This window comes from Dendropsophus ebraccatus, chromosome 7, assembly GCF_027789765.1.
Source record: "Dendropsophus ebraccatus isolate aDenEbr1 chromosome 7, aDenEbr1.pat, whole genome shotgun sequence".
Classification (NCBI taxonomy): domain Eukaryota; kingdom Metazoa; phylum Chordata; class Amphibia; order Anura; family Hylidae; genus Dendropsophus; species Dendropsophus ebraccatus.
Window position 1 is genome coordinate 137511596 of NC_091460.1, and position 113565 is coordinate 137625160.

The 113565-nt window shown below is 43.4% G+C and overlaps 1 protein-coding gene and 1 long non-coding RNA gene across 3 annotated transcripts; one reads left to right on the plus strand and one right to left on the minus strand.

Annotated features, from left to right (window-relative positions):
- Positions 1-26871: 26871 nt before the first annotated feature.
- LOC138797058 (uncharacterized) lies at positions 26872-55950 on the minus strand. The gene is made up of 3 exons (XR_011363888.1): positions 55853-55950; positions 54588-54744; positions 26872-27004 (listed from the first exon to the last, which is right to left on the minus strand). It is a non-coding gene; the product is annotated as an uncharacterized lncRNA (long non-coding RNA).
- Positions 55951-56179: 229 nt separating this feature from the next.
- LOC138797061 (uncharacterized) lies at positions 56180-101293 on the plus strand. Of its 2 annotated transcripts, none has more exons than XM_069976833.1 (11): positions 56180-56271; positions 56924-57102; positions 63619-64025; positions 85546-85616; positions 91109-91171; positions 91914-92062; positions 93476-93572; positions 94242-94394; positions 97054-97226; positions 98711-98876; positions 100992-101293. In XM_069976833.1, the coding sequence occupies exons 2-11, from the start codon at positions 57056-57058 to the stop codon at positions 101184-101186; spliced, it is 1521 nt and encodes a 506-aa protein (XP_069832934.1). In that variant the 5' UTR covers positions 56180-56271; positions 56924-57055; the 3' UTR covers positions 101187-101293. The 2 variants fall into 2 exon arrangements, with proteins under 2 accessions (XP_069832934.1, XP_069832935.1); XM_069976834.1 differs by having other exon boundaries at positions 56231-56275.
- The last annotated feature ends 12272 nt before the right edge of the window (positions 101294-113565 follow it).

The window sequence follows — 113565 nt, forward strand, 5'->3', positions numbered from 1 at the left end:
GTTACTTGTCACAAATGATAAATTGGGCGCTAATGCTGGATTATACAAACTTTTGGATGACTACTCAAAACAGACATAAATAGAACTTAGATTAAAAATGGGTGAAAATCAAATTATTCACCTAAAAATAGGTGCAAAGCCTTGAAAAATTTCCCCCAAAGAGAATGATTTTTTGTTGGCCATTTTGCTATTTTTGCACTTCAAGGGGTTGTTTAACAAACCTAAATAAGCTCTAAGGGACGTATCAATCGGAGCGATAATTGGGCGAATCAGGACGATTCAGATGATTATCGCTCCATTTGATAGAGAGAATGATCAGCTGATGACACCATCATTGGCTAATCGTTTCTTTAGGCCCTGACCTAAAATCATTGGGCAACGACTAAGCATCGCTACGCTAATAGTGATTGTAGCATATAATAACATTCACTAACATTCCCACGTTTCCTGGTGTCCTCGGAGGCCGCTTAGCCAATCACAAGCCAAGACAGGCCGCCAGCCACTCAGCCAATCACTGGCTGAGACAGGCCGCATTATTTCAAATAAAATCTTTTTCAAATGTACAAGCATTTCTGAAATTGTGCTATTCGAGATTAAATATAAATACATACATACAACTGGCATACTGTATTCTCTGGTATAAGACTTTAAACTTTGATGATAGTAGCATTGCTTCCTGAATTTTCTTAGATATGTTTTGACAAAATAAAAATAAAAAACATTTCTTTCAAATTTCTTTTTTAATTTTTTGGAAACAACATTGTTTTGAAACTACTAAAAGAAATTCTCCCAGCGCCGCTCTATCCTTACAAACAATTAAAAAGTAATTGTCTCAGTTAACTTCCTGGCAGCGGTTGTTCTGACAGAATACGATAGGTTCTATCCACAAAGTTTACAGACGTGAAGTATTCCTCTCAGTATGCATCAGGTAGCTCCTTCTGAACTTTGACCACATTGACCCCCCTCTACATTGCCTCCCTCTACCCCCTCCGTGAATCCCAGGACCCAGACATCTAACATAGGAGCCCTTTGAATGGTTCTCTAAATCAATTATTATTTTTCCATTAAGATTTTATTAGCTTGTACAGAGACTTTGACTTCCATGGATAGTTTTTCTACATCGTCATCCAAAAGCTCTATTTCCTGCCGAGAAGCCGGCTATCTTTGTTTTGTTTTTGTAAGTCTGCCTTAAGCAAGACCTTATATGACTCCGAAGAGGCATTACATTTTAACTGCCTTTAATATGGCCACTAAAGGTTTTCTACTCTACCTTTTCAAAAACATTCATTTGCAACATGATGGTAGCTTGGTTACCAGCCCTTACGGTAGGTCTTTTTTTCCACTAATATCTATACTCTTACAGGGGTTGTCTAGACCGGGAAGTTTTAAGTTATATGCCCAATAACTACACTACAGGGAGGTTATTGTTTTTTATCACCTCCACTCTGAGCATGTAACTAAAAACTCCTCTGCCCAGACAATCCCTTTAAGACCACTTTTAAAAAAATTATCAAGGGAATTATAGTTTGTACAGTTTTTAGATGAAACATCACTGTTCAACCCCTTTTCCAGAAAAGATAGGAATGTGTCCGTTTTCCCAATATAAACAAACATGGAACTATCCACCCTTCTGGCTTTAGGCCCTTAAAGGGGTTATCCACCTAAAAGCTACAAAATTAAATGCTAGCTGGTCTTACTTACCAAGTCCCCCTGAGTATTTTGAGCAGTCTCCTGTCTTTATAGCTGCTGCCATTCCTAAGTAACAAGTTTTTCCAAAAGCTGATCTATATCCAAGATGGCGCCGGCCAGGGAACTACATTTCCCATCATGCATCTACCTGATTGGTCCATTTGCCTACTCGCCCCCTTAGCTTGTTTTCTGCCCACTGCTGTCATTACTATTGCACAGTAAACACAGGACTGTTTTTTTCACTGATTCTGCATCACATCACCCCAGTATGTATTCCATACTAGTTAATGATGGGCCCCCAGCTTTATAACCTGCACTAACACTGACTGACATGTTGTTTCTCACTGGTTCTTCATTGGTAGGCCCCCAGGATCAATTCCTCTGGTGGGCCATAGATACCCCAGTCCAACACTGCGTGCGCCTCTAGGTGACTCCAGCAGGGCAATTGGGACGGCACCTAATTTAAGACCGGTGTAGGGGTAAAATGTCCTTCATTGTGACCAATATTGTTTTAGTGCCTGTCATAGATATGGAGAGCACTGAAAAAAAGAACAATAAAAACTTCTAACACTATGACTCATGCTGCATACTGACGGCACAAAGGGTGTTATAACTATCTCCTTTTTTTATAGACTCTAGAATGTAAGAGGTTATACAAGTATGTACCGGCAGAAACAGCTTAGCCATCATCTGTATAGACTAAATTATTTAGATGACCTTATTCACACTGCAGCATCATCCCCACATCTGCTAGTGAAACAAGTATAATGACCTGAGCCCTATCCTTAGATGATTATGTGTATGTTTACATATGGGATGTATGTTGCACCCATCGCTGTCCCTCAGAAAGTAATGCTTTTGGACAAAGTACAAGGAAAATACCTAATCAAACAGCTGTCCATTATTGGACTATAATGAATGTAAACTAAAAATAAGTTATGCGCTGCTCAAGTGTGAAGACGGGGTAAAGCCTACACTGAGGTCACGGAAAGCATATGATAGTAATCAGGACGCTTGTTCTGACAATGAGAAAAATACTAGAATGAAAAATAATAAACTTTAAAAGGGTAGTTCACAAAAAGAAAATCTTTCAAATCAACTGGTCAGAGCAAGTTCCATAGATTTGTATTAAAAAAAATCTCAAGTCTTCCAGTAATTATCAGCTGCTGTATGTCCTGCAGGAAGTGGTGTATTCTTTACAGTCTGCTGCCACCTATGCCCATGTAAGGAACTGTCCAGAGCAGCAGCAAATCCCCATAGAAAAAATCTCCTGCTCTCCAGATTGGAAAGAATATACCACTTCCTGCAGGACATACAGCAGCTGATAAGTACTAGAAGACATGAGAGTTTTTAATAGAAGTAAATTACTACGAATTTCTGGCACTTTCTGGCACCAGTTGATTTGAAAGGAAAAAAAGAGCTGCAAACCCCTTTAACCCACTGAAGAAGCACATGTACATTGTATGACCTCACTGTGTATTGCTGATGTCACCTAAAATGTGTTATTTAATATGGGGATTTGGTTGCAGAGAAAAGCTGACTAATCACTGAAGAAAAGTGACATCAGCATTACTGCATTCGATTGCTTTGATTTAGTATTTCATCTGGGGATTTACCCTGATTGCCATGTTTGAATAGATTTTCTTCCCTTTTATACAGGGAAAGACTGGCAACTCTACTCATTAGGTTTGTATCACCTTCCCTTGCATTAAAGGAGTACTCTGTCAAAAATCGTTTTCTTTCAAATCATCTGGTGTCAGAAAGTTATATAGATTTGTAATTTAAATATTTTTTATGGGGATTTGCAGTTGCTCTAGACAGTTCCTGTCTCGGACAGAGGTGGCAGCAGAGAGCACTGTGTCAGAGAAGAAAACATCACTTCCTGCAGGACATACATTAGCTGATAGGTATTGGAAGACTTGAGATTTTTAAATAGAAGTAAACTACAAATCTGTATAACTTTCCAACACCAGTTGATTTGAAAGAAAAATATTTTGGCCAGAGTAGCCCTTTAATATAACTAGAAAATAGGCACTGTAGGTGGAATTGTCTAGTGTTTTTATTCTAAAATGTCTAAAATGAACCCTAAAATGTTCTGGCTCTGTTGACATTGGGGTCATTGGTTCCTGTACACTGCTCCAGATGAGCTAGTCTGCTAAGTGGTAGAAAAAGTAAAGAAAAAAACAAAACAGATCCCATTGTGGATCCCCTAGGGTCTGATACAAAACAAGTCTCTCATTTCCACCATTCATTTGGGCTTTACTGCTTGGCAAATTACTTTTTTTTTCACTCTGCCTTAGGAGAGCCATCATTTTTTATTTTTCCACCAATGGAGCTATGTGATGACTTGTTTTTTGCCGGATAGGTTGACAATGTATTTGGTGCCATTTTGCGGTACATTTAACCTATATTTTTTATGGAGTCAAATAACATGATAACTGTATACATTGGGCCATTACAGATTAATTATTGTTCAATTTTTATTTATTTTTAATTTGGGGGGGGGGTTATATTTTTGTTTTAATAAACATTTTCTTTAATGTATATGGTCAGCTTATATGGATTGTCTAAAATCAGATGAGCAAATGGGCTTCTCTCACCAAACAGCACCAAGTCTGTTCGAGAGATGGGTCTGGTATTGCAGTTTAGCCCCATTGCAGCCACTGGAGAAATTTAAAGGACAACTCCGGTGATTTTTTTTCCCCCCTGGTAATTAAAACACATTACAAAGTTATATAACTCATATACCCTTCGACCACAGCCAGCGCCATCTTGTGTCAATGACGCCTTCACAGACGGCCGGCCCAACTGTGAGATGTCAGCAGATGACTGACAGCATGCTTAGCTCTGATTGGCTGAGCAAGCTCTGATAAAAATGAAGGCGCCGCCAGAAGCTCCAGGGACCCGTGATCAGGGAGATTCAAATGGAGATGGACCCAGGTATGAGAGTGAGTATAGAAACGGCAATTGCCACTGTTTTTTTTTTTTTTCCTTCACGCCAGAGTTATCCTTTAACCCAAGCTTCATATTTTTTTATGCAGAAAATTTACTTATTTACTGACGGATGCCAACCATGAACTTTTCCTCATTGCCTCTTCAAGGCCTATAACCAGAAGAGCAGAACCTTTCGAAAGTGTTTGCAAAGTTCATTATTATATTGCTGTGCTATTGCTATTGCTGTGCGTTTTTTTAGGCGGCGCGTCTGTGTCAGGAAAAAATTCCCATAGTATTATGAAAGTCCTTTCTCGGCACTCACCATTTTCATGCTTCAAAAAAAAATGTTATTGTAGAAAATTCATCAAAAAATACAACGGCAACAGGACATTTCGGCGTCAAGCCTTTCTGACAGTTGAGGAAGGCTTGATGCTGAAACGTCCTGTTTCCATTGTATTTTCTACAATAAAAAAACTTTTTGGAAACATGAAAATGGTGAGTGCCGAGAATGGACTTTCATAATTGCTGTGCGAATGACTTGCTGTTCCCATTTTATGTTAAGGCATCGCTCTTGACTCCATCTTAATCTGTACGCTAGCCATTTCCTTTTACAGGGCCTCAGTCAAGAAAAAATACGAGCATTTAAGATTCACTGAAACCAATGTAAAGTACAGTCACAACTTTCATGGTGCGTGACTTTTTAATTGACATCCAATATGCTCCGGACCACGAAAGGCAGAAACTGTCTCGATATCGTTGAAGTGGCTGGAATAAGAGGTTTAATCTCCAGAAAATTCCTTTCTTTCCCAATGATGTTATCCCAAACATAATGATCCCATTTGTTACTTTAATTTGCCCCGTAGATCAGGACGGCATAACGTCCTCCATGGACGTGCATTAATAACGTAGCCACACACAACAAGCTTTGTCTTACAGGATGACATATGGTTGGAACGGCTTACAGCTTACAAACCAACGTATAAAACCGAATTTTAAAAAGTGGTTTCACAAGGCTGAACTCCAAGGCATGCTTAAGCGGAAAAGTTTTTGTTTTTTTTACTGAAAATCGAGTAAAGTCAGAGTCTACAGAACGCACGTGATGGATGTTGGTTTTAAAGGGGATATTGAACTACAGCGAAGAATTTTGTCATCGTTTCTAAAAATAAATCTTTTATTTCTGCATGGATTAAACATTGTAGGTTCAATGCTTTGCAATAAGCAAACGAACGTTTAATCGGTTAGCCGTGGTTTCCCAAATTTATATGAGGTCAATGAAAAATGGAGGTCGAAAGTTTGTAATCAGTAACCAGTCCGCGATAGAAATATGTTCTCGTTTTTTAGATTTACTTCTTCTACTACTAAGGAAGAATATTTTTTCAGATGGATCTACACATGTTGTTGTAAAAACTCTCGTAATTATACCGTATTGCCCATAAATATTGCATTTTCCATAATGGTTACATAAATAACATATAGTTTCCATATTGTATAATGATTCTTTCCCCATCTGACTGTGCAGACTGAAGAGGGAAGTTCTAATACAGTTTGGTGGAAGTTTACTACCGTAAGCAAATTTTGTTTTTAAAAGTTGGCTTTTTTTAATGTTAGGCTGGGTTCACACTATGTATTTTCCATCAACGGATGGAAAACTGGATACATTTGTGTGTGTTTTCATAAAAAAAAAAAAACGCATCAAAACGCATCTGTTTTTTTTAACGTACACAAAAATGTGGTCAACCATGTTTTTGTGTACGCTAAAAAAACTGTGTTAGCCTGATGAAGTGTGGCTAGTCCACACAAAACGATCGTTGCTACCTACTGTATGTCCGTGTGTACGTCCTCCCATTCACCCCCCGATGCCTTTTTGTACAAGACTGTTTCATTAATAAAGAAGAATTTGTTACAGAACAGTGAGTTGCCGCAGTTTCTCCTGTACTTCACTGGATTTTGTTAAAAAAACTGATGTTTTGTTCATTTTTTTTATAATGGAAAAACAGATAAAAACGGATGCACACAAACATATCCAGTTTTGTAAAAACAAATGAAAAAACATAGGGGGAGATTTATCAAAGGGTGTAAAATTTTGACTGGTGCAAACTGCCCACAGCAACCAATCACAGCTCAGCTTTTCTTTCACCAGAGCTGGAAGCTGAGCTGTGATTGGTTGCTGTGGGCAGTTTGCACCAGTCTAAATTTTACACCCTTTGATAAATCTCCCCCATAGTGTGAACTCAGCCTTAGCCTTAAAGTGTCACTGTCGTTTAAATTTTTTTGCAGAAATAAATAGTACAGGCAATTTTAAGAAACTTTGTAATTGGTTAATTAACCGAAAAATGCATTTTTATCATGAAAAAGCAGTTTGAAGCTCTCCCTCCGTCTTCATTGTTCACTATGGAAAGGGGAGGGGTGGAGGGAGATGAGGCACCAAAACAGGACAACAAAGAGTTAATTTACAGCTACATAACCAGGCTCTCTCTTCTGAGGTCAGAACTGACCTCTCTGACCTCTGAATACCGGCTTTCACACAGTTCCCACTGTGTAACCCTTTGTTTTCTGCTGCCGACTAATCTCCCTCCTCCCCTCTCCATAGAACAGAAAGGACTCGACTGATGTAAATGAGTCGAGATTTCCTGATAATGAGCAGTGAATTGGAGAGGGGGAGGGGCACCTGGGAAAAGTCTTTCTGAATGCAGATAATGGCATATTTGCCTAATAAACCCAATTGCAAAGTTTCTTAAAAATCGCCTGGACTATTGATTTCTGCAAAAAAATGAAACAACAGCGACACTTTAAACAAATCAGTTGTGTGTTCCAAGCAAATTGGGCAAACTCCTTAGAGCTCCTGTCCAGGGCCGTTTCTAGAGGCGGGCCGGGCGGCCGCACGGGGCGCCGACAGCTAGGGGGCGCTGGTGGCACCCCCAGACTCCACTTAGCTGCGCGCACCCCCGTCCGGCCGCCCGCCCGCCTGCTAGCTCGCTCGCCCCATCACCTGCTCCTCTGAACAGTCACCTCCCGTAGCTCCGCCCCCGGACCGCGTGGACCTCCGCCTCCGGACTGGCCTTAGCTCCGCCCCGGGACTGCCTGAACCTCCAGCTCCGGACCGCCCGTAGCTCCGCCCCCAGATCGCCCGTAGCTCTGCCCCCGGATCGCTCCGACCCAGCCGAGCACTCTGCACCTGCAGACATCTCCCTCCAGCAGCGCAATGACGTCATTTCACTGCGTTTGCTGGAGAGAGATGTGTGCAGGGGCGGCAGCGGCCTGCTCCTCACAGGCTGGAGAAGAAGAGGAGAGAGGGACCTCTATGCCAGAATAAGGTGAGTATAATGTGGTTTTTTGTGTGTGTGTGTGTGTGTGTTTGGCAATGCAGGGGGAGCAGAGGGGATTATTACTATTTGGGGGGGGGGGCGCCACAGGAAGGGGATGGGTATGACAATGGGGACAGCAGAGGGGGGATTATTACAATTGGGACAGCACAGGGGGGATTACAGGGGCTGGTCACCCAGCTTTCCCAGCATCCTGTATGTCAGTGTGTAATAAAGGTCACACAGCTTTCCCAGCATCCTGTATGTCAGTGTAATGGAGGTCACACAGCTTTGCCAGTATCCTGTATGTCAGTATAATGGAGGTCACACAGCTTTCCCAGCATCCTGTATGTCAGTGTAATGGAGGTCACCCAGCTTTCCCAGTATCCTGTATGTAAGTGTGTAATGGAGGTCACACAGCTTTGCCAGTATCCTGTATCTCAGTGTAATGGAGGTCACACAGCTTTCCCAGCATCCTGTATGTCAGTGTAATGGAGGTCACCCAGCTCTCCCAGTAGCCTGTATGTCAGTGTAATGGAGGTCACCCAGCTTTCCCAGTATCCTGTATGTCAGTGTAATGGAGGTCACCCAGCTTTCCCAGCATCCTGTATGTCAGTGGGATGGAGGTCACCCAGCTTTCCCAGTATCCTGTATGTCAGTGTGTAATGGAGGTCACACAGCTTTCCCAGTATCCTGTATGTCAGTGTGATGGAGGTCACACAGCTTTCCCAGTATCCTGTATGTCAGTGTAATGGAGGTCACACAGTTTTTACAGTATCCTGTATGTCAGTGTGATGGAGGTCATACAGCTTTCCCAGCATCCTGTATGTCAGTGTAATGGAGGTCACACAGCTTTCCCAGTATCCTGTATGTCAGTGTGTAATGGAGGTCACACAGCTTTCCAGTATCCTGTATGTCAGTGTGTAATGGAGGTCACACAGCTTTCCCAGCATCCTGTATGTCAGTGCAATGGAGGTCACACAGCTTTCTCAGTATCCTGTATGTCAGTGTGATGGAGGTCATCCAGCTCTCCCAGTATCCTGTATGTCAGTGTGATGGAGGTCATCCAGCTATCCCAGTATCCTGTATGTCAGTGTGATGGAGGTCATCTAGCTCTCCCAGTATCCTGTATGTCAGTGTGATGGGGGTCATCCAGCTCTCCCAGCATCCTGTATGTCAGTGTGTAATGGAGGTCATCCAGCTCTCCCAGTATCCTGTATGTCAGTGTGATGGGTGTCATCCAGCTCTCCCAGCATCCTGTATGTCAGTGTGTAATGAGGGTCATCCAGCTCTCCCAGTATCCTGTATGTCAGTGTGATGAAGGTCACCCAGCTCTCCCAGTATCCTGTATGTCAGTGTAATGGAGGTCAAACAGCTCTCCCAGTATCCTGTATGTCAGTGTGATGGGGGTCATCCAGCTCTCCCAGCATCCTGTATGTCAGTGTGTAATGGAGGTCATCCAGCTCTCCCAGTATCCTGTATGTCAGTGGGATGGAGGTCACCCAGCTCTCCCAGTATCCTGTATGTCAGTGTGATGGGTGTCATCCAGCTCTCCCAGCATCCTGTATGTCAGTGTGTAATGAGGGTCATCCAGCTCTCCCAGTATCCTGTATGTCAGTGTGATGAAGGTCACCCAGCTCTCCCAGTATCCTGTATGTCAGTGTAATGGAGGTCAAACAGCTCTCCCAGCATCCTGTATGTCAGTGTGATGGAGGTCATCCAGCTCTCCCAGTATCCTGTATGTCAGTGTGTAATGGAGGTCACACAGCTCTCCCAGCATCCTGTATGTCAGTGTGATGGAGGTCATCCAGCTCTCCCAGTATCCTGTATGTCAGTGTGATGGAGGTCATCCAGCTCTCCCAGTATCCTGTATGTCAGTGTGCAATGGAGGTCACACAGCTCTCCCAGCATCCTGTATGTTAGTGTGATGGAGGTCATCCAGCTCTCCCAGTATCCTCTATGTCAGTGTGATGGAGGTCATTCAGCTCTCCCAGTATCCTGTATGTTAGTGTGATGGAGGTCATCCAGCTCTCCCATTATCCTGTATGTCAGTGTGATGGAGGTCACACAGCTCTCCCAGCATCCTGTATGTCAGTGTGAGGGAGGTCATCCAGCTCTCCCAGTGTCCTGTATGTCAGTGTGATGGAGGTCATCCAGCTCTCCCAGTATCCTGTATGTCAGTGTGATGGAGGTCACACAGCTTTCCCAGCATCCTGTATGTCAGTGTGTGATGGAGGTCACACAGCTTTCCCAGCATCCTGTATGTCAGTGTGATGGAGGTCACACAGCTTTCCCAGCATCCTGTATGTCAGTGTGATGGAGGTCATCCAGCTCTCCCAGTATCCTGTATGTCAGTGTGATGGAGGTCATCCAGCTATCCCAGTATCCTGTATGTCAGTGTGATGGAGGTCATCTAGCTCTCCCAGTATCCTGTATGTCAGTGTGATGGGGGTCATCCAGCTCTCCCAGCATCCTGTATGTCAGTGTGTAATGGAGGTCATCCAGCTCTCCCAGTATCCTGTATGTCAGTGTGATGGGGGTCATCCAGCTCTCCCAGCATCCTGTATGTCAGTGTGTAATGAGGGTCATCCAGCTCTCCCAGTATCCTGTATGTCAGTGTGATGAAGGTCACCCAGCTCTCCCAGTATCCTGTATGTCAGTGTAATGGAGGTCAAACAGCTCTCCCAGCATCCTGTATGTCAGTGTGATGGAGGTCATCCAGCTCTCCCAGCATCCTGTATGTCAGTGTGATGGAGGTCATCCAGCTCTCCCAGTATCCTGTATGTCAGTGTGTAATGGAGGTCACACAGCTCTCCCAGCATCCTGTATGTCAGTGTGATGGAGGTCATCCAGCTCTCCCAGTATCCTGTATGTCAGTGTGATGGAGGTCATCCAGCTCTCCCAATATCCTGTATGTCAGTGTGCAATGGAGGTCACACAGCTCTCCCAGCATCCTGTATGTCAGTGTGATGGAGGTCATCCAGCTCTCCCAGTATCCTTTATGTCAGTGTGATGGAGGTCATTCAGCTCTCCCAGTATCCTGTATGTCAGTGTGATGGAGGTCATCCAGCTCTCCCATTATCCTGTATGTCAGTGTGATGGAGGTCACACAGCTCTCCCAGCATCCTGTATGTCAGTGTGAGGGAGGTCATCCAGCTCTCCCAGTGTCCTGTATGTCAGTGTGATGGAGGTCATCCAGCTCTCCCAGTATCCTGTATGTCAGTGTGATGGAGGTCACACAGCTTTCCCAGCATCCTGTATGTCAGTGTGTGATGGAGGTCACACAGCTTTCCCAGCATCCTGTATGTCAGTGTGATGGAGGTCACACAGCTTTCCCAGCATCCTGTATGTCAGTGTTATGGAGGTCATCCAGATCTCCCAGTATCCTGTATGTCAGTGTGATGGAGGTCATCCAGCTCTCCCAGTATCCTGTATGTCAGCGTGATGGAGGTCATCCAGCTCTCCCAGTATCCTGTATGTCAGTGTGATGGAGGTCATCCAGCTCTCCCAGTATCCTGTATGTCAGTGTGTAATGGAGGTCATACAGCTCTGCCAGCATCCTGTATGTCAGTGTAATGGAGGTCACCCAGCTCTCCCAGTATCCTGTATGTCAGTGTGAGGGAGGTCATCCAGCTCTCCCAGTATCCTGTATGTCAGTGTGATGGAGGTCATCCAGCTCTCCCAGTATCCTGTATGTCAGTGTGTAATGGAGGTCATACAGCTCTCCCAGCATCCTGTATGTCAGTGTAATGGAGGTCACCCAGCTCTCCCAGTATCCTGTATGTCAGTGTGATGGAGGTCACCCAGCTCTCCCAGTATCCTGTATGTCAGTGTAATGGAGGTCACACAGCTCTCCCAGCATCCTGTATGTCAGTGTGATGGAGGTCACCCAGCTCTCCCAGTATCCTGTATGTGAGTGTGATGGAGGTCATCCAGCTCTCCCAGTATCCTGTATGTCAGTGTGTAATGGAGGTCATACAGCTCTCCCAGCATCCTGTATGTCAGTGTAATGGAGGTCACCCAGCTCTCCCAGTATCCTGTATGTCAGTGTGATGGAGGCCATACAGCTCTCCCAGTATCCTGTATGTCAGTGTGATGGAGGTCATCCAGCTCTCCCAGTATCCTGTATGTCAGTGTGTAATGGAGGTCATACAGCTCTCCCAGCATCCTGTATGTCAGTGTAATGGAGGTCACCCAGCTCTCCCAGTATCCTGTATGTCAGTGTGATGGAGGTCACCCAGCTCTCCCAGTATCCTGTATGTCAGTGTGATGGAGGTCACCCAGCTCTCCCAGTATCCTGTATGTGAGTGTGATGGAGGTCATCCAGCTCTCCCAGTATCCTGTATGTCAGTGTGTAATGGAGGTCATACAGCTCTCCCAGCATCCTGTATGTGAGTGTGATGGAGGTCATCCAGCTCTCCCAGTATCCTGTATGTCAGTGTGTAATGGAGGTCATCCAGCTCTCCCAGTATCCTGTATGTCAGTGTGTAATGGAGGTCATCCAGCTCTCCCAGTATCCTGTATGTCAGTGTGATGGAGGTCATCCAGCTCTCCCAGTATCCTGTATGTCAGTGTGATGGAGGTCACACCTTGCAGACTTTACTGCACCAAGCAGCAGAATTACTATAGTTTAGGAGCCGATAGGAGGGAAAAGGGAAGGAAGTTGCTGGATAAGTGCGGAGCCTGAGATGTCTGTCTGGCAGGTTTTGAGGAGACGAATTGTAGCTGCCAGAAATCATCATGGTGGTCTGGTTGGAGAGGAGAAGGAAAATAGTGCTGCAGATCAAAGAGAACAGCACCTGTGAGTCCCTGTATGATGATTTTGTATTCGGTTGAACATTATCTTTTAGGGGCGTAACACCGATCTATGCCATAATACACACACTGCTTCTTCCTAATAACCAGAATCCTGATAAAAGCCCCACTTCCTTCTCCAGGTCGCGGGTGTGCCCTGTTTCCAAAATGATCTAGAAACTGCCCTGCTCCTGTCTAAGATAATAAAGGAGGCAAGTAGATATATAATACTGCTACCATCCACTGGTTTAAAGGGTAAACCTATCATCGGTACCGCGCTTGTGGGGTACTGTTCTATAACTTACATACCATAGAAATGTTGATGGTCATGCTCAAGAACAGCCACCTCTATAGAGACAGTGGCCACAGAGATTCATCTTTTCTCTAAAGATATATGAAGGATAGAGATGAGCAGACGAAAGGTCGGGTTTGCAGATATGCCCAGTAGTTGAATCCGTCCACCTGGAGAAGCTAGATGCAGCCTGAGGACTTCCTAAAACATCCATATTTTCTAGGTAGACTTGGGCTGCATCCAAGTGGGATTTAAATTCCAATCGATCAGGTTCATGCAAAACGAAATTTTGGTAGGGCCACTCATCTCTAATGATCGACGATGTTGCATGTTACTATATTTAAAGTGAATGTACCATCAGGCCCGGGCTAAAGCACTGGAGGCGGGATGACCCACCCACAGTGGGAGGTAACCACCGCCCCTCTATGATTTGGCTCCATTGATTCTAATGGAGGCGCATCATAGAGGGGCGGGGGATTCTTCCCACTAAGGGTGAGTCGGCCCGCCTCCAGTGCTTCAGCCCGGGCCTGATGGTACATTCACTTTAAAGGGGTATAAGAACCTTTTTCAACCGCTTGCTTGGTTCTTTCCATAACTCTAGTATACTGGATATAGGGCCATGTGCAAGTGCAGTCCTCTCTTCATTGAAATCTATAGAAAGTGACAGCAGAGATCCATGTTCTCCTGACTGATACATAGAAGACAACCTACTATTACAGGGGGTACACCGATTTTTGCATCTACTTGCTTGGTTCTTCCCATAACTCCCACGCACCAAAAATTTTAGAGGGTCATGCTCATGAACACTCAATGCAGACAATGGCAAAATAGATAAACAAACCCTGTGACTACTGTTTGAAGACGTCTAGCTCTATTTTCCATCAGCTAGTCTGGCTTTCTATAACTTTCACAAACCAGAAATAGAGAGTGTCATGTGCAAGCCACCACTATATTGATCTCTGTATAGACAGTGGCCACAGAAATCCACATTCTCCCAGCAGACACTGTATGGAGGACAATGCCAACAACAGCCATTTTTCTATTGAACTATATAGAGACAGTGGCTACGGAGGTAGGTTTTTTTCAACAGTTATGGGTCCCAAAAGTGAGACCTTCACCCGTCATGCCTATATGGCACATCCTGTGTTATAAGGTTTAGAATTAGAAATGAGCAAACCAGCCGAGGTTCAGGTTCATATGAACCCTAACCATTGCCATTAGAATCCCACTGTCTTCCCGTTCCATGGGGAAGGTGGAGACCACCAAGTCCGCCTAGAAAACAGGGATACAGCCAATGACCAGTGGGATTCAAATGCCACCAGGCAGGATTCAGGCTGTCTTCACCTTCCCCAAGGAATGGGAAGACAGCGGGGGTCATACGAACCCGAACCTCGGCCCGGTTCGCTCATCTCTATTTAGGATACTAAAAATAGAGATTTAGCGAATTTACAGTAATAATGAAGCGAAGCACTTCTCCCAGTTTCCTAGGACTGGATCCAGCTTTTCCACAGTACCCGGAGCAGAACGGCAGTCGGTTAAAAGGATGTGGATTTCAGAGATAATGATTCGCTCATCCTTAACCACAATGCTTGGCTGGAGCTACATATAGGTATACATATATCTACAGAATTCCCCAATATACATGACTGAAGGCTCAATGAGGAACATTGGAAATGTAAGCTTTTCAAGAGGTTGTCAATCTGGATCTATGTGCTCTGCATACGAATGTCGTAGAGGAAACAGAAGGAGCCACACGCTACTAGTACTTTTTTTATCCTAGTGGACTTGAGTTTTTGATGTCTTACATGTAATACTGTCACGTAACAATACATTATTTTCTCGATATCGACCACTGCCGGAAAAAAGTCAGGACGGAAGTTGCTTTTCCTGGTAAAGTCAGCTGCTAGCCAGCTGTGCCAAGAGTGAGTGTGACGAGACCTTCCCATTAAATGATACGACATATAGTAGATCATGTTAGTGATTTGTACTCAAAGCCAGCATGCCCCTAACAGAGTACAACAATGGGAACAGTGAACCTGAACATGGAACCTCTAATGTACATCATAGCATGACCTTAAAGGTGAAGTCTGGTGGGGGGGCGAAAATTCATTATGAACAGGGGGTGGGGGATGAAAAAAAAGACACTAAGCTTACCTGTTCCCATGCCCGCGCTGTGCCACTTCACCGGGCTCCCGTACCCCGAAGGCTGTCCTCTTCTCCCAGTTCCTGAGTACGTCACGACTAGGGTTGAACATCAGAAGTGGGTAGGATTTAGACCACTGACTAGCTGAGCGGGGCATCTGTCAACTGGGTTGTGATGTACAGTAGCCGGAGGGGAGCTAAGAGGACAGCAGGAGCGGGACGTGGCGCTGCACGGGCACCAGGACAGGTGAGTATAACTTCTTCTGTTCCTCCAGACTGGAATAATTTTTTCCCCAAACCGGACTTCTCCTTTAATATCCAAAGAATTAGTCATGTCTAGCATCAGCAATGGAATGAGACATTGTATATTGTATACAGAACAATGCTGACTAAGTGTATTAGTAGCATTTACTGTTTCTGTAATGGAAACACTGATAAAAGGCAGCAATGCCGCTCCCTGTATATATGTTTGACACTGAATTATCTGAGCAGGAAGAATCACCGAGACGGCTCTGTGCAATGTATATACCAGATAGATGAAAGCCAGACCTGCGAATGAAATGTGAACTAGAACCATGGCCAAGCGTGAGGCTACCTGATGAGGTTCCAGATAGGGAAGGAGAATGGAAAAGTCGGATATTCTGAGGCGGAATCAGCTGTGATTAATTAAACACATTGCCGCTAAGAGGTCGGGATAAAAGGGCTGGACCCCATTCTCTCTCCCACACGAAAATTAAAGGCTTTAGCTTTCCAGTAGCTGCTTAGAAATACAGTTTCAGTGCAGGATTGCAGTCTATTGCTTAATAAATAAATGACATGGAGACCAAACACAACAGTAATAAACTACGCGTCAGATTGTGAAGTCTAAAAAGCCGAAGCTTAAAAACAGATGTAGGTTCATATTCCACACCGCACCCATTGCTAGAGCATTTAATAGCCATTGTTATTGACCTTGGTTGCCTTGTAGGGCTCAGATGTGATCAGCATTAAAGGGGTTATCCAGCGCTACAAAAACATGGCCACGCTCTTGTCTCCAGATTGGGTGGGGTTTGAAACTCAGTTCTATTGAAATAAATGGAGCTTAATTGCAAACCGCACCTGAACTGGAGACAAGATGGGGCGAAAAAGTAGCCATGTTTTTGTAGCGCTGAATAACCACTTTAAAGGTGGAAGGAGCCGTCCATCACGCTAAGCTCACAACAATGCCAAAATATACATAAGTGCGGACCCCATAGTTTACACAAGTGCCAACGGCGTCCCTGGCAACCGGTTCGGCTGGTTGTGGGGAGCGTGCCGATGACGTCCCTTGCGACCGGCAGGCCAGTTGCCAGGTCAGTGGCGCTTGCTTACCGAGCCTACACGTGGGTCAATTATCATGTTGCAAGGGCTACACGGACATTAGTAACCTATTCTTCCCAGTTATCCTGAAGCCGGAACAGGGGGGGGACTCAGAATTTATAAGGAAACCTACGCCAGCTCAATGCTGGCGTAGGTTTCCCTCCGTGCGCTCAGGATTTATGTAGAGGCAATGCGCCTCTACATAAATCTGCGCACTGTCGGCGCTACGGGAACATTTTTAAGCCCGAGGCAAATAATGCCAGACTTAATAAATGTCCCCCTATGTGTATATTACTGTCAACAGGGAGATGCCATTCACACCATGGTATTAGCTCAAAATCTCAAGTGGAGTCCACGTTGAAGTCCAGCCTCAAATCAACTGGTTTCAGAAAGTTATATAGATTTGTAATTTACTTCTATTTAAAAAACACAAGCCTTCCAGTACTTATCAGCTGCTATATATCCTGCAGGAAGTGGTGTTTTCTTTTCCAGTCTGACACTGTGCTCTCTGCTGCCACCTCTGTCTGAGACAGGAACTGGAAATCCCCATAGAAAACCTCTCCTGCCCTGGACAGTTCCTGCACACGTCAAGACCCGGCTGATGGACTGGCCACTCAGTGACTGGGGTGGGATGCTGGGGAGGGGCCAGTCTACCAGCAGGGGTCCCGGGTCTGGTACCGCTGCTCAATTTTAGAAATGGCCGGAGTTCTCCTTTAAGGGTGCGGCCGCCCCCTCTCCCTGGCCGAGTGGCGGGCTGGGGGGGGGGGGCACAGTGTGACCTCCTGCTGCGCCTGACTTACCATGATTTACGTCTGTTCGCAGGCGTTGATCATGGCAGAAATCTACATCTGCTCCTGTGCTGTGTCCTGTGATTTCTACGCTTGTTGTTGGGCAGGCGCATGCACTAATCCGGCGGGGTAATTAGGAATGGGGCTTTATTATACTCGTACGCCGGTCTTCATAAATGTCCCCCTATAGCTTGTTTCGAGGGATTAATGTGAAGGGGTCAATGAGACCACCCCCACACAGTACAGGGTCTGGCTTTGCCTCTAGTGCCAGAACTGCAACAATAGTGACATTTTTGAACACATGAGAACAATGGAAAAAGCAAGAATATAATGAAGTTCATAATTTCAAGGCGGTTGCTGACCTTAAAAAAAAATTCATGGATCTAATAAAGTTTTATACTATCTAAAAGGCATGGTATTTAAATCTGTGCAACCTCTCCAATCTGTTCCCTTGTAATATTACATCACTTTGTGGGAGAGTAACACAGTGCAAAAGGCAGCAAACGACTCCGTTTTTATGTGTCTTGGAATAGCAAGAGGTTTTGTCATTGCTGGACGTAAAACGTGTCTGACTCTCGAAGAGTCCATAATTATATCATCTGTCAGCAACATGCCTGTGGACGGAGAGTCATCCATCTCATTGTGTATTCATACTGATTGAATCACTGTACACAACCCCCTAATATTCCCGTAACGTTGACCTCATGAGAATGTCAGGGCTCCCCAGCAATGAATGTGACCGCAACACTACTCTTTTTCATTTCACGGCCACGCAGAAGAAAATACCATACTCCATCATTACAAATTAAAAAAAACACCTGGACATTGTTATGCATATGAGTAAGGTTCCATGAGAGATATGAAAGATCAAATTTAACAGTGTTTTAACCCACTAAAGAACTCAACCAATTGTTATACCAATAATAGTTCAGCAGAAAAGACAACAATTCTTAATTCTAAGTCATCTTACTAGAAGCCGCCGGACGTCACTGACTCCATATGGAATCAGCATCCTTCATCCACCATGTAGATGTGGGCAATGCCAAGTGCATAGCGTCCTCCGTGAACACTGGGCAGACGTCTGCTCTGCCATGACGAAACCCTTGTAATGAGCGGACGAGCATGAAGAGGTGGATCCCCTGGATCACCGAGGAGTCCTGGCGTCCCTTCTCCGAGGAGCGGAGTCCAAGGAGTTCTGGGTTTTCACCAGTGCTGGCCACAAGGCCATTTGGACTTCGCTGCGTGAGACTCCCAGGTTGCTACCCTCAGAGAGTTCAGTACTAAATCCCAGCACTCACCAATATCATATTCTTCAAAGTTTATTCAATATCCATAAACTATACAGGTGTGACCAAATAGCAGGACGCATTTCAGCAACCACCTTTCTCAGGCATGACGGAAGTTGTAGTTTTGCAACAGCTGGAGAGCCAAAGTTCCCTACCCCTGCCCTAGGCTTTGGTCGTCGGAACCCACTGTTCGCCCGCTGATGGCAAATCACAATTAATCCAACCCACCAGTGCTGAGTGTCAAGAACAGATAGTCTATGGTCTGAATGCAGAGATGACTGCTTTAGAAATGCTGCCCCCTGCAGACAGGGAGTAGCACCGGCCCACCCCAGAGCAACGGGGGCTGGTCTGCCGGCCCCCAGTGTGACAATCTCCTCTCTCCTCTGTGATGTGGCATTATTGATTCTAATGGAGCCACGTCACAGAGGGGAGGGGGTTTTGTCACACTGGGGAGATGGTAGACCTGCCCCCGTTGCTCTGGGGTGGGCCGGTGCTTGGAAACAGACAGGCGCCATGCGTGGCAACTGGGCAGTGGTTTGAAAAAAGAATGATGCTGCTGGCGAACGATAGATCGGCGCTGAGCATGGGAACCGGGAGGCAATTCAAAAAAAGGACTGTACCACCAGCATCTACATGCCAGCACCAATCCACTAGGGTTAAAAAAAAGTGCAGCGATATATCTGATGCTACTTTCGCTTTAAACCCTTATATAATAAGCTATTAATAATACAAAACTGATAAGGAACACTGAAAAATCAAACAAAAGTATAAATCAAGAGCAATGTATCTACAGTATGGGTATGTGCACACTACGGAATTGTGACGTAAAATCCATCGCGGAATACGCCGTTTGCACCCGCTCCTGGACTGTGGTGGGCGCGCATCTCCGCCGGTGTCATAGACTCCATTCCATGCACAGGTGGTGCACATACCCTAACTTAGGATATTCTTAGGTAACACATATATAATATATATATACATATTAATACTGTATATATATATATATATATATATATATATATATATAATATTTCTAACAGTATATATAACTTTAATTTAAATAAAAAAGCTTGATAATGGTAAATTAATCTCCATCATCCCAGGAAAGCTTTCCAGTGACTTACATACATTCCAGTTGCCTCAGTGCATCTTATCCCCAAATCCAGCAGCAGCTGCTTAACTCTATGAATTGTGTTGGGATTTCATGTGCAATGTCTGAATCACATTCGTGTAACCTCTTACTGACCTAGTCTGGAAAATGCTCCGCCAAAGAACGGGTTCTGCTAGTTATCTCAATATCCCCAATAAAGAGCCTGGCTGAGGTGTTTATGTGGATTCAAAAAGATGGGCGCCAGAATATTCCGAAATGAAATGTATGTTAATGTGGATAACACACCCACCCACATACACAGCGACTATATATATATATATATATATATATATATATATATATATATATATATATATATCATAATGAAAAGTAACCCCATAGCTGCTGGTTGGTTGTTATTCTAATAAATGGAACCTGACCTTGGAGAAATTTTTTTTTCCTTGAATTGCTCTTGTCATGTCATAGAATTTTCATGGAGAGAAAGGAGCTGCACCTCACACCTATGGCTTACACCAATGCCTCTCAGCTGCATTTAAAAAAAACTCTCCCTTTTCTGAGTGGCTAGCACTCCTCCATGTAAGACCCATGTGACCCCAATCAGCAGGAAGCACCTGTGCACACATGGTAAGTACCTCCTCTTTCTCCCATTCTACCTGTTGGCACATTGGTGAGTAGTAACACCTTGTTCACACTCGTGTTCTCCATCGGCGGTGCCTGTGGGGTGTGAGGGGGGCCCTTGGGGTTTTGTCCTGTGACATGGGGGTTGCAGGGCTGTTCTGGCCCCCCCCCCTTCCCTTGTTGTCGCTTGCCTTGTGGGGTTCACGGTCGCTGACGACACAGTGTTGGTTTAGCGTAGGGACTCATGTGGGCCAGGGGACCTGCACATGGTACATGGGGCAATATGGTTTGATCAAATTATATACCAACATCCTGGCGTTGGTTTTTAAATGAAGCCGAGAGGCATTGGTGTCAGCCATAGGTGAGATGTGCAGCAGCTCCTTTCTCTTTACGTCCATATCATAGAATTTTCATAGTGACGTATGGTATTAACATCCATTCCACCAGGTTTTCATTTTTTGGAAAACACAATAACATAGTTTTCTGTTCAATTTGTTCTGGTAGGCAGAAATTATGCCATGTACTTGGGTTTTCCACTGGCTATGGCTCCCCCCAAAAAACTCTGGTCAATTTGTACAGTAGTCTGCCATTGTGAATTATCACAATAGGGAGGCAGATGAGCACACGGGCATTGGGCAGCACAGTGAGGAAGGCGGCAGGGAACAGCTCGGGGGGGGGGGGGTTATTGTACTACATAGACTTCTACTTCTCTTCTTCTGCTGGACACTTCAGGTAAATATGTGGTGTCCCACCACGGGTGTTTCTATTGGTTACACTTCGCAAAATTCTATACTTTAACCCCTTAAGGTCAAAGCCAATTTTCGTTTTTGCCCTTTTGCTTTTTACACTTTATGTTAAAAAAGCCATAGCGCTTGCATTTTTTCACCTACAGACCCACATGAACCCTTATTTTTTGCAAAACCAATTGTACTTTGCAATGACAGGCATTATTTTTCCATAACTTATGCTTCGAAACCGGCAAAAAATCATTTGCACTGTCAAATTGAAAAAAAAAAAGCAATTTGTTTTGATTTCGGGGAGTTTTGCATTTACGCCATTCGCCCTGGGGTAAAACTTACTGGTTATGCACGTTCCTCAAGTCGTTACGATTACAACGATATATAACATGTATAACTTATATTGCATCTGATGGCTTGTAAAAAATTCAAACCATTGTTAACAAATATATGTTCCTTATCCCCTTAATGACAGAGACAAATTTTATGAATATGACCTGTGTCACTTTAGTCATTAATAACTTCGGGATGCTTTTACCTATCCGGCTGATTCTGAGATTGTTTTCTCGTGACATATTGTACTTTACATTTCTGGTAAATTGGAGTCGATATTTATAACGAATATTTATGAAAAAAAAAAACAAATAACGTGAAAAATTGTGAAAAAATGCATTTTTCCAACTTTGAAACTTTTTTGCTTATACAAAAAGTGGTTATACCACATAAATTATATATTAAATAGCATTAGCAACATGTCTACTTTATGTTGGCGGCATTTATTAAACGATCTTTCATTTTTTTTAGACAATAGAAAGCTTAAAACATAAGCAGCAAATTTCCAAATTTTCTGTAAAATTTCAAAATCAGATATTTTTAGGGACCTGTTCAGGTTTAAAGTGTATTTGAGGGGCCTGTATGTTAGAAAGCCCCACAAAGCACCCCATTTCAGAAACTGCACCCCCCAAACTCTGCAAAAGCATATCCAGAAAGTGTTTTAACCCTTTAGGAGAGTCACAGAAATAAAAGCTAAGTGTGTAAGAAATGTGAAAATTTTAATTTTCTGTGCAGAGATTTTATTGTAATCCAATATTTTTCATATTTATAAACTTATTACTAGAGAAATGCACCCCAATATTTATTGCCCCGTTTCTGCAGTTTATAGAAATACCCCATATGCGGCCCTAATGCATTGTTTGATGGAACCACAAGCCTCAGATACAAAGGAGCGCCTAGTGCATTTCAATGGCTCCGTTATATTTGGTCATTTCTGACTGTACCACTTCAGGTTGGCAGAGGCTCTGGGGTGCCAAAACCTAAAAAAACACCCCTAAAGGGACACCATTTAGAAAACTAAACCCCTTTAAGGAATATAACAAGGGGTGCGGTGAGCATCTGGACCCCACAGGTGCTTCACAGATTTTCAGAACAATGTGGCGTGAAAAAAGAAAAATGTATTTTTTACACTATAACGTTGTTCTAGCCTTCAATTTTTCATTTTCACGATGGGATAAAAGTTAAAAAAAAACACAAAGCGTGTAGCGCAGTTTCTCCCGAGTACGGAAATACCCCACATGTGGACATAAAGTGCCAAGCGGGCGCAGCACGAGCGTCCAAAGGGAAGGAGCGCCAATTGGCTTTTGGAAGCTGGATTTTACTGGAATGGATTTCAAGGGTCATGTCGCATTTACAGAGCCCTCGTGCTGCCAAGACACTGGAAACCCCCCACAAGTGACCCCATTCTGGAAACTACACCCCTCAAGGAATCTAACAAGGGCTGCAGTGAGCATATGGACCCCACTGGTGACGGGCACAAATGTGGAACAATGTGACGTGATAGGGAAAATTTTCATTTTTTCACTTTCACGGCACAAATGTGGCCGTCATCAAGGGGTCCATATTCTCACTGCACCCCTTGTTAGATTCCTTGAGGGGTGTAGTTTCCAGAATGGGGTCACTTGTGGGGGGTTTTTAGTGTTTTGGCAGCATGAGGGCTCTGTAAATGCGACATGGCGTTCATCATCCATTCTGGCCACATCCAGCCTCCAAAATCCAAATGGCGCTCCTTCCCTTCGGAGGCTTGCCCTGCACCCACATGGCGCTTTATGTCCACATGTGGGGTATTTACGGACTCGGGGGAAATTGCTCTACACATTTTGTATGTTTTTTTCTCATTTAACCCCTTGTGAAAATGAAAAATTTAAGGCTAAACCAACATTATAGTATAAAAAATGTAATATTTCATTTTCACGCCATATTGTTCCACATTTGTGCCCATCACCAGTGGGGTCCATATGCTCACTACACCCCTTGTTACATTCCCTGAGGGGTGTAGTTTCCATAATGGGGTAAACTGTGGGGGGGTTCAACTGTCTTGGCAACACAGGGGCCTTTTAAATGCAACATGGCCCCTCGAAATCCATTCCAGCCAAATACAGCCTCCAAAAACCAAATGGTGCTCCTTCCCTTTGGAGGCTTACGCTGCATCCGCATGGCACTTTATGTGCCCATGTGGGGTATTTCAATACTCAGGGCAAATTGCTCTACACATTTAGTGTTTTTTTTATCTTTTAACCCCTTGTGAAAATGAAAAAATCAAGACAAGATCAATGATTTAGTGTAAAATTTAAACATTTTTTACACTAAATGTTGGTCTAGCCTTGATTTTTTCCTGTTCCACAAGGGGTTAAACAAGAAAGTGAACACAAAACGTGTAGGGTAGTTTCCACTGAGTATGAAAATACCCCACATGTGGATATAATGTGCCACATGGGCACAGGGCAAGCCATCAAAGGGACAGAGCGCCATTTAGAGGCTGGAATGGAGGATGGAGACCATGTCGCAATTAAAAAGCTCCTGTGCTGCCAGGGCAGTAGAAACCCCCCACAAGTGACCCCATTATGGAAACTACGCCCCATAAGGAATCCAACAAGAGATACAGTGAGCATATGGACCCCACTGGTGACGGGCACATAAGTGGAACATTTGCCATGAAAATAAAAAATACAATATTTTCATTTTCACGGCCCAAATGTCGCCGTCGACCAGGGGGCCATATCCCCACTGCTCCCCTCGTTAGATTTCTTATGGGTTGTTGTTTCCAGAATGGGGTCACTTGTGGGGGGTTTCTACTGCCCTGGCAGCACAGAGGCTTTGTAATTGCATCATGGTATCCTCTAATGGGAATGGCGGCCATATCTATTTAGCTGGGGAAAAGGGACAATTCTAATTTATTTGGGGGTATTAGGCCAATTATTAGTTTATAAGGTTGAAAATGATAGGTGTCCGTCAAATTCAACCTGTGTTGATCCAGAGGAAGGCAAAAAACCCTCATGAGGCAGACGACAGTAGTTTTATCGCAGGGGGAAAATTCCTTCCTGACTCCATAATGGTGATCAGAATAATCCCTGGATCAACGTGACCCCTGAAATAGGAATAAGGGACAGAATTTAGATAATGTAGAACTCCAATGACGTGTGGTACGCCTTGAAGCGATCCAGTATGCAGAGGCCGGAGTGATCAGGACAGGTAGCACACTGGAAAATGGTGTCCCTCCTGATCCCCCTGTTACCCCACACTCTGCATTTCTTCTGGGGTCTCCTGTTTTCCAGTGTGGGGGACGTCACCTGGAAAATGTTGTCCTGGTGCGATCCGGGGTCCTTCATATCCAGAAGCGCTGGGTCCGCTCCATGGCTGCTAAATATTAGGGCTCTATTACTGCTTCTGATATGTTCGGATCGTGCCGCAAGCTACAGCAGCTCGGGCAGCGAGAGACCGAAAGAGGGGGTGCTGGTATAAGAGTTATCCCCGTACAGGTGGTAACCTTTATCCAACAGTGGGAAGATCAGTTCCTGAATGATCTCCCCACTAACTCTGAGGATGGGGGGGGGGGTTCATCTGGGGGTGGATTTGGGCATCCCTTCCTTCATACACTGTAATGGTACGTGCACACTGCGGAATGGCGAAGGATAACGTATGCGTCCGACACCGAAAAAACACCCTGGCGGCCATCTTTATACGGGGACTAGTATATGGGGTATGTAAATGTGTAGTGGTGTAGTGTAAAACTTTATTCCATGTAGTGTGGTGTAGTGTAGCGTTTTTTACGTGTTTTTTTGACAGCAAGAAAAAATATCCCTACGCCAAGAAAGGAGCTGCTGATAAATGCCGCACTTATGTGCGGCACTTATCAGCAGACAGTGGCGGTAGGATATAGGGGGGAAAAATCGCCCCTACGCCAAAATGGAGGAGTTGCTGATCAGCGGCGCACTTATGTGCGATGCTGATCAGCACTCAGCGGCGTGCCGACGAGCAGAGATGGCCTGCTAAACATTATAGCAGGCCATCTTCCCTGACCGCTGTGTGTGAACACACAGTGATCGGGGAAACATCGGGCGTAAGTATACGCCCGTTTGCGTTAAAGCCCACCCTGCGGGGGCGTATACTTACGGCCGATGTCGTTAAGGGGTTAAAATTGCTCTATTCCCATGCTTACAGCGCTTTTATCTTTTGGTCTATGGGGCTGTGTCAGGTGTCATTTTTTGTGCCATGATGGGTTCTTTCTATCGATACCTTGATTTCGCATATACGACTTTTTGATCACTTTTTATTACATTTTTCTGGATTTGATGCGACCAAAAATGCGCAATTTTGCACTTTGGATTTTTTTTGCGCTTACGCCGTTTACCGTGCAAGATCAGGAATGTGATTAATTAATAGTTCGGGCGATTACCCGCGCGGTGATACCAAACATGTTTGTTTATTTGTTTATTTATTTATTTATATTTATAAAATGGGAAAAGGGGGGTGATTTGGACTTTTAATAGGGGAGGGGATTTTTTATTAATAAAAAAACATTTTTACTTTACTTTTTACTTTAACTAGAAGTCCCCCTGGGGGACTTGTATATAGACAGCACTGATCTCTCATAGAGATCAATGCTGTGTATATACACAGCAAAGATCGATTAGATTGGTCATAGATTGCTATGGCCTGCTGCAGGCCATAGCAATCTATTGCCGAGCCGGGATCAGCGTCATTCCGACGCTGAAGCCCGGCACAGGCAGAAGAATGGATCTCCTTCTGCATCGCGGGGGGGGAGATCCGTGCCACTAGACAGCAGGGACTTGTGGATCAAAGCCTCTAAGTGCAGCTGTCAGGTTTGACAGCTGCACTTAGAGGCTTAATTAGCCGGCGCGGCAACGGGACCCGCGCCGTCTAATAGAGGCACTTGCCCGGCTGCACATGTTAGCCGGGATCAGCGCCGCTCAGAGCGGGGTCCCGGCGGGACCCCTCTCTGAACACCCCGCGCGGCACCATGACGTATCAGATACGTAAGTGGTAATGTAGCAGATAAGTAAGTGGTAATGTAGCAGTACCAAAGTTTTACCACTAGATGTCGTTGTTACAAGTATTTGTGTCCAAATATTGCACAGCTGTAGGAACTAAAGGGTTATTGGTTTTTCTTATGTACCACAAGGATCTGCACACCAATGATCTGTAGGAAGGAAGTCACATGGGTAGAGGAAGTGTGACGTCTTCTTGTCTTGGATTCTGTAGAGGAAGGACGCAAGCTAGGACAGTCCCTTCAGCAGTCAAGTTAAGCCCTGGCTCCTGCCAGGTCCCCAGTTTAGTTGTGGTCTAGACATTTAGCAGAGCACATGTATATCCGAGACCTAGACACAGTTTTCTCTCAAGCAACACTATTACACACTATATAGTGTTAAGTCACTACTAGAGAGGACAAGTCAGGAATCATCTCAACCCACGCCGTGGACAAGAGGAACACAGTGCAGAACAGTATATGCAATAAGAAAGGCAAGAGCGCACTCACCCAGTAAAATGTCTTCTTCTTTTATTGAATCATCATAGATTAAAAGCCATCCATGTATAATCGGGTGGTAGGAACACCAGTACACTTAAATCACAGAAGACGTGACAGCTGCTTCGCGCCCTGCCGGCGCTTCTATCAGACGTCTGAACAGAGAAAAACATAAAACATGATGATGATGATGATGATGATGATATTATAATGCTCTATGTACAGAGGCCTCCTGGAATAGCTTTTGCAGATAATGTTGTGTTGTAAAATTTTTATAAAAGAAATTGGTATCGGGGTCTGGTTGCCGTTTTGCCCCATTTCACTCGGTGCCATTTTTATTGTTTTCTACACTCCCCTCTGTCTTTCTTAAAATAAACCAAGACATCTCGGCCAGTGGTCATGAAATCACCTATAAGACTGCTGGACATGTGCCTGGAGCACACTGGAGGCTCGGTTAGAGTAATTACACGAAAACTCACATTTCTCACTTAATTCTCAACCTGTTTGACCCATAAAAGTCTACTGTTCCAGTCGCTCCGACATCTCGGTTACCTCAGTGGGCCAATTTCTACATGTCAGCAAGTCTATCACGGTTTGTGCAGAAAAGGGGAGAAAAAAGGAACCAATTCACCGTACACCGCTGTTACCAGAAATTAAATTAACAAAAGGAATGTTCCGAGTTGAAGTCGGTGGTAGATGAAGGTTTTCTAGTCAAGCACAATAACATTTCAGAACAGCTCATTTCCATGTGAAGCATAGCATAGCAAGTAAAGAAAACGTATAGTCTGCAGAGGAGGAAGGTAATTGGATTATGTACAGTACAAGCTCTGTATGTGAACTGTGGAGGCCTTGTTACATCCATTGGATAGGGTGGAAAGTACTGAAAAAATAATACAGAGGTACAAGGCTCATTAGTAATGGGAGCGTCTGATGGAACAATTGCTTGGCCAATTTCCTGCCTGGTAACACGGCACGGCAGCCATCCCGTAGACTATACCACCGATCTACAGAGACAGGGCCGGCATCAGCATAGGGCTTACCAGGGCAAGTGCCGGGGCCCACAGCGCCTCTAGGGGCCCAGAGATGGAGAGGGGCCTGGTGTTCTGATGTTCAGCCCGCTCACTGTAGTGCAGGGTGAGCGCTGAACATCAGAAGACAGAGAAAGAGTAGGACCTGTGAGCATCCTGCATACAGAGAGAGAGAGGGGGGTGGAGGACCTGATCACATGACCCTTAGGTCCTCAACCTGACAGAAAGGAGAAGGGAGAAGACTGTGCTGTGAGTGCTGTGTGTGTCAGTTATTAATGTGTGTGTCAGTAAGGGCCCTATTATGCCGGGCAATTATGAAGCCAAAAATCGTTATATGTAATTGCAAACAATGATTGGAAAAATTTTCGTTAGTCGGCGATAGTTGATTTAGATCTGACCCTAAAATTATTGTTAATCGTTTGCCGTAATTCCACATTCGTTCGCTGTAATTTTGCATTTGTTCACTAATCGTTCAGTGTAATTGCACATTGTTCCTTCTTTTGCTGGGATCAGATGGAGTAAACGATCATTCGATTGTAATGAACGACTATCGTTCTGTGTAATATGGTGAACGATTTCAGGTTAACGATAAACAATCTCATTTGCGATAGTTTATCCCTTTCACGACCTGGTGTCATTGATGCCTCAATGCCCAGGTCGCTTTAGGATATCAGCTTATGGGATCATAATGATCCCATAAGCTGATGTCCCTGTGTCTGCCCCCTCTCCGCTGTCCCCTGCCGCTGTTACAGTGTTGTGACAGCGGCGGGGGAGAGAGGGGAAGGGGCAGAGCTCACAGCCGCACGCCCGGCAAACGCCCTGCCTTCCTTCCCTCCCCCCGCCGGCTTCTGTAGCCAGGAAACCGAAAGCCTGAGGCTTCCGGTTTCCATGGCTACCATTGGAGCTCTGCAATCACTTCACAGAGCCCCGATGGACACTGGCAGAGAATTCTCCCTCTGTAGAGGGAGAATTCTCTGTCAGGAGCCCTTTAGATGCTGCGGATGTGCTGACCGCAGTATCTTTAGGGTTAACTCTCAGCACTGGAGTGCGGCTCCTGCGCCTGTGTCATCCTGGATTGTAAATTAATGTCGCTGCAGCATCAGGCATAGGCTGCAGTCATGTTAATTTACTGTGGAGCGGAGGGAGGAGGTTATCATTTCTCCTGTTAGCAAGTCTACACTTTTTGTATATGCTCTTGATAGTGAATTTTGTATACCCCCCTGCTAGCATTTCCCCTACAAGTACAGCACAGCATCAGCTGCAGTGTAAAAGCTGTTTAATCTTCATCTATTAGACTTTTTATTGTTAATCTGACCCAAGTACAACAGTATCAAACACTCAAGCAATAGTACTTGCCTAAATAGTTATTCCACTTCAGGGGCAGGGAACCTCGGCTCTGCAGCTGTTGCAAAACTACAACTCCCATCATGCCTGGACAGCCAAAGCTTTAGCAACAGCTGGAGAGCCAAGGTGCCATATCCATGTACAGAGCTGTATGAGGACTTATTTTGTGCTGAATTAATTGTACTTTTTAATGACAGCTTATATTTAACCATAAAAATATAGAGCGGAACCAAAAAATTATTTATTGTGAGAATCGCAATGATGCAATATTTGGGGGTGGGGGGTTAATTTTTAAGCAGTGCATTTTGTATTTTATAAAAGCAACATGATTGCCTTCATTCTGTAGGTCAGTCCGATCACAATGATACCCATGTTTAGATAGCTTTTGTATTATTTTGATACTTAAAAACTGCTTTTTTTTTTTTTTTGCTAAATATAAAATGCTCAAAATTGTCCTATTCAGAATAAGGATGCACAGTTAGATTTTGTACAACTATACTTTCTCCACTTTCCATCTTAGAGCAGGACTAGTCATGTATAGGTTTGTAGTCTTATTATAAGAGGGATTGAGGAGTGCTTGCAATATATCTATTTTTCTCCATTCTGCCCACCAGACTCCTATATCCACAATAACATTACTAAATAAAATCCTCTATACATAAACTAGTATTAAGGTAGATACCAATGGTACACAGGCTCTGCACATCATATAAATGATTCAAGTGCAGTTACATCCAGTGACTCATAGGGGATGTCTTCTCTGATTGGAGTTGCCCACCTTTCCATTTAATTTCTCCATCTAGTCTGGCCATCATAAAGTCTTCTCCTGGCGACACCTTGGCTGCACCTTGTGCCTTGTTCCAGCATCATCCTCACCTCAAACAAGCACCAGTCACCAAGATCGCACTAATTTAAAGACAACCATATTTGGTATGGACACATGTACAATTGTCCAAACTATTAAATTGTAACATTCCTGATCCCACATGATCAATGGTGTAAGTGCAAAAACAATCCAAAGTCCAGAATTGCTGAAAAAAATGTAACAAAATATCTTCATAGGTGGAAAAATAAAAATAAAAAAGTGATAGGGATCAGAACCTGCATGGAGTTTTTTGGAGAAAAAAATATAATTTAATTTTTTTTCATAGTAAAACATAACTACCCAAGTTTTGTGTTGTTGGATTCATACTGACACATAGAATAAATACAAAAAAAATAGAAGAAACCCAAAATGGATCCAGATCCATCCTCTCCAGAAGAACTTTTGACCTTTTATAGAGACATATCAAAAGTTTTGATCGATCACATACTGATCGAGAGAACAAGCTTAGAGAAGACCGTGCTGCTGCACGTCCGCTCCTCGCTCTGAGTTTTTTTTTAAAAAGTCGGTTTCCATAGACTTACATAATAAGTCTGACTCTTTTTTTCTAATTCAGAGCGGAGAGTGGACGTGCTGACGTCTTTTCCCGGCTCATTCCCCCATTCAGTATGTGTTTGAACACTCAGACCTGCAACGATCAAAACTTTTGACAAGTCTATTAAGTTTTTTGTAACAACAGTGATGGAGTCCTACTCCACATAATGTTTGTTAGTGACATAGGAGAAGGTTTGGGGGGTAAGGATAGTGACATGGGGAAGGGTTGGTAGGTAAGGATAGTGACATAGGAGAAGGGTTGGTAGGTAAGGATAGTGATATAGGAGAAGGTTTGGTAGGTAAGGATAGTGATACAGGAGAAGGTTTGGTAGGTAAGGATAGTGACATAGGAGAAGGTTTGGTAGGTAAGGATAGTGACATAGGAGTAGGTTTGGTAGGTAAGGATAGTGACATAGGAGAAGGGTTGGTAGGTAAGGATAGTGACATAGGAGGTTTGGTAGGTAAGGACAGTGACAGGAGAAGGGTTGGTAGGTAAGGATAGTGATATAGGAGAAGGATTGGTAGGTAAGGATACTGACATAGGAGAAGGTTTGGTAGGTAAGGATAGTGATATAGGAGAAGGATTGGTAGGTAAGGATAGTGACATAGGAGAAGGTTTGGTAGGTAAGGATAGTGATATAGGAGAAGGGTTGGTAGGTAAGGATAGTGATATAGGAGAAGGTTTGGTAGGTAAAGATAGTGACATAGGAGAAGGGTTGGTAGGTAAGGATAGTGACATAGGAGAAGGTTTGGTAGGTAAGGATAGTGACATAGGAGAAGGTTTGGTAGGTAAGGATAGTGATATAGGAGAAGGTTTGGTAGGTAAGGATAATGACATAGGAGAAGGTTTGGTAGGTAAGTATAGTGATATAGGAGAAGGTTTGGTAGGTAAGGATAGTGACATAGGAGAAGGTTTGGTAGGTAAGTATAGTGATATAGGAGAAGGTTTGGTAGGTAAGGATAGTGACATAGGAGAAGGTTTGGTAGGTAAGGATAACGACATAGGAGGTTTGGTAGGTAAGGATAGTGATATAGGAGAAGGTTTGCTAGGTAACGTAAGTGACATAGGAGAAGGTTTGGTAGGTAAGGTTAGTGATATAGAAGAAGGTTTGGTAGATAAGGATAGTGACATAGGAGAAGGTTTGGTGGGTAAGGGAAGTGACATAGGAGAAGGTTTGGTAGGTAAGGATAGTGACATAGGAGAAGGTTTGGTGGGTAAGGGAAGTGACATAGGAGAAGGTTTGGTAGGTAAGGATAGTGACATAGAAGAAGGTTTGGTAGGTAAGGATGGTGACATAGGAGAAGGGTTGGTAGGTAAGGATAGTGACATAGGAGAAGGTTTGGTAGGTAAGGGTAGTGACATAGGAGAAGGTTTGGTGGGTAAGGGTAGTGATATAGAAGAAGGTTTGGTGGGTAAGATTTGTATGTTTGCTGAAGAGGCCGGAGTGTGCAGTAGGGTTGATTTTCCAGGAGGTGTCAGTAATATGCAAAAGGATTTAGTGTTACTGGATAAATCAACCTTCTTTGAATGTACGCATGCAGCAGTTACACATGTCTGGGTATATATATCTATCCTAAGATAAAAGTAACAAGGAAATAATGTAAGGGACCAGGTGGTTCACACGTTGTGGCAAATTGACTCAAGTTTATGAAGTTCACATGTGCTACGTGATGGACAACCGATGAGACATCAGAGACAAAAATAAGGTTTTCTCCTTTTCACATGAGATGACACAATGATATACAGCCATTCTGCCATATGTGAGGTCTGGGTCCAGCTCATCCTTTGCCTGGTCCATTCACTCGCTCACACGGTTCCAAGCGCCAAACATATATGTATAATCAGTATCTAAGAAAACTTCTGATCCAGCGTCCAAGTGAAAGCTTAAAAAAACACCCTTTATTAACCCTTTGAGGACCAGGCCCAAAATGACCCAGTGGACCGCGCAAATTTTGATCTTAGTGTTTCCGTTTTTCCCTCCTCCCCTTCTAAGAGCTCTAGCACTTTCAGTTTTTTATCTACAGGCCATGTAAGGGCTTATTTGTTACAGGAATAGTTGTACTTTGTAATGGCGTCTTTCATTTTACCATAACATGTATGATGGAATTCCAAATATATTATTTATGAAGATATAAATTGGTGAAATTGCAAAAAAGAATGCAATATGGTAACGTTTGGGGGGTTCCTGTGTCTACGTAATGCACTATATGGTAACAGCGACATGATACTATTATTCTATAGGTCAGCCCGAACACAACCATATGCAGGTTACACAGATTCTCTAATGTTATATATTTTTTTTAAATGAAATCCTTTTTTTTTGGCAATTAATTATAAATAAAATGGGCCTATTGTGACGCTTATAACGGTTTTATTTTTTCACCTACGGGGCTGTATGGGGTGTCATTTTTTCCGCCATGATCTCTAGTTTTTATTAATACCATATGTGTGAAGATCGGACGTTTTGATCACTTTTTATTAATTTTTTTTTATATATAATGTAACATAAAATCGGTAATCCGCGCACTTTTTTCCCTCTTTTCGTGTACGCCGTTTACCTTTCGCAATGACGCTTGTTATATTTTCATAGATCGGACAATTACGCACGCTACGGTATATTATATGTTTATTTATTTATTCATTTTTATATGTTTTATTTATATAATGGGAAAGGGGGGTGATTTCAACTTTTATTGGGGGAGGGGTTTTGGGGTAGTGTGTTAGTGTTTATAACTTTTTTTTTTTACACATTTGAAGTCCCTTTGGGGGACTTTTACATACAGTACTTGGATTTTTACACTGATCATTGCTATGCCATAGGCATAGCATTGATCAGTGTTATCGGCGATCTGCTTATTGAGCCTGCCTGTGCAGGCTTAGTGTAGCAGATCGCCGATCGGACCGCATGGAGGCAGGTGAGAGACCTCCGGCGGCCCGTTTTACCGATCGGGAGCCCCGCAGTCACACTGCGGGGGTCCCGATCGGTAAGTGACAGGGGACTCCCCCTGTCACTTACACTTAAACGCCGCGGTCACGATCGCGGCGTTTAAGGAGTTAATGACACGCGGCAGCGCGATCGCTGCTGCGTGTCATTACCGGTGAGGTCCCGGCTGCTGATTGCAGCCGGCCCCCACCTGCTATGAAGCGCGCTCCGCTCCGGAGCACGCTTCATAGCGGGAGAAACACCCAGGGCGTACAGTTACGCCCTAGGTCGTCTGGGGACAGACTTCCATGGCGTAACTATACGCCCTGGGTCGTCTAGGGGTTAATCCAACATTAGGCCATGTTCACATGGCGTAAGACACCGGCTGTTCTGTGACCCGCTAGGAATCCTGGCCAGAGTGTATACTATGTGTATACACTCCGTCCGGGATTCCATAGACGGCAGCACTACGTAAGTTCCGTAGTAATCACGACCGTTGTTGCAAATCGGCAACGATGGATGTGATTATTACAAAACTTATGTAGTGTGAACATAGCCTTAAAAGCAAAAAAGCATACAAATTAATAGTCTATTAGTCATCAACAAGTTCTAGATGAGTTAAAGGGAACCAATTAGAACCATTGTGCTAATATGGTTCCCAGCAGCAGAGTATAGACCTACTGTGCAGCTTGTAGAACACACCAGCCGCAGCTGCAGCAGTAGTTTTATAAAGGGGGGGGGATTTATTCTGCCGTGCGAGGCCGGGAGAGGGGCAGCAATCAGGGCAGGGAAGCCGCCCATGACTAATCACAGCCCATTAGTGGCCTCTCTGCTTGTCAATCATTCCCGCACTGCATGCTGGGAATTCACAGGAAGTGTGGGGAGAAGAAGGGTTCGGTCATCTTCTGCTCCCTGGACAATCTCTTTAATATCACACTTTATAGGTCCGCCAACTGCAAACTAACACAGTGGTGCCTTGGATAAGGAGCAGAATTTGTTCCGGGACGGCGCTTGTAATCCAAATCCACTCTTAAACCAAAGCAAAATTCCCCATAAGAAATCACTGATTGGTTCCACACCCCAAAAATTTGTTTGTTTGTTTTATTCTGAATAACATGTAGAACAGATGAAACAAACAATGAGAAACAGCAGAATCTGTGATATTATAAGTTACTATACAGTATAGCAATCAGCATGTGGAGTATAATGTATAGTAAGTGCATAAACCTGATAACACAGCAGCAGGTTGTAGATACAGGATGGAGATGCAGATCCCCATAATGCAGTAGCGTAGTACAACAGGCTAGAATAGAGAAGCAGGGCTGCTGTCAGAGGTCTGTGTGGTCACATGACAGCAATGGGGAAGAGGGTGTGTTCAGCCTGGACCAATCAGGAAGTGAGAATCACAGAGCTGTGCAGGAGGACAGTGACAGAAACTTTTCTATAGAGCAGTGTGACTTGCTGTGTGTAAGTGCAGGCACATTATAGCAGCAGTGTGTTGAGCACAGTGTCAGTACTTTAGCTTAGTGCACTTTTGCTTTACTGGGGATCAGTCCCTCTTCCTCTTCTTGGGGGGTCACTATCCTGACTTGAAGAATCCACAGTGTAGACAAGGGTTGTCCTGATTCCCGGTTACCCCACTCCTAAGATTTGGCAGCACATAACTGCTGTTGATCTCACACTGGAACTGCAACTACACGCACTCCTGACTGGAACACAAGTAACTTCGAACAGGAAACCCCTATCCTATATAGGATCATGTGACAGGAAGTGTGGGTATGAGAGAGTGTGGTGTACAGTGTGTAGACATAGTTAGGTTGACACAAAAGAACATAGCGTTACCTTTTACATAGACTGCAGCTGTGCACAGGGGGAGTGAGACACCTAGTGGCAGGAGTGGAAATCACAGCTCACAGTACTTGGTGTGACACCTGTGAGAGTTACTTTACCTGGGTGGTATAAAACTTAGGGAACCACCTGTGGTGGGACACTACACTTACATCTTTTAACTGCCTTAATAATCATAGTTTGGATGTATAAATATGTTTAAAGGGAACAAATCAGCCCAATTGGGTTGATTTGGTTCCCTGCATCACTGCCACGGTTCCCTGCATCACCGGCCACGGTTGCAGCAGCACCTTTACAGGGAAAAAAGATGTTCAAATCCCGCGGGCCTTGGCAGACCTAAGAAGTCATCTAGACGGCTCCCCGCCAGTGTGTAGCCACCGCTCAGTGCGCTCGGCGGGGACGATTGGCAGGCAGAGAGGCCAGTAACAGGCCTCATCCCTTTAGGATACTACTGTGCAAAAGAGTTTTCAAACTTTCCAAAAAAGTAATAAAAGTACAATTGACACAGATTTGTGAGACCATTTTACCACTGAAGTGAATAGTCTCCCTCTGATCTAATCACTGTATCTCCTTTCTCAAGCCTAAAGGACAGAAATGGCCGCACATCGCACCCATGGTTGACACGAAAGCTTATTCAGCTACATTAATAACCAACATCAGAAGTTAGTATATAATTTGATCAAACCATATTGCCTCATGTACCAACGTGCAGGTCTCTGATACACATGAGCTGCAAGCTGTTACCTCTCACCACTGCTCCTGCTCCTCAGGGGGCCCTTGGGGTTTGGTCCTGTGACATTGGGGTTGCAATTCCGTGGTCCCCCTTCCCTCCTTGGGAACACTTTGCGGGGTTAGCGGTCGCTGATCAGCGCAGTGTTTTTTGGTTAGGGACTCAGAGTATCAGAGACCTGCATGTGGTACATGAGGCAATATGGTTTGATCAAATTATATACTAACTTCTGATGTTGGTTTTTAATGTAGCTGAACAAGCTTTAGTGTCAGCCATGGGTGCGATGTGCAGCCATTTCCGTCATTTAGGCTTGCGCGCATCTCCTTTCTCCATAAGAAACCTTTTACTTGCAGACCTGTACATGATCATATTTGTAGCTTAATCTTTTGAAAATGCCTTACAGCCTATTTTGCAGAATTCTCGAGCACATTTCCTCGCCGGTTCTGAACACACTTTGTTAGGACAATTTATTCATGTAATACTTTTCGCTTGAAATGAAAACAGCCCAAGGCAGGATAAACTTTCAATTGAAGCTAATAGATGGTAAAACTACATATAGGTTTGCACATAGAACAGTGGAGCTCTGGTGCCCTCTAGTGGCCATGGGCAGTGATGACATTGTTCACTGTAAATTGAACGGATATGATTTTAGTTACCAATTAAATCCCTTTAAATCACCAACATAAATTAAAAGCAGCTGTTTTATCTGCTGAAATAATACGTTCATACTGTTAAAAAGTAATTCCAAGCGGTCCCATAGAGTGCAGCTGTGGATACAGAATTTATTTCATGACGTATTGAACAAAACACATTTTGTCTCCTGTCAGTATGGAACCTATAACAATGCTAATATACATCCTACTAGTTTATAAATAGAATAACAGAGATATATTGGTGGCAGAACCTTTTTAAAGGGGAGCAGGGGATATAACATTCTATTCTAACTCTAAACATAAAAAATTGTTGGCAGAAAAAGCCCCCTGGTCCATCTAGTCGGCCCTTTTAGTATTTCCCTTCTTATTACCTTAGGATAGATATATGTATATACCCGGCAGGTTACATTCTGTTATTGTAGATTTACCAACCACATCTGCTGGAAGTTTGTTCCAAGCATCTACTACTCTTTCAGTAAAGTAATTTTTTCTCACGTTGCTTCTGATCTCTCCCCCGGGTAACCTCTCCCTGTCTCCTCTTCTTCTTGAGTTCAGCTTCCCTCCTGAACCTTACTTAGTCCTGTAACATATATGAAGGTTTCCATCATGTCCCCCCTGTCTCTTCTTTCCTCCAGACTATACAGATTCAAATCCTTACGTCTTTCTTGCTATGTTTTATGCCTCACACCCTCCACCACTGTTGTATCATGTCTTTGGACCCGTTATACTTTATCAGTATGTTTTTGTAGGTGAGGTCTCCAGAACTGAACACAGTATTCCAGATGTGATGTCACTAGAGCTCTAGTTATACCTCTAGCTATACAGCCCAGCATACCATTATATATACAGCCCAGCATACCATTATATATATATATACAGCCCAGCATACCATTATATATACAGCCCAGCATACCAATATATATATATTCAGCCCAGCATACCATCATATATATATATATATATATATATATATATATATACAGCCCAGCATACTATTATATATATATACAGCCCAGCATACCATTATATATGTACAGCCCAGCATATGATTGTATATAAAGCCTGGCATACCATTATATATACAGCCCACCATACCATTATTTATATACTCCCCAGCATACCATTATATATACAGCTCAGCATACCATTATATATATACAGCTCAGCATATCATTATATATACAGCCCAGTATACCATTATACATTTTATATATATATATATATATATATATATATATATATATATACAGTGGTACCTCGGTTCTCGAACTTAATTGGTTCCGGAAGGCAGTTTGAGAACCAAGCAGTTTGAAAACCGAGCAGTGTCTTCTCATAGGAAATAATGTAAATGTGATTAATTGGTTCCAGCAGCAACCAATAATTCCCTACAATACTCATTTATTACACTGATAAGTGCTCAGTATAATCACTACAGTACAGAACAGAACAGCACTATACTGTACAGGACATTAAACATAAGAAATGTTCATCAGAACCAGCAATTATAGTACAGTAGTCACCAACTCCTCAGCCATCCTTTACTGTATAGCGTCCCCCCCATCCAAGCACTGTAATGTATGTGAGATGGTGGTGCACTGCCTGTACTACTACTGCACTGTATATGCACTCCAGCAGTCTTATACAGCACTGTACTGTATGTGAAGCCTCACCACTGCTTAACTCGCCAGGTACAACCCACCATCCACCCTCGCAAAAACGTTCAAAGAACTTTCGAAAACCACTTCTGGGTAAATTTTTGTTCGAACACCAAGCAGTTCGAGTTCCAAAGCGTTCGAAAACAGAGGTATTACTGTGTATATATATATATATATATAGATATATATATATATATATACAGCCCAGCATACCATTATATATATACAGCCTAGCATACCATTATATTTACAGCCCAGCAAAACCATTATATATACAGCCCAGCATATCATTATATATATACAGCCCAGCATACCTATATATATATATCTAGCCCAGCATACCATTATATATATATATATATATATATATATATACAGTGTATATATAAATATATATATATATATACAGCTCAGTATACCATTATATATACAGCCCAGCATACAATTTGCTTTCCCCACCACCTGGCTGCAATGGTGACTCATTTTAAGGCTGTCAGAAATCACTGTCCCTAAATCCTTCTCTTCTGAAGTCTTCGCCAACACAGAACTGCCAGTATGATACTCGGATAGAGGATTCCTTCTCCCCAAGTGCATTATTATTACATTTGGAAACATTGAACTGCAATTTCCACAGTTTGGACCACTTGTCTAGCAAAGCTAAATACTTTTCCATATTATTGACACCCCCAGGAATATCAACCCTATTGCACACTTTTGTGTCATCCTCAAACAGACAAACTTTACCTACCAAACCTTCTCCTATGCCAATATCCTTACCCACCAAACCTTCTCCTATATCACTATCCTTACCTACCAACCCTTCTCCTATGTCACTATCCTTACCTACCAAACCTTCTCCTATGTTACTATCCTTACCTGCCAAACCTTCTCCTATGTCACTATCCTTACCTGCCAAACCTTCTCCTATGTCACTATCCTTACCTACCAACCCTTCTCCTATGTCACTATCCTTACCTACCAACCCTTCTCCTATGTCACTATCCTTACCTACCAACCCTTCTCCTATGTCACTATCCTTACCTACCAACCCTTCTTCTATGTCACTAATCTTACCTACCAACCCTTCTCCTATGTCACTATCCTTACCTACCAACCCTTCTCCTATGTCACTATCCTTACCTACCAAACCTTTCCCTATGTCACTTACCTTACCTACCACACCTTCTCCTATATCACTATCCTTACCTATCAAACCTTTCCCTATGTCACTTACCTTACCTGCCAAACCTTCTCCTATGTCACTATCCTTACCTACCAAACCTTCTCCTATGTCACTATCCTTACCTACCAAACCTTCTCCTATGTCACTTACCTTACCTACCAACCCTTCTCCTATGTCACTATCCTTACCTACCAAACCTTCTCCTATGTCACTTACCTTACCTACCAACCCTTCTCCTATGTCACTATCCTTACCTACCAAACCTTCTCCTATATCACTATCCATACCTACCAAACCTTCTCCTATGTTACTATCCTTACCTACCAAACCTTCTCCCGTGTCACTATCCTTACCTACCAAACCTTCTCCTATATCACTATCCTTACCTACCAAACCTTCTCCTATGTCACTATCCTTACCTACCAAACCTTCTCCTATGTCACTATCCTTACCTACCAATCCTTCTCCTATGTCACTATCCGTACCTACCAATCCTTCTCCTATGTCACTTACCTTACCTACCACACCTTCTCTTATATCACTATCCTTACCTACCAAACCTTTCCCTATGTCACTTACCTTACCTACCAAACCTTCTCCTATGTCACTAACCTTACCTACCAAACCTTCTCCTATGTCACTATCCTTATCTACCAACCCTTCTCCTATATCACTATCCTTACCTACCAAACCTTCTCCTATATCACTTACCTTACCTACCAACCCTTCTCCTATGTCACTATCCTTACCTACCAACCCTTCTCCTATGTCACTATTCTTACCTACCAAACCTTCTCCTATGTCACTATCCTTACCTACCAACCCTTCTCCTATGTCACTATCCTTACCTACCACACCTTCTCCTATGTCACTATCCTTACCTACCAACCCTTCTTCTATGTCACTAATCTTACCTACCAACCCTTCTCCTATGTCACTATCCTTACCTACCAACCCTTCTCCTATGTCTCTATCCTTACCTACCAAACATTCTCCTATGTCACTATCCTTACCTACCAAACCTTCTCCTGTGTCACTATCCTTACCTACCAACCCTTCTCCTATGTCAGTATCCTTACCTACCAAACATTCTCCTATGTCACTATCCTTACCTACCAACCCTTCTCCTATGTCACTTACAAACACATTAAAAAGAACAGGAATCAGGACAGACCCTTGTGTGGGTGGATAAAGAACTAGTGACTGAAGATGCCAAAAAGCCTTTCAGCTTCATCCGAGGACAGTGACAACATATATAGGATATTACAGCTTTCTCACAACTCTGAGAACAGAACAATGGTTGTAACCAAATCCAAGTCTTAACTATCTCCAGAGGAGCAAAATGTCTAACAATTCCATTTCAGGCGCTCTTCTCTTTAGTAAAGTGTGCAGTCCAGATAACCTAAAAGAAAAAGTGCAGGAAAAAAGTTAATTCTTGCTAATATCGCTTATAGCCCCTATAATGTGCCAGTGGAGAAGTCAGATATTTATATGTCTTTCTATCCATTGATGGATCACAGACCCAGGAATCCTGATGGGCAGGAAGGAGATCACAGAAAATGGCCGTTATCTGTACCTGTTCCTTATTAGCCTCACGGCTCAATCCCCGATTATCGATCATTATCGTGCAAATTCGAACGATAATCGTTCCGTGTAAACGCAGCATTATAGTCAGCCGTCTTGATCATGTCTTTCCATTTCTTGAAACTAAACATGAACGGGACTTTCCCCGTCACTTGGTATCGCACCTACCACACTAACCTCTCTTCTTTATGGTGCCCATAACAGAGCTGTGCAAAGGAGAGACCTGATTGCAAATTGATCAATACCTACTTTAAGAGATTATCCAGCGAAAATCTTTTTCTTTTAAATCAACTGGTTTCAGAAAGTTACATAGATTTGTAATTTACTTCTATTTAAAAATCTCAAGTCTTCCCATATTTATCAGCTGCTGTATGTCCTGCAGGAAGTGGTGTTTTCTTTCCAGTCTAACACAGTGCTCTCTGCTGCCACCTCTGTCCATGTCAGGAACTGTCCTGAGCAGGAGAGATTTTCAATGAGGATTTGCTACTGCAACAGTTCCTGACATGGACAGAGGTGGCAGCAGAGAGCACTGTGTCAGACTGGAAAGAAAACAACATTTCCCGCAGGACATACAGCAGCTGATAAATATGGGAAGACTTGAGATTTTTCAATAGAAGTAAATTACAAATCTATATAACTTTCTGAAGCCAGTTGATTTGAAAGAAAAAGATTTTCACTGGACAACCCCTTTAAGCAGGTATTGACCAATTTGCAATCAAGTCTCTCCTTTGCACGGCTCTGTTATGTTAACCTCTCATCCACCACAAAGAAGAGAGGTTAGCCCCGGTAATGTTGGGTAACCAGACGGCTAAGAGCCCAGTGATGATTACATTACAGGTTTCCCAGATGGTATTAGTTTACTGTCACTCCAAGGTGAGTGTTGTAGCGTGCAAATTGCATTTCTAACAGGCTATTTCTTTACACGTCCAGTCATTGAAGGGGGGAGCCCAACTCTGCCAATTCTGTAAGAACGATATCTGATCCAAGCTCTATGTCGCATTAGCAGTTCCTACCTGGGGACGTTAGAGTCTGAGGATTTCTATAGAACTCAATGTGCTTCCCGTATGTCGCCCTAGATCAAGGTTTTTGCCTATGACCAATGTGTTCCCTCGTCCCTAATCAGCCCTGTCAACAGGCAAATTGTTCTATCGTGAAAATCTGTATAGAAAGAGCAGCTCTCTGTGATTCAATTAGTAAATGGGACCAATTTCCCAATATCTGATTACGGTTATTTGTTTCTTCGCCATGTTCCATGCATTCCGAGGAGATTTAATTATTCCCAAACGTAAGTAGACTGAAGACATCTGCAATATTTTAGAACTTTTTTGTTTTTCACTGCCACATAATGTTACATGTTCTACTGGGAGACACAGGAAAGATGAGACGTAGACAAAACAATTGACTCTGGAGTCTTGGGACTGGACCATTGGCTCCTAAGGGGAGTTATTAAGGATTTCAGAATGGCTTTGTGATAACACTATTGTGACTTCACTTAGGGACCCAAGGACGATTATCGCGCCGAAAATTGTTATATCGTTCGAATTTAATCGTCCTGTGTAATTGCAGGCAACGATCAAAAAAAATCGTCCGAGTGTCGTTGAATGAGATCTGACTCTAAAATTATTGTTAATTGTTTGCTGTAATCCCACAAGGGCCTTATTCCACCGGACGATTATCGTTCGCATAATCGTTAACGATTAACAATTTAAAACGACCGCTATTGTAAATGACCTGAAAAAGTTCACTAATTTCTATGGAACGATAATCGTTACTTATGATCGTATTTGCGATCGTTTTTTCTTCGCTATTTCTTCGCTATTGCGTTCGTATCTACTGCGAACGACTGAACAACGTCTTAGGGCCCTATTCCACCGGACGATTATCGTTCAGATTATCGTTAAATCGTTCGAATCTAAGGGCCCTATTCCACCGAACGATTATCGTTCAGATTATCATTAAATCGTTAGAATCTAAACGATAATCGTTCGGTTGAAATGCAGTTAACGATTAACGACCAAACAAGAAATCGTTGATCGCTTTATAAGACCTGGACCTATTTTTATCGTTGCTTGTTCCCAAATCGTTCGCATTGAATAAGACATCGTTCGGTCGTTTGTAATAGATACGAACGCAATAGCGAATAAATAGCGAAGAAAAAACTATCGCAATTACGATCATAAGTAACGATTATCGTTCCATGGAAATGAGTGAACGTTTTCAGGTCTTTCGCAATAGCGGTCGTTTGAGATCGTTAATCGTTAACGATTATGCAAACGATAATCGTCCGGTGGAATAGGGCCCTAAACGATAATCGTTCGGTTGAAATGCAGTTAACGATTAACGACCGAACGAGAAATCGTTGATCACTTTATAATACCTGGAGCTATTTTTATCGTTGCTCGTTCGCAAAACGTTCGCAAATCGTTCGCATTGAATAAGACGTTGTTCGGTTGTTTGCAATAGATACGAACACAATAGCGAATAAATAGCGAAGAAAAACGATCGCAATTACGATCATAAGTAACGATTATCGTTCCATGGAAATGAGTGAACGTTTTCAGGTCTTTCGCAATAGCGGTCGTTTGAGATCGTTAATTGTTAACGATTATGCAAACGATAATCGTCCAGTGGAATAGGGCCCTTATTCAATGCGAACGATTTGCGAACGTTTTGCGAACGAGCAACGATAAACATAGGTCCAGGTCTTATAAAGCGATCAACGATTTCTCATTCGGTCGTTAATCGTTAACTGCATTTCAACCAAACGATTATCGTTTAGATTCGAACGATTTAACGATAGTCTGAACGATAATCGTCCGGTGGAATAGGGCCCTAAGGGTGTGTTCAAGTTACCTTAATATGTTTCCTTTATTTATGATCCGGATGACCAGTAAATGGCCGTCATTACAGCTCCCACAAATGTTATCACCTCATATTCTGGTCAATCAAATGAAAAACATAAGCTGCATATGTATTCTGAGACTCATAGCCTATAATATTATTGTTGTTGTTGTTGTTGTCGATAATAATAATAATTTTTTATTGGGTTTAGGGTATGTGCTCACTACGGAAATCACAGGGATAACTTGCCGCGGATTGACTCTCCACCCGTCCCATAGACTCCATTCTATGCTGGGGCAGATTCCGTTGTCTGCCCAAAGAATTGACATGTCAATTCTTTGGGCAGACAATGGAATCCACCCGAGCATATAATGGACTCTTTGGGACGGTGGGAACTTCAAGTGGGAGTGTTCAGCCACAGAACCGGTACAGGCCCCTAAATTCTAAGGTAACTCCTTTGGCTTCACACAGATGGGGATGAGGTTTTCACATTAGTTAGTGTTTTTGCCCTGCTGCTCTGTATTGTATGTTTTATGTGAAGCACGGCTGAAGGAGACTATTTTGTGTCACATGTGATGTTTTATCCACTTATAGGTGCAGGTGCTTTCCCTCCAGTCTCTACCTTATGATCTGTCTTCTCTCTTTTTGCACCCACAGCTCTCACCAATCACAGTAGGGTTTGTTCAGACCCCTGAAATAGAAGTTAGTTCCTGGTGGGAGGAGGCAGTCTCTAATCAGGGTCGTGAGTGGTAGTCGGTGGATGAAGATGTTACCAGTTCTTTTGATGAAAGACACAGCAATTATGCAGTGCTAGAAAGTACAAGGGGGAGAGCAGCCACAGAAGGATCACCTTATCCACACCAGGAACCTCTCTAAAACGTTCAGAGCAGTTACCTCAGCAGCAATAGGTACTGATAGGAGTGGAACAGAGTTACTATAAGTCTAGGTATTCCACTGCGCTTTGGAAGATGACCAGGATGTCTTGGAAGTCTGCTTAGCCCAGGTAACTAGGCCTGGGGCTCGTACTACCCTAACAGGACGGGTATCCCGCAACTGTAGGGCACAAGACGGTCAAACATACTTTAAATGTGGGACCCCCACCGGGCTCTGGGCTCTCCTCTGAGCCAAAGTCAAGACCTGCTGATGGATGAACACTCAGCCAGTCAGTGCCTAGGGTGGAACACACAATCCATCAACCAGGGTGGGCATTTTCCTCCGAGTCATGACATCAGCGGTCCCGGAGCTAGTCAGGCGGTGCATCGCGGGCACAGGAAGAGGTAAGTAAGGACTGGTTATTACATTCCCCCCTGCCTGTGGCCATATTTCTCCTTTATTTCTGGAAAACTTTATTCATCGTACCTTTCTGTACTATACTGTATTAACATGTTAATGTACAGCTACCTTTACTTTTGGAGTCTTGGGAAGGTAAATGGAATGACTAACGGCACAGAAAAGGTCAACCTCTGGCCTCTCTTATAGAAGCAAAAGTTTGTATGAGTAATGATCATTTTTATATACAAGCAAATGGGATACAGATGTTACCTAAAGTTTAAGTCGAATTGGAAATCTCATAAACAATCAAACCTGAGCAGCGACGTTCGCATGCCAGAAAGCGCACACAGTTTCTAACCTCCAGGTCAGTTGCATAAATGCAGCCTAGTTACCTAACAGAGATTATTACCATATGAAAATAATTAAAAAAATGTTGGTGGTCAGGTCTCATTTAACAGCAGACCAGGTAAGGTGTTAAACATTGTCACTTTAATAAAGCACAAACTGTTCTTAGAACTTAAGGCCCTAAAGGACGTTATCATTGAAACATATGTGTATCCTTTAACTCTAAGATGGAAAATAAATGGGATGGTCTGATGGTAAAGTCAGTGGTCGGCACTATTTGCACAGCTGTGGTGTAGATAATCACACCTTTCCTGTATAGTAATCACTATTAGTGCTATGAGTATACTGAAGGAATTATCCGCACCTACAGATTACACCATAAAGCCTTGTTCTTATCTGTGTGGTGGATCTGACATTGGATGGGAGTGGCATAGCATCTAAGCTTGCCTCACAGGCTTTTAAAGGGAATCTGTTACTAGGTTTATACCGCCTTAAATGAGGGCAATATAAAATAGTGACAGAAATGCTGAACAGATCAGTGTATTATTTACATCACTCTGTTCAGCCGTTCTCCTAATATGCAGGAGAATAGGATTCTTGCCACACCCCTCTCTCTGCCCTCCAGCTGCTGGATGACAGGTGACTGCCTATACACAGCATGAATAGATAGATAACTGCCAATCAGCAGCTGGTGGGAGGAGTTTTCTGCCTCTCATGAATATTTTGGACTACTGGGCTCATGCACACAATGGAGAGGACTACTTATTATCCATGTTATTCAGGAGGAAGTGATACATCATTCTGTTCAGATTCTCTGTCACTAGATTATGCTACCCTTAGATAGGACATAAACCTACAAAGTCCAGCGAAAATCTTTTTCTTTCAAACCAACTGGTGTCAGAAGGTTATATAGATGTAGAAAGGGGGTCTTGGACCTTCTGGCACTCCAATTCGTGGGCACAGGAGAGGTAAGTAGTTGTTGCTTATGATGTTCCCCTTTGCCTCGGATGGATTAAAAAAAAGAAAAACACTGGACTTCTCCTTTACGTATTCGAGACATATTCCTGGAGCTGTGTGAGGGACTAGCTTCTATTTTGGTCAATGGAGGGAAACAGGAAAAATGAGCTGTAGTAACTAAGGAGTCATCAAGTGCCAGACTGTGATGCCTTACTGGGAAATTCAGCTGCTTCCTGGTCACATGATCACACCGGGTACAGAGGTACAGAGACTAGAGAGACTAAGGGCCATATTACACAGGACGATTATCGTTCAAAAAATCGTTATATCGTTCGGATTTAAATTGTTATGTGTAATAGTAGGCAATGATTAACCCTTTGAGGACCAGGCCCAAAATGACCCAGTGGACCGCGCAAATTTTGATGTTAGTGTTTTCGTTTTTCCCTCCCCCTTTCTATGAGCTCTAGCACTCTCAGTTTTCTATCTACAAGCCATGTAAGTGCTTGTTTTTTACAGGAATAGTTGTACTGTGTAATGGCGTCTTTCATTTTACCATAACATGTATGATGGAATCCCAAATATATTATTTATCAAGATATAAATAGGTGAAATTGAAAAAAAGAATGCAATATGGTAACGTTTGGGGGGTTCCTGTGTCTACGTAATGCACTATATGGTAACAGCGACATGATACTATTATTCTATAGGTCAGTCTGAACACAACCATATGCAGGTTACACAGATTCTCTAATGTTATATATATATATTTTTTAATGAAATCCTTTTTTTTGGCAATTAAATATTAATAAAATGGGCCTATTGTGACGCTTATAACGGTTTTAGTTTTTCACCTACGGGGCTGTATGGGGTGTCATTTTTTCCGCCATGATCTTTAGTTTTTATTAATACCATATTTGTGAAGATCGGACGTTTTGATCACTTTTTATTGATTCTTTAAAAAATATAATGTAACATAAAATCGGTAATGTGCGCACTTTTTTCCCTCTTTTCGTGTACGCCGTTCACCGATCACAATGACGCTTGTTATATTTTAATAGATCGGACAATTACGCACGCTACGGTATATTATATGTTTATCTATTTATTTATTTTTATATGTTTTATTTATATAATAGGAAAGGGGGTGATTTCAACTTTTATTGGGGGAGGGGCTTTGGAGTAGTGTAATAGTGTTTTGAACTTTTTTTTTTTTACACGTTTGAAGTCCCTTTGGGGGACTTGTACATACACTAGTTTGATTTCTACACTGATGATTGCTATGCCATAGGCATAGCATTGATCAGTGTTATCGGCGATCTGCTCATTGAGCCTGCCTGTGCAGGCTTAGTGCAGCAGATTGCCGATCGGACCACACGGAGGCAGGTAAGAGACCTCCGGCGGTCCGTTTCAACGATCGGGACCCCCGCAGTCACACTGCGGGGGTTCCGATCGGTAAGTGACAGGGGACTCCTTCTGTCACTTACACTTAAACGCCGCGCCGCGGCGTTTAAGGGGTTAATGACACGCGACAGCGCGATCGCTGCAGCGTGTCATTACCAGTGAGGTCCCGGCTGCCGATTGCAGCCGACCCCCACCTGCTATGAAGCGCGCTCCAGAGCGGAGCGGGAGAAACACCCAGGATGTAGAGTTACGTCATGGGTCGTCTGGGGACAGACTTCCATGACGTAACCCTACGTCCAGGGTCGTCTAGGGGTTAAATGACCAACGAGAAATCGCTGATCATTTGATAGAATCTGGACCTATTTTCATCGTTGATCGTACACAAATCATTCGAACATCGTTCGGTGTAATAACACGTTGTTCGGTCGTTCTCTGGTCTATCAGCCAGGAAAGGACGAGCGCAAGAACGACCATAAGTATTGATCATTGTCCTGTGTAATAGGGTGAACGATTTAAGATCATTTGTCATAGTGGTCGTTTGCTAATCGCTAAAAAATCGTTAATACCACCCTAAGAGGCAAAAAAATCATCTAAAGAGAGGAACAATAACACCAGAGAGCAGCTGTTTTCATATGACTAGTATTAGAATGGTGGTGTGTGCTGATCAGGGCTTGTTTGCGTCCGCGGACGGCCAAAAGTCAGGTCATATAAAAGGACCTTAATCCTCAAAATAAGTATGTATTATACTAACCATCATAATAAGTACGCATTATACTTAACATTATAATAAGTACGTATTATACTAACCATCATAATAAGTACGTATTATAGTATGCTGTGTATGTCTGTTGTGTATTTTTATTTTTTGCTTTTGTTGTAGGTCAGGTGTGGGGAACCTTTGGCCCTCGGGCTGCATCCGGCTCCTGAGACATCCCGATGCGGGCTGCGGCTATCCTGTGATGTGCGGCGTTCTGGTGGGGTAGGAGCTGGACGAAGAGCATTCTCCTGTGTCTGTGAATGTGATGGCTGCCAGACACAGGAGGATGCTGTCCGTCTCCTTCCCCACCAGAGTGGCACACGTCTTCTTTTTCCTGCAGGCCGCGCGCGATGACATAATTTCATTGCGCGTTGCCTGCAGGAGAAGATTGGCACAGACTAGAGGAGAGAGAAGAGGACCTGGGCAGCGTGGGAGTGGAGGAAAGGTGAGTGGGATGTTTATTTTTTTATTTGGGACAGACACTGGGGGTCAACAAGACTACCAGGGACATGACTGGGAGGTTAACTAGACTACCAGGGACATGACTGGGGGGTTAACTAGGACTATCAGGGGCATCACTGGGGGGTTAACTAGATTACCAGGGACATCACTGGGGGGGTTAACTAGATTACCAGGGACATCACTGGGGGGGTTAACATCAGCTACCAGGGGCATCACTAGGAGTTCATTAGGATTACAAGGGACCTCACTGGGGGTTGACAAGGACTACCAGAGACATCACTGAGGGTTAGTTAGACTACCAGAGACATCACTGAGGGTTAGTTAGGGTGGTATTACACGGGCCGAGCAGGGCCCGATAATACCTGTAAACGAGCAGCGATCTGCTAGATCGTTGCTCGTTTACTGGGCCTATTACACGGCCCGATAATCGTTTGACAAGAGCTGCAAGGACATTGTTACCGATGTCCTTGCAGCCCTTGCTAAACTGGCATACATTAATCCATCCACGTTCCAGGGCTGCTCCTGCTGTCCGCTTCTCCGGGGGTCCCGCGCGCGCTCTAGCTTCACAGCGGCCTGTCAGCTGGTAGGCCGCTCAGCCAATCACAGGCCGGGACCGCCGCGGCCTGTGATTGGCTGAGCGGCCTATCAGCTGACAGGCCTCTGTGAAGCTAGAGCGCGCGCGGGACCCCGGGAGAAGCGGACGACAGGAGCAGCCCTGGAACGTGGATGGGTAATGTATATCATTAGTCGCCGGCCACGCACCGCTATTACACACAGCTGTGCGTGGTCGGCGCCCGACGGTCGGGCCAATTCGGCCGATTATCGTTCCGAGAGATAGATAGATAGATAGATAGATAGGAGATAGATAGATAGATAGATAGATAGATAGATAGGAGATAGATAGATAGATAGATAGATAGATAGATAGATAGATAGATAGGAGATAGATAGGAGATAGATAGATAGATAGATAGATAGATAGATAGATAGATAGAAGATAGATAGATAGATAGATAGATAGATAGATAGATAGATAGATAGATAGGAGATAGATAGATAGATAGATAGATAGATAGAGAGAGAGAGATAGATAGATAGATAGATAGATAGATAGATAGATAGATAGAAGATAGATAGATAGATAGATAGATAGATAGATAGGAGATAGATAGATAGATAGATAGATAGATAGATAGATAGATAGGAGATAGATAGATAGATAGATAGATAGATAGATAGGAGATAGATAGATAGATAGATAGAGAGATAGAGAGATAGATAGATAGATAGATAGATAGATAGATAGATAGATAGGAGATAGATAGATAGATAGATAGATAGATAGATAGATAGATAGATAGGAGATAGATAGATAGATAGGAGATAGATAGATAGGAGATAGATAGATAGATAGATAGATAGATAGATAGATAGGAGATAGATAGATAGATAGATAGATAGATAGATAGATAGATAGATAGGAGATAGATAGATAGATAGATAGATAGATAGATAGATAGGAGATAGATAGATAGATAGATAGATAGATAGATAGATAGATAGATAGATAGGAGATAGATAGATAGATAGATAGGAGATAGATAGATAGATAGATAGATAGATAGATAGATAGGAGATAGATAGATAGATAGATAGATAGATAGATAGTTAGATAGGGATCTCAGTAAATTATAACAATGTATTGTCATAATATAGTCTAAAATATGAGAACAAACTTTTTCAGCTTTCTCCGGTTAAATCCACATTTTCTTATTGCTGATAGTGTACATGCGCAAGTGTATTGTTCTTGTATTCTAATTTGGAAAGAGCCAGGTAATTGGAATGCTTCTTATAACTGTAACTGTCTGCATATATGTACTATGGAGATACAACACTGTCCAGCACATGTGTCTCATACAGGTAAATGGAGAGGATGATGGCAGGGGGATGCTCAGTGTCCCTCCAGTGCCCTGTGTCCCTCAGTGCCCCCCTGCCATCATCCTCTCCAGCAGCCACAGCCCGCACAGCTCTGGGAGTCGGGTCGTGACATCACCATTTTATCCAGGAAGTGACGTCACCATTTTATCCAGGAAGTGACATCACCATTTTATCCAGGAAGTGACATCACCATGTTATCCAGCAAGTGACATCACCATGTTATCCAGGAAGTGACATCACCATGTTATCCAGGAAGTGACATCACCATGTTATCCAGGAAGTGACATCACCATGTTATCCAGGAAGTGACATCACCATGTTATCCAGGAAGTGACATCACCATGTTATCCAGGAAGTGACATCACCATGTTATCCAGGAGGTGACATCACCATGTTATCCAGGAAGTGACATCACCATGTTATCCAGGAAGTGACATCACTGTGTTATCCAGGAAGTGACATCACCATGTTATCCAGGAAGTGACATCACCATGTTATCCAGGAAGTGACATCACAACGTTATCCAGGAAGTGAAGCCTTGATGCAGTAGTAAGTGCAGGGGAAAAAAGCACTTTATAAGCATTTCCCGTAAAAAGTGTATATTGAAGATTTGTAGGGGGAATACAATACTTTAGTAAAAATTTTCGCCGGACTTTTCTTTTAAGTTCATACTCATCTGACTATGAGCTGAGTTATCAGATAAGCTGTAACCCGACATATCTCAAGAATAGGGGGAGGGCATATATTAGAAACAATCAGGCCCCCCCCCATGATATATAATGGTAGCAGACACTAGCATAGACAGTAAGGAATCCAAAGGACATGGAAGTGCAAATGTGATGTTACCTCGATTGTGTACCAAACAAAGAGTCAATGTCAAGTAAAGGAACCTTCATCTTTCTTCCCTGTCTTCAGACAAATTACATTGAACAACTGAGTCATCTTATACAATCATAATATATAGTGAAAACTGTGTCAAATAGAAATAAGTGTTGAATATAGATTAGAATATATAATCTATTAGTATAAATTATTTTTATAGTATTAAAAAAATGAATATATATATATATAGAGAGAGAGAGAGAGAGAGAGAGAGAGAGAGAGAGAGCATCTATTAATGGGGAGAACAATAACAGCAGAAAGTATTTGTACCTCTATATACAAATCCATAAAATCCCTATAATACATGTTCTGTCAATGGTCAAAATAGCAGGAATTCAGTAACAATATAGTAATCACTATAGTAATAACAAGAGACCCTCTGTGATCAGGAGATATTGCCAGATATTTTATATTATGCCCCCACAAGGATTTTTACGTCTGATAATATAATAATGTAATATGCCTCTTTATTGTATAGTGTTTATTACAACTCTCCGTTTCTCCAGTATAAGTATACAGGTTGCTAACATTGTAGTACTCGTTTGCTGCTGCTAGATGGCGCCCTGAACCTTACATACAGTCACTCTAACATTCATCTGTGTTACGTTACATATCATTTTCCCTAATGTTTTGGTATCCTATACTTTAGCATAATTTTAGATTCACTTTTGGGTTTGTTATTTATACCTCCATCACACCAAGTAGGGAACCTGTTAAATAACATTTATTACATGTACTGTAAGCCTCTATATCATGGGTATATGGTATATACCAGCATTCTATAAGAGAGGTATGCTGACAGGGAGCAAACATTTAGTTTTGTAGTGTTAAAGAGGTAGTGCGGTGCTGACTTTTTTTTTTTTATATCTAGCACCACATGACTAATGCTGGGTTCACACTACGTTTTTGCAATCCGTTTTTTCATCCGTTTTTTGCAAACAACGGACGAAAAAAATGGATGCATGTGAGTGCATCCATTTTGATCAGTTTTTCTATCGAATTCCATCATAACAAAAAGGATCAAAACGGATTTTTTTTTTTAACATACACAAAAACGTAGTCAACCTCATTTTTGTGTACGTTAAAAAAAATGATCCGTTTTTCACCCGTTTTTTGCAAAAAAAAACTGATGAAAAAAACGAATTACAAAAACATAGTGTGAACCCAGCCTAAGTTATATAACCTAGTTACTATAGTAATAATCACTATTACCTGGTGCTAAAAATTACTTTATGTCATGGTCTTACTTCAGCAATTTGATGATCATTTATTGTAGGTATTAGGGCTCATATTGTCATTTGGCCTAAGGGTATGTTCACACTGGCTGAAATCCGCGGCGAAGAATCCCGCCTGCTTCAGTGTGCAACAGAGGCATGCAATCTCTCCTATAGACAGGCTATGGCACACTGAAGCAGGCGGAATTCCGCCTGATTTACTCAGCGTGAACATATCCTAAGGCTATGTTCACACAGCGTAAAAGTATGGCCGTTGTTGCCATTGGCCATAACGGCCGTACACATTGCACGCCTAGGAACACAGCATGCTCTTCTAAAGGATCCCGGCTGGAGCGTATACACATTGTATATGCTCCGGCTGGGATCCTGTACGGCACCACAAACAACTGACATGTCAATTTTCTGAATTGCGGCCGCAGAAAGACCTGTCAGTTCACACAATGAAGCGTGCGGCTCCGGACGCTTGCTTCATTGTGTGTTTTGAGAGTTTTGATGCGGGCGCGTGCTGATGCGCCCGCATCAGAACACTGCGGCTGGAAAGATCACCCGGCCGGTACTTCCGGGATAATCTCTGCAGAGACCGGCTGTTCCGTGACCCGGCCGGATCACAGAACAGCCGGTCTCTTACACCATGTGAACATGGCCTAAGAGTGTATGAGGGGTGGACAGTTGCATTGGGTCCTTTGACCGTACTAATAATATAGATGGTCGTGTATGGTGTTATATGTTGTTTTAATTGTTTTTAGGTGTTGTGTCGAGTATTTAGTCACATTTACATTTAATAAATATTTTGAGGGAGATTTATCAAACATGGCGTAAAGTGAAACTGGCTCAGTCGCCCCTAGCGACCAATCAGATTCCACCTTTCATTCCTCACAGACTCTTTGCAAAATGAAAGGTGGAATCTGATTGGTTGCTAGGGGCGACTGAGCCAGTTTCACTTTACACCATGTTTGATAAATCTCCCCTTTGTTTTTTGATTATATTGTTGGATTGCCGGTGCTTATTCTGACCTTTTTTGCTTTGGTTTAGAAGTTATATAAGTTTGGCATATGGTGCTAGATTTAAAAAAATTTTAAAAAGCCAGCGCCGCTCTACCTCTTTAACGTACAGTAGTCTACTACTAGTTGAGTTCTGGCAATTCCCGGTATATACTGTATAGGTTTATGCAAAGAAATCTGAAATGCGGCGGCTGTAGTATTGTAGCAGCATTGTCATCCGCTAAGGATACCGGGGTCACTTATCCCTAAATCACTTACAGAATGGTTGGAGATGTACTCACATATAGACGTCTGGACTATCAGGAAGACCCAAGAATATGCAAGGATTAATGAGTGTTAGAAAGGTGGATGTTGTAAAGTCTCAAAATGTAGAGGATCCTACTTGAGGGAATCCTTTTCCTGTCTGGAATGATGTAGAGATCTCCGTGTACCCGTCCCCTGTGCAGAGAAAAAGTACAGAACAAGGACATAGGAAGTGGTGATATTCCCCATAGCCGGGACAAGTCAGCTGCCTGGTATATAGATGAATGCCATGGGGGGATCCTAGGACCCCAGATCTGGACCAATACCAAAATACTGTGACTGGCTAACACCGTCACACCAGACACCTGAACAATACCACCACACCCCCCTCGAAAAGACACCAGATTTACTGGCTAGTCTGAACGGGAGCTGGGAGATGGGAGATGGTTCCTTCCCCTGCTCCCTGGTGCTGCCCCCCAGGAGGTGCCTAGTGGAAAATATGTCCCTGCACACAGTATATAGTATATAGTGAGGGTATTGTGTAAGCTATACCTACATGATGGAACCTGCACACACATCCATCGCACAGGGCATGCTGCTGTAATACAGTATATAGTATATAGTGAGGGTATTGTGTAAGCTATACCTACATGATGGAACCTGCACAAACATACACCGCACAGGGTATACCTGCTGTCATACACTATATAGTATATACTGAGGTTATACAGTATATAGTGAGTATATTGTGTATATATCTATATATCTATATATATAGATATATATATATATATATATATATATATATATATATAGCTATATCTAATGACCTCTACATGATGTAACCTGCACAAACATACACCGCACAGGGTAGGCATACTGTCATACAGTATATGGTATATACTGTACTGAGGTCATTGTATGAGCTATACCTACATGATGGAACCTGCACACACATCCACCGCACAGGGTATACCTGCTGTCATACACTATATAGTATATAGTGAGTATATTGTGTAAGCTATACCTACATGATGTAACCTGCACAAACATACACCGCACAGGGTATACCTGCTGTCATGCACTATATAGTATATACCGAGGTTATACAGTATATAGTGAGTATATTGTGTATATATATATATATATATATATATATATATATATATATATATAGCTATATCTAATGACCTCTACATGATGGAACCTGCACAAACATACACCGCACAGGGTAGGCATACTGTTATACAGTATATAGTATATACCGAGGTTATACAGTATATAGTGAGTATATTGTGTATACCTAATGACCTCTACATGATGGAACCTGCACAAACATCCACCGCACAGGGTATCCATGCTGCTGTCAGCGTAACCAGCAACGAACTGGACAAACTGGTCTTGACAACTGCTGGAGATGCCTGGTGAGAGCTGACCGGCTGGGCACGCCCCCTGGGGGTGTGGCTGCTGCTAGAGATGCCTGGTGCAGATGAGCGGCTGGGCACGCCCCCTGGGGGTGTGGCTGCTGCTAGAGATGCCTGGTGCAGATGACCGGCTGGGCACGCCCCCTGGGGGTGTGGCTGAGGGGGGAATCCTGGATCGCTGTGAGAAGGTGACGTCACCTGCCACAGCAACAAGTGAGAGACGAGGAGAGCGGAGCGCGGCGCTCGTCCCCCCGGCACAGCAGCAGCAGCAGGCACCAGGGCGGCAGCATCCCGGGTGGTGAGTACGTACGCTCAGTCTCTCAGCTTCTGTACTCACAGTCTGGGAGTTCTGCCCTGACTGCTGATTCTGTATGATTGTATTACTGCTTATATAGCCTCCCTGTATTCTTGCACATAAGTTCTCTCAGTGCACAGACTGATTAACCCCTGCCTTGCTGTACTCATAACTCGCATTGGTTGTTGGCTTAGCTATATATAATATGTTATCCTATACCAGTGCTCACCTTACATACTTTCTTGCTTTAACCCAGGGGTAAGAAACCTTGGCTCTCCAGCTGTTGCAAAACTACAACTCCCATCATGCCTGGACAGCCAAAGCTAAAGCTTTGGCTGTCCAGGCATGATGGGAGTTGTAGTTTTGCAGCTGCTGGAGAGCCAATGTTCCCTACCCCTGCTTTACTCCTTATCCTGGATCATTGTTTCCCCCTGAAGAGTCATAGATAGGTGAAAGGCGTCGGGAGGTCAGGGACATCCTTGTCAAGTGATAATCCCATACAGCCTTACAGTACACTCTCCCCCAGGTTATTATAGTCCTATACAGCTGTCACTAGACCATTGTGATCTAATATTGTGTAAGTAATCACTATTGTTGTTTATTTGTTTTTGTTTTTTTACTAATTATATTATTTGCACTTCCTTTGGTTTAACAGATTCTAGGAGATTTGTACCTGACTTTTCTCTACAGTGATATATATTCATTGTGGTCGTTCCATCCTGGTCACGGCAGACACTGGAGTACACTGACTGCTGAGACTTGTGGTGCCCCAGGAGGAGAAGGCGGCATGGATGACCTCAGCGCGGCCGATATATTCAAGGCAGCCAAAGAATGGTAAATGCATAGGAAGTATTACATTTCATTTGTCTGTGCATGCTGGGAGTAGTAGTCCCCTAACATCCAGGGATCATAGTTTCCTAACACACCAGTGTCATAGATATATGTCAGATATTTTACTGGTGGGCTGGAGTGGGTCTGGGTGTTAGGACCCCCACTATGGCCGGTCTGGGTGCTAGGACCCCCACTATGACAGGTCTGGGTGCTAGGACCCCCATTATGACAGGTCTGGGTGCTAGGACCCCCACTATGGCCGGTCTGGGTGCTAGGACCCCCATTATGACAGGTCTGGGTGCTAGGACCCCCACTATGGTCGGTCTGGGTGCTAGGACCCCCACTATGGCCGGTCTGGGTGCTAGGACCCCCACTATGGTCGGTCTGGGTGCTAGGACCCCCACTATGGCCGGTCTGGGTGCTAGGACCCCCACTATGACAGGTGTGGGTGCTAGGACCCCCACTATGGCCAGTCTGGGTGCTAGGACCCCCATTATGACAAGTCTGGGTGCTAGGACCCCCACTATGGTCGGTCTGGGTGCTAGGACCCCCACTATGGTTGGTCTGGGTGCTAGGACCCCCACATATGGCCGGTCTGGGTGCTAGGACCCCCACTATCGCCGGTCTGGGTGCTAGGACCCCCACTATGGTCAGTCTGGGTGCTAGGACCCCCACATATGGCCGGTCTGGGTGCTAGGACCCCCACTATGGCCGGTCTGGGTGGTAGGGCCCCCACTATGTCTGGAAACATGGAGAGGTGTTCAGCTGCTTCTCCTCGCTGTCTCTGTGCTGCTGCAAGTGCTCTCCATAGAAAGTCTTCAGTGAGCATGGAGACAGCAGGGAGAAGCAGCACTTAGGTTGGCTTCACACTGCCTTACATTTTCGGAATAAATTCATTGCATTTTTTTTTTCAAAAAACACCAGCGGACAGATGTTAGCTGGACGTCAATAGAATTTTATAATATGTCTTACACACATGGCGTTTTTTGGGGCGGTGCTTTTCTCTCCTCTCTGGGGTTTTTGAGGCTCTTTAGCAGTTTTTTTCCAAAACGCAACATGCTGAGGGTGAGACATTTTTCTCCCATAGAGTTCAATGGGATTGTTCTAGTTGTCTCAAAAACGCCATGTGCGTATGGCGTTTTTTTTTTGTGTTTGGTTGTTTGTTTTTTTCTGGCGTTTTTGGCACCTTTTGTGGTCCAGCAGCTAGGTCATGGCAGATAGGTGATGGCAGAGGAGGAAAAAATGTTCAGCACAAAAAAACGCCTCAACCACAAACAAGATCATTCACATATAAAGTCAATAACCTAGAAAAAACGCAAATGCATGAAAAAAAAAAAAAACATGTGCTGCATTGACGTTTTTCTGGCTTTGTTTTTTGAGGGGGGCCTAAAAAAACGCACTGAGCACTTGTTTCTGTTTATTTTAGCGACCATGAGGGTCTCAGCAGCACCCAGACACCATCAATGAAAAATTGTGACATGACGCGTCACATGTTTCCTGAAATGACTTATACCTTAGGAATAAAAACCAATCCCCAATTAAAGGGGCGTGTCTAGCTGATACTTTCAGCACTGATTGGATAGAGTAGTGACACACCCCTAGTGTAGTGAAACACCCCTAGGGTAGTGACACACCCCTAGTATAGGGACACACCCCTAGTGCCACACCCCTAGTAGATTGTTTATTAATGGTAGCAGTGCCTGCATACTGTGTTTTTTTCTCAGGAACGTTAGTGTTTTCACCCCACAGACTTGTATAGGGGGGTCAGGTGTATAGGTAGGACTCATGGGGCCCCATAGCAAGAAACTGTACGGGGCCTCATGAATCCTGTACCCCCCCTATACAGTTTGACACACAAAGGGGGAGGTGGGGCTGCATGAGGGACGGAACTGTGGTGCAGCCATGCCACGACACTGGCAGGAGATGTGCAGACAGACACTACCACATCTGGCAGTGTCTGAGGGGAGGGGGCGGCGATTTGCTGGTGAGGTGTCAGGTCAGTTCCAGTGCTGGAGGGGCGGCCCCTTACGACAATGGTGGCATGGGGGGGTCCGATATCACCTGCGTGGTCTGTCTTCACGGTTGCTACGCCCGAGAGGAAGGGGGAGAAACGTCCGAATAAAACATCCTGCATTTTTCGGTATTTGTTCCCAAAGTCTTCAATTGAAAAACCTGGAATCACATGATAAAGAATCACATGACTTGTAGTGGATAAAAAAAACGCAAGGAAAAAAAGACTATAGCGATTTACACTAAAATGAGAAAATGCAAGAAAAAAGAAAAACCCAAAAAATTGAAAATCTGCTGCAGTTTTTTTCAGAAATGGTATCTGGGTGAAGCCTGATAATAGCTGTTGATCCCCACATGTGAAGTGTCGGACTGCAGGCGTTCCTCTATAGCAGAAGACTTTAGTGGGTGAATGACCCGTGTGCACATATATAGCGAGTGTGTGTATATATATATATATATATATATATATATATATATATATGTAGGTGTTACAAAGGGGACTAATGGATTTTACAAGTAGGCGCTGAGACTCATTTAAAGCCTAACAATAGGAGATGAGGATTTCAGCTTATTAGCTGGAACAGAAGCATTAGGAGCCTTGCCGGGGATATAAATACGGTACGTGCACCCTAGGAGAAGCCTCCGACCTCCATCAGATGACTCACACTATGCTCTCAGCTGAGAACAGAAATACTCTTACTATACAATGTCACTATTTTCGGTTTATTATAATGAAATAACCTAAAAAAAAAACAACTTCTCTCCAGGTAAATAGAACCCGGTCTCTATAATCTTCTAAAAGGTTCTAATTCTATTCACTTAAAGGGGGTTTTCCCAGAAAGGAAAAAAAAATGGAAAGGGGTCAGAGTACTTCAAAAATATCCCAGTTGCTGTTGAGTAGCAGGGACCTGGGGACCCCTCAAAAAATTGCCAGAAAAACTACCAATTTTTTTCTGTTTTCAACTATGTGTGAATATGTGTGAATGATCTTGTTTGTGGTTGAGATGTTTTTGAGTGCTGAATTTTTTTTCTCTGCCATCACATAACCTAGCTGCTGGACCACAAAAGGTGACCACAACGCCAGAATAAAAATGTCATACGCACGGAAATGGCGTTTTTGAGACAACCAGAACAATCCTATTAAAGTCTATGGTAGAAAAAACTTCACAGTTTGCCAAAAAAAAAAAAACGCCACCCCCTCAGCACGCTGCATATTGGAAAAACTGCCACAGAGCCTAAAAAACGACAGAGAGAAAAACGCCACCCCAAAACACACCATGGGGGACATTTATGAATGGTCCGCCCGAGGCGTACGCCAGGGAGAAGGTGCAGATTCGCCCCTTCTCCCTATCATATGCCTGCCGTATGCCCCATTCGCCCGATGGGTGGGATGGCGGAGCTTGGGGGGACGTCATGAGGCGGGGAGGAGGCGTGGCATCCTCTTGCGCCTCATTTATCATGATTTACGCCTGCTCACAGGCGTGAATCATGATCCAAATCTAGATTTAGTACACCGGGCGCAGGTTTGGGCGCCCGGACGGCCAGATTTCCTAAGTGAATCCTGCCGGGGAATACTCTTAGTGAATCCTGCCGGGGGAAAGGGGGCGGGGCCTAATATAAGACCGGCGTACTTCTATGCCGGTCTTCATAAATCCCCCCCCCCCCCCCCATGTGTGTAAGGCAGATCATAAACTTCCATTGACTTCCAGCTAACTTCTGGTCGCTGCCGTTTTTGCAAAAAGAATAGTGCTCTCTGCTGCCACCTCTGTCCAAGTCAGGAACTGCCAAAAGCAATTATAGGTTTTCTTTGGGGATTTGCTGCTGCTCTGGACAGTTCCTGTCACAGACAGAGGTGGCAGCAGAGAGCACTGTGTCAGACCGGAAAGGCTACACCACTCCCTGCAGGACATACAGCAGCTGATAAGTACTGAAAGACTTGAGATTTCTAAATAGAAGTAAATTACAATTCTATATAACTTTTAAACGGAAAAAAAAATTGCTGGAGTACCCCTTTAACAGGTAGTATGTAGAGATGAACGCATGCTCAAGTCCGATTGTTTAGCATTTGAATATTGTTGGGTGAAGAAGTTGGGTGAAACCCAAGGGAGTCCAGGAAAACATGGATACGGCCTACGGCTTATGTCTGTATCCATGTTTTGGAGGACTCTGTAGGGCTCAATCCAACTTCTTTAGTATCCAAAGGCCAAACAATCAGATGTGAGCATGCGCTCATCTCCAGTAATATGAAAAGTCATTGCCGAGGCTCAGTTGCCCCTAGCAACCAGTCAGATTCCACTTCTCATTCCTCACAGACTCTTTGGAAAATGAAAAGTGGAATCTGATTGGTTGCTAGGGGCAACTGAGCCAGTTTCACTTTACACCATGTTGGAAAAATCTCTCCCTATATAGTTTCTTTTCTTGTTTTTTTCGCTGTTGTTGTGGCTTCTTAGCAACATATGACAGACTCTTCCTTTCCCACCGGCTGTATACAGTAAATGCTGAGGAAGTTTGTTGTCAGTTGCCAAGAAGCCACAAACCAGTGACAACCATTATAGTACTGGATCCTCCGCATGCCATTGCACTGGTCTATGGGCTGGACATGGATAGTGACTGTTAGTCACCTGAGGATATGAGGGGTGACAGCTTAGGCGTCAGCATAGAGAGATTGCTAAATTATGTATGTTGGGAGGGCCGGGCCTAGGCAGAGCCCCTGATGAATATGGATGCTGGAATAGTCACACTATTCTGATTAAAACACAGATAAAATTCAGGAGGATCACAAGATCCGGCCCACTGATAGCATGGTAATAATAGGTAATAATAGCTGCTATGCGGAAACATTAGCAAATGTGATAAAGGCGGCTAAGTATAGATTAACCCTTTAAGGACACAGTGGATTTTGGTTCAAGGACCAGGCCAATTTTCATTTTTGTTTTTAATTTTTATATTTTGATATTATTTTTCAACCTACAGGGCAGCTTGGGATACCAAATTTGTGCAAATGTGACGTTTTTATCCTTATTTATAATAAAATTATTATATTTTTTTTTTTACTTATTTAGTGTAACAAAAAAAAATCAGCAATCCTAGTGATTTTTTTGCTTTTTCGCTTGCACTGTTCCCCTGTATTTAAGTTTATTTATTTATTTTTATGTGTTTTACAGATAAAATGGGAAAGGGGGGTGATTTACATTTTGATTTTTCTTTTCACAATTTTTAATTCCCCCAGAGAGGGCTAGTACATGCAATCATTAGATTGCGTACGCTGGTCAATGCTATGTCATTGCGTAGCATTGATCAGTGTTATCGGTGATCTTCACCTAGAGCCTGCCTGTGAAGATCACAGAGCTGACTGCACACAGGTAAGTATGAGACCTCTGGCAGTCAAGCAAAATGATGGGGACCCCACGCAGTCACACTGCGGGGATCCCGATCAGACAGTAACAGGAGCTGACAGTGAAATGCTGCACAGGTTTGAAGGGGCTAATGACAGCTGTCAGTGCAATTCTTTCTATATTTATTTTCTATTCAGTCTCCTTCTCCCAGTTCTGAGCTTCTGCTTTCTGCTGAAGACACAAAAATCTGTATGTGAGCCTTTCTCTCTGTCTCCCCCTCTTCCCCCCTCCCTTCTGAGACAGCTGATGTAAACCAGTCCCTGGCAGGCTTAGGCTGGGTTCACACACAGTATATTTCAGGCAGTATTTGGTCCTCAAGTCAGGTCCTCATAGCAACCAAAACCAGGAGTGGATTGAAAACACAGAAAGGCTCTGTTCACATAATGTTGAAATTGAGTGGATGGCCGTCATATAACGGTAAATAACTTCCATTATTTCAATATAACAGCCGTTGTTTTAAAATAACAGCAAATATTTGCCATTAAATGACGGCCATCCACTCAATTACAACATTATGTGAACATAGCCTTTCTGTGTTTTCAATCCACTCCTGGTTTTGGTTGCTATACAGCCTCACAAATACAGCCTCAAATATACATAGTGTGAACCCAGCCTTAATCTGCAACATTGTAGCTTCTTTGTAACGCTAGGAGGATTATTCTCAGGATTATTCTAGGAGGTCAAGTTGCTATTGAACCCACTGTGATTAGTCGTCCCAGCATTACAAAAAAGCTGAAATGTTGTATATACAGCCAGCCAGGGACTTGTTTACATCATTTGTCTCAGAAGGGAGGGGGGAGGAGGGGGAGACAGAGAGAAAAGCTCACACACACATTTTTATGTTTTCATCAGAAAGCAGCAGCTCAGAACTGGGGGAAGGAGACTGAATAGATAATAACAAGTATGGAAGTAATTGTTAGTCTCACTAAGGGCAGCAACATATCAAAAGTTATGTTTGAGTGGAATACTCCTTTAAGTTTTCATGTTGGCTCCAGACTTTTAATTAAATAATCATATACTGTAGATCTTACTTGTTGACAGATTTGGTGAATGTAGTATAACTCACTCACTCACTCACTCACTCAAGTTCTTGCATTCTACCTTTCTTTGACAGTGACCTTAAGAAGTGCCAGCAAATAATTGACCAGGAAGGCCCTTCAGTTCTGGGAAATTATGATGAAAAAGGCCACACGCCGGTTCACTGGGCAGCCCTGGCCGGGTCCATGGAGCTGATGGGGCTCTTTGTGGACTGTAAAGGACCTGTAGATCTGCCCAGTCAGTCCGAGACAGGACAACGTCCTATCCATTGGGCAACAGTCAATGGTTACATCTCCGTAGTTGACCTACTTTTGCAAGCAGGAGTTTCTATAGATGTAGAAGATCAGAAAGGGTGTACACCATTAATCACGGCTGCTCAGTATGGACACACAGCCCTATGCTGTTATCTTATTGGGAAAGGTGCCAAAGTACATGTATGTGATTTGGAAGGAGACACCGCATTGCACTGGGCAGCTTTCAAAGGTTAGTAGATCAAACACTATTATGGACATTTATTTATTTAAAATTTTTTGATCGTAAAAACAAAAATATTTATTGTTTGTAGCAACCTGTGTTATAATAATAACAATAATAATTATTGTGTATTATTTATATTATTTATTGTATGTGGCAACCTGTGCTATTATTATTGTTATTATTATTATTGTTGTTATTATTATTATTATTATTATTATTATTATTATTATTATTATTATTAATATTTATTGTATGTGGCAACCTGTGCTATAATAATAATAATAATTATTATTATTATTAATAATAATAATAATATTTATTGTATGTGGCAACCTCTGTTATCATAATAATAATATTGTTTTATATAATAATATATATTTGTATATCGCCAACATATTCCACGGCGCTTATTGTGTATTGTGATGTGTTTGAGGTATTATGTGCCTAGTAGCAGAATTTGGAAACTTGTATATTACTTAGAAAAGATTGATACAAAAAGTTTACTAGTGACAACTTATTATATTGTCATTGTCAGTCATACTGGTCTGAAATCCCTAATAAAGTTTTGACACTTGATGTCTGACATAAAGGGAAATGTTTACAGAAAATTCTCAATGGTCGAATGATAATTTGCAACTTTTTTTGCAGTTGTGGAGTCTTAGGCTATGTTCACACATAGTACTCCCGTCAGTTTTTTTTTAACCAAAATCAGGAGTGGTTTTGGTTGAAAAAAAATACTGACGGAAATACTATGTGTGAACATAGTCTTATTGTGTCTGCGATGTCACACTGAATGTCTGACACTAAGTTTATGGATCTGTAGATGTGTAGTTGCTGTATTGTAGAGGGCGATGTATTGATGGAGACCCTTGAATGAGGACTCCATTGGATTTTTTACCATTTAACCAAAAAACAGGAAATGTTTTTTTTAGCGATGAAGCACTTCTATTTGTCTTCTTTTCTGACACATAGTTTGGAATCTGTCAGTATCTTCTGATCTATGTATTATTTACTTGATTCCAGAAGAACATCTTACCAGAGTTTTACTATTAATATATTTGTTGTCGGACATGGGGGAGGGGGAAGTTTAGGTACAGATACTGGTGTACAGATGTGCCACTCTTAATACCCCCCCCCCCCCCCATTATGTGTATGCAGGATCCTGGGCAATTGCTTCTTATGAAAGCCCCCCTTTTATTTGCTTTAAATATAGGACATACTGCAATTTATACAAAGCAAAAAAATATATATATATATATATTTTTTTTTTTTTTATTTATTTATTTATTATTTTGTTATTTATTATTAACTAGAAAATGTACCCGACGCTGCCCGGGTATAAAGTGTCAGTGTGTTAATTAGATTTCTTCTAAGGTGCCCAGGAGGCCAAGCTAAAGGTATTGTTTCATCTAAATTAATCAGTGGAATTAGTGTATACCTGTAGTGCATAGTTGGAGGGGTTCTTTATACCCACAATGTATAGTTTTTAGGGGTCTCGCATATCTGTAGTGCATAGTTGGGGGGGCTGTATACCTGTAGTGTACAGTTGGTGAAGGTCCTGTATCCCTTTACTGTATAGTTCGGGGGTCCTGTATACCTGTAGTATATAGTTGCTGCTGTATACCTGTAATGTATAGTTGGTGGAGGTCTTGTATACCTGTAGTTATAGTTTAAGGGTCCTGGATACCTGTAATGTATAATTGGTGGAGGTCTTGTATACCTGTAGTATATAGTTCGGGGGTCCTGTATACCTGTAGTGCATAGTTTGAGGGTCCTGTATAACTGTAGTATAGAGTTGGTGGAGGTCCTGTATACCTGTAGTATATAGTTGGGGGAGTTTATGTATACCTGTAGTATATAGCTTTGGGGTCCTGTATACCTGTAGTATATAGTTGGTGGAGTTCCTGTATACCTGTAGTATATAGCTTTGGGGTCCTGTATACCTGTAGTAAAGAGTTGGCGAAGGTGCTGTATACCTGTAGTATAGAGTTGGTGTAGGTCCTGTATACCTGTAGTGTATAGTTTGGGGTTTTATATACCTGTAGTATATAGTTGGTGGAGTTCCTGTATACCTGTAGTGTATAGTTTTGGGGTCCTGTATACCTGTAGTGTATAGTTTGGGGTCCTGTATACCTGTAGTATATAGTGGGTGGAGGTCCTGTATACCTGAAGTATATAGTTGGTGGAGGTCCTGTATACCTGTAGTGTATAGTTTTGGGGTCCTGTATACCTGTAGTGTAAAGTTTGGGCTCCTGTATACCTGTAGTATATAGTTGGTGGAGGTCCCGTGCAATTGTAGTGTATAGTTTTGGGGTCCTGTATACCTGTAGTGTCCTGTATACCTGCAGGGTCGTATTTACCATTAGGCACCCATGGTCTGGTGCGTAGGGTAGCACCTTGCAGAGGGGCAGTACCCTCCCGTTCAGACTTGCCAGAAAATCTTTGATCAGGTCTTGTATAGCGGTGTTATCCAGTCACAGTATGGCAGTATTGGTCAGGTCTGGTATGGCAGTGTTATTCAGTCACAGTGTGTGTCGGTATTGGTCATGTCTGGTATGGCAGTGTTATCCAGTCACAGTATGGCGGTATTGGTCAGGTCTGGTGTGGCGGTGTTCTCCAGTCACAGTGTGGTGGTATTGGTCAGGTCTGGTATAGTGGTGTTATCCAGTCACAGCATGGCGGTATTGGTCAGGTGTGGTATGGTAGTGTTATCCAGTCACAGTATGGCGGTATTGGTCAGGTCTGGTATGGCAGTGTTATCCAGTCACAGTATGGCGGTATTGGTCAGGTCTGGTATGACAGTGTTATCCAGTTACAGTATGGCGGTATTGGTCAGGTCTGGTATAGCAGTTTTTTCCAGTCATAGTATGGTGGTATTGGTCAGGTGTGTTATGACAGTGTTATCCCGTCACAGTATGATGGTCTTGGTCAGGTCTGGTATAGCGGTGTTATCCAGTCACAGTATGGCGGTATTGGTCAGGTCTGATATGATGGTGTTATCCAGTCACAGTATGGCGGTATTGGTCAGGTCTGGTGTGGCAGTGTTATCCAGTCACAGTATATGGCAGTATTGATCAGGTCTGGTATGGCAGTGTTATCCAGTCAAAGTATGGTGGTATTTGTCAGGTCTGGTATGACAGTGTTATCCAGTCATAGTATGGCGGTATTGGTCAGGTCTGGTGTGGCAGTGTTATCCAGTCACAGTATATGGCAGTATTGATCAGGTCTGGTATGGCAGTGTTATCCAGTCACAGTATGGCGGTATTGGTCAGGTCTGGTATGGCAGTGTTATCCAGTCACAGTATGGCGGTATTGGTCAGGTCTGGTATAGCAGTGTTATCCAGTCATAGTATGGTGGTATTGGTCAGGTCTGGTGTGGCAGTGTTATCCAGTCACAGTATGGCGGTATTGGTCAGGTCTGGTGTGGCAGTGTTACCCAGTCACAGTTTGGTATACCTGTAGTGCCCTGTATATACATGTCCTGTATAGATGGAGTAGGGGGCCCTGTATATATATGTACTGTATAGATGGAGTAGGGGGCCCTGTATATACATGTACTGTATATATGGAGTAGGGGGTCCTGTATATACATGTACTGTATAGATGGAGTAGGGGGCCCTGTATATACATGTACTGTATAGATGCAGTAGGGGGCCCTGTATAAACATGTACTGTATAGATGGAGTAGGGGGTCCTGTATACATGTACTGTATAGATGGAGTAGGGGGTCCTGTATATACATGTATTGTATAGATGGAGTAGGGGGTCCTGTATATACATGTACTGTATAGGTAGAGTAGGGGGTCCTGTATATACATGTACTGTATAGATGGAGTAGGGGTCCTGTATATACATGTACTGTATAGTTGGAGTAGGGGGTCCTGTATATACATGTACTGTATAGATGGAGTAGGGGGCCCTGTATATACATGTACTGTATAGATGGAGTAGGTTGCCCTGTATATACATGTACTGTATAGATGGAGTAGGGGGCCCTGTATATACATGTACTGTATAGATGGAGTAGGGGGCCCTGTATACATGTACTGTATATGTCAGGTATGAAGGTAAAGGTATGGCCCTCATAAGAGAAACATTTCAATCTACAATGTATACTAACACGTGATTTTTATTACAATATATAATTCTTAACAAACTGCTTCAGATATATATATATATATATATATATATTTATATATATATATATATATACTAGTAGCTCGTAACTGCTTCTGCAAGGCAAGCCTTCACATGGAAGATTAATGGTTCCTGTCCTGGACAAAGAATGGTATGCTGGTGGTTTGCAGAGGAAGCTAGAGAAAGTCACGTCCAGAAAATATGTGAAGATAGAAAACGTTACTACTACAAGAGTCTAACGGCCTAAGCTACGCAGTAGAAAATGCATAAATGAATAGAAATTGGTGTAATCCAATTAGATCAAAGAGGAATGTAATAATGTCATATTGTAACCACCCCTATATTCTACCGTATAAATGTATGGATCAAGGAAGTAATAAGGAGTGTATATGGAACTTGGACCAAACTGGTTGTTGGTGTGATTTCCTGACCGCCGACACTTCCCCATTTTCCAATCTGGACATAGGCAGTTAGTTGAATTAGCAGACTAAATTACCCTAATTACCTCATACCTCCCTGCCACGACACTGGCGCCCGAACAGGCCGACACCTGCAGGGGGGGGGGGCCTACCCCGTGGGACCGACACCCGGCTGCCTGCTAGACGATCCCGGACCGACTGAAGGAGCCTGATCAACTCCACCACAACGGTAAGTCTGCTGATTTTATAAATCTGTAGCTTACCTGTGTCAGGCGGTCCTGTGTGAGTCTGTGGGTGACCTGGTCGATCCTCGTGGTGACCTTAACGACAAGGTGTTCCTCCCGCTGTGCCGTCCCGAAAACCCGTAAATGTACGTGTATCATTGTGTACGTACAGCTTGTCGTAACCACCTAACTGTCTATGGGTTTCTTACTGGGACTCTGAGACACGTGGTGGTTGTATAGTTTGTAGTTTAACTTGTCAGAACTGGTGTCAGTATAGAGATAATTTGGGGTTTGAAAGAGAACCTGTTAGATATTTGAGGTTTGAAAGAGAACCTGTCCGTCTCAAGTCAGTGAATTAACCTTGGCTGTGGCGCTGGACAAGACCAGTTCTGAAGATATTGTTTGGAGCGGCCGTATGTTAATATTTGTCAGTTAAAGTTTAATGCAAGTGAAACTTCTTACTTCCTTTTTTTTCCTTTTTCTTTCTGAGCGCAGACACTGTGGCTGCATGTAACACAAAGAATGTATGATAGGAGTAGTAGTCTAGTAGTTTGTCTAAGCAGCTGCGGTTAGCTGGTCTGTTCTTTCCAGACACTTCGTCTAGTTTGACTTTCACTTCCTTATTTTCCGGTGAAGTCAAAGAGTCAGGAAACACTTGTTTCTGTAGCTTGTTATACATCTATATTCCCCTCCCTCCTATGACCATATCGTGAAGGATTAGTCTCCTCAGATATATCAAAGAAGTGTTTCACTTGCTGGGTTTACGGTCGCGTGCTTGAATTGCACGAACTAGGTATTAGAGTACAGTAGGAACACCCGTGATCTCTGTGCCCTGGGAAAACTCGCAACGCGATGGAAAGCTTGCGATCCTTGCTTGCACCGAAGCCTCCCGATAAGACCTATGAAAGCCCAGAAGAGAAGGAAAGAAACATGTGGCTAACATGAAAAAACTAATGGATGTCTGTCAGATGCATAAAAAGGGGAGACTACAAGTTACGCTATGGGAAAAGGCCCTTAGAGAGAACAAAGGGACCTTGGAGGATAATGAGTTGCTTTTGGCTGCCCAAGCATGGCATCGCACCGCATGCTCAATTGCAAAAGATAATTATGTGGAGGTGGAATATAAAAATGGAAAAGGGGAAGTAACTGCATATATGTACTGTATGGGGGAGGACACATCCCATGATGGCCACGGTGAACCACGATGTTGAGAGTGTCCACATTGCCATCAGCAGAATCCACCCTCTGCTGAATATTGTAGTAGTTGTGGAAGGGGACGCCCAAATCCAGCCCCTGAATGTAGAACCATCCCATCTGCCCCACCTAGTGACACTGCTGTAAGTGCAGGCGGCCATATTGGGACTCCCAGCTTCTCCCCATCCACCCAATGGGAACAGCCTACCTCCGGCAGCCATATTGCTATACCTAAACCCACCCTTCCGGACAGCAGCCCTCTTAACCTATATCCCTTATTGACTGCCTCTGGAGCATACTGTGTACCCAACCCAGGTGCCGCTCCCATTATGATCTTATCCCCACAACGAGCATGAAGTGCCCCATTCAGTCCACAGTCTCATGAGTTTGATAAAGTACCTGCAGCTGCAATTCAGCAATTCCATAACACCCCTAGCAGACTTAAGGAGGAATCTCCATACCAGAGTGATGGAGAAGGGAAATCTGCCCCCGAGCCAGTTGAATGCGGGTCACTTAGGACTAGACACCAGCCTTCCCCAGGTTTTGGTTTCGAGGATGAACGTGTATCAGTTGACTCATATCATCCAATAACCCCACGCCACACTACCACTAGAAGGTCTGAGGGACCTAATAGAGTGAAATTTAACCCGATACCTTTCACTCCAGTATTTTCTACCAAGTTATGGGATCTTAAGACCACCTTGGTCATAGGCATAGGTGATGTGGTACATCAGGATACAGAGGCCTTAGTGAATCCAGCTAACGCTGCCCTCAAGCACAATGGAGGTGTGGCTAAACAGATAGTAAAGCACGGTGGTAAGGAGATACAGTTAGACTGTGATGACATCCTTGCATGCCGACAGGGTGCTTACCTACCAGTGACAGGAGTAGTGACAACTCCAGGTTACAACCTGAAATGTAGGGTCATTCTACATGCAGTAGGCCCCATATACAGAGATTATGTTCATGAAGAAGCTGCCCGCTTACTGAGACAGACAATACACAATGTACTCCAGAATGTCAAGGTTAAAGAATTAACCTCACTCTCATTACCACTTATCTGTGCTGGACTATTTGGGTTTCCCGAGAAGCCTTGTGGTGAGACAATATTATCTGCAATACGAGATTTTGGCCCCATCCACACGCTACGGCTTATTAAGATCGTAGTTCAAAACTCATATATAGCTAACTTACTTGCAGAAATTTGGCAGTACATGTGTACAGATTATCCTCTCCCCACTACGCAAGGAACCTCAACCGTGATGATACCCTTATCGAGACACAATCCATTTAGTGATGACCTCCTTCCAGGTCTGGATCCTCCTCCTCCTCCTCCTCCGTTGATTTCATTTGACTCATTACCGCTTCCACCACCACCACCAATTGCCAATACACCACCATCACCATTTTCCTCAGTACAACCCATTTTAACACATCGAGAGAAACCCAAGTATGTTCCTTTCAACCCTGCTGAAATTAATATTTATTGAGCCAGTTGCCTGATCCTGAGAAACACCCAATGCCTTTTTACCGTAGACTCAATGAAGTGCAGAAAACCTACTCCGCCAACTGGCAGGATCTAGCTAATATTACCAGTATCAAGGCAGGAGACTCCTTTTGGCCTATTATCAAGTCAGCATTATTGGAGGATGGGATGTTAAATACCCTCAGCTATCCCTCGGGTGAAGAGTTTTGCCGTAGACTTCTCAAATGGGCCAAAGATAGGCTGGCTGACTCCTCTGTCAGTGTGGCTGACACATCTCAAGAACCCGCTGAGACAGTTGAAAAGTACTATGCTAGGAGTAGTGTTACTGGTCTCGTTAATCGTGGTGATCTGTGTAATCCCTTGTGTTAAGAAGATGCTGTCTAAGGGTTTGGATGAGGTTACTCCAGTCTTTCCTTATCTGGGGGAAGATAATTTCACCTATATGGAGGAAGATATTACAGAAGAAGCTCCCCCAATGAGAGTTATTACCGAGCAACCCATGGTTCTCCCAATGAGAGTTATTACTGAGCAACCCAGGGCCTGACAGGTTCCCTTTGAATCACCTATATGATAAAGAATAACCTAGAATTACAACTAAATTAGGGGTAGATAAGGGAAGGGTAGACTCTCATGGTGACTAAGCCCCAGTGGAAGGAGGTGGTGTTTGTTAGGAACACAAACTCCAGTAGCTGGGTGAAGTATCCCTACTCCCCAACCCTCATCATGAGACAGCTACAAAGGCTCAAGACTACTAGTTTCAGAGAAACAAGGGGGCAAAGGTTATTCTAATGGGTGATTAAGTGATTTAAATATTTCTAGGGGGGACTGTCAGGTATGAAGGTAAAGGTATGGCCCTCATAAGAGAAACATTTCAATCTACAATGTATACTAACACGTGATTTTTATTACAATATATAATTCTTAACAAACTGCTTCAGATATATATATATATATATATATATATATATATACATACTAGTAGCTCGTAACTGCTTCTGCAAGGCAAGCCTTCACATGGAAGATTAATGGTTCCTGTCCTGGACAAAGAATGGTATGCTGGTGGTTTGCAGAGGAAGCTAGAGGAAGTCACGTCCAGAAGATATGTGAAGATAGAAAACGTTACTACTACAAGAGTCTAACGGCCTAAGCTACGGAGTAGAAAATGCATAAATGAATAGAAATTGGTGTAATCCAATTAGATCAAAGAGGAATGTAATAATGTCATATTGTAACCACCCCTATACTCTCCCGTATAAATGTATGGATCAAGGAAGTAATAAGGAGTGTATATGGAACTTGGACCAAACTGGTTGTTGGTGTGATTTCCTGACCGCCGACACTTCCCCATTTTCCAATCTGGACATAGGCAGTTAGTTGAAGCGTGGCAGACTAAATTACCCTAATTACCTCATACCTCCCTGCCACGACATATAGATGGAGTAGGGGGTCCTGTATACATGTACTGTATAGATGGAGTAGGGGGTCCTGTATATACATGTACTGTATAGTTGGAGTAGGGGGTCCTGTATATACATGTACTGTATAGATGGAGTAGGGGGTCCTGTATATACATGTACTGTATAGATGGAGTAGGGGGTCCTGTATACATGTACTGTATAGATGGAGTAGGGGGTCCTGTATATATATGTATTGTATAGATGGAGTAGGGGGTCCTGTATATACATATACTGTTTAAATGTAGTAGGGGGTCTACCAGTTATTTCTGTGGATGTTGTGAGGCAGCTTCCCTAGCAACCACAACTCCCTGTGAAAATGAAAGCAGTAATCCTATTGGTTGCTAAGGCTCCAACTGCCATGTCTGCTGCAGCTAATTATATCATCTGTGTTTGCAGTGAGGAGATTTTCCCATTCATCTCTATGAGGCGCCGCTCTTCCCCCTCCCCCTCCCCTCCTGTACATCTGGTGGGGACGGGATCTTCACTAAAACCTTCCCGGGCACCCAATGTATCCGTGTGCCAAATTTGGGGTCAAACGGTTCAGGCGTTTGGAAGTCTATTTGGGACAGACAGACAGACAGACAGACTTTGATTTTTATTATATAGACTAGAAAATGTACCCGGCGCTGCCCGGGTATAAAGTGTCAGTATGTTAATTAGCTTTGTTCTAAGGTGCCCAGGAGGCCAAGCTAAAGGTATTGTTTCATCTGAGTTAATCAGTGGAATTAGTGTATACCTGTAGTGCATAGTTGGAGGGGTTCTGTATACCCACAATGTATAGTTTTTAGGGGTCTCGCATATCTGTAGTGCATAGTTGGGGGGGCTGTATACCTATAGTGTATAGTTGGGGGGGGGTCCTGTATACCTGTAGTGTGTAGTTAAGGGGGGGCTTTATACCTGTAGTGTATAGTTGAGGGAGGTCCTGTATACCTGCAGTGTACAGTTGGTGAAGGTCCTGTATGCCTGTACTGTATAGTTCGGGGGTCCTGTATACCTGTAGTATATAGTTGGTCCTGTATACCTGTATTGTATAGTTGGTGGAGGTCTTGTATACCTGTAGTTTATAGTTTGAGGGTCCTGGATACCTGTAGTGTATAATTGGTGAGGTCCTGTATACCTTTAGTATATAGTTCGGGGGTCCTGTATACCTGTAGTGCATAGTTTAGGGTCCTATATACCTGTAGTATATAGTTGGTGGAGTTCCTGTATACCTGTAGTATATAGCTTTGGGGTCCTGTATACCTGTAGTGTATAGTTTGGGGTCCTGTATACCTGTAGTATATAGTTGGTGGAGTTCCTGTATACCTGTAGTATATAGCTTTGGGGTCCTGTATACCTGTAGTATAGAGTTGGTGTAGGTCCTGTATACCTGTAGTATAGAGTTTTGAGGTCCTGTATACCTGTAGTGTATAGTGTGGGGTCCTATATACCTGTAGTATATAGTTGGTGGAGTTACTGTATACCTGTAGTGTATAATTTTGGGGTCCTGTATACCTGTAGTGTATAGTTTGGGGTCCTGTATACCTGTAGTATATAGTGGGTGGAGGTCCTGTATACCTAAAGTATATAGTTGGTGGAGGTCCTGTATACCTGTAGTGTATAGTTTTGGGGTCCTGTTTACCTGTAGTGTAAAGTTTGGGGTCCTGTATACCTGTAGTATATAGTTGGTGGAGTTCCTGTATACCTGTAGTATATAGCTTTGGGGTCCTGTATACCTGTAGTATAGAGTTGGTGTAGGTCCTGTATACCTGTAGTATATAGTTTTGAGGTCCTGTATACCTGTAGTGTATAGTTTGGGGTCCTATATACCTGTAGTATATAGTTGGTGGAGTTACTGTATACCTGTAGTGTATAATTTTGGGGTCCTGTATACCTGTAGTGTATAGTTTGGGGTCCTGTATACCTGTAGTATATAGTGGGTGGAGGTCCTGTATACCTAAAGTATATAGTTGGTGGAGGTCCTGTATACCTGTAGTGTATAGTTTTGGGGTCCTGTTTACCTGTAGTGTAAAGTTTGGGGTCCTGTATACCTGTAGTATATAGTTGGTGGAGGTGCCGTGCACTTATAGTGTATAGTTTTGGGGTCCTGTATACCTGTAGTGTCCTGTATACCTGCAGGGTTGTATTTACCATTAGGCACCCATGGTGCGTAGGGTAGCACCTTGCAGAGGGGCAGTACCCTCCCGTTCAGACTTGCCATAAAATCGTTGGTCAGGTCTTGTATAGCGGTGTTATCCAGTCACAGTATGGCGGTATTGGTCAGGTCTGGTATGGCAGTGTTATTCAGTCACAGTGTGTCGGTATTGGTCATGTCTGGTATGACAGTGTTATCCAGTCACAGTATGGCGGTATTGGTCAGGTCTGGTATGGCAGTGTTACTCAGTCACAGTTTGGTATACCTGTAGTGCCCTGTATATACATGTCCTGTATAGATGGAGTAGGGGGTCCTGTATACATGTACTATATAGATGGAGTAGGGGGTCCTGTATATACATGTACTGTATAGATGGAGTAGGGGGTCCTGTATATACATGTACTGTATAGATGGAGTAGGGGGCCCTGTATATACATGTACTGTATAGATGGAGTAGGGGGTCCTGTATATACATGTACTGTATAGATGGAGTAGGGGGTCCTGTATATACATGTACTGTATAGATGGAGTAGGGGGTCCTGTATATACATGTACTGTATAGATGGAGTAGGGGGTCCTGTATATACATGTACTGTATAGATGCAGTAGGGGGCCCTGTATACATGTACTGTATAGATGGAGTAGGGGGTCCTGTATATACATGTACTGTATAGATGGAGTAGGGGGTCTACCAGTTATTTCTGTGGATGTTGTGAGGCAGCTTCCCTAGCAACCACAGCTCCCTGTGAAAATGAAAGCAGTAATCCTATTGGTTGCTAAGGCTCCAACTGCCGTGTCTGCTGCAGCTAATTATATCACCTGTGTTTGCAGTGAGGAGATTTTCCCATTCATTTCTATGGGGCGCCGCTCTTTCCCCTCCCCCTCCCCTCCTGTACATCTGGCAGGGACGGGACCTTCGCTAAAACCTTCCCGGGCACCCAATGTATCTGTGGGCCAAATTTGGGGTCAAAAGGTTCAGACGTTTGAAAGTCTATTTGGGACAGACAGACAGACTTTGATTTTTATTATATAGATATATATATGTATTACTAGAAAATGTACCCGGCGGTGCCCGGGTATAAAGTGTCAGTGTGTTAATTAGATTTGTTCTAAGGTGCCCAGGAGGCCAAGCTAAAGGTATTGTTTCATCTGAGTTAATCAGTGGAATTAGTGTATACCTGTAGTGCATAGTTGGAGGGGTTCTGTATAGTTTTTAGGGGTCTCGCATATCTGTAGTGCATAGTTGGGGGGGCTGTATACCTATAGTGTATAGTTGAGGGAGGTCCTGTATACCTGCAGTGTACAGTTGGTGAAGGTCCTGTATACCTGTACTGTATAGTTTGGGGGTCCTGTATACCTGTAGTATATAGTTGGTGCTGTATACCTGTAATGTATAGTTGGTGGAGGTCTTCTATACCTGTAGTTTATAGTTTGAGGGTCCTGGATACCTGTAGTGTAAAATTGGTGGAGGTCTTGTATACCTGTAGTATATAGTTCGGGGGTCCTGTATACCTGTAGTAAATAGTTTGAGGGTCCTGTATAACTATAGTATAGAGTTGGTGGGGGTCCTGTATACCTGTAGTAAATAGTTTGAGGGTCCTGTATACCTGTAGTATATAGTTGGTGGAGGTCCTGTATACCTGAAGTATATAGTTGGTGGAGGTCCTGTATACCTGTAGTATATAGTTTTGGGGTCCTGTATACCTGTAGTGTAGAGTTTGGGGTCCTGTATACCTGTAGTATATAGTTTTGTGGAGGTCCCGTGCACTTGTGAATAGTTTTGGGGTCCTGTATACCTGTAGTGTTCTGTATACCTGCAGGGTTGTATTTACCCATATGGCAGTGTTATTTAGTCACAGTGTGTCGGTATTGGTCATGTCTGGTATGGGGGTATTATCCAGTCACAGTATGGCGGTATTGGTCAGTTCTGGTGTGGCGGTGTTATCCAGTCGCAGTATGGTGGTATTGGTCAGGACTGGTGTGGCGGTGTTACCCAGTCACAGTTTGCCGGTATTGGTCAGGTCTGGTATGGCAGTGTTATCCAGTCACAGTATGGCGGTATTGGTCAGGTCTGGTATGACAGTGTTATCCAGCACAGTATGGCGGTATTGGTCAGGTCTGGTATGGCAGTGTTATCCAGTCACAGTATGGCGGTATTGGTCAGGTCTGGTATGACAGTGTTATCCAGCGCAGTATAGCGGTATTGGTCAGGTCTGGTGTGGCAGTGTTATCCAGTCACAGTATGGCGGATTTGGTCAGGTCTGGTGTGGCAGTGTTATCCAGTCACAGTATGGCGGTATTGGTCAGGTCTGGTGTGGCGGTGTTACCCAGTCACAGTATGGCGGTATTGGTCAGGTCTGGTATGGAGGTGTTATCCAGTCACAGTATGGCGGTATTGGTCAGGTCTGGTATGGAGGTGTTATCCAGTCACAGTATGGCGGTATTGGTCAGGTCTGGTATGGCAGTGTTATCCAGTCACAGTATGGCGGTATTGGTCAGGTCTGGTATGACAGTGTTATCCAGCGCAGTATAGCGGTATTGGTCAGGTCTGGTGTGGCAGTGTTATCCAGTCACAGTATGGCGGATTTGGTCAGGTCTGGTGTGGCAGTGTTATCCAGTCACAGTATGGCGGTATTGGTCAGGTCTGGTGTGGCGGTGTTACCCAGTCACAGTATGGCGGTATTGGTCAGGTCTGGTATGGAGGTGTTATCCAGTCACAGTATGGCGGTATTGGTCAGGTCTGGTATGGAGGTGTTATCCAGTCACAGTATGGCGGTATTGGTCAGGTCTGGCAGTGTTATCCAGTCACAGTATGGCGGTATTGGTCAGGTCTGGTGTAGCAGTGTTATCCAGTCACAGTTTGGTATACCTGTTGTGCCCTGTATATACATGTACTGTATGGATGGAGTAGGGGGCCCTGTATATACATGAACTGGATGGATGGAGTAGGGGGCCCTGTATATACCTGTACTGTATAGATGGAGTAGGGGGTCCTGTATATACCTGTAATGTATAGATGGAGTAGGGGGTCCTGTATATACATGTACTGTATAGATGGAGTAGGGGGTCCTGTATATACATGTACTGTATAGATGGAGTAGGGGGCCCTGTATATACATGTACTGTATAGATGGAGTAGGGGGTCCTGTATATACATGTACTGTATAGATGGAGTAGAGGGGCCTTGTATATACATGTACTGTATAGATGGAGTAGGGGGCCCTGTATATACATGTACTGTATAGATGGAGTAGGGGGTCCTGTATATACATGTACTGTATAGATGGAGTAGGGGGCCCTGTATATACATGTACTGTATAGATGGAGTAGGGGGTCCTGTATATACATGTACTGTATAGATGGAGTAGGGGGGCCTTGTATATACATGTACTGTATAGATGGAGTAGGGGGCCCTGTATATACATGTACTGTATAGATGCAGTAGGGGGTCCTGTATATATATGTACTGTATAGATGGAGTAGGGGGTCCTGTATATATATGTACTGTATAGATGGAGTAGGGGGTCCTGTATATACATGTAATGTATAGATGAAGTAGGGGGCCCTGCAAATACATGTACTGTATAGATGGAGTAGGGGGTCCTGTATATACATGTACTGTATGGATGGAGTAGGGGGCCCTGTGTATACATGTACTGTATAGATGGAGTAGGGGGTCCTGTATACCTGTACTGTATAGATGGAGTAGGGGGTCCTGTATATACCTGTACTGTATAGATGGAGTAGGGGGTCCTGTATATACCTGTAATGTATAGATGGAGTAGGGGGTCCTGTATATACATGTACTGTATAGATGGAGTAGGGGGTCCTGTATATACATGTACTGTATAGATGGAGTAGGGGGTCCTGTATATACATGTAATGTATAGATGGAGTAGGGGGCCCTGTATATACATGTACAGTATAGATGGAGTAGGGGGTCCTGTATATACATGTACTGTATAGATGGAGTAGGGGGTCCTGTATATACATGTACTGTATAGATGGAGTAGGGGGCCCTGTATATACATGTACTGTATAGATGGAGTAGGGGGTCCTGTATATACATGTACTGTATAGATGGAGTAGGGGGTCCTGTATATACATGTACTGTATAGATGGAGTAGGGGGCCCTGTATATACATGTACTGTATAGATGGAGTAGGGGGTCCTGTATACATGTCCTGTATATACATGTACTGTATAGATGGGGTAGGGGGTCCTGTATATACATGTACTGTATAGATGGAGTAGGGGGCCCTGTATATACATGTACTGTATAGATGGAGTAGGGGGTCCTGTATACATGTCCTGTATAGTTGGAGTAGGGGGTCCTGTATATATGTACTGTATAGATGGAGTAGGGGGTCTACCAGTTATTACTGTAGATGTTGTGAGGCAGCTTCCCTAGCAACCATTGCTCCCTGTGAAAATGAAAGCAGTAATCCTATTGGTTGCTAAGGCTCCAACTGCCGTGTCTGCTGCAGCTAATTATATCACCTGTGTTTGCAGTGAGGAGATTTTCCCATTCATCTGTATGGGGCGCCGCTCTTTCCCCTCCCCCTCCCCTCCTGTACATCTGGCGGGGACGGGACCTTCGCAATAACCTTCCCGGGCACCCAATGTATCTGTGGGCCAAATTTGGGGTCAAACGGTTCAGGCGTTTGGAAGTCTATAGAGGACAGACAGACAGACAGACAGAAGGACAGACAGACAGACAGACAGACAGACTTTGATTTTTATGATATAGATATGTATATGTATTATTATTAATTTATTTATTCATTATTTATTTATTATTCATTATTATTATTATTATTATTATTTATTTATTGTATTTTTATTCAGTTTTTTTGCCGTGATCTTTGTTTTTCTACACCAATGAGTTGTCAGTGACAGCCAAAAGGTGTGTTATTGCTATTTTATTGCTATTTTAAAGGCATTTTGGCACTTGTCCATATTCTTTAAGATATATATATATATATATATATATATAAACAAATATAAAATAAATATAAAATAAATAAATATAAATAAATATAAAACAAAGATCACCACAAAAACAGGATTTGCCATTTCTAAATCTTTAACTAATCCAAGATTTGTATAAATATATCTGACTACTCTTGTCCAGAAACCTTCCAGGTGAGTGCGGTGAGAACACTTGTGTCGTGTTGTAGAACAACTTTTTTTTTTTTTTTAATAACACATGAACATAGGATAGCCATCTGCTGACTACAGACATGGTATGAGCGCCATCAGTTTAATCCATACCGGTGTAGGTGTGCACTGCTAACGTTACTGCATTGCATGTTAATAAGAGACTCATATACATATAATATACATATAATATACAGCTAAAATCAGAACATAATTTCGTTTTAGCATCACTCTGAGTAATTATATATATATTTTTTTTTTGCACTGTAACCTGTCTCATGGATTCATCAAATTGATCCTGACCGGAGAGAAACCTGACAGCCGGCGTGTACTAACACAGCGCAGAGGAGACATCCCGGAATGTTCTCTCACTCTCTAGACAGGAAACACTCGGAGTAATTTATATGGAGGAGCTGTCATGGCTGAAGACTGCAGATTTACTGTAATTCAGCAACCAAAAAAAAAAAAAAATCAATGTTGGCCTCTCACCCTGAGTCATTCATACACCTCGCTCTCTGTCCTATAGCTATTGATTGTAAATAGAAGAACTATTACTGGTGACTATACAAGGGTCTGATCATAAGCCATAGCCTATTAGCAGAAGAGAACAGAAATATGTTGCTATTACCCCCACAGCGGTATAACCTGCCCACTATGGATTCAAAGCTCCGCCCCTTAACTGGCGCAAATGGGAGTCACCCTGGGGTCAGCTGTCCTCCACTCCGGTTCCCGGACCCCCAACCGCTTCCTGGTCTGAGCAGGGACCTGTGTCATGATATATCAGGCCCGCTCAGCTAGTCAGCAGTCGTAGCAAGTCCCGCCTCAGTCGCTGACTGGCTGAGCGGGCCTGATACGTCACAAACCGGGTCCCCGCTCAGACCTAGAATCTTCCAGGGACTGGGAACCAAATCGGAGGACAGTGAACCCCTGCGCTGGAGTCGTTGTTAAAGGGTATTCCACTATATTTAAGTTTTGATATGTTGCTGCCCATGGTGAGACTAACAATTCCTTCCATACTTATGTTATTATCTATTCAATCTCCTTCCCCCAGTTCTGAACTGCTGCTTCCTGCTGAAGACACAAAAATCTGTGTGTGTGTGAGCTTTTCTCTCTGTCTCCCCCTCCTCCCCCCTCCTTTCTGAGACAGCTGACATAAACAAGTCCCAGGCAGGCTTTATCTGCAACACTGTAGCTTCTTTGTAATGCTGAGAGGCTTATTCTGAGTTCAAGTTGCTTAGGAATTCACTATGATTATCCCTCCCAACATTACAGAGAAGCTAGAAAGTTGCCAATAAAGCCAGCCAGGGACTTGTTTACATCAGCTGTCTCAGAAGGGTGGAGGGGGAGACAGACAAGCTTACACAGATTTTTGTGTCTTCAGCAGAAAGCAGAAGCTTAGAACTGGGGGAAGGAGACTGAATATATAATAACAAGTATGGAAGGAAATGTTAGTCTCACCATGGACAGCAACATATCAAAAGTTGTGTTTGAGTGGAATTCCCCTTTAAGTCAGCTGCCTCGTACCTGGCTCTTTGGAAAAAAAAAAAAAAAAAGTTCGACCCCTGACCTCCTTTAAGGCAGTTATACTCGCCCTGGCAGATCTTACCCTACAATAGAATGTACCCTATGATAAGATGTTACAGTCCTTGGCATATTTCTAGTCAATCTATAATACAGTTAGCCACCATGGCGGTACGTTTTATTTTACACAATAGTCGTACAGGACCAGACTGCAATATGGAATGAACCTGTGATGAACATTGTTTATTATAGGCTCGGACCTGATCGTGTATATAGTATATTTAGGCTTCTGTACACCTCTTCTTTCCTTCCTTTCCTAAAACCACAAGCACATGGATAATTGTAGCCTCTCTACTTGTTTTTCTCCATATAAAGAACTCCCAAATTAGAAAACTGGACAAAAGGTCACAAAGATGATGTCCGCCATGATGAGAAAAGAGAAACAGATGCCTAATCTCAGGGAGACCAGCCAAACGATAACGCTGCCGACTGCTAGTAAAAGGGCTCAATGCAGTGAAATCCTAGGTGCATTGCCCCCTGGGAAACATGAATATGCGAAGGAAGAGCCCCATTAAAGAGTCTTGAAACACAGGACTAGCCAGATATCCCTCCGGGAAGGACTCAGCCAGACGGTGGCTCCTGTAGGGAAACCACCAAAACCAACATATTATGTGGCCCTATAAGTCAATGACAAGGGAAAAACCAAGGCCAGATATCCAACCACATAACGCTGTTTCGGGGTGTTGCCCCTCATCAGTGTGGAGTAGGATTCTGGCTAGGTGGCACCAATGCCTAGTAGAGCCTTATGGCTTATGGCTTTACTAGGCATTGCCTTATGGCTCTACTAGGCATTGCTCCCACCTAGCCAGAATCCTGTTCCACACTGATGAGGGGCAACACCCCGAAACAGCTGTATGTGGATGGATACCTGGCCTTGGTTTTTCCCTTGTCATTACATTGACTTATAGGGCCATTTAATATGGTGGTTTTGGTGGTTTTCCTACAGGAGCCACCCCCTGGCTGGGCACTTCATAGAGGGATATCTGGCTAGTCCTGTGTTTCAAGACTCTTTAATGAGAAAAGGTTAGCTTTACTGTTACAGGAACATTACAGTGAGTAAACAGGGTCACAGTTTATATGATATGTTCAGGTAAGTTGGTTGCAGGATGGAATAAGATATAAGGAATATTCTCCAAAAACAAGGACAGCCAAGGAGGGTCCGTTACAGGACAAGCCTAAGAAAGCAGGAAGAAGAGGAGACACAGAAGGGAATAAAACATCTTCTAGATCAGGGGTAGAGAACCTTGGCTCTTCAGCTGTTGCAAAACTACAACTTCCATCATGTCTTCTGAGACGACTGATGAAAACAAGTCCCTGGCAGGCTTTATCTGCAGCATTGTAGCTTCTTTGTCATGCTGGGAGGGTTTTACTGAGGTCAAGTTGCTGATGAACTCGCTATGATTATCCCTTCCAACATTATAAAGAAGCTACAAAGTTGCAGATACAGCCAGTCAGGGATTTGTTTACATCAGCTGTCTAAGGAGGGAAGGGGAGACAGAGAGAAAAGCTCACACACAGATTTTTGTGTTTTCAGCAGAAAGCAGCAGCTGCGAACTGGGGGAAGGAGACTGAATAGACAAGTCTAAGAAGGCAGCGGTATGGAACCTTGGTTCTCCAGCTGTTGCAAAACTACAACTCCCATCATGCCTGGAGAGCAAAAGCTAAAGCTAAGACTTTAGTTGGCTTTAATCGTCTGTACCTTTAGTCGTAGCAGAGGGTTCGGCAGTCAATCTAAATTGTATAGGGGTCTCCCGAACAAAGAGGTCGTGGTGACAGGGATCGGGCATGATGGCAAATCACCACCCAACCCCTTTGGTCATACAGAGATAAGCCGCAGCCAGAGCTCTCTTGCCATGACTTAGCCTTCCCCTCCCCATAAATAATACAGGGACACTTACCTGAGCATTAATGAATCATTTCATTGCTATACAGCCTTCTTCCTTGCATTACAGCAATGAAACTCCCAACGTGTGCGAACATACCCTTTAGGTAGGCCATCAATCCAAAGTCCCAGCAAGACCCCTTCAGATATCCCACATATAAGATTCAGTATTTGTGTTCTCCATATATGTACCTTAAAGTGTCACTGTCGTTTCAATTTTAGTTTTTTGTTTTTTTGCAGAAATCAATAGTACAGGCGATTTTAAGAAACTTTGTATTTGGGTTTATTAGCCGAAAAATGCATTTTTATCATGAAAAAGCAGTTTGAAGCTCTCCCCCCTGTCTTCATGGTTCTCTTATGGAGAGGGGACAGGTGGAGGGAGATGAGGCACCCAAACAGCACAACAAAAAGTTAATTTACAGCTACATCACTGGGCTATCTCCTCTTAAGTCAGCACTGACCTCTCTGACCTCCGAATAGGCTTTCACACAGGTCCCACTGTGTAATCCTTTGTTCTCTGCTCTCTGCTGACGACTAATCTCCCCCCTCCCTCCTTCCCTCTCCATAGGTTACACAGGACTTGACTGATGTAAAAGAGTCGTGATTTCCTGATAATGAGCAGTGGATGAGAGAGGAGGGGGGGGGGCCTGGAGAAAGTCTTTTTGAATGCAGATAATGGCATATTTGCCTAATAAACCCAATTACAAAGTTTATTAAAATCGCCTGTACTGTTGATGTCTGCAAAAAAAAAATGTCAGTGACACTTTAAAGTGCATGATCACCTTTAGATTTCCACTATTATCTGTTTGGGGGTGACTGCTTTATGTTTTATTTTTTATAGACACAGCTTTTTGTGTTGTTTTCTCCAGATTCGAGGAATGTTGAACTGTTATTAATATTTCCCTGGAGAAGGTTCCACGTCCTTGGCGCTATCACTTAAAATAGCATCTGAAGTGTATTATTATTTCCACTGTGCTGGCTGAAAACTATATAGAAAACATACATATTTAATGAACGCAGAGAGAACAAACTGAAGGGCAAATACCGGGACTCATGTACGGGATAGTATCCAGTTACATCGGGAGAAAGAATCGGATTATTTCTAGAGGTTATTGCAATATGTAAAGCAATCCCTGGAGAGCGAAACAGTAAATCTAGGAGATGACTTAAAGGGGTTGTCCAGCAAAAAATCTTTTTCTTTCAAGTCAACTGGTTTTAGAAAGTTATATAGATTTGTAATTTACTTCTATTTAAAAATCTTAAGTCTTCCGATACTTATCACCTGCTGTATGTCCTGCAGTAAGTGGTATATTCTCTCCAGTCTGATACAGTGCTCTCTGCTGACACCTCTGTCCATGTCAGGAACTGTCCAGAGCAGAAGAGGTTTTTTTTAAATGGGGATTTGCTACTGCTCTGGACAGTTCCTGACATGGACAGAGGTGGCAGCAGAGAGCACTGTGTCAGACTGAAAAGAAAACACCACTTCCTGCAGAACATACAGCAGCTGATAAGTATGAGAAGACTTGAAATTTTTAAATTAAAGTTAATTGCAAATATAACTTTCTGAAACCAGTTGAATTGAAAGAAAAAGATTTTCGTTGGAGTTCCCCTTTAAGCAAGTTTACAGTGGTTTTACCACGTGCCTGTGGATTGTGATAATAAAAGGCATCATGCATCTGGCAATAGACCAAATTTTATAAAATAGTGTAAATAACAATTTTGATACTAACCACAAGTATTTAAGATATCACATATATAGTATGCATATTGTGCACAACATATTTACCCAAATATTTCCATTACAAACATACCAGTTGCCTCCAGTTTTAATGAAGTGTTTCATCTTATCCAGGTTACTGTGAACTGACTCACTTGCTGATATACTCAGGTGCCAACCCAAGGAATACAGACAATTTTGGTCAGGTAAGCCACCAAGTGCTTGGAGTAAAACCGACGAGTTTCATCTGGCTTAGTAATTGTAATTAAAGTATTGTATTGCCCCCCCAAAAGTTATACAAATCCCCAATATACACTTATTACGGGAAATGCACATAAAGTACTTTTTTCCCTGCACTTACTACTGCATCAAGTCTTCACTTCCTGGATAACATGGTGATGTCACTTCCTGGATAACATGGCGATGTCACTTCCTGGATAACATGGTGATGTCACTTCCTGGATAACATGGTGATGTCACTTCCTGGATAACGTGGTGATGTCACTTCCTGGATAACATGGTGATGTCACAAACTCTGTCACAAAATCTGTGTGAGCTTTTAGCTCTGTCTCCCGCTCCCTTCTGAGACAGATGATGTAAACTAGTCCCTGGCAGGCTTTATCTTCAACATTATAGCTTCTTTGTAATGCTGGGAGGATTAATCACAGTGAGTTCATCAACAATCTGTCCTCAGATTAATCCTACCAGGGGGAGACAGAGAGAAAAGCTCACACACTGATTTTTGTGTCTTCAGCAGAAAGCAGCAGCTGAGAACTGGGGGGAGGAGACTGAATAGATAATTACAAGTCTGGAATAAATTGTCAGTCTCATCATGGGCAGCAACATATCAAAAGTTATGTTTGAGTGGAATACCCCTTTAAGTCTAAAGGGGTTATCCAGCATTAGAAAACATTGCCGCTTTCCTTCCCAAAACAAAACCACAGCTGTCTTTACGTTGTGGGTGGTATTGTGATTTGGCTTCATTAATTTTAATGATACTGAGTTGCAATACTGCACAGGAACTGAGGGAAAGAGTGGCCCAGTTTCTGGGGAAAAAATGATGATATTGCACTGTTCTGATGAAGGAAGACCTATTTACTTCCTGAAACGCGTAAACTCTGTGCTTTGTTAATAAATTATATATTTAATGTTTTCATGGTGCACATTTGGATTCTTTTTGGGACAGCGCTGTATCTAGTACCATCTTTTTCTTGTTTTTTGCTATCGCAACACTATGGCCGTCATATGGTTTCTACACATTCTCTTATCACCTGAAACCTAGCAGTATCTGTATTAGTATCTGCAGTATCTGTATTAGTATCTGCAGCATCTGTATTAGTATCTGCAGCATCTCTATTAGTATCTGCAGTATCTGTATTAGTATCTGCAGTATCTGTATTAGTATCTGCAGTTTCTTTATTAGTATCTCCAGTATCTGTATCAGTATCTCCAGTATCTGTATTAGTATCTGCAGCATCTGTATTAGTATCTCCAGTTTCTGTATTAGTATCTGCAGTTTCTGTATTAGTATCTGCAGTATGTGTATTTGTATCTGCAGTATGTGTATTAGTATCTGCAGTTTCTGTATTAGTATCTCCAGTATCTGTATTAGTATCTGCAGTATGTGTATTAGTATCTCCAGTATCTGTATTAGTATCTCCAGTATCTGTATTAGTATCTGCAGTTTCTGTATTAGTATCTGCAGCATCTCTATTAGTATCTGCAGTTTCTGTATTAGTATCTCCAGTATCTGTATTAGTATCTGCAGTATGTGTATTAGTATCTGCAGTTTCTGTATTAGTATCTGCAGTATCTGTATTAGTATCTGCAGTATCTGTATTAGTATCTGCAGTTCTGTATTAGTATCTCCACTATCTGTATTAGTATCTCCAGTACCTGTATTAGTATCTGCAGTATCTGTATTAGTATCTGCAGTATGTGTATTAGTATCTCCAGTATCTGTATTAGTATCTCCAGTATCTGTATTAGTATCTGCAGTTTCTGTATTAGTATCTGCAGTATGTGTATTAGTATCTCCAGTATCTGTATTAGTATCTGCAGTATCTGTATTAGTATCTGCAGTTCTGTATTAGTATCTCCAGTATCTGTATTAGTATCTGCAGTACCTGTATTAGTATCTGCAGTATGTGTATTAGTATCTCCAGTATCTGTATTAGTATCTCCAGTATCTGTATTAGTATCTGCAGTTTCTGTATTAGTATCTCCAGTATCTGTATTAGTATCTGCAGTTCCTGTATTAGTATCTGCCCTGAATAATAAAGGTAATAAAGGATTTCCATCTATTACATGTGACCTCTCTTGATCCCATGCACTCGATGTTATCAGGCCACAGTGGTAATTAGTTAATTACACAGTATAATAGTAGGTAACACTGAGTAGGCCCGGCCCAAAGACACGATACATATTGATTTCTGTGAATCAGCAGATAAGTAATGGACACGCAGTTCTTTCTTGTATCAGATTGGAAAGCAGCCCTGTTTTCTTCCTATTACTTATATACATCACAGCTACAGCCGGATTCACACGTATGCAAGATATGCTAACCACTGGAGAACGTGTTTGTCCCCCACTGAACACTCCTGCCACCACTTCTGAGATGGATTAGTCTCAGCAGTGACAGCCCGCTCAGCCAATCACAGGCCATGGTGCTGTCCCGCTTCAGTCAGTGATTGGCTGAGCAGTCTGTCACTGGCGAGACAAGTCCATCTTGGAAGCAGCGACAGGAGAGTTCAGCTGGTGACCTGAAAATGCTGCAATGGGACCCGGGGGGGGGGGGGGGGGCGTGGCTAGTTAAGAATAGCATATGTTCTATGCAAGGGCAGCAATGTATCACAAATGGCTGCAGTTAACCCTTTAACCACTTTGTGACATGGGTATCAAGGAGACCTTTGTGTGACGGATATACAGTATCTGTACCATTTTATACAAATAGCAAAAGTTGACCCAAACAATAGTAAATATTAGTTACTCAGGTTGTTGATGTGTTGATGATCAGGGCCAGAGCTATGATAAGGAGATGGATAAATCACTTTTTTCCTCTGTATATACAGTATATTCCCCTTAGTAGTATGTACTGTATTTTTAAATAAATAAATATATAATTAGGAGCATAATTCGTTCCGGGGCCGCGCTTGTAATCCAAATCCACTCTTAAACCAAAGCAAATTTTCCCATAAGAAATCATAGAAATGCAGACAATTGGTTCCACACCCCAAAAATAATGATTTATTATTCTGTTATTATTCATTATTATTATTCATATAACATGTAAAACAGATAAAACAAACATCCAGAAACAGCAGAATCTGTGATATTATAAGTTACTGTACAGTAATGGAGAGGATGGGAAACACAAGGACTGACAGAGACTGCAGGGAGTATGAAGGAATGAGCAGGACAGATGTGGGCACATACATGCAGCGCTCTCTGTCCGGGGAGAGAAGGGTTACAGCTATGGAGAGATTACCTCCACAGTCCTGTCCCCTGATGTAAGCCCCAGCCTGGAGTGGATCTGCCATGATTAGGAAGGTGAGAGAGACTTCCTGGGTCACAGTACAGGGCTGTAGACCCCGCTATGCAGACCATGCCCCTCCTCTTCTCCCGCTCCCACCCAGTACAGGGAGCTCCTAAACCAAAGCAATGCTCTTAAACCAAGTCACAATTTTGAAAAACTGTGAGCTTTTAAACCAAAACGCTCTTAATCCAAGTTACTCTTAAACCAAGGTACCATTGTTTTATATATATATATATATATATATATATATATATTATTTTTTGTAAATAAAAGCCATGAAGACTATAAAGAATATAAAAAATATTTTGTTGGTTATGAATAAGACCTCTAAGCCTCATGAATACTACTCAAGGCATGAACGGCCCAGCGACGTATGTTCTAGCTGACAGATGTAAGGTGATAGTCGGAAGTAACGACATTTGCTTGTAACCTTTTCTAAATAAAGAACAAATGGAACATCTTGTTGAACCCTTACAGCAGAACGTTGGCTGTGTGCCTGCTGGCGGAGACTGTGAGAGAGTTCCCTGCCGCATGCTTCTATATACTCAGCAGCATGCTTCTATATACTCAGCAGCATGCTTCTATATACTCAGCAGCATGCTTCTATATACTCAGCAGCATGCTTCTATATACTCAGCAGCATGCTTCTATATACTCAGCAGCATGCTTCTATATACTCAGCAGCATGCTTCTATATACTCAGCAGCATGCTTCTATATACTCAGCAGCATGCTTCTATATACTCAGCAGCATGCTTCTATATACTCAGCGTGTCTGACAAAGGTGGGGAATGGACTTAAAGGGACAAATTTCCACTTTTTTTTTCTTCTAGAAAGGGGCTATTATATTTGCTTATAGTTCCTGTTTTTTTCTATTAACCACAGTATTGCCTATTGGTCATATTCCCATTGACTACAACTGAAACACAATCAAGATACTAAAAAGCAATAGTGTGTAGAGTTGTTCGAAATTTTCCGATAACCGCTTGTTTTGTAAAACCATGACTACAATTACAAGTTTTGCCGCTGCGTAAATGCTGCTATATGTACATGTACCCTGGCTTTGGCTGCTAGGCAGAATACTCTGTGCCTATTCAGTTCCTGACAAGAGGCCTGAATTCTGTATAACATGAGGAACACATAAAACTCTAGAAATCTGACCAAATGGTAAAAACATACAGCTAAAGAATGCCGTCCTGTCTCCAGATGCACATAGCATTCCATAGCATTCCACCAAAACAACGGGAACTTCTTTGTACTGTGTTAAGTTTCGTTCCCTCAGAGTTTAGGCCCTTGATCAGACATACTGTAAAGAGGATTAAAACTAGTATTAAAGAGACTCAGTCAGTAGTTTATGGTGTCCTATCTCAGGGTGGCATAAACTAGTGATAGAGAAGCTAAACAGAATGATGTATCACTTACATTGTTCTGTGCAGCTGATCCAGAGATCTCCTCCTGAATAACATGGACAATAAGTAGTCCTCTCCATTATGTGCATGAGCTCAATAGTCCTGGATATTTATGAGAAGCAGAAAACTCCGCCCACTAGCTGCTGATTGGCAGTTATCTATCCATGCTGTGTATAGGCAGTCAACTGTCAATCAGCAGCTGGAGGGCGGGGGGAGGTGTCTGGCAGGAATCCTATTCTCCTGCATATTAGGAGAACGGCTGAACAGAATGATGTAAGTAATACACCGATCTGTTCAGCATTTATATCACTAGCTTATGCTGCCCTCATTTAAGGTGGAATAAATCTAGTGACAGATTCCCTTTAATAAAGAGATTTCCTTAACACTTTTTTTACCAAGCATAACCACGTATCTTAAAGGGGTTATACAAAAACATGGCCACTTTTGTACCACTCTTGTCTCCAGGTCAGGTGTTGTTTGCAATTAAGCTCCATTTACTTCAATGGAACTGAGTTTCAAACCCCACCCGATCTGGAGACAAGAGCAGGGGAAAACTGGCCATGTTTTTGTAGCGCTGGATAACCCCTTTAAAGCTGTGTCTATAGATATAACCTACAGTGGGACATACCAGCCTTGTGTATAGATACAACTTACGGTGTACAAAAACACACAAATTAAATAAAATTGTAAGACCAAATAGCCCATGGAAGAGATGCCGTCCCTTTACAAAGTGTAAATTTTATTTTTCTCTGCAGACCCCACTACATTTAGCAGTATTAAGTGAAAATCTCCCTACTGTTCAGCTGCTATGTGAGCAAGTAAGTCACTTCCATCCTATCTATCTATCTCCTATCTATCTCCTATCTTTCTATCTATCATCTATCTATCTATCATCTATCTCCTATCTATCTATCTATCTCCTTCATCTATCTATCTATCTATATATCTCCTATCTTTCTATCATCTATCTATCTCCTATCTATCTATCTATCTATCTATCTATCTATCTATCTATCTATCTATCTCCTATCTATCTATCTATCTATCTCCTATCTATCTATCTATCTATCTCCTATCTATCTATCTCCTTCATCTATCTATCTATCTCCTATCTATCTATCTATCTATCTATCTATCTATCTATCTATCTATCTCCTATCTTTCTATCTATCTTCTATCTATATATCTCCTATCTTTCTATCTATCTTCTATCTATCTATCTCCTATCTTTCTATCTATCTATCTCCTATCTTTCTATCTATCTATCTATCTCCTATCTTTCTATCTATCATCTATCTATCTATCTCCTACTTCTATCTATCTATCTATCTATCTATCTATCTATCTCCTATCTATCTCCTATCTATCTATCTCCTATCTATCTATCTATCTATCTATCTATCTATCTATCTATCTATCTATCTATCTATCTATCTCAATAGTATAGAATGTCATGTGGTTGAAGAACAAAATATTGCATTGTCTATACAGAGTTCCTATATTGTCTCCTCTTAGTTGTCAGATAATTACAATGACAGACAAATCTGTTTTTGCCCCTAGGAAGGAGTTGATTTGGAAAGTGAAGATAACAATAGGAACACCCCATTACGCCTCGCTAAGGGAAGGAAAGCAAAGCAAATCGTTTTTCTTCTACAAAGTGCTATTGCTATTATGCAGTCAAAACAGCTACACGCAAGGTTTAACTGGACGTGAGTGATGTATTATGTTACACCCTTCTCTGTGTTCTTACACTGCTGCTACTGAGCATCATGGCTGACACTGGGCTCACAATAACCCAATCAGGGAAGGCTCAAAGTTTTTGCAACACAGCCTCAGGCTGGGTTCACACTACGTTTCTGCAATCCATTTTTTTCATCAGTTTTTTGCAAAAAAAAACAGCGGATGAAAAACGGACCGAAAAAACGAATGCATGTGTGTGCATCCGTTTGGATCCATTTTTCCATTGAATTCCATTATTTAAAAAAAAAAACGGATCAAAATAGATCTGTTTTTTTTAGCGGACACAAAAAATGAGGTTTACTACGTTTTTGTGCACGTTAAAAAAACGGATCCTTTTTTTTTTTATCGTGGAGTTCAATAGAAAAACGGATCAAAGTGGATGCACACACATGCATGCATTTTTTCCATCCGTTTTTTTGAAAAAAAAACGGATTGCAAAAACGTAGTGTGAACCCAGCCTCAGCGGGTCCCTTATCCATCCACTATGCACCCATCATCCACAAACTATGTCAGGACGCTACAGACATTTCGGGGAGTTCACCTTTGTTAAGCGCATATGTTTTTGTGGATCAATCACTTGAGACACCACTAACATACATAAACAGACATTGTTGGCAGAGACACTGACTGACTGATTGACACTAACTGACTGACACAGACACTGACTGACTGACACTGCCTGACCGACTGACACAGACACTGACTGACTGACACTGACACAAAGCAATTAAAGCTCAGTCTTCCTCTGTCGGGCTGCTCTCCACACTGTTAGGTTGAGGACCTTCAGGTCATGTGATCAGGTCCTTCACCCTTTTCTCTCTGTGCAGGTCCTGCTCCATCTCCTGTATATTTTGATGTTCGGCCCGCTCACCCTGCACTACAGTGAGCAGGCTGAACATTAGAACACCGGGCCCTTCTTCAGGCCCCTAGATTTGCTGTGGGCCCTGGCACTTACCTAGGTGAGCCCTGTGCTGACGCCGGCCCTGGGCCCAATTGTGAGTCTGATGACCCAAACTATTAGACCTATAGTGAGGCTAGGCAGTTCATACGCATGTAAGGATAGGTTCCCTTTAAAGGGGTTATCCAGCGCTACAAAAACATGGCCACTTTCCCCCCGCTCTTGTCACCAGATTGGGCGGGGTTTTGAAACTCAGTTCCATTTAAGTAAATGGAGATTAATTGCAAACTGCACCTGAACTGGAGACAACAGTAGGGGGAAAAGTGGCCATGTTTTTGTAGCGCTGGATAACCCCTTTAAGAAGCCTTCTGTTTCTGTATGGTCGTCATATATATTCTATTTATTTACTTATTATAGGTTTATTTAAATATATGTCATACTTGATGCATTTGTTTTAAGCTAGCTTATTTTCTTTTCTTTGCAGTTCATGGTGTTTTGGTCGTCCAGGGAAATCAAAAGCCCCCATAATATTCTTTTATGGCAATCTATTGATTTGGGGCTACCCAACCTACTTTCTTAAGGTACTGTTATTGGTGCTGATTCCATATACCACAGGGGTAAGGAACCTTGGCTGTTGCAAAACTACAACTCCCATCATGCCTGGACAGCCAATGATGTATCAATTACCTGGACAGAATGATGTATCACTTACATTGTTCTGTGCAGCTGATCCAGAGATCTCCTCCTGAATAACCTGGACAATAAGTAGTCCTCTGCATTATGTGCATGAGCTCAGTCGTCCTCAATATTCATGAGAAGCAGAAAACTCCGCCCACCAGCTGCTGATTGGCAGTTATCTATCCATGTTGTGTATAGTCAGTTAATTGTCAATCAGCAGCTGGAGGGCGGGGGGAGGGGTGTGGCAAGAATACTATTCTCCTGCATATTAGGAGAACGGCTGAACAGAATGATGTTAATAAAACACCGATCTGTTCAGCATTTCTCAAGATCAGTACAGTAGGATTATAATATAGGTTGAACTTCCTTTTTTTTTTTTCAACCTTATTAATTATGTAACTATGTTTGTTGCTGATTGCTTCTTCTGTGCAGACGTGTAAATCATTGCCAGTCAGCCGCACGTAAAAATGGGAACTATGATGAGGTTAATAGACCCTAAGCTTATGTGTTGTGGTAATTGATCTCTTTGAGGATAGTGCTGACTTAATGTTACTTTCTCTTCTTATGTCCAGATCCTGCCCGCCCTATACAGTGCCTTCTGGGAATTTCATATCATATTCTTCCTCAGCAATGTATTGATGTGGATCTTCTTCTTAAAAGCATCCTTGATGGATCCCGGCTTTCTTCCTCAAGACACTGAAGAATATCACTATGCTGTCAGGCAGGTGCTGTATTATTGGTACAGATGGTAGACTGACATGATAATGGATGGAGGAGATTGTATGTCCGTAACACATTGATTAGTAGTTTCTGCTCAGTATACTTCCAGTAATGAGTGAAGGAACATGGCTGACTTGGTGCTGTGTTCTTACAAGACATCCCATGAATCTGCACCGGTTGAGGCTTTCAGTTTGGGGTCATGTATATGTCAGTAACTAAGCAATAAAAGGTTCGGTCCTTCATGAATTCACATACTGTACATTTCTTATGTCTCCATTATGAAACAGTACTGTATGAGAAGGAAATCATATAAAATATATTTAAAATGATATACAGGGGGTTCCACTAATGCTGCGTTTACACGTAACGATTATCGTGCGAATTTGCGCGATAACGATCAAATTCGAACGATAATCGTACGTGTAAACGCAGCGAAGGATCAAACGACGAGCGAGAAATCGTTCATTTTGATCTTTGAACATGTTCTCAAATCGTCGTTGATCGTTCGCAAAAAAATTTGCATTGTGTGAACAGTTGTTCGCCGATTTAACCAATGTGTGAGATAGGCTTAAGCGATCACAAAACGAATCTTCCGTACGATATATCGTACCATCTAAACGCTGATTGTTATGGGAAAAAAAATCGTTACTCCGACATCGTTAATCGTACGATCGGGCCAATTATTGTTCCGTGTAAACGCAGCATAAGGGTCTTACTAGACAGGCTGATGGCTGCCTGATCAATATTGTAAATGAGTGCCGATCTGCTACTGAGCCTATTACACAGCCCGATAATAGTTTAGCAAAGGCTGCACAGACATCGTTAGCGATGTCCGTGCAGCCTTTGCCCAAACAGTTAATACATTACCTGTCCACATTCTCAGTGTTCTCCTACTGTGCTCTGCTTTTGCTTCCAAGTCCCGTGGATGCAGCTTCAGAGCAGCCTGTCTGACCTGTCTGGCCAATCACTAGCCGGGACCACTGTGGCCAGTGATTGGCCGAGGGGCCTGTCAGCTTAGACAGGCCTCCCTGAAGCTGCAGCTGCGGTGCCAGGATGCATGCAGAGCACAGGAGAAGACCGGGAACGTGGACAGGTAATGTATTAACTGTTTGGGCAAAGGCTGCACGGACATCGAGTCACAATGCTGGGAGTGAGGGTGATGTGTGGAGGTAGGAGAGGTATCACGTACAGGGGAGGTCATCCAGCTGTGTTCTGTGCTCCATAAAAAGGAGGCTGCGCTCTGCTGGAACTTGTGGTGCCTTAGGTGTGTAATTATTAGAGATGAGCGGACTGTCGGACTTTTGGTCCGGCGGCATCGGCGCTCTCTCATTATGCCTTTGATTCCGGTCGCATACTTGCGCTCCCGCTAATATGTGGCCAGGATATTCCAGGGAATTCAACAGGGATTCCCTGGAATATCCTGGCCGCATATTCCCGTGAGTGCAAGTATGCGACCGGAGTCAAAGGCATGATGAGAGAGCGCCGATGCCGTCGGACCAAAAGTCCGAGCAGTTCGCTCATCTCTAGTAATTATCCGTACTGTAAGGAGTCATCCTGGCCCAGGGCAAAATGCAGAGAGAGAAGGCCAGGACATAGATCAGGAGCAACAATACAACAGGAGCAATGGTGTGGCATGTGTATGTATGTATGCGGGGAGGGGGGGGTGGGGGGTCAGGGTCAGTTCACAGCCCTGCTCAGGGTCCCCTCGTAACATTAGCTGGAATGGTCCATTAGCAGTCACGCATGTCTGAACGGATGCTCCATATTGAATGCTGAATCTTCTGGTAAGTGTGTCCAGCCTTAGGGTATGTGCACACTATGGAACCCGGTGCATGAGCCCTCCCATAGACAGTCAGTATGAAACAGAGGCTGGCGGGATTCCACGGTGGAGAATTCCAACGCGGAATAACGCCAGTTTTACTCCGTGTGAACCCAGCCTAAGGCTAAGTCCACACAACGGCCATATTTCTTAACAACGACCGTTGCTTTGAAATACAGCCGTTGTTTTTACACAGTGTGAACCTAGTCTTAGGGTGAGTTCACACAATGTACATTTTATCACACACAGTGTATTGAACAACGACCAGTTGAAATAATTGACGTGTCAGTTGTTTCCAGCCGTTGTCCACTGATTTCAATGCACGTTTAAATGCAACAACAGCCATTGTTTTTGAATGCCAAACAACAGCTGTTGCCCGTACATTGTGTGAACATAGCCTTAAGGTAAGTATAAAATGTACATGACTGCAAAGAAAACTGAAAATCAGTGAAATTTTCTCCAATATACAGGAAAAATCTTTTGTCCAAGAATGAACTTTCAGAGTTGTTTCCCATACACTTTATACAGGTTCAGCCACCACTACAAAGTGTATAGAAGGTCTCCTGAGACTCCACGGAATAATAATGTCAGTGAAGATAAGGGTCAGGTGTGATGGAATTTCACAGCCCAATCCCTTTGCTCTCAGTGAGATAAGCTGCCGCCAGAGCTGTATACTTTTTGGAAGCATTTCAATATATTGAAGGAAACCTAGGTAGTAACTACATTGTCAGCATGTAACTTAATAGGGTATAGTTGGTTTCCAATAATGTTTCCATTTTCATTACCAATGTTAGAAATATATTTTTTAAACAATTAACAATATTTAACTATTACTGTCGTTTTAGGCTATTAATTTTAACGACTGGAAAAATGGCAAAAACCCTCTAGGTAGACTATGTCATACCTGTCATCTCGTGAAGCCTCTGCGTTCGAAGCACAGTTGCATGACAAACCGCTGCGTGGCTTATTTCGACCACTACTGTCCTTACGTCTACAATGATGTCGGTGAACGTAACAGGTTTGGACGCGCTTTTGCTTATAATATACTGTGATGTCTGAAGCCGATAACAGCACAAAACTCAATAAGTGCTTCACATACTACACTGATTCCTCTGCCAGAATAAGGCTGGAGGGGAAAGCACTTATCATCCATAGCTTAGCTAGAGCTCTAATGTGTTTCCTTAAAGTGTCACTGTCATTTAAATGTCACTTTTCAGAAATCAATAAGTATCAATAGTACAAGCGATTTTAAGAAACTCTGTAATAGATTTTATTAAGCAAAAGAGTTTCCTTCTGTACTTAAAGTGACTCTGTACCCACAATCTGACCCCCCCCCCCAAAACCGCATGTACCCTCAGATAGCTGCTTTTAATTCAAGACATGTCCTGGGGTCCGTTCGGCAGGTGATGCAGTTATTGTCCTAAAAAAATACTTTAAAACTTGCAGCCCTGTGCCAAACGGGAGTATCTGTGCCCTAACTTTGCACCACCCCTCCGTCCCTCCTCCCCACCCTCTTTATCATTAGGAATGCTCCAGGCAGATTGCCTCCTATTCCCCACCTGTGTCAGCCTGGCACATGGGCTGGATCGTTAAGGACCTGTGCAGTGTTCAGCATGAAGAAAATGTTCCAGTGGCATTCCTAATGATGAAGAGGGTGGGGAGGAGGGACGGAGGGGGTGGTGCAACGTTAGGGCACAGATACTCCCGTTGGGCACGGGCCTGCAAGTTTAAAAGTTGTTTTTGAGGACAATAACTGCATCACCTGCCGAACGGACCCCAGGACAGATCTTGGATTAAAAGCAGCTATCCGAAGGTACAAGAGGTTTGGGGGGGACAGATTGTGGATACAGAGTCGCTTTAAAAAGCTGTTTTTCTACCTCCCCCCCCCCCCTTCAGAAGAAGCAGGATTTCAGAGTCCATTATGCTCTATGGAGAGGGGGATGAGAGAGCCCAGAGAGGAGAAAAGGCAGCCCTGCACAACACTACATCCTGCAATCTTCTCTCACCAAGCTCCAAGATAAGAGGTGACCTTTCCGACCAGTGAATTCACTGTTTTATATGACCAGACAGTCCCCAAACAGCAGGGCTGTTTCTCTCCTCTTCCTGCTCACTCATCCACCTCACCCCCTCCATAGGTTATAATGGACTCAGGAGAACCCGTTTTCACTTTGCTTCTCTGTATTAAGATGACCTAGCCTTGCCTGATAAGAAGTGAGGGGGGGAGGTGGGAAAACAGCTTTTTGAGTATAGAAAGGCTTTTTTTGCCTAAGAAAAACTATTACAGTTTTAAAATCACTTGTATTATTGATTTCTACAAAAAAAAAAATAATAATAATAATTAAAGCTAGACTTTAAGGTTAGGTGTAATATCCCAGCACAGGGAGGACAAGCTCTGTCTTCTGTTTATCAAAAAATATGTAAAAAGTGTATTGACGTATATTCCAGATGTTGCAGATAATATTAGCCATTAATCCACCTTTCTCTATTGCTTTTACCTTACAGAGCCTACTTTGTGGGATTCCTATTCACCATGTGCATCAACTGCCTCCTTAGTATCTACCTGTGTTGGAACTTTTTCCAGGTCGAAGGTGAAAGTCTGTTAATTGGACTCGGGGGCCTGTTTCTCGCTGTCATTGGTTTTATTTCGGCTATGATGACTGGAATGTGTGTAAGTAGTTGTCCACATATTAAAGCGAATAAAGTTAGTATCGCCCTAGGAAAGTTAAAAGGGAACTCTGGTTGAGAAATATTTATCACTGTCCATTCCCCACCCATAATCTCAGCTTGTTTGTAATAGCTTTCTATTACATAAATTGGTCCGTTTGTCTGCAGCATATCCTGACTCACACCCTGAAGCTGCAGAAAATCCTCACTTCCTGGTCCACTCCTCTGTCCTCCCCCTCCCTTCTGAGGCAGAGGTCACATGGTCTCTGTCTCTTCTGTTGCCAAGCAAGCCGTAACACCTCATCTGTAACCTCACGCACCAGTGACATCACACATTGACATCACACACTGATCACTTGGCCAAGGGTGGGGAAGCAACAGCCTCTCCTGAGCAGTAGAGGGAAAAGGAAACATTGTTGTTTCATCTCTCTCTAATCTGTTTATGTAGATTAATATGCAGTAAAGTCCACGGCACTCCAAAAGTTGCAAAATACTTCCGTACGGCGGTTTATTCAAAATACATGTGAAAAATGCAGCATACGTATGAGCAAAACGTTTCGATGGCCGCCTTCCACCATTTTCAAGCTTGGCAGGCGGCCACCAAAATGTTGGGTTCACACGCATGCTGTATTTTTCACATATATTTTGAATAAACCACCGTACGGAAGTATTTTGCAACTTTTGGAGTGCCGTGGACTTTACTGCATTTATATACATTACAGTCATTGATCTGAGACCTGGATCTGCTGGCACCCTTTACTACCTTTTTACAGGGTGCTGCTTGGCTTTGCTTTTATGTAGATGAATAGAGATTGGGGGATATTTATGAAAACTGGCATACTTATATTAGGCCCCGCCCCCTTTTCACCTTCAGGAAGTCCACATCTCTTAGTGAATCCGGTCGGCCAAGCGCCCGAACCTGCGCCCCGGCGTACTAAATCTAGATTTGGATCATGATTTATGCCTGCGAGCAGGCGTAAATCATGATAAATGAGGCGCGGGAGGAGGCCACACCTCCTCCCCACCTTGTCACGCCCCCCAAGCTCCTCCAGCCCGCCTTTTGGGTGAGCGGGGCGTACGGCAGGCGTACGCGGGAGAAGGGGCCAATCTGCACCTTCTCCCTGGTGTATACCTCGGGCGGACGTTTGATAAATGTCCCCCAATATGTTTACCGTGTGAAGCAGATCAAACCAGTGGTGTGCAGATACTACAAGACAGGGGTGGGTACCCAGCAATTGGTTCCGAGGTGCAATGGATTCTGGGTGATATAGTTTCCCGTCCTGGTGCCATGATGTAAAACTTGAATTTGGGGCTAGAAGTAACATAGATAGGTGGGAAATGTGTCAAACGGTCGGTGGGGGATCGATGAGTGCAACTACCTGTATATGCTTTTGTGCATTTTTTTTATGGGATCGCTGAGGTTCCCCTTTAAAAACATGAGTTGATTTGGTGCAAACTCTTCTACTTTGTCCACGTGGTGGATTATTTATATGATTCTTTGATATATTTGGGAAAACCAACAAACTCATTGCTCTAAACTTTAACAACAGCCGCTGGTTGAAGAGGATGGGAAGAAGACTGGAGAGTAACCATCCACACCCCCAACCGGGCACAGTCTGGCCCACAGGGGGATCATTTAACCTCCTGGGGATCAGACAATAATGTTCTGCAACACCCCCCCCCCCTTCCCAGTAACCTGGCACACAGAAAACCCTGTATGCAGGGTCTGGCTCCTGCTCCAGCAAGGAAGGGGTCACTGAACTCCTTCCTTTCTGAAGTGGCTGCATTTTGACCCAAACACGGACTTCCGCAGTGAAGTCCATGTTCGCGTAAAAATGTTGACCCAAAAAACACCAGAATTTCAAAAAGTTAAATTCATACACAAAGTCAAAAACACAAAAAAAAAAAAACAAAACTGCAAATGCATAAAAAGCCAAGCACTGCATTGCCATTTTGTGGCTTTTTTTTTTTTTGCGTAAAAAACGCCATACAAAAATGATGTGTGAGGGCCCCCTTATGGAAACCAGTTTATTGTCAGGATCAGTCGGCATCCGAGCAGTGCAGCAGTCTATATGAGCTTTCTACGATGGATTTCTGAACCTACATTTCATCCTTACAGCTATACATGGCGGCTATAAACTTAACAACAAACGAGAAAATGAACGCAAAGAAGTATTGTTATCTGATGGACGAGAGAGGGAAGTTTTACAACCCATTTGACAGAGGACTGGTCCTCAACCTGCTGGAGTTCTTCCATTTAATTCCACCACTTCCTGAAGAGAAACTTAGAAGGAAACCAATCAATGAAATCTAATGCTGCATCTGCTGAGCTGTTTCTATGTTTCTAGGATGTTATTTATACCGCTATTTATACAGATCTATTTTTATGGTGTTTTTAAAATAAATTGAATATATACGCAATGGTATTAAGTGTGTTGGTTATTGTCTTCTTACTCACAATTCATATTCATATTCAGATTAAGGCCATGTTCACACAACGTATGTTTTACATAAATCACGGAAGTTGTTGCAATTCGCAACAACGGTTGTCATTTATGCAAAACAAATGTTGGATTTGAATGAATGGAATCCCGTCCGGAGCGTATACACATAGTATACACTCCAGCCAGGATTCCAATCTGGCTGCACAAGAAGCTGACATGTCAGTTTTCTGCAGCCGCTATTCATTGAAGAACCTGTCGGTTCAAACAATGGAGCATGCGGCTCCGGCCACATGCTCCATTGTGTGCAGTGGTGAATACAGCAGAAATGAAGGTCAACTGCAGTACCGGCCGGGATGATATTCAGTGACACCTGCCGTTCCGTGAACCAGCCGAGTGACAGAATGGCCCGTGTTATAAGCCATGTGAACATGGCCTAATCCTGTATATCACAGTGATATTTATCATTCACACAGTATGTAGACATTTAAAGTGTCACTGTCGTTCATTTTTTATTTATTTTTTTTTGCAGAAATCAATAGTCCAGGCGATTTTAAGAAACTTTGTAATTGGGTTTATTAGGCAAATATGCATTTTTATCATGGAAAAGCAGTTTGAAGCTCTTCCCCCTGTCTTCATGGTTCTCTGATGGAGAGGGGAGGAGGAAGATGAGGCACCAAAACAGCACAACAAAGAGTTAATTTAAAGCTACATCACAGGGCTATCTCCTCTGAAGTCAGCACTGACCTCTGAATACCGGCTTTCATACAGTTCCCACTGTATAATCCTTTGTGCTCTGCTCTCTGCTCTGGCGACTAATCTTCCTCCTCCCCCCTCCCCTCTCCATAGGATACACAAGGCCCGACTGATGTAAAAGAGTTGAGATTTCCTGATAATGAGCAGTGAATGAGAGGGAGGAGCGGGGAGGGGGGGTGGGGAGTCTTTTTGAATGCAGATAATGGCATATTTGCCTAATAAACCCAATTACAAAGTTTCTTAAAATCGCCTGGACTATTGATTTCTGCAAAGAAAAAAAAAAGGATACTTTAAGGAAAAGGCTTTTATCAAATTACTGTAGTGAGATGCAACATATTACAATAAAGAAGTTGTCCAGGCAAAATCAACTTGTCCACAGGATAGAGAAAAAGTAGGAGGTTGCGGAGTTTTGACCTCTGTACCCCTTCGCTCTCCATATCAGGCCCCAGCTTCTCTATTATGAATAGAGCCGCAGGTACGACACGTATTCATTCCTATGGAGGTGCTGTAGAGAGCCGAGTACAGTGCTTTCCCGGCATACTTGGCTCTTTCCATCGGCTCCATAGGAATAAATAGAGCTGTGGGTCACGTGCCGTACCTGCGGCTCTATTCATAACAGAGAAGCCGGGACCCCCATGATCTCTTACTTAAGTTGATTTTGCCTGCCTAACCTGCTTAAGGGTACAAACCCACTTGCCGGATCCGCAGCGAGTCCTCTCGCTGCGTATTTGCAGCGAGACTCGCTGCGGATCCCGGCCCTATTCTTTAAATGGCAGACAAAATCGCAGCAGGGATGTACATCCCTTCTGCGAGTTTGTCCCCGGCCCGCCCCGTTAACCCCCCGGCCGCCGGAGCATATACTTTACCTGATCCCAGCTCCGGCTTGCTTTGGCGGTTCCCGGTGTTGGGATCAGGTAAAGTATATGCTCGCTCCAGCCGCCCGCCCGCAGCCCGGCTGCCTGATCACGGGCGGCTGGAGCGAGCATATACTTTACCTGATCCCAGCTACGGCTTACTGAAGACACCGGGAACCGCCGAAGCAAGCCGGAGCCGGGATCAGGTAAAGTATATGCTCCAGCGGCCGGGGGGGTTAACGGGGCGGGCTGGGGACAAACTCGCAGAAGGGATGTACATCCCTGCTGCGATTTTGTCTGCCATTGAAAGAATAGGGCCGGGATCTGCAGCGAGTCTCGCTGCAAAAGGGTGCCTTCACACCTACCGTATCGCAGTAGAAAATCCGCAGCGGATCCGCAGCAGATCCGCAGCGGATTTAACTGAATGAACACAGCACTAAATCCGCACTTACAAATCTGCTGCGGATCCGCAGCGGATTTGACAGTGCGTATTTAATGCTGTGTTCATTCATTTAGTTAAATCCGCTGCGGATCTGCTGCGGATTCGCAGCGGATTTTCTACTGCGATACGGTAGGTGTGAAGGCACCCTAAAGAAGCATTCCCACATTCCGTGATTACAATCCGTGCACAGAAGATGCGCTATGTACTGGAATCATAGGCCTTCCAGCATTATGTACAATTATGATGCAGGGAGCCCCAAAACTTTGCTGCGGAGTCACAGCGTAAAATCCACTGCAATTCCTTTACGTGTGAAGGCACCCTAAATGTTCGCTCTACAATACTGACACAGCTGTGCAGCTGTGTCAGTATAGTAGCACGAATATTTAAACTGTTTCAGAGCTCCTGGCATCATAATGATACATGATGCCGGGAAATCTGTGATTCCAGTCCTCAGCACATCGTCCGTGCACGGACCGTAATCACGGAAAGTGTGAATGCCCCCTAAAAATGTTTTCTTTCAGAAGCTAAGATAGCAATCTAATGAAAAGCTCATTATGTAAAACATGGATGGATTTCCGCAGAACTACGATCATTCTTTACACTGAGTTTAGCCATAGCTGCATATAGTGGAACCATTATACTCAAAGATGCAGCTGCCGTATTTGTCAGTATACCTTTTACATTAAAACCATGTCCATTATTTTCATACTGAAATGATATGTATTGAAGTCAATGGAACAACGGCCAAACAGCATCCATTGCTCAATGCATTGTGTGAAAACAACGGCCGTTCTTTAAAGAAAGTAAAAAAAACAAACACATTTTGCACTATATAAAACATGACTACTAAAACTTACAGATCTTGTAACTAATGTACATAATACAGCTGTGCAGTTTATACAATTGTCACTAGGTGGCGATCTTACTCTGTTTATATAATAATATTTACTATTGGATTCTAGAAATGCAAATACAATATATACCCCCACAGCTATATCTACTGCTGCTGCAAGGAGAGTTCTGTGATCTATATAACACCTATATATATATATACTGTATATAACATATTTATACAATATATACTGTGTCCCATAAGAGTCAGCACACTCCTCATTTTTGTAAATATTTTATTATATCTTTTCATCCCTGAAGATATGACACTGTGATACAATGTAAGGACAGGTTTACACAACGTAAAAATAAGGACAAAATACGTCCGTATTTGGATAAATACGGCCTGAAATAATGATCATGTTCTTTATTTCAGGCCGTATTTATACAAATACGGACATATTTTACCCTTATTTTTACGTTGTGTGAACATAGCCTAACAGTGTGTATATGGTGTGCCCTAAAAATAACCTTACACGCAGCCACTAATGTCTAAACCCCTGGCACCAAATGTGAGTGCACCCCTAAGTGACAATGACCACATTTTTGTTCTCTAAGGCTATGTTCACACACTGTATTATTTTATAAAAGAATGGCAGCTGTTTTCTATTAAAACAGCGGCCGTTCTTTTCAGCCTGAGCGGCATTGCATTGAAATCAATGCAATGCTGCCCTTTATATGCACACACTGCACCGACAACGGCCGTTGTTTGGTGCGGCCCTGCAAAAAAATGAACAGCGGCCGTTATTTATCTTCCATGCACACACAGATGCAGTCTGTTCATCCACGGTGTGTATGGAAATCAATGCTTAAAGGGGTTGTTCACCAAAAAATGTTTTTCTTTCAAATCAATGCCAGAAAGTGCCAGAGATTTGTACTTTACTCAAGTCTTCCAGTACTTATCAACTGCTGTATGTCCTGCAAAAAGTGGTGTATTCTCTCCAGTCTGACACAGCGCTCTCTGCTGCCACCTCTGTCCATGTCAGGAACTGTCCAGCGCAGCAGCAAATCCCAATAGAAAACCTCTCCTGCTCTCCAGACTGGAAAGAATACACCACTTCCTGTAGGACATACAGCAGCTGATAAGTACTGGAAGACTTTTTAATAGAAGTAAATTACAAATCTCTGGCACTTTCTGGCACCAGTGGAACTGAGAGAAAAAATATTCTTTCCCTCGGCCAAATGCACTAAGAGGAGCACGCCCCTTAGCGCCTGCCTTTGGATGTAGCAAGGGTAAGTCTGCATCAAGCTGAGTAGGAGATAAGGGGAGATGAGTATATCTTGTCGCTATTGTGCCCTACTGGAGAGATGTGATGCACTACCCCTGCTTGCTCAGGGACTGTCAGGGCACTCGCCCTAAAAAGGGCGACCCCTACCCAGAACTACCCCTTTGTCTTCCCCTAGGACACCCTTCCTGTCTTCTGTATCTCAGTCTTGTTCATCACAGCTTTTCTAGAAAGGGTTAGGCTTAAAGGGAAACTATCAGCAGGTTAGAAGAATCTAACCTGATATGTCCCTGTAGCACATGCATGGGGTGCTGAGGATGAAGGGAGATTCTTCTAACCTGCTGATATGTCCCTATGACGCATGCAGAGAGTGCTGAGGATGAAAGGAGATTCTTCTAACCTGCTGATATATCCCTATAGCACATGCAGAGAGTGCTGAGGATGAAGGGAGATTCTTCTAACCCCTGATATGTCCCTATAGCACATGCAGAGAGTGCTGAGGGTGAAGGGAGATTCTTCTAACCTGCTGATATGTCCCTATAGCACATGCAGAGAGTGCTGAGGATGAAGGGAGATTCTTCTAACCTGCTGATATGTCCCTATAGCGTATGCAGAGGGTGCTGAGGATAAAGGAAGATTCTTCTAACCCCTGATATATCCCTATAGCACATGCAGAGAGTGCTGAGGATGAAGGGAGATTCTTCTAACCTGCTGATATGTCCCTATGGCGCATGCAGAGGGTGCTGAGGATGAAGGGAGATTCTTTTAACCTGCTGATATGTCCCTATGGCGCATGCAGAGGGTGCTGAGGATGAAGGGAGATTCTTCTAACCTGCTGATATGTCCCTATAGCACATGCAGAGAGTGCTGAGGATGAAGGGAGATTCTTCTAACCTGCTGATATGTCCCTATAGCGTATGCAGAGGGTGCTGAGGATAAAGGAAGATTCTTCTAACCCCTGATATATCCCTATAGCACATGCAGAGAGTGCTGAGGATGAAGGGAGATTCTTCTAACCTGCTGATATGTCCCTATGGCGCATGCAGAGGGTGCTGAGGATGAAGGGAGATTCTTTTAACCTGCTGATATGTCCCTATGGCGCATGCAGAGGGTGCTGAGGATGAAGGGAGATTCTTCTAACCTGCTGATATGTCCCTATAGCGCATGCAGAGGGTGCTGAGGATGAAGGGAGTTTCTTCTAACCTGCTGATATGTCCCTATAGCGCATGCAGAGGGTGCTGAGGATAAAGGGAGATTCTTCTAACCTCCTGATATATCCATATAGCACATGCAGAGGGTGCTGAGGATGAAGGGAGATTCTTCTAACCTCCTGATATATCCCTATAGCGCATGCAGAGGGTGCTGAGGATAAAGGGAGATTCTTCTAACCTCCTGATATATCCATATAGCGCATGCAGAGGGTGCTGAGGATGAAGGGAGATTCTTCTAACCTGCTGATTTGTCCCTATAGCGCATGCACAGGTGCTGAGGATGAAGGTAGATTCTTTTAAGCTGCTGATATGTCCCTATAGCGCATGCACAGGTGCTGAGGATGAAGGTTGATTCTTTTAAGCTGCTATGTCCCTATAGCACATGCAGAGGGTGCTGAGGATGAAGGTAGATTCTTCTAAGCTGCTCATATGTCCCTAAAGCACATGCATGGGGAGCTGAGGATGAAGGAAGAATAAATGCACCAAATTTTCATGTAAAGCAAGCCAGGTAATACATGGTCTAAATTTGTACAACCTGAAGATGCACTATGTTCAATGAGCCGGAGCCACAGTGAGAAATCTGGGAGATTTTTAGACTTCTGCACTGTCTATAAGAGTTTCACTGAAAAGCAAAGCGCACTTTGTAAATAAGAAACTAAACACGGACACATCCCGTCCCCATTAGTGTCGCGGCTTCTCCTTATAGCAGATGCCACAGGGCTGTGCTGGATCTGTTGCACAACAGACCCTGGCAGCACCCGACAAACCCCAGTGACTTATAATGGAGAATGCCGAGTTCTTTTGTTCCAAAAGAAAAAAGGAACAGAATTTGTCCTGTCTCAAATTAAAAGATCTGGAACATAAACTCTGACTACTGCCACAGACACAGATGTGAACTGAGCCTAAGGGACCTATTACACAGAGAAATAATCGGCCAATAGAGAGAACAATCAGCTGATGAAACCATCATCGATTGATCGTTTTTTTCCTGACTGTCAATCATCCCGCTAGAGCTTTGGCTGCCAAGGCATGATGGGAGTTGTAGTTCTGGAGAGCCAAGGTTCTGCATTTCTGCTGTACATTTTGGAGACTTAACGATCTCCCACAGCAGGTCCTGGACCACACTCGTACAGCACAGCAGGGACAGTGTACAGTATGGCGGCTTCCAGCCACCAGGGGGACCTCACCACAGCACCCTCGTACAGCACAGCAGGGACAGAGCGTACGGTAAGGCGGCTTCTGGCCACCAGGGAGAGCTCACCACAGCACACCAGGGACAGCGTATGGTATGTGGGCTTCTGGCCACCAGGGAGAGCTCACCACAGCACACCAGGAACAGCATGCAGTATGACAGCTTCCAGCCACCAGGGGGACCTCACCACAGCACCCTCGTACAGCACACCAGGGACAACGTACGGTATGGTGGCTTCTGGCCACCAGGGAGAGCTCACCACAGCACACTTGTACAGCACAGCAGGGACAGCATGCAGTATGGCGGCTTCCAGCCACCAGGGGGACCTCACCACAGCACCCTCGTACAGCACAGCAGGGACAGCGTACGGTATGGCGGCTTCTGACCACCAGGGAGAGCTCACCACAGCACACTTGTACAGCACAGCAGGGACAGCGTACAGTATGGCAGCTTCCATCCACCAGGGAGACCTCACCACAGCACCCTTGTACAGCACAGCAGGGACAGAGCGTACGGTAAGGCGGCTTCTGGCCACCAGGGAGAGCTCACCACAGCACACTTGTACAGAACAGAAGGAACAGCATACAGTATGGTGGCTTCTGGCCACCAGGGAGAGCTCACCACAGCACACTTGTACAGCACAGCAGGAACAGCATACAGTATGGCGGCTTCTGGCCACCAGGGAGAGCTCACCACAGCACACTCGTACAGCACAGCAGGGACAGAGTACAGTATGGCGGCTTCCATCCACCAGGGGGACCTCACCACAGCACCCTCGTACAGCACAGCAGGGACAGAGAGTACGGTAAGGCATCAGGTGCAGCTCTACATCTGGCGGTTGTCGACAATGGGGATGGTGGCAGGCGATGGGCCTCTTGATGCCTTTCCTTTACAAGTGGCGGCTGTGGAAGGGAACATTGGGGTTGGCAGCAGGTGACGGTTTTGATGTCCTGCATGCAGCTGCTCTGCAATAACGGCGGCGGGCTAAAAAGAATCCCAGCTGCATCCCCTGCTGTTCTGTTCGGCGGACATGCTTCTTGACATAAACTTTTCTAAGTCTTACTTTCGGGGGAGGCCTTATATTTAGCAATTCAAAAAAAAACTCCACTAGGTCCCATTTTCAGGGAAACGGTAGTTTATGAGTGAGATATGGTGTATATACACATGGCCAGCTGTATATGCTTTATACAGTCACAGGAAAAATCCCTCTTGTTTGTTACTGTTTGCTTATCAGCTTAGTATTTGGAAGCTTAGCAACCCGGAATATCCGTTTTTGTCCGTTTACTCCGGTCACTGATAAACTTGTTGCTGATTAACTGTACTGCATGATGTCTTCAATCAGAACACTCATATCACAGTACACGTTAAAGGGGTACTCCGACAAAAATCTTTTTCTTTCAAGTCAGAAGTTTCAGAAAGTTATATAGATTTGTATTTCTATTCTATTCTATTTAAAAATCTCTATTCTTCCAATACTTATCAGCTGCTGTATGTGCTGCAGAAAGTGGTGTATTATTTCCAGTCTGACACAGTGCTCTCTGCTGCCACCTCTGTCCATGTCAGGAACTGTCTAGAGCAGTAGAAAATCCTCATAGAAAACCTCTAGAGTCTGTCTATTGTTGTCTATGTCCATGAGGCTTGTTGTAAAGCATGTCACTAAATGTTGTTAAGAACAGCCCAGGCAATATGACCGCCCTCATAACAATGTACAAAAAGTGAAATAAAATAAAAAAACTGTCATAAAATAGAAACATTAGAATAAAAGAACACATTTTTGTATCTGATGCTAATCTGTAAAAGAAAATTTAGGTGACATATTCCCTTTAACCTCTTCCCTCCAAATCACTTACCGGCACGTCCTATTCTGCATACCGTTCCGGCAGATGGACGTACCAGTACGTGACAGGGATGACACGGGCACAGGAGCTGTGCCCGTGTCATCCGCGGAGGTGGGCCCCGTTTGTCAGCGGTGGCCGGGCACCCGCCACAACTGCCGAGGCAAACCCTATATGGTTGCTCTGATGTCAGGAGGCTTCCCTGAAGTCTCCTGATGTCACAGCTATGGTGGCTGATCAGGCTCAACCTAAGGCTATGTTCACACCACGTAAGTTTTTACAACGGCCCTGATTTCCGTGGTACTTAAGTAGCGCTGCAGGCTGAATGGATCCCGGCCGGACTGCAGTACTGTCCAGGATGATCTTTTCTGAGACCGGCCTTTCTGTGACCTGGCTGGGTCATGGAACGCCTGGTCTCTTACCAAATGTGAACATAGCCATAGGCTGAGTCCGATCGGCTTTGCCTATTACAGGCATATTACATTGCAGTGCAGATCAGCAATGTAATATGCCTGTAATCAGGCAATCGCACAGGGAAGTCCCCATGGTGGGAAAATAAAATAAAGTGTTAAAAAAACACACACACATAAAAAAAATAATAATAATGAAAAATTCATATATAATCCCCATATTCACCATTACAGTAATAAATGAAAAAAAATCAAATAAAAAAGTACACATATTAAGTAACACCACGTGCGTAATGACGGTGACAATAAAATTATTACATGATTAAACCTGTGTGGTGACCATAGAAAATATTCAATGAGAAAAATGCTGATTTTGTCATTTTTTCAGGAAAAAAATGCATTTTTCACAATTTTTTTATTTTTTTTTGCATATTGACCGAAATATACCACTACCTTAAAGAGGACCCGTCACCCCCTGCTAGATCCCCCTATACTTTCCTAATCGCGCCGGGTCCCGCTTCCTGATCCGGTCGGGTCCCGGAGATATCAGCTCCCGAAGCCCGGCGCGCGTGCACACAGCAGAGTCCGACGCTCATAGAGAATGAATGGGGAGTCCGATGCTCCGTCATTCTCTATGGGCATCGGACTCTCCTGTGAGCGCGCGCCGGGCTTCGGGAGCTGATATCTCCGTGACCCGACCGGATCAGGAAGCGAGACCCGATTAGGTAAGTATAGGGGGCTGTAACGGGGGGTCGGAAGCCTGTCACCCCGGGACAGGGGGTGACGGGTCCTCTTTAAGGTAGTGGTATATTTCGGTCAATATGCAAAAAAAAATTGTGAAAAATGCATTTTTTTCCTGAAAAAATGACAAAATCAGCATTTTTCTCATTGAATATTTTCAATGGTCACCACACAGGTTTAATCATGTAATAATTTTATTGTCACCGTCATTACGCACGTGGTGTTACTTAATATGTGTACTTTTTTATTTGAATCTTTTTCCACGGCCGTGAGTTAGAACATTTCCGTCCTCAAACAATGGTCTTGTTCATTTTTCACGGCGCCGTATACGATCCGGCCGTAAGTTCATACGTAGTGTGCATTGTGCGGCCGTATATCGTATACTTTCAAGCGAACGCAGCAACCTCAAAACTACGGGCGTATATTCGCGGTTCGCACTACGGAAGGATTCATAAGCAGTGTGAACATAGCCTGATGGTGCATTTACACAGGCAGATTTATCTGTCAGATTTTTGAAGCCAAAGCCAGGAACAGACCATAAACAGGGAACGAGTCATAAAGGAAAGACTGAAATTTTTCCCTTTTTTCAAATCCATTCTGGGGTTTGGCTTCCAAAATCTGTCAGAAAAATCTGCCTGTGTAAATGCACCATAATGCTGGGTTTACACGAAACAATAATTGGCTCGATCGTACGATGTCGGAGTAACGATTTTTTTTTCATAACGATCAGCGTTTAGACGGTACGATATATTGTACGGAAAAATCGTTTTGCGATGGCGCACCCGCAGCCCGGCCCCCCACTCGCAGCCCGGCCCCCGGCTCAACCGCAGCCCCCTGCGCCGCCCCGATCGCCACCCCCGCCACCGCTGCTCCGATCGCCACCCCCGCTCTGATAGCCACCCAGCTGCCGCCGCTCTGATTGCCACCCCGCTGCCGCTGCTCTGATCGCCATACCCCCCCACCCCCCCGCTGCCGCTCTGATCGCCCTGATCAGTGCTGCCACACATTGATTGGCTGAAGAGGGGATCCGGGAATTTCAAACGGCTCCTCTTTAGCCAATCTTCAGCCAATTAGTGCTGAAGAGGAGCACTGATTGGCTGAAGAGGAGCTGTTTGAAATTCCCGACTCATCTCTTCAGCCAATCAATGTGCTGAAGAGGGGAGCCGGGGATTTCGAAGACCTGCTACGCGGAGCAGGTAACGTATGCTCGTGACCAGGGGGGGGGGGGGGATAGGAGTGGCGGCGGCGGCGATCGGAGCGGCAGGGGTGGCGATCGAGCCGGCGGCGGGCGGTGGTGATTGAGGCGGCGGGGGTGGCGATCGACCCGGCGCAGGGGGCTGTGGATGAGCGGGGGGCCGGGCTGCGAGCTGCCGGCGGCCAGACTTTCGCGCAATGACTGTTTATACGGAACGATCGGCGAATTTAAGAACAAGATAAAAGATCAAAATCGAATTTGATCGTTATCGTGCAAATTCGAACGATAATCGTTCCGTGTAAACCCAGCATAAGGGTCCATTCACACAGAAAGACTATCTGACAGATTATCTGCCAAAGATTTGAAGCCAAAGCCAGAAACAGACTATAAACAGAGATCAGGTTATAAAGGAAAGCCTGAGATTTATCCTCTGTTCAAATCCATTCCTGGCTTTGGCTTCAAATCTTTTGCAGATAATGTGTCAGATAATCTTTCTGTGTAAATGGACCCTAAAGAGCAGAGATAGTAAGATCTGACAAGTCAGTAAAATGTCTTTTATTATTGCACTTCCCGAGTCTCCGAGCGCAGACCACATTCAAAGGAGATAGTTCCATTATTTATGCACAATATACGTATAATTTATATAATTTATACAGATGACAGACGTTCTGCTGATTTAGCAAAACCACAAGTCATAAATGGGAGGATAAAGGGGACGTGCCAGGAGCGGCGTTACAGCGTCCAGTCTGCGCTCCATCACAACTAATGCAACCAAACCCCAAATAAGCAACGTAAAAAAAAAAAAAAAAAAAATCGGATCTGTCCAGGAAATCATCGTAATTACATATCCCCACGCACCAACTCTAATTCATTATGATGGAAAATTCTAGTATATCCTTAGCTCCAACCACTCGAAATGCTCCCGATTCCCGGATTTCACACATCTACAGTTACTGTTTATATGCAGTTTTCACCACTTCAAGTGTATTATCAGACACTCTTCTGCTTATGTTACCCTCCTAACCTCCGAATTTATATGGGGCTTTTGTGGTGCTGTATATACTGCCGACAGCGTATTGGTTCTAATAAACTTTCATCTAGGGGGGCAGAAACTTAAAGAGACTCTGTCAGTAGGATTATGGTCTCCTATCTCAGGGTAGCATAAACTAGTGACAGAGAAGCTGAACAGAATGATGTATCACTTACATTGTTCTGTGCAGCTGATCCAGAGATCTCCTCCTGAATAACATGGACAATAAGTAGTCCTCTCCATTATGTGCATGAGCCCAGTAGTCCTGGATATTCATGAGAAGCAAAAAACTCCGCCCACCAGCTGCTGATTGGCAGTTATCTATCCATGCTGTGTATAGTTAGCAACTGTCAATCAGCAGCTGGAGGGCGGGGAGAGGGGTGTGGCAAGAAAGACTCCTATTCTCCTGCATATTAGGAAAACAGCAGAACAGAATCTTCTGGAAAGACGTGTATGCAAATCAGCTGAT

Excerpts from the sequence above, each read along its gene's own strand:
- LOC138797061 (XM_069976833.1), top strand. The coding sequence starts at position 57,056 with ATGGATGACCTCAGCGCGGCCGATATATTCAAGGCAGCCAAAGAATG. Across the intron at positions 85,617-91,108 it reads ATACAGACAATTTTGGTCAG|ACCCCACTACATTTAGCAGT; the intron begins GTAAGCCACCAA and ends TTTTCTCTGCAG. Across the intron at positions 97,227-98,710 it reads GATGTCGGTGAACGTAACAG|AGCCTACTTTGTGGGATTCC; the intron begins GTTTGGACGCGC and ends TTTACCTTACAG.